The sequence below is a fragment of the Tamandua tetradactyla genome, chromosome 4, assembly GCF_023851605.1.
Source record: "Tamandua tetradactyla isolate mTamTet1 chromosome 4, mTamTet1.pri, whole genome shotgun sequence".
NCBI lineage: Eukaryota > Metazoa > Chordata > Mammalia > Pilosa > Myrmecophagidae > Tamandua > Tamandua tetradactyla.
In genome coordinates this window covers 103,415,998-103,560,176 of record NC_135330.1, presented here as the reverse complement: position 1 = coordinate 103,560,176, position 144,179 = coordinate 103,415,998, and the positions used below count along the sequence as shown (strand labels likewise).

The window sequence follows — 144,179 nt, the reverse complement described above, 5'->3', positions numbered from 1 at the left end:
TGGGGTGGCTGCTGTGGAAAACAGTTCGGCTGTTCCTCAGAAAGTAAATAAAGAATTATCATATAACCTACAATTCTGCTTCTAGAGATATATCCAAAAGAACTGCATCCAGGGACTTGACCACATATTTGCACACCAATGTTTGTAGGAGCCAAGAGTTAATAGAAGACCTGCAGAATTTATTGGGAGTGACTGGCTTCAAAGTGGTGTCAACAGTAAACTGTGGAGGCTGTTATCTGCTTAACTGAAGGACAACCTGGGAGGGAGAGAATGTTTGTTTTTTCTTAAACCCCAAGGTCTTGTTAGCTATCTCTTGTATGTAGGGAGTAATATACTGAAAAGTAGGCACTCTGTTTTATCACGAAATGTATGCATGCTTTTAGTCACGTAAACCCTGCAGTATATAAGCAGAAACTAGTTAAGAATAAAGTTGTCTGTTGTCTTTATTGCTAAAGTTTCAGACCCCATGATCCCAGTCTCTCTCTCATTTTACTTTGACATTCCTTAGGGTCATAACAGCGGCCAACAGATGGCGACCACGAAGGGACTCTAAGAAGGGACTACTCCGCTTTCGTGTTAAAGTATCCAAGGAAATTGAGTGTCTCCGGACACTGAGGATTCGCCACAGAAACAGACCTAGGTCATTGTTGTAAGTCTTTTAAAGTTTAAAGTAATTTTTAATTTCCTTGTAGCATCAGGGTAATGGGAAATCATAGCGGGTGAATGGAGGAGTTTATTTGTGTGTTGAAAACACTGTTAGAAACTACAGGGGTCTCAATGAAGACTTCAGAGTCACTAGAGCTCTTTTCTTTAGTACAGAGGTATTGTTATTGGTTTCAGCCTCAAGGCCACAATGTTTCCTATTATTATGATAGATTTAAAAGATTGCTTCTTTACCATACCTTTAGCAGAGAAAAAAAATTAATTTCTGAGCTTGTTCTTAATGAGCTGTCTTTATATAAAAATTCATGTACACCTGAGTCAAAAATTATTCAATAGGATCAATGCAGAACAAGAGTCAGTACTCATTAATGGTTCCTATGGAATTGTAACAGATTGGTCCCCTAAGGGGTATGCAATTCAGGATTATAATTCTGACTCAAAGTGTTCTGTTAAGTTATCTTAGTTTAATCTAAATAATTATTCTACTGAAATTTATACCAGTGCTACAAATAAAATCTTGTGACAAAGAATGGGAATGGCAGCCACATCTCCTTTTGTTAACTTAGATCCTCGACAAACAGCAATTTGGAAACTGGCCATGAGTTCAGCTCCCATTCATATTTGAAAAGGAAATATATTTTCAGAACTTTAAAACTGAAAATTCTTGTTAAAAACTATATATTGATGTTTCAAATATGCATTAACTAAAATATTTTAAGTATTTAACATTATTTTAACAAATTTAATTTTGAGGGTAATTATGTGTGGTAACATATTTGTTTAAAATAATGACAAGTGTGAAAAATATAAAAGACATTTTTATTAATAGGAGAAAGAAAATAGTTCTATCTTCAGATAAAATGAATAACTGTTACAAAATGAGAAAAATGTAAGACAAAGCTTGAACTAATGTAATAATTGCTGAGGGTTTATAAAAACGGAAATTATGGTCAAAATCAAGAAAGACTTAATGAGTCTAAAATAACAATGCTTTCTTGGACTCTTAATGAAAAGATATAAAATTTTTTTCTAAGTAATCAGTGTAAAAGGCAAAGAGTCTGTTTTATCAAAATAGCTTAAGTTAACTTTTATCATGTCCTTATCTGTATAAAAAATACTGATTTTCTTCTGGGTATCATTATACTGGCAAAAAACTGTTTCTTTTCTTGCCCCAGACCAGGTGGCTTAATCTATTAATCTAAGTAATATTGCTGTAAATGAATCTATTACTCACTAAATAATATTCAAATCATATAAATACCTAAATTCCTTTAAGCCAAAATATTTTAATGCTTTATCCAATGTTTATATAAACTACATATGTATAAACTAAATTATCCCAAAATAACCATGACTTATGTTGGGAGCAGATCAAATTTAAGGGCTGAATGCAAGGGAAAAATATACTTGTGGAGTCTGTTCTATTCACCTGATGTTGCCATTACATGCAACTGATGTTGCTATCACATGACCTTGGTAAGAAACAATTAAAATGTGCACTCTAGCTGGGAGGACTGGCTATCCTCCTGGAAGGAGGTGTACTTTAATAAAGATATTTAGGTCCCAGGAAGCTCCTCTTGGTCCCTAGCCAGTTCCCAGAGGACCTAAATGGGCCCGGTCATGTAAGCAAATTGGAATTTAGTCACTATTGTGGGAAAATATCATAAAAACTGCATGCAACAAATTTAAAATTAGCAAAAACACACAGCCAAATATAAAAAATCCTCATTTCTGCATTCATTTTCAATCAATCTAATGAATTCATTTTACAAAATCTGGTCAATTTACTATGGGTATATGTCATTATTGACACTCTGCTTTCATTTTTGCTACCTGCCACTTTAAGAATTCCTAATTATATGTTACAAAACTTGTTTGATATTGTACAAGGAGATTCTGATTTATTAAGCAAAAAAAAAATTTATAACAACTGCGGCTGGACAAGAATTAAAATTAATTGAACAACACATTCAAGAAGGACAGCTTGTTCAAATAGATTTTAAAAAACCTGTTGATTTTATTATTTTCTTTACCTTGCAATCTCCCACAGGCCTACTTTGGCAAGATGGTATTTTAAAATAATTTTTTTTACCAAATAATTGACAAAAATGTTTAAATACATATTTGCAAAAAATCATTTCTTTAATAGCCAAAGATGTTATCAATTAAAAGGTCACAATCCTAAGCGCGTAGTGTGTGTTCTCACGAAGGGAAAGGTTCAAAGTCGATTTATTTTCAATATCTCTTGGCAAATAGCATTAAGTAATTTTAAAGGACAAATTAATAATCATTTGCCTATATCAAAACTTTTGCAATTTCTTAATCATAATGATGAATATGCAACTATGTGATGATATTATGAATTACTGATTATATATATAGAACGGAATAATAATATGTTAGAAATGTTTTTGTTCATTTGTTAAATTTTTTCTAAATAAATAAACAAACTTTTACAATTTCTAAAAAGAACACAATGGATTTTGCCTAAAGTAGTTCGGGCTTCCCTGCTAGCTATTACCGTCTTTACTAATAGTAATAATAATGGGCAGGCTGCATATGTCACCCCAGGGGTAAACAAAAGTTAAAAAACACCTTATATCTCAGCCCAATGTACTGAATTAGCAGCTATAATTCAGGTATTGCAAAATTTTCCACAATCTCTTAATATTGTTTCTAATTCTAAGTATGTCTGCCAAACAGTTACTCACATTAAGAAAGCTTCTTTGTTTGAATGAGATGAACTGTCCCGAATGTTTTTACATTTACAAACACTAGTCAGAAGTCAAACTAATCCTCTTTTTATCATGCATATAAGAGCTCATACTAATCTTAAAGGTCTTTATCATTACAAAATCATCAAGTAGATACTCTTGTAAAATTAATTCAAGATCCCATGATATTTCACAAATTGACTCATGTTAATAGCAAAAGGTTATGAAAGAAATTTCCATCTTTATCTAAACAGCAAACTCAGGACATTGTTAGGACTTGTCCAACATGTGGACCTTTAAATGCACTCCCATTTGCATCAGGGGTTAATCCTCAAAATCAAAAAGCAAATGAATTATGTCAAATGGATGTTACTCATATTTCACGTTTTATTAAAATGCAATATATACATATTATTATATACACCTTTTCTCATTTCATCTGGGCTACTGCACAATCTGGAGAATGTTTCTGTCGTGTTCGATCACATGTATTTAATGGTTTTGCTATTATGGGATGCCCTCAATCTATTAAAATGAACAATGGTCCTGCTTATACAGGGAAGTAATTTCATAAATTTTATACTTACTTTCATATTACTCATATCACAGGAATTCTACATAATCCCTCTGGGCAATAAATTATTAAATGAACAAACCGGACACTAAAGTTTATACTCATAAAACAAAAAGAGGGAAACCAGGAGGATGATGTTGTGAAAATAAGTACGCAAAAGATCAATTAGCAAGAGCACTGTTTACTTCAAAATTTTTAAACATTTATGATAATTCATCACAGACTCCTACAGAACAACATTTTAGTAATTTGGAAAAGAAAGGTAATATGACTCAAACAGAACTGCAGCTGTAGCCGATCTATTGGAAAGATGGTAAGGATGATTTATGAAAACCAGGAATGATAAAGGTGTGGGGTAGGGGATTTGCTGTTGTCATTGCAGATGATGGAACCTCAGTTTGGATTCCCTCTAAGAGAATAAAACCCAGACATGTTGACCTGGACGAAAATAACTAAATGGGTAATGTATATTATAGGACATATAACTTTAATTGCTGAAGGACAGGGACGTATTTATACTTATTGGGTGTATATTCCTAATGGGCAGATCCAACTTTACCAAAATATCTGAATACTAGTTTAGGATTCCCAGGTCCAATAGATTCAAGGCTTCCACAACTACTTAAGGAAGAAGGAAAAATGGTGTCAAATTTAACTCTTCCATTTTTAAAAAAAGACCCATATCCATAAATAATGAATTACCATGTATGACAATAAATAATCTAACTACATGGTTTAAGATAAAGAATGATTCTTGTAATTACATAGAGGATGATTTGTGCCAAATCCATGAGATGATAAATATAACAAAAATCAGAGAAATTTATGGAAAATTTTCCTAGGACTGGGATCAATTTTTATAGCAAATTCTAATAACTATAACTTCTCTTTAAATAGCAGCCATAAACATTATTTGCAAATATGTACTAGAGATCCATATGTATTTGTTAAAAATCATATGCATATAAGAAATCAAACTTTTAATTGTGAGAATTGTTCTCTATTCACTTGTCCCCAAGCATTTATGTTGCAGGAAAATGAGACGATTGTAGCAGCAAGGAAAGGAAGAGGTATGCTGCTGGTGCAGATGTCAAGATCCTGGTAATCCTCTCCAGAAACATAAGTCCTGACCCATTTGGCAAAAGAATATCTGAAAAGGACTAAGAGACTAATTGGACTCATTATTGCAGCTATCATTGGGATCATTGGAATTATCACAGTGGCTGTGGTCACTGGAACTGCATTGCATCAAACTATACAGATGCAGCATTATGTTAGAGGATGGCATAAAAATGCCAGTGAACTGTGGCATAGTCTGTCTCACATTGATGAGCAAATTAATAATAGAGACAGCATTGATTCATATTGGAGATCAAGTGTATAATTTAAATTTTATGAAGTTTAAAATGTGACTGGAATGAGAGCATTTTTTTGTATTACCCCTTTAAGATACAATCATTCTGAAATAGAAAGAAAAGATAAAAGAGACATCTTTTGGGGCATTCAAATAGTTTGTCTCAATATTTTAAAATTATAAAAGCGAGTATTAAAAATATCTCAGAGTAATTTATATATAACTGATGGAGATGATGTTATACAATCACTTACCCAAGAGCTAAAAAATCTTAATCCTGTTTATTGGTGGAAATCTTCTCATTTTTTAACAACATTGGGGATAGGAATTTTACTTTTCTTACTATTTCTTTTTCTCTTAAGTGTCCTGAAGCACCGTTTGCTATCTGTCATATCTTGTAATCATAAACAAACACAAGCTCTCAACTTATTGTTTGTAAAGGCTTTGAACTCCTTCCCTAAATAAGCTTTAAGCTCTTGACTGGTAGCCAATGACCGGTAAGACCCTTCCTTCAGAGCCTAAGGGCAACCTAAGACAGGCACAGTCACCTTGACTTGTAAAATAAAAAGGGGGAAATGTAGGAGCCAAGGATTAATAGAAAACCTGCGGAATTTATTGGGAGTGACTGGCTTCAAAGTGGTGTCAACAGTAAACTGTGGAGACTGTTATCTGCTTAACTGAAGGACAACCTGGGAGGGAGAGAATGTTTGTTTTTTCTTAAACCCCAAGGTCTTGTTAGCTATCTTTTGTATGTAGGGAGTAATATACTGAAAAGTAGGCACTCTGTTTTATCACGAAATGTATGCATGCTTTTAGTCACGTAAACCCTGCAGTATATAAGCAGGAACTAGTTAAGAATAAAGTTGTCTGTTGTCTTTACTGCTAAAGCTTCAGACCCCCTGATCCCAGTCTCTCTCTCGTTTTCCTTTAACATTCCTTAGGATCATAACAGCGGCCAACAAATGTTCATAGTGGCATTATTCACAATTACCAAAAGATGGAAGCAACTGAAGTGTCCATCAACCAATGAATAGATAAACAAAATGTGGTATATACATACAATGGAATATTATTCAACCATAAAAGGAATAAGTTCTGATGAATACTGCCACACAAAACATCAGTTGAGTGAAACAAGCCAGACACAAAAAGACAAATATTGTATGAGTCCACTTACATGAAATATGCAAATTCTCAGAGACAGAAAGTAGATTACAGGTTACCAGGGACTGTATGGAAAGTTACTGCTTAATAGGTATGGAGTTTCTGTTTGCAGTGATGAAAGTGTTTGGGTAACAGATATTGGTGATGGTAGCACAACATTGTGAATGTAATAACACTGAAAGTGGTTAAAATGTGAAGCTTTATGTTGTATATATGTTACCAATACAATTTTTTAAAGTTAAAAAAAATGCAATCTGCAACTCATCTTGAACATATAGTAGGTAAGAAAAATCTTGCTATTATTCTTCCATGCATTACAAAAAAATGAGATCTGGAAAAACTCCCCAGTATCAAAATGTATTTAATACATCACAGAATTGAAAGGAAAAAACAGAGCAAAGAAAAATCCTAATATAGAGAGACAGGGAGGTTTTCTAAAAAGAAATAGGACCCAAACTCAAGCCTGTTTGGTACAGGTACCACTAGATCACATAAGTTAGTAAGATTCAACTAAGTATCATTACTTGCTATAGTGAATCTCACAGGGGCCATAGCCATACTGTCTCACAGGATTTTCCTCCAGATATAGAGAGAATCCACCAAAAAGCTAAGCAGAACAAAGGAAACAAAATTGTTATCCCACAGTGGTGCTTAGTGAGAACAGCAACAATTGTAGAAACACACCCACAACCACTTTTAGTTCCACCACAAAACAAAACAATTAATCTGCATGGGGAAAGCAAATGAAATTAATATCCTATGGGCACTAGTTGGTTCCAATAGAAAATGGAAGGAGACAGAATCCATCATGGAAAGTATGCACTTTCTCTTTAAGAATAATAGCGTTAACCTGCAAAAAAGGGGGGGCTCTGAAATAGGCACCTGAAGACGCTGCTTAAATTAATGCAGTTTTTGAGGATACATCTGGTAAATAAACACACTTTACTCCAGAGAGGGGCCAGAAATATATGACAGGCCAAGCACTGCCTCATGGAGAGGGATGGGGGCACATGGGTGAAGTTCCCACCACTGACCATCCTGCCTATCCCAGCCTTTCCCAAGGAAAACTGGGACTCAGAGAGTTGAAAAGGCAAGGAACCAGGTAGACCTCAGGTGATGGCTAAGTTCTGAAAGGGTGTTCCTGTCCCTGTGCTGGGTCTAATAGGCGTATGTGGGCCAGCACAGCTGAGAACAGGGAGTCTCATTCCTTAAATAGAAGTTATAATGATGCTAAAACTGTTTTCCAGACTCAGATGCAGGACAGGGTGGAGGCAGTGGGAGGCATGCTTGGCTTCCCAGGATATGCTGGGACATGAGGTACAAGCATGTATGAGAGTAGCTCTGGTCTTCCTATGAGGAGAACAGCAAGTAAGCTTTGCCCTTAGAAGCCTGTGGCTGACCTTAACTGCTTCAAAAAAACTGTAATGGGGAATTTGATATTGTATTTTATTGATCATATAGAAATATATTTGATGATTTTAGGGAAAAATAATATGTGACAAATGACTGATAGTACAGGCATGAAAAAACAGAAAGGTATTGATTAAATATAAATTATGACAGGAATGTTAACTATTAAAAATGATACATTCTGAACCTGCTATTTTTAACATATATGTATTGAAAACCTGTGTGTTTGACACAGTGCTGGCATTTTATGTAATAGAATCATAATTTGTAGGGCCCTTAATATAAGTGCAGAGACCTGGTCTTTGATGCCAGATGAAAGGGAGTGAACAAAGTGTGGCACTTGGATGTTGCTCCTAAGAAAGGGCACACTTTCCCACTTCCTCCTCCTTCCTCTGAGGTCTTGGATGATGGTGGAGCTTTACATTATTTTCCTGAACATTTCAAAAATCTAAATTAAGGGAAATAACGTCACAGAAATAGTAAATACAAGTTTTGTTCACATTTTCACACATATTCAGGAAAGGACAAATTCCCATGGTTTGCATAAAATTTTACATAATATATGTATGTATGTATTTAAACATTTTTGTTGTTTAAAAAATTAAACCTTTTCTGGGTTTGAATCTTGGATACATCACAGGGCTACTTACATGTTACCAGGTGACACTGTGATGCACGATGGAATCTCAGGCAAGGACAGGAAACTCCTCTCCAGCCCCTTTCTGTACCTACCTGCCCCTGGAGTTGGTTCCTGATTAAAACTGCAGCCCAGCCCCCTCCTGTGCCTTGCAGGGGAGGTTTGTGTCTGGCCTTAACCTGACTTACCCTCACTGTGTCTCTCACACAGTAATTTATGATGATTTCTGGCTCATAGATTGCTCAGTTTGCAATAAGCTTCATTCTGAGAGTTATCCTTGGTGATGCCAACTCAGGACTGAAGAGTTGGGTCATAATATGTGTTTCCAACACCATCTGACCAACCACTTCCAGGACCTTTCCTGGAGCTTGGTGGATACAGCTCACACTATAGCTGGTTAAAGAGAATACAGAGAAAGTGCAAGTGAGGGTCAGGGGCTATGAGGCCTTCACCAGGTCTCAACTCCTGCAGCAGCACCTGGGTCAGGACACCTGAAAACAAGAACCAGTGATTCATGTTTTCAGATCCATCGTGCCCATTACCTTTGTATCTGAATCCCTGAGACAAGTACAGCTGGAAGCTGCCACCAGAAAGAGGAAGAACTACAAGTATTTCACCTTGTTGTGGATGAGGTCCATGATGCCCAAGAAATATTGTCCAGATTGAGGAGGAACCTGAATTTAAGTAAATGTGTGCCATATTTTCATCTATTTGCCCATGTAATTATTTGCATTTGAGAGGTAATTCTGTAAGTGAAATGAAGGGTCCTTGTCTTAAGGGCACGCTGGGAGAAGGATGCTGGCTGAGCCTTGGGAGAATACAGTACTCTTCCTGGAGTTCCCACTCATAATCCCTAGTTCTTTTACTTTCAGACAGGAAATGTGTTGAATGTAGAGACAGACCGGGCCAATATGTATATAATATATAATAGGTATATAGTCCCTGACAATGTTGGTTATAATGGATTCTAGTAGATTTTTGGAGTATCAGTGGAGGGAAGGGTGTGTTTCATGCTACCTTCTCCACTTTGTTGATGTGGTAACTCAGTTGTAACTTCCTACATGAAATTTTAGTAAGTTGTCAGTGCTGGTAAATATTTTCATTACTGCTCTCAGTGGTATAATCCCCTGTAGGAGCCCAAAAGGACTTGTGTGTGCCCTCTCCTTTCGCCAGCATGATTATCCAACATCACTTTCCCTGGCCCTGCCCCAGTATATCATACCTATGCAACTGGGGCAGATCAACACTACTACTACTTACTTTTGGCCTCTTCACCTGGATATTGACTGGTTTTCATTCACTCATCTCTAAATATGTCTTTCTAACATATCATTACTACAACTTGAAAACAGAATATTGCAACCTGACTATTCAATAATACTGAAGATTAAATAATAAATATGGTAAGAAATTAATCTCTAGTCTGGTTCCAAGTTCTGAGGCAGCAACCTTGGGTGAAAAGGACTTGTCCTGGACACCAAGTCACCAATGGTTATAACAGGATGTGGGGATTAATGAGAACTTCATAAAGTACATTCCAAGGTCAGAAGTTCCATGGATGGAGGCTCTGTGCCGGGAGGTGCAGGCAGGAAAATGAAATCCACGTTTTGAAATAAATTTTGTTGCTATGAGGACTATGGTCAAGGTTAAAGTGCATTTTTCGTGGTTGACATATTTCTACATCTCCCTGTTTGGTGCACTGATTGTGACGATGCCATTTGTTTATATTAATTCAGATGGATGAACTTCTTTGTCTATTGTTTTTCACATAACTTTATAGCTTTTATGTATCAATGGAATTACTCAAATATAATGACCCAGATGACGTTTTCTGTTTTGTTTTTTGTTTTTGAGTAGGAGGAGAGAAAAGTGTAGCAGAACTGTATTTGAAAATTATCCTCTGTAGCTTGGTCTTCCTGTGTATGTTAACCATCTTAAATGTTATTATCTTTTTTTTTTTATTAATTAAAAAAAGAATTAACAAAACAATTAGAAATCATTTCAATCTACATGTACAATCAGTAATTCTTAATAACATCACATAGTTGCATATTCATCATTTCTTAGTACATTTGCATCGATTTAGAAAAAGAAATAAAAAGACAACAGAATAAGAATTAAAACAATAATAGAAAGAAAAAAAAACAAAAAAAACAAAAACAAAAAACCTATACCTCACATGCAGCTTCATTCAGTGTTTTAACATAATTGTATTACAATTGGGTAGTATTGTACTGTCCATTTCGGAGTTTTTATATCCAGTCCCGTTGTACAGTCTGTATCCCTTCATCTCCAATTATCCCTTCTCTTTTTTTTTTTTTTTAATTAACGAAAAAAAAGAAATTAACCCAACATTTAGAGATCATACCATTCTACACATGCAATCATTAATTCTTAACATCATCACATAGCTGCATGATCATCATTTCTTAGTACATTTGCATTGGTTTAGAAGAACTAGCAACATAACTGAAAAAGATATAGAATGTTAATATAGAGAAAAAAATAAAAGTAATAATAGTAAAATCAAAACAAAACAACACAAAACAAAACAAAAACCTATAGCTCAGATGCAGCTTCATTCAGTGTTTTAACATGATTACTTTACAATTAGGTATTATTGTGCTGTCCATTTTTGAGTTTTTGTATCTAGTCCTGTTGCACAGTCTGTATCCCTTCAGCTTCAATTACCCATTGTCTTACCCTGTTTCTAACTCCTGCTGAACTCTGTTACCAATGACATATTTCAAGTTTATTCTCGAATGTCCGTTCACATCAGTGGGACCATACAGTATTTGTCCTTTAGTTTTTGGCTGGATTCACTCAGCATAATATTCTCTAGGTCCATCCATGTTATTACATGGTTCATAAGTTTATCTTGTCTTAAAGCTGCATAATATTCCATCGTATGTATATACCACAGTTTGTTTAGCCACTCTTCTCTTGATGGAGATTTTGGCTGTTTCCATCTCTTTGCAATTGTAAATAATGCTGCTATAAACATTGGTGTGCAAATGTCCGTTTGTGTCTTTGCCCTTAAGTCCTTTGAGTAGATACCTAGCAATGGTATTGCTGGGTCGTATGGCAATTCTATATTCAGCTTTTTGAGGAACCGCCAAACTGCCTTCCACAGTGGTTGCACCCTTTGACATTCCCACCAACAGTGGATAAGTGTGCCTCTTTCTCCGCATCCTCTCCAGCACTTGTCATTTTCTGTTTTGTTGATAATGGCCATTCTGGTGGGTGTGAGATGATATCTCATTGTGGTTTTGATTTGCATTTCTCTAATGGCCAGGGACATTGAGCATCTCTTCATGTGCCTCTTGGCCATCCGTATTTCCTCTTCTGAGAGGTGTCTGTTCAAGTCTTTTTCCCATTTTGTAATTGGGTTGGCTGTCTTTTTGTTGTTGAGATGAACGATCTCTTTATAAATTCTGGATACTAGACCTTTATCTGATATATCATTTCCAAATATTGTCTCCCATTGTGAAGGCTGTCTTTCTACTTTCTTGATGAAGTTCTTTGATGCACAAAAGTGTTTAATTTTGAGGAGTTCCCATTTATTTATTTCCTTCTTCAGTGCTCTTGCTTTAGGTTTAAGGTCCATAAAACCGCCTCCAGTTGTAAGATCCATAAGATATCTCCCTACATTTTCCTCTAACTGTTTTATGGTCTTAGACCTAATGTTTAGATCTTTGATCCATTTTGAGTTAACTTTTGTATAGGGTGTGAGAGATGGGTCTTCTTTCATTCTTTTGCATATGGATATCCAGTTCTCTAGGCACCATTTATTGAAGAGACTGCTCTGTCCCAGGTGAGTTGGCTTGACTGCCTTATCAAAGATCAAATGTCCATAGATGAGAGGGTCTATATCTGAGCACTCTATTCGATTCCATTGGTCGATATATCTATCTTTATGCCAATACCATGCTGTTTTGACCACTGTGGCTTCATAATATGCCTTAAAGTCAGGCAGCGCGAGACCTCCAGTTTCGTTTTTTTTCCTCAAGATGTTTTTAGCAATTCGGGGCACCCTGCCCTTCCAGATAAATTTGCTTATTGGTTTTTCTATTTCTGAAAAATAAGTTGTTGGGATTTTGATTGGTATTGCATTGAATCTGTAAATCAATTTAGGTAGGATTGACATCTTAACTATATTTAGTCTTCCAATCCATGAACACGGTATGCCCTTCCATCTATTTAGGTCTTCTGTGATTTCTTTTAGCAGTTTTTTGTAGTTTTCTTTATATAGGTTTTTTGTCTCTTTAGTTAAATTTATTCCTAGGTATTTTATTCTTTTAGTTGCAATTGTGAATGGGATTCGTTTCTTGATTTCCCCCTCAGCTTGTTCCTTACTAGTGTATAGAAATGCTACAGATTTTTGAATGTTGATCTTGTAACCTGCTACTTTGCTGTACTCATTTATTAGCTCTAGTAGTTTTGTTGTGGATTTTTCCGGGTTTTCGACGTATAGTATCATATCGTCTGCAAACAGTGATAGTTTTACTTCTTCCTTTCCAATTTTGATGCCTTGTATTTCTTTTTCTTGTCTAATTGCTCTGGCTAGAACCTCCAACACAATGTTGAATAATAGTGGTGATAGTGGACATCCTTGTCTTGTTCCTGATCTTAGGGGGAAAGTTTTCAATTTTTCCCCATTGAGGATGATATTAGCTGTGGGTTTTTCATATATTCCCTCTATCATTTTAAGGAAGTTCCCTTGTATTCCTATCTTTTGAAGTGTTTTCAACAGGAAAGGATGTTGAATCTTGTCGAATGCCTTCTCTGCCTCAATTGAGATGATCATGCGATTTTTCTGCTTTGATTTGTTGATATGGTGTATTACATTAATTGATTTTCTTATGTTGAACCATCCTTGCATACCTGGGATGAATCCTACTTGGTCATGATGTATAATTCTTTTAATGTGTTGTTGGATACGATTTGCTAGAATTTTATTGAGGATTTTTGCATCTGTATTCATTAGAGAGATTGGTCTGTAGTTTTCTTTTTTTGTAATATCTTTGCCTAGTTTTGGTATGAGGGTGATGTTGGCTTCATAGAATGAATTAGGTAGTTTTCCCTCCACTTCGATTTTTTTGAAGAGTTTGAAGAGAATTGGTACTAATTCTTTCTGGAACGTTTGGTAGAATTCACATGTGAAGCCATCTGGTCCTGGACTTTTCTTTTTAGGAAGCTTTTGAATGACTAATTCAATTTCTTTACTTGTGATTGGTTTGTTGAGGTCATCTATGTCTTCTTGAGTCAAAGTTGGTTGTTCATGTCTTTCCAGGAACCCATCCATTTCCTCTAAATTGTTGTATTTATTAGCGTAAAGTTGTTCATAGTATCCTGTTATTACCTCCTTTATTTCTGTGAGGTCAGTAGTTATGTCTCCTCTTCCATTTCTGATCTTATTTATTTGCATCCTCTCTCTTCTTCTTTTTGTCAATCTTGCTAAGGGCCCATCAATCTTATTGATTTTCTCATAGAACCAACTTCTGGCCTTATTGATTTTCTCTATTGTTTTCATGTTTTCAATTTCATTTATTTCTGCTCTAATCTTTGTTATTTCTTTCCTTTTGCTTGCTTTGGGGTTAGCTTGCTGTTCTTTCTCCAGTTCTTCCAAATGGATAGTTAATTCCTGAATTTTTGCCTTTTCTTCTTTTCTGATATAGGCATTTAGAGCAATAAATTTCCCTCTTAGCACTGCCTTTGCTGCGTCCCATAAGTTTTGATATGTTGTGTTTTCATTTTCATTCGCCTCGAGGTATTTGCTAATTTCTCTTGCAATTTCTTCTTTGACCCAGTCGTTGTTTAGGAGTGTGTTGTTGAGCCTCCACGTATTTGTGAATTTTCTGGCACTCTGCCTATTATTGATTTCCAACATCATTCCTTTATGGTCCGAGAAAGTGTTGTGTAAGATTTCAATCTTTTTAAATTTGTTAAGACTTGCTTTGTGACCCAGCATATGGTCTATCTTTGAGAATGATCCATGAGCACTTGAGAAAAAGGTGTATCCTGCTGTTGTGGGATGTAATGTCCTATAAATGTCTATTAAGTCTAGTTCATTTATAGTAATATTCAGATTCTCTATTTCTTTGTTGATCCTCTGTCTAGATGTTCTGTCCCTTGATGAGAATGGTGAGTTGAAGTCTCCAACTATTATGGTATATGAGTCTATTTCCCTTTTCAGTGTTTGCAGTATATTCCTCACGTATTTTGGGGCATTCTGATTCGGTGCGTAAATATTTATGATTGTTATGTCTTCTTGTTTAATTGTTCCTTTTATTAGTATATAGTGTCCTTCTTTGTCTCTTTTAACTGTTTTACATTTGAAGTCTAATTTGTTGGATATTAGTATAGCCACTCCTGCTCTCTTCTGGTTGTTATTTGCATGAAATATCTTTTCCCAACCTTTCACTTTCAACCTATGTTTATCTTTGGGTCTAAGATGTGTTTCCTGTAGACAGCATATAGAAGGATCCTGTTTTTTAATCCATTCTGCCAATCTATGTCTTTTGATTGGGGAATTCAGTCCATTGACATTTAGTGTTATTACTGTTTGGATAATATTTTCCTCTAACATTTTGCCTTTTGTATTATATATATCATATCTGATTTTCCTTCTTTCTACACTCTTTTCCATATCTCTCTCTTCTGTCTTTTTGTATCTGACTCTAGTGCTCCCTTTAGTATTTCTTGCAGAGCTGGTCTCTTGGTCACAAATTCTTTCAGTGACTTTTTGTCTGAGAATGTTTTAATTTCTCCCTCATTTTTGAAGGATAATTTTGCTGGATATAGGAGTCTTGGTTGGCAGTTTTTCTCTTTTAGTATTTTAAATATATCATCCCACTGTCTTCTAGCTTCCATGGTTTCTGCTGAGAAATCTACACAAAGTCTTATTGGGTTTCCCTTGTATGTAATGGATTGTTTTTCTCTTGCTGCTTTCAAGATCTTCTCTTTCTCTTTGACCTCTGACATTCTAACTAGTAAGTGTCTTGGAGAACGCCTATTTGGGTCTAATCTCTTTGGGGTGCGCTGCACTTCTTGGATCTGTAATTTTAGGTCTTTCATAAGAGTTGGGAAATTTTCAGTGAAAATTTCTTCCATTAGTTTTTCTCCTCCTTTTCCCTTCTCTTCTCCTTCTGGGACACCCACAACACGTATATTTGTGCGGTTCATATTGTCCTTGAGTTCCCTGATACCCTGTTCAAATTTCTCCATTCTTTTCCCTATAGTTTCTGTTTCTTTTTGGAATTCAGATGTTCCATCCTCCAAATCACTAATTCTATCTTCTGTCTCTTTAAATCTATCATTGTAGCTATCCATTATTTTTTCTATGTTTGCTACTTTATCCTTCACTTCCATAAGTTCTGCGATTTGTTTTTTCAGTTTTTCTATTTCTTCTTTATGTTCAGCCCATGTCCTCTTCATGTCCTCCCTCAATTTATCGATTTCATTTTTGAAGAGGTTTTCCATTTCTGTTCGTATATTCAGCATTAGTTGTCTCAGCTCTTGTGTCTCATTTGAGCTATTGGTTTGTTCCTTTGACTGGGCCATATTCTCAATCTTTTGAGCGTGGACAGTTATCTTCTGCTGCTGGCGTCTGGGCATTTATTCAGATTTCTCTTGGTGTTGGACCCAGCAAGGTTGTAATATTTTTCTGTGAAATCTCTGGGTTCTGTTTTTCTTATCCTGCCCAGTAGGTGGCGCTCGTGGCACACGTTTGTCTGCGGGTCCCACCAGTAAAAGGTGCTGTGGGACCTTAAGCTTTGGAAAACTCTCGCCGTCCTGGGGGTTCGCTAGCCGAAGCGGCTTGAGCCGGCCCGGGGTCCGAACGCAGGGAGGGTTGCTGGTCGCCGCAGCCAGGGAAAGAGCCCGTCCGAATTTCCTAGTCGGCCCTGGGCAACAAGCGTGGCGGGAGGGTGCCAGCGGCAGCGGCCCGCCCGAGAGAGTGCACGTTCCCCGGGAGTCACGGGTTTGGAAGGGGCCTCCCCCGCCCGTCACCGTTCTCCGCGGGCTGGGGATTTCCGATCCAATTCTCTCAATTGGTCCGGGGGCTGCGCGTGGTGTGGGCGCCAGTCGCCTTGGTTTCAGGGGACCGCCTCTCCGATTCTCCCAGCCGGCCCGGGAAGGGGGAAGGGAGTAACTCCGGCCGCTTGCCACCCCGCCCGGTAAGGCCCGCGCGCCTCGGCGATCTCACCCGAGCTGCTTCTCTCAGCCAGCCAGCCGTTTCAGGATGGGGTACGCTGTCTTTTTTATCTCTGTTGTGGCTTTGGGCACTTTCTGTATCGTTTCTACTCCCCTAGTAGCTGTCCTGGAGAAGAAACTAAGATCCGCGCGTCTTACTAAGCCGCCATCTTCCAGAAATGTTATTATCTTGCTTTGGTTTTATAGTGATTGGGAGGCATTTGATGCAAGTATATGGTTATTTTCTCATTAAAACCCAACATGTTTTTTATAAAAAAAAAATACATTCATGAAATTTCACTGAACTTCTATCTTAAACCGCGTAGCAGACTCAAGACCAGGTTTACCTGATCCTTCCCATAATATGAACAGCGAAGTCATCAGAAAAAGATGCTGAAATGAAACTCCTTTGTTCTCTCCCTGTATATGCCCTGTTCCTATCTCTTGGCTACACAATCCTGTTACTCCCAACACTTGTCTCTATTTTTGTATCTATCTATATGTGTACATATATTTATATATGTAATTATGATTTATGTTAAGGAATTTAGATCACACAATTGTTTTAATTATTATTAATTAAATTATTATTTAATTATTATTAAAACAATTAATACTTTTGTTATTAATTGTCTACTGACTGAGTAGACAGTATAATTTCAGGGTTCAATTTTCCCAGCTTTCTTCAGGATCAGCCAATATGCCACAATTCCAGTATTCAGGATCAAACTTCTTCCCAAACCAAGCATTCATTTTAACATCAGACCCTAGGAGGTTAGGAATACAATTTCCATGGTAGTACTCACAGGATAAAATTTAGTTTTAAGAAATCTCAACTCTACAGTTACAGCATATAAGAGATTATTTCATGGCATATATAGAAGGCTTAGGATATTTTTGTGGCAGTTCAGCCGTGAATTTGAAACCCTGAGTATATTATTTCCTTCTTTCACTTTCTATAGCACATTTAGAAGCAGCTATCCAACGTCATTATATTTGCTAGTTTGACCACAAATGTTCAAAGGTATCAAGCATATGTTCCCCCCAAAACTTGCCTCATATAAATATTTGATTAGGAGTGTCCAATGGTGATATTTTTTGAATCTTTATTGCAACCTCACACCATGGACTCCCAGTGCCCCATTTATCACTGGAAACAGATTCACTACTGTCTTAAATCTAATCAGATTAAAGAACACACTTCTACAAACCCCTGAATTAATCCAGAAAGCTCGTCCTGAAAATTTACGTTCCTCTAGAAGTACTTCTGTTAATAAAATCTGTCTGGTTTCTCCAAAGCAACAAAACCAACAGGTTATCTCTATTTTTGTATCTATCTATATGTGTGTATATATTTATATATGTAATTATGATTTATGTTAAGGAATTTAGATCACACAATTGTTTTAATTATTATTAAATTAAACACTTCAAAATTTAAAATCACTTCAAAAATTAGGAATCAATGGAAATTGTCTCAATATCATAAAGGCATATATGAAAAACCCATAGCCAGCATCATACTTAATGATCAGAGACTGAAATACTCCCCATAAGATTGGGAAGGAGACAAAGATACCTACTGCAACCACTATTATTCAACACTATTAGAAGTCCAAGCTGGAGTGATTAGATGGAAGAGAGAAATAAAAGGCATCCAAATGGGAAAGGAATAATTATTTGTAGAAATATAATTTGTAGAAAGATTATTTGTAGATGACATGATTCTATACCTAGAAAACCTTGAAAAATCTATGGCAAAGCTGTTTGAGCTAACAAATACATTTAGCAAAGTGGTGAGATATAGCATTAATGTAGAAAAATCAGGAATGTTTATATACACAAGTAATGACCTATATGAGGAAATGAGGAAAAAATTCCCATGAAAATAGTGACCAGAAGAATCAAGTATCTAGGAATAAGCCTAACCCGGGATGTCAAGAAGTTATACACAGAAAATTACCAAAAAGTTGCTAAAAGAAAAACTCACCTGAATAGATGGAAAACAGTCTCTGCACATGGAAAGGAAGTTTGAATGTTGTTTAGATGTCACTTCTACTCAAGCTGATCTACAGATTCAATGCAATACCAGTAAAAATCCCAACAACCTACTTTGGAAACAGAAAAGCTGTTTGAATAGCTAAAGAAATCCTAATAAAGAAAGTGAAGTGGGAGGACTGTCATTTCCTGATTTTAAAGTTTACTATAAAGCCACAGTGGTCAAAACAGCATGATACTGACACTAAGACAGAAGTATGGACCAATGGAATAGAATCCAAAATGCAGAGATAGATCACTCTGCATTTGATCTTTGATAAGGTCACCAAATTCAATGAACTAGGATAAAAGAGTCTTCAATAAATGGACATGGAAGAATTGGATATCAATAATCAAAGAATGGAAGAGGAACCCTACCTTACATGCTATACAAAAATTTATTCAAAAAGGATTAAAGACCTAAATGTAAGAGTCAGTAGCATAAAACTGCCAGACGAAAATGCAGGGAAATATCTTCAAGACCTAGTAATGGAGGTCTTAAACTTTACACCTAAAGCACAAGCATTGAAATAAAAATAGACAAATGGGAACTCCTTAAGATCAAGAGCTTCTGTGTTTTAAAGGACTTTGTTAAAAAGGTGAAGAGGGATAGTGAGGTGTGGAATTTAGTTCACCCACCAGAGTAGCTAGTAAATAGCCAGGAATATCAGTGACTGGATGGACAGCATAGAAAAGCCTGGACCAGGTGAAAGAGCTCAGATGCCACATAGAACTGTAAGTCCCCCAAACTGTGAGGGCCAGTGCCCCTCTCCCAAGGATATTGCAGGCTGGTTTCCCAAGGGCAAAGGAAACAGACTTTACTAGCAGCAAAGGCTTAGCTCAACCAAGTGCAAAGTGCAGAATTAATGAACAAATTCTGACTACTGAAAATAGGCCCCCAGCACAGATAAACCTATTCCAGGTTTAACAGTGGAATAAACACTAATGGTACTGGAATTTTTGCCCTGGAAGAGAGAGAATGGGGCTGATAGGGAAAAAAACCAAACAAACAAACAAAAAAGCATGCTTTTTGAGTTGGATAGCATAAAATATTGGAAAAGGGCTGAACCCCAAGATAAGAGGGCACACAGACCCTGAAGATACATAGAGCCACCTAACCAACTTAAGCTCTTGATTGACCAACTGAAAGAAGTAGGGGTCCAGTTCTGAAAAGGCTTATTTTTGCTTTTTTTCCTACTCATTAACAGCTCATTACATAAAACTGGAAGCACTCTCAGGCCCAGCACTGCCCCAGGTAAGGGCTGAATTAACCTTGTCTCAGAGACAAAGTAACTAGTTAGGTAAAAGGAGTGACTCCACTAGAGGGTGTATGTTCCTGAAGAGAATGGTGGGGCCCAGCTCAAGTGGAATCCCTTTTTCAAGGATTTCAGGTCCCAGAGACTGGAAAACTGAAACAAATCCATCCTATAACCTCACTTCTGTCTCAACCATGCCTCTGGCAGGGAGTCTGCTGAAATTAAAGGCATTATATGACTTTAAGGTGGTGGGAAACTGCCGTCAGACAAGCTGAGTCTAGAAGCTTTATAGGAAGTCTACTAACCTGCTGGGTCTCACCATAATGGAAAACTGATGCTGGCTACTCCACCAGACTGGCCTGGGAAAATCTGACTGGGGCCTATACCATCTGAGGAGACCTTCCTGAAGAAAAAAAAAAAAGTTTCCATATAGGCAGAACCAGAAGCAGAAAAATAATAATTATAAAATTTTTATAAGCTAAACAGAACTAAAATAAGTTGCACTGAATGCCAAAGAACAGACAGAGAACAATGCCAAACAGCAAGAAAATCCTAGGTAAAAGAGTGAAAACAACTTCTGGAATCAACTAATTAAGAAAATCAAATGCCAAGAAACCAACAAAAAATAATGAGTCATACTAGGAAAAATTAAGATATAGCCCAATTGAAGGAATAAACCAACACATCAAATGAGATACAGGGTCATGAAGCAACTACTTCATTATGTTTGAACAGATATGCAAAATCTCATAAAAAATCAAATCAGTTAGTTGAGGGAGAATATAAGCAAGACATTGGATGAACAAAAAGAAGAACTTGTAAGTTTGCAAAAACAAATCACAGAACTTATGGGAATGAAAAGCACAATAGAAGATATGATAACAAAAGAATGGAAACCTACAACAATATATTTGAAGTGGGAGAAGAAAGGATTAGTGAACTAGAGGACTGAGCATCTGAAATATTGACACATGAAAGAAAATATAGAGAAAAGAATGGAAAAATATGAGCAAGGTCTGGGGGATTGAATGACAACATTAAGTGCATGAATAAATATGTTGTGGGTGTCCCAGACACAGAATAGCAGGGAAAAGGAAGAGAAAGACTAATGGAAGAAATAATAACTGAAAATTTCCCATCTTTTATGAAACACATAAAATTACAAATCCAAGAATTGTAGCATGCACCAAACAGACATACTCCAAGACACTTACTAATCATATTGTCAAATGTGAAAGGCAAATAGAGAATTTTGAAAGCATCAAGAGAAAATTAATCCATCACATACAAAGGAAGCTAAATGAGACTATGTGTGGATTTCTGAGCAGAAATCATGGAAATGAGAAAACAATGCTATGGTATATTTTAGATTCTAAAAGAAAAAAAATTTTCCAACCAACATTTCTGTATCCAGCAAAATTGTCCTTCAAAATGAAGGGGAGAGGTTTAGTTCCAAAGATGGTGGCTTAGTGAGGTGTGGAATTTAGTTCATCCTCCAGAGCAGCTAGTAAGTAGCCAGGAGCAGTACCTCACAACTGCTGCGGCCACATCAGTGACCAGATACACAGTGAACACCAGTTTAGACAAGATGGACCAGCTGCAATCCCACCATAACTGTAACTCCCCAAGCCACAGAGGAAGGCACCCCTCCCCCACAGGATGGCTCCTGGAGGTAAAGGAAAGAGACCGAACTAGCAACAGGGACTGAGCTCAACCAAGCTCCAACTGGGTACTTAATTAGCAAATTCTGACTACGGAAAATTGGCCCCCAGCTCATATAAACCTCGAATAAGAGCTAAAGGCACTAGTTTTTGCCCTGGTGCAGAGAGGGCAGGGCTGATGGAAAAAAGAGAAAAAAACCATTTTTTTTTTTGGATCAGACAGCACAAATACTTGAAAAGGTTTGGACCCTAAAAAAAGGGGGGGGGCACATAGAAACTGGAGATACATAGAGCAATGTACCAACTTAAGTTCCTGTTTAATAAACCTGAGGAACAGGGTCCAGCTCTGAAAAGGATTTTTTTTTTTTTTTTTTTGCTGTTTCTCCTGCTCAGATGCTCATTAGATATAACTGCAAGGCTTCTCAGGCTCCACTGTCCCAGGCAAGGGTGGAATTAAGCTTATCTGAGAGACAAACAGGCAAGTCAGGTGAAAGGAGCTAAATCCCTGAAGGCTGTGCCTTCTACAGGAGAGAGGTGAGGGCCAACTCAGGTGGAATCCCTCCCTCAAGGAATTCAGACACCAGGGACAGGAAAACTGAAGCAATTAAAGCCAGCCTACAACCTCTCCTCTGTCTCAACCATGCCCCAGCAAGAAAACTCTGCTGAAATTAAAGGTACTACCTCACTTTATGTTGGCAGAACCCACAGCCAAAGTGCCACAACTGGGCGCAGCATGGGAAAAAACACAGAGTCTAGAGGATTCAGGGGAAAGTCTGTCAACCTACTGAGTCTCTCCCTCAGAGAAAACTGATTCAGGTGACTCTTTCCTCCTGAGAGGAGGCCAGTCTGGTCTGGGGAAATCTGACTGGGGTCTATAAAGTCTAAGAAGACCCTCCTAAGGAAAAAAAAAAAAAAAGGCTCCATACAGAGAGGGCAAGAAACAAGAAAACAAAAGCTGAAAAATTTCTTATCTGTTAAATAAAACCTATACTACAAGTCCAGAATAAGCTGAACTGAATGTCCAAGAACAGATAGAGAACAAAGCCATCCAGCAAGAAAATCCTAGGTGAAAGAGTGAAAACAATCTCCAGAATAAACTAATAAAGGAAATTAAATGCCCAGACACCAGCAAAAAATAAGGAGTCATACTAGAAAAATTGAAGATATGGCCCAGTCAAAGGAACAAGCTAACAATTCAAAGGAGATACAGGAGTTCAAACAATTAATTCAGGATGTTCAAACAGACATGGAAAATCTCATCAAAAATTAAATCAGTGAATTGAGGGAGGTTATAAAGAAGGCAATGAGGAACAAAAAGAAGAAATCGAAAGTCTGAAAAAAACAAACCCCAGAACTTATGGAAATGAAAGGCACAGTAGAAGAGATGAAAAAACAATGGAAAGAAACCTGACAATGCTAGATTTCGAGAGGCAGAAAAAAGGATTAGTGAACTGGAGGACTGGACATCTGAAATCTGACAAGCGAAAGAAAATATAGGGAAAAAATGAAAAATATAAGCACGGACTCAGGGAATTTAATGACAACATGAAGTGCATGAATATACGTATTGTGGGGGTCCCTGAAGGAGAAGAGAAGGAAAAAGGAGGAGAAAGATAAATGGAGGAAATTACACTGAAAATTTCCCAATTCTTATGAAAGACTTAAAATTACAGATCCAAGAAGTACAGTGTGCCCCAAACAGAACAGATCCAAATAGACATACTGGAAGACACTTACTGATCAGTATGTCAGCTATCAAACAGAAAGGGAAAAATTTGAAAGCAAGAGAAAAGCAATACATCACATACAAGGGAAGCCCAATAAGACAATGTGTAGATTTCTCAGCAGAAACCATGGAGGTGAGAAGACAGTGGAATGATATATTTAACATTCTAAAAGAGAAAACTGCCAACCAAGAATTCTATATCCAGTAAAATTTTCATTCAAAAATGAGGGAGAAATTAAAACATTTTCATTCAAAAAATCACCAAAATTGTGACCAAGAGACCAGCTCTGTAAGAAATACTAAAGGGTGCAGTGCGACGGTGGCTCAGTGGCAGAGTTCTCACCTGCCATGCCAGAGACCAGGGTTCAGTTCCTGGTTCCTGCCCATGCAAAAAAAAGAAAAGAAAAAAAGAAGAAGAAGAAAAGAAAAGAAAGAAAGAAATACTAAAGGGAACACTAGAGGCAGATAGGAAAAGACAGAAGAGAGGAGTGTGCAGAAAAGCACAGAAATGAAGACTGTCAGTAAAGGTAAAAAGAGAAAAACTTAAATATGACATATAAAATCCAAAAGGAAAAATGACAGAAGAAATTACGTGTCTTACACTAATAACACTAAATATTAATGGATTAAACTCCCTAATCAAAAGCATAGATTGGCAGAATGGATTTAAAAAATAGGACCAGAAAAACAAAATAAACAAAACAAAACAAAAACAAAAAAAAAAAAACCCTGCACCCATCTATATGCTGCCTACAGAAGATGCATTTTAGACCCAAGGACAATCATACTTTGAAAGTGAACGGTTGGGAAAAGATATTTCAATGAAACAACAATCAGAAAAGAGCTGGAGTAGTGTATCAGGGTTCTCTAGAGAAACAGAATCAATGGGAAATATTTGTAAATATAAAATTTATAAAAGGATCTCACATAACGGTGGGAACATAGAGTCCAAAATCTGTAAGGCAGGCTGTGAAGCTAATGATTCCAATGGAGGGTCTGGATGAACTCCACAGGAAAGACTCACCAGCTGAAGGAGGAATAGAACCTATCTCTTCTGAATCCCCCTTAAAAGGCTTCCAGTGATTAGATTAAGCATCACTCATTAAAGAAGATACTCCCCTTGGCTGATTACAGATGGAATCACCTGTGGAAGTAGCCAACATGATCATGATTTAATTCTATGAAATGTCCTCATAGCAAAAGACAGGCCAGCATTTGCCCAACCAGACAAACAGGTACCACCACCTGGCTAAGTTGACACATAAACCTAACCATGACAGTCCAACCCTTGTCAACTTGGCAGCTATACTCATCACCTTAAACCATACCTAATTTCTAAATAGAAAACAATAAAAACATTTTTTTCTCTAACCTAACAATACTCAACTGTCCCGGATATAACCAGAAACACATTAAACCTCTCCAGAATAGGGTGCAAGTCCTTGGGTAATATTCATTCTCAAACTTAATACCTTACAACTTAAATAGGATAACATGAACAAAACAACATTACAGTCCCCGTTTCTGTAACTGATCATGTGGACATATTTCATATTCATCACTACTTTCTTCCACTACCCATTCCATGGTCCGTTTACCCTCAGCAAGCACTTCAGCTGACTGTGGTTCTTTGCCTGGTAGGGTGACCCAAACCTTCATTCCTGAAGTTCCAGAGCCATTTATAGCCCAGCCTGGATTGATTTTTTTTTGGAGTTTTCCATTGATTTTAACCACAGGGCATGGTAGTACTAAAAGACGCCCTCCGGGGTTCCCTATATTCCAAGAAAACTCTTCACCTCCATTGTGTAGTTGCAGTCCTATTTTCCCTTGATAGTCAGGGTCAATAACCCCAGCCAGTAATGTAATCCCCTTCTTGGCTTGTTGATCCAGGGGCGTGAGTGCCCAAAATGACCAGGTGACAGTCTTAGATTCCAGTTCAATGGAATCATTGTTGTTTCTCCTGGTGGAAGCACTCCCCCTTTAGGAACTAAATCCTGTAGACCACCAGAGCTCAGGGTCACAGTGACAGGAAGCAAAAGTTTTCCTAGAGGATCACCAGGGGTAATAGTGAGTGGTACTGCTCCTATTTCCACCCTTTTGTTTCTGGATCCATGGATCCTGGCTATGGGAGAAGCAGCACCATACAGCAGATGCTGATTCAGAGCATATACAGCTTCTGGAGAACATTACCCCAGCCCTTCAAGGTATCGCCACCTACTTGGCACCATAATTGAGTTTTCAAGAGGACATTCCACTGTTCTATCAATCCAGCTGCTTCTGGATGATGGGGAACATGGTAAGACCAGAGAATTCCATGAGCATGTGCCCATTCCTGCACTTCATTTCCTATGAAATGTGTTCCCTAATCAAAAGCAATGCTGTCTGAAATACCATGACGATGGATAAGGCATTCTGTAAGCCCACAGATGGTAGTTTTTGCAGAAGCATTGCATGCAGGAAAAGCAAACTCAGATCCAGAATGTGTGTCTATTCCAGTTAGAACAAATCACTGCCCCTTCCATGAAGGGAGTGGTCCAATGTAATCAACCTGACATGATGTAGCTGGCTGTTCACTTCAGGGAATGGTGCCATATCGGGGGATGAGTGTGGGTCTTTGTTGCTGGCAGACTGGGCACTCAGCAGTGGCTGTAGCCAAGTCAGCCTTGGTGAATGGAAGTCCATGTTGCTGAGCTAATGGAGAACCTCCACCCCTACCATCATGAACACTTTGTTCATAAGCCCATTGGGCAATGGCAGGAGTTGTTGGGGAAAGAGGCTGACTGGTATCCACAGAACGGGTCATCTTATCCACTTGATTATTAAAACCTTCCTCTGCTGAAGTCACCCTCTGGTGGGCATTCACATGGGACACAAATATTTTCATGTTTTTACCCACTCAGAAAGATCTATCCATATACCTCTTTCCCAGACCCCTTTGTCACCAATTTTCCAATTATGTTCTTTCCAAGTCCAATCCAGCCAAACCATTAGCAACAGCCCATGAGTCAGTATACAAACACACCTCTGGCCAGTTCTCCTTCCAAGCAAAATGAACAATCAGGTGCCCTGCTCGAAGTTCTGCCCACTGGAGGATTTTCCCTCACTACTAAACAGTCTTTGTTCCTGTAACTGATCTTGTGGTCATAGTTCATATTTATCACTACCTTCTTCCACTACCCATTCCATGTTCCCTTTACCCTCAGCAAGCACTTCAGCTGGCCATGGTTCTTTGTCTTCAAGGACACCCTGGAAAGGGGTTGTACTGCTGCAGCTGTCCACTTTCAGGTAGTACCTGAATATCGTGCTGAACCATCTGTAAACCAGGCCCAAGATTTCTCTTCCTCAGTCAATTCAGTGTAAGGAATTCCCCAAGAGGCCATAGCTCTGGTCAGGGAAGGAGAACGTAATGTGGAAGGATTTGGCCTACAAACTTATGCCTTCAGGACCTGCTCTGGCCCTACCTCATATATGCCATTTTCATTTTATGATGGAATGCTGCTGTGCATGCCCAACTTTATGGCTTGGTGGGTCAGACAACACCCAGCTCATGATAGGCAACTCAGATCTCATGGTAACTGAGTGGCCCATGGTTAAGTGTTCAGTCTCTACTAAGGCCCAGTAGTGGGCCAAAATCTGTTTCTCGAAAGGAGAATCATTGTCTGCAGCAGATGGTAAGGCTTTGCTCCAAAATCCTAAGGGTCTGCATTGTGATTCTCCAATAGGGGCTTGCCAAAGTCTCCAAAAAACATCTGTATTTTTGCCACTGACACTTCCAGCACCATTGGATCTGCTGGATCATATGGTCCAAGTGGCAGAGCAGCTTGTACAGCAATCTGGACCTGTTGCAGAGCCTTCTGATGTTCAAGTCCCCACTCAAAATTAGAAGATTTCTGGTCACTCAATAAATGGGCTGGAGTAGCACACCCAAATGAGGAATATATTGTTGCCAAAATCCAAAGAGACCAACTAGGTGTTGTGCCTCTTTTATGGTTGTAGGAGGGGCCAGATTTAGCAACTTATTCTTCACCTTAGAAGGGATTATCTGGACATGCCCACACCACTGGATACCTAGAAATTTCACTGGAAGGCCCCTGTAATTTTGTTGAATTTATCTCCCATCCTCTGATATGCAAATGCCTTACCAGTAAGTCTAGAGTAAATGCTACTTATTGCTCACTAGGTCCAATCAACATGATATCATCAATATAATGGACTACTGTGATGTCTTGTGGGAAGAAGAAATGATCAAGTTCCCTGTAGACAAGATTATGACATAGAGCTGGAAAGTTGCTATACCCCTGAGGTAGGACAGTGAAAGTATATTGCTGACCTTGCCAGTTGAAAGCAAACTGTTTCTGGTGGTCCTTACTAACAGTTATTGAGAAAGAAGCATTTGCCAGATCAATAGCTGCACACCAGGTACCAGAGGATGTAATGATTTGCTCAAGCAATGATACCACATCCGGAACAGCAGCTGCAATTGGAGTTACCACCTGGCTGAGCTTACGATAATCCACTGTCATTCTTCAAGACCCATCTCTTTTCTGCACAGGCCAAATAGGAGACTTGAATGGGGATGTGGTGGGAATCACTACCTCTGCATCCTTCAAGTCCTTAAGAGTGGCAGTAATCTCTGCAATCTCTCCAGGAATCCAGTATTGCTTCTGATTTACTATTTTGCTAGGTAGGGGCAGTTCTAGTGGCTTCCATTTGGCTTTTCCCACCATAATAGCCCTCACTGCATGAGTTAGAGAGCCAGTGTGGAGATTCTGCCAGTTGCTCAGTATATCTATTCCAATTATCCATTCCGATCTTGGGGAAATAACTACAGAATGGGTCCAGGGCCCCACTGGCCCCACTGTGAGATGGACCTGAGCTTAAACTCCATCAATCGCCTGGCCTCCTTAAGCCCCTACTCTGACTGGTGGACAAGAGTGACATTTTGGGTTCCCTGGAATTAATGTCACTTCTGAACCAGTGTCTAATAGTCCCCAAAATATCTGATCATTTCCTTTTCCCCAATGCATAGTTACCCTGGTAAAAGGCCATCGGTCTCCTTGGGAAATGCTTGAAGAAAGATTAATGTATGTATTTTTGGCAGTGTAACAGGGTACTCCCCCAAAGGAACCTGACCTCCTCTTCATTCAAGGGGCTCTGGGTCTGTAAACCGTCTCAAGTCTGGAAATTGATTAAGGGGCCGTGATTCTGTGTTTTTGTAATTCAAGTTAGACTTCTGTTCACTTGACCTAGAACTCTTGTATTTATACAACCCAAACAAGAATTTAGTAGACTGCTCTTCTGTTGTATTTCTAGGTACCCCATGAGTTACTAGCCAATGCCACAAATCTCTGCAAATCAGATTATTTTTGACTCCTGCTTTGAGTTTGCTGTCTATTATAATAGCCACGTCCACCCTGTCTCTGGCAATTAAGTGCTGCCACCTGGCTTCTGCCAACTTGGGATGTGGTCATCCATATTGTGTTTAAGGATTCCAGCTCAGTGACAGCAGTTCCCACAGTAATATTTGGCCTACAGAGTGCAAGTACAGAGTTCTTCAGGGATGATGGTGCTAGTCTCACAAATTTATGTCTCACTGTTCTGATAAAAGGTGCATCCTTTGGACATTCCTAGGGTGTAAGAGCTTTGCATGATAAATCCACTCTAACATTCCAACCTCTCTAAGCCTCTGGATCCTCTCATCTACATTATACCAGGGCAGTTCTGGCATTTCAACCTCAGGTAATGTCAGCCACCTTTTGATACGTTTCAGCCAACCATCCAAACAAACTGTTAATGCCTTTTCTAACCCCTCTAGCTATAACACTGAATGCAGAATCTCTGCTTAGTGGTTCCATATCAATAAATTCAACCCAATCCAGCCTTATATTCCTCCCACCATTATCCCACACTCTTAAAATCCATTGCCACACATATTCCCCTGATTTCTGTCTATATAAATTGGAAAATTCACACAGTTCTCTTGGAGTATAACATACCTCCTCATGTGTGATACTTTATACCTCACCCTTAGGGGCCTGTTAGGACTTTGGTCCATATATAGGTCTGGAAGAAATAAGGGTTGGTGGGGGTGGGTCATGAAAAGAATTAGAAGTGTCTTCCAAGCTATTGGCTTCAGAGCATTCATTTACAGTTTCATTTGGTGAAACAGGATTAATCACTCTAGGGCTAATCCCTTCAGGTGGAGGTTGGGTGGCCAACTCCTCAAGGCAGGCTGGAGGTGGGACAGCTATGTCCTCAGGGAAGACTAGTACAGGGTTATTAGGGAAGACTCAGCAAGACCTAGGGTTTCAGCCTCTCCACCAACATCATTATCAATCCATATGTCACCATCCCATTTTCCAGGGTCCCACTCCTTTCCAATCAATGCCCTCACTTTAAGGCAGACCCCATGCAAGATTGAGATTTCAGTTTATGTTGTAAAGTTACTACTCTAACAATAAGATTCTGAGTCTTATTTTCAGAGATCTCAAGTCTATGGCTACAGAAAATAAGATTCCTTTAGGATGCTCACAGAAACATCTAGGGGTGGGGTTGCCATATAATCCTAAAATCTGTTCCTCAGTATATACCTGGAGGAACTGAGTGGGGGCTATGAATGGACATTTGCACTCTGGTGTTTCTGGCAGCAGCGTTTGTGATCCACAACCGATGGAAGTGGCCTAAGGGTACAAAGACTGAGGAGTGGATGGGGGAACTGTGGTGTACTTAGTCAAGGAATGACTGGGTGGTCACAAAAATGAAGTTGTGTGGCATGTAGCTACATGTAAGACCTTAAGGGCAAAATATTGAATAAAATGTCAGGAAAAAAGAGACAAATATTATCATGTCTCAATCTTATGGATTAACTATAATATAAAAACTCGGTGAACTGAAGTTGAGAACATGGATTATCAGGTTGTGACCTACTATAAATGGTCCTAGATTATAAACTCTTACAGCAGTCACATAGATTCAGAAGTTGTAACTTTTGTTTCTAAATTCTGAGATACTGAGCTGTTTGTTTATAACCTGTTATTTCCAGAAACTTGGGGCAGTTAATACTCAGACTCAAGAGTTAAAATGCTGAAAATATGATCAGAATTTGAGTAGAGATAAGAATGAAGCTGATCTGGATAGGACTAAGGTAAACCAGAGTACAGGATGAAAGGTGGTATGGTCCATTTTTAAAACTTCAACTTCTGTATGAGACCAAAGGGAGAGATGTTTAGTTGATGCAAAATTTATATTTTGGGTAGTGTATTTCCTATTTTGACTTGTATGCTCAGTTTAGTTGAATACCATAAGTATCTGCAACTGTTGAGCTGTGGTCCAGTGGCCTTGATTCTGGACAGGACAGTAGAGCAGAATACAGGGTAAAGGATGATATCATCCGTATTTTAAAACTTCAACTTCTGTGTGAGACCAAAGGGAGAGATGTTTACTTGGTGCAAAATTTATATTTTTGGTAGTGTAGTTCCTATTTTAACTTGTACGGTCAGTTTAGTTGAACCCAATAAGTACATGGAATCTTGAATAGGGTGTGAGACTTTGTTGGTTTGTTTAGGTTAGTGTGATGCCCCGATATATCCCAGAGTGATTTGGGCAGTGAATAAAGAAGTATATGCAAAACTCTCTTGTGGGACTGGGAAGAAAGGAGGAAATATTCAACTTCCCGTTCTGCAGAATTTCTAATACTCTTGCAAGCAGTGGGAATGGCCAAATCAATAGGCTGAGCCCTTGATCTTGGGGTTCACCCCTATAAAACATATTCCTGCAAAGGATAGGGCAAGCCTATTTAAAATTAGACCTAAGAGTCACCCCCAGAGAACCTCTTTTGTTGTTCAGGTGTGGCCTCTCTCTCTAAGCCAACTCAGCAGGTGAACTCACTGCCCAACCCCCAACATGAGACATGACTTCCAGGGGTGTAAATCTCCCTGGTAATATGGAACAGAACTCCCAGGATGAGCCATGACCCAGCATCAAGGGACTGAGAAAGGCTTCTTGACCAAAAGGGGGAAGAGAGAAATTAGACAAAATAAAGTTTCAGTGGCTGAGAGATTTCAAACGGAGTCGAGAGGTCATCCTGGAGGTTATTCTTATGCATTATATAGATATCCCTTTTTAGTTTATGGTATATTTGGTGTGGCTGCTGACAAGTACTTGAAACTGTTGTGCTATGTTCCAGCACCCTTGATTCTCAAAGGTGATTGTATAAAGATATAACTTTTTTTTTGGGGGGGGCTGCATGGTCTTGGAAATACAATATAACTTTTTTACAGTGTAACTGTGTGATTGTGAAAACCTTGTGTTGATGCTCCTTTTATCCAGGGTATGGAGAGATGAGTGAAAAAAATATTGATTAAAAAGTAAATAAATAAATAACAGTGGGGATAAAGGCTAAAATAAATTGGGTAGCTGGAAATACCTTCTCATTGAGAGGGAAGGGTAAGGTGTATGGTATGAATGAGGTTTTTTTTTCTTTTTGTTTTTCTGGAGTAATGGAATTATTCTAAAAAGTGATCGTGGTGATGAATACATAATTTTGTGATGAAATTGTGAGCCACTGATTGTACACCACATGTGGAATGTACATGTATGAAGATGTGTCAATTAAAGTTTTTGTTTTTTGAATGGGTAGGCACCGGGAATCGCACCTGGTTCTCCAGCATGGCTGGTGAGAACTCTGCCTGCTGAGCCACTGTGGCCCACCCTGCCTCTTCGCTTTTAAAAAAATATTTTAGGGCGGGCCACAGTGGCTCAGCAGACAGAGTTCTCACCTGCCATGCCGGAGACCCAGGTTTGATTCCTGGTGCCTGCCCATACAAAAAATAAATAATAATAATAATAATAATAATAAAAGTGAAGAGACAGCCAATCCAATGGGAGAAAATATTTGTAATCCAGAGGTTGGATAAAGGGATGACACCCTGGCTACATAAAGAAATTATACAGCTCAACAAGAAGAGAAGAAACAACCCAATTATAAATGGGTAGAGGATATGCGTAGACACTTTTCTGAAAAGCAAATACAGATGGCTAAAGGCTGCTCATTTTCATTAGGTATAAGGGAAATGCAAATTAAGATGACAATGAGATATCACCTCACACCTATAAGAATGACTGTTTCCAAGAGAAAGATAATCAATAAAAACACCCTTACACTTACATAAAAAAGTTAGAATGGGCATACCGCAAATACCTTAAACAGTGGGAGAAAGATCAAAGGTGACGGTGGAGTTACACAGAGAAGATAGGGTTTAACAAATGAGTATGATTGCTGAATTATTATATTCATATTTCTTTTTCTCTCCAGTAACTTAGAGCAGCTAGAAGTAAAAACCTAAAATGGTGGAACTGTAACACATAACGAACTCTGAAATCTGTTTGACAACTAATTGTTGCAACATGCTTTGACATTTATTGGTTTTTTGGATGTATGTTATTTTTCACCAAAAAGAAAAGAAAATTTCTTCTAACCTCCAGTGTTTTGGAGCAGCTAAAAGGAAAAGTCTGAAATAGTGGCATGGTAACCCATAAAAAACTCACTATGTATCATTTTTTGAAGTGTACTTTGAAAATCACTGTTTTTTAATTTTCTTTGTATATATGTTATATTTAACAATAAAAAACGTTTTCATTTTTGTTTTTTTAAAAAGAGGGCTGCCAGAAATTTGTCTCTTGTCCTGAGGAATAATCATACCACCACTGAAGTAGTCTTGCCAAAACAATCAAACCTGAAGCTGATCAAGCCTATATATCCAAACAACAATTTTCAAGAAATACCAAAGAATATCTTAAACCTCACCACAAGATTGCAATCAACAAAATCAGGACTATGGAGAATGCTACAGGACAAAATTTCTGGCCTCTTCAACAAATAAATCTTTCGTGTTACACACATACACAAAATAATTACTGCTATCAAACAAACAGAAAACTACAAATATTGGAGGGGATATGTAGAAATAGGAAGTCATTCACTGTTGGTGGGAATGTATAATGGTGCAGCTTCTGTGGAAGACAGCTTGGCAATTACTCAGAAAACTAAGTATCAAGCTGCTCTATGACCTAGCAGTACCAATACTCAGTATAAGCCCAGAAGAACTGAGGACACTGACAGGAACAGACATTTATACAGCAATATTCATAGCAGCATGATTCACAATTGCCAAAATATGGAAACAATCCAAGTGTCCATCAACACATGAGTGGATAAACAAAATGTAGTGTGTGTGTGTGTGTGTATATATATATATATATATATATATATATATATATATATATATATATATATATATATATATGATGGACTATTATGCAGCAGGAAGAGGAGATGATGTACCGAAACATATGACAATGTGGATGAACCTTGAGGATATAATACTGGGTGAAATGTCAATCACTAAAGGACAGATACTGTATAATTTCATTATTGTGACTCTGGTAAAGGTAATCTCAAAGATTATACTGTAGAATGTAGCATATATAGAGGTACACAAAAGTTAGAGGAAAGGCTACCCAAAGAGGCTGACAGATAGAAGTGACTATAATTAATTAGTAGGTTTATAAATTACATTGCCATATTGAAAACTTATGTAGATAGTTTGATTGAACGCCATAAGTACTTGGAATCTCAGGTAGGACATGAGATTTTGTTGGTTTGTCCAGAGTGATGCCCCGATGAATCCCAGAGTGATTCGATCAGTGAGTGGAAAAGTATTTGCAAAGCCCCCTTCGGGGAATGGTGAGAATGGGGAGAAATTCAACTTCCCCAAGTTGAATTCTTGATATTATCACAAACAGTGTGGACAACCAAAGCTATAGGCTGAGCCCTCAGTCTTGGGGTTTGTTCATATGAAACTTAATCCCACAAAGGATAGGTCAAGGCTACTTAAAATTCAGGCCTAAGAGTCACCCCCAAGAGAGCCTCTTTTGTTGCTCAGATGTGGCCTCTCTCTCCAGCCAACACAAAAAGCAAACTCACCACCCTCCCACTCTCTACATGGGACATGATTCCCAGGGGTGTGGAGCTTGCTGGCAACGTGGGACAGAGACCCTGGAATGAGCTGAGACTCAGCATCAAGGGATTGAGAAAAACCCAAGAATGGGCTGAGACTTAACATCAAGGGATTGAGAGAACCTTCTCAACCAAAAGGGGGAAGAGTGAAATGAGACTAAGTGTCAATGGCTGAGAGATTCCAAACAGAGTCGAGAGGTTATCCTGGAGGTTACTGTTATGCATTAAGTAGATATCACCTTGTTGTTCAAGATGTAGTGGAGAGGCTGGAGGGAACTGCCTGAAAATGTAGAGCTGTGTTCCAGTAACCATGTTTCTTGATGATGATTGAACAATGATATAGCTTTCACAATGTGCTGTGTGATTGTGAAAACCTTGTGTCTGATGCTCCTTTTATCTACCATATCAACAGACAAGTAGAACATATGGAATAAAAATAAATAATAGGGGTGTTCTAGTTTGCTAGCTGCCAGAATGCAACACACCAGAGACGGATTGGCTTTTAATAAAAGGGGGTTTATTTTGTTAATTCTTCAGAGGAAAGGCAGCAAACTTTCCACTGAGGTTCTTTCTTACGTGGAAGGCACAGGATGGTCTCTGCTGGTCTTCTCTCCAAGCCCCTGGGTTCCAACAACCTTCCCTGGGGTGACTTCTTTCTGCATCTCCAAAGGCCTGGGCTGAGCTGTGAGTACTGAGATGAGGAATGCCGAGCTGCTTAGGCTGTGCTACCTTGAGCTCTCTCATTTAAGCACCAGTCAATTAAGTCAAATGTCACTCATAGCAGCAGACACGCCTCCTAACCGACTGCAGATATAATGAGCAACAGAGGAGGTTCATGTACCATTGGCTTATGTCCACAGCAACAAAACTAGGTATATTCATCTGGCCAAGTTGATAACTGAATCTAACTAACACAAGGGGGAACAAATGTTAAAATAAATTTAATTTGAAATGCTAGTGATAAATGAAAGTGAGGGGTAAGGGGTACGGTATGTATAACCTTTTTTTTCTGTTATCGTTTTATTTCTTTTTCTAAATCAATGCAAGTGTTCTAAGAGATGATGAATATGCAACTATGTGATGATATTAAGAATTACTGATTATATATGTAGAATGGAATGATAAAGTTTTTGTTTGTTAATTTTTTTAATTAATAAAAAATATAAAAAAATTACATTGCCATATTGAATGAGAATATGATTGAAAGGGGATGTATAGTGCCATGTATCCCAATGATTAAATTTAAGATTATAAATAAACTCTTGCATGAACTACTTCAATGGTTCAATAGTGCACAGAGTTAATAGTAGAGGGATATGGGGGAAAACTAAAATTGCATGCCATGGCCAACAGTTAACAGGAAGACATTAATCATACCACAGCACTACAAAGGGGGTGGGGAGGAAGGACAGGTGATAAAGGGTAGTTGTGATGTGATAGTTTGTGACGTTATGTTTGCCAGTTCTTTGTCATTATGGACCAGTGGAAATTGCTCTAAAAGTGCAAGTGCTGCTGATCGTACAACCAAAGATAGATACTGTAAGACACAATTTATTTTGGACATTATCCATGATGCTCAATAGATGGAGGGAGGTGAATGACTGAGAAGCAGAATGGTGAACTGTGATACATTTATGATGGAATTTAGTACAGCTACAAAAGGGAGGGACGTTGCGGGGCACACAATTAGCTGAGTAAACCGTGGGGACAATTGGCTGAGCAAAACAAGTCAAAACTAAAGAACAAATATGCTTAGATCTTGCTCAGAAAATACTTTTTGAAAAAATGGCAGCCTATATTGTAGGCTCTAGCAGCCACACTTGGTCTGAAGTTGTGGATGTGTTTCTGGGTTCTGAGACACTGAGCAGTATGTGAATCAGCTGGTATTTTCCTGGAACTCTGAGTAGCTTTGTGACATCTAGGTCCCAGAAATGGAAAGTTAGCATAGCTATAAGTAATAGCATTTAATACAATCAGAAAAGAGATCAGGCCTCAACTACAGTTTAAAACAAAGCCAGTCTGGCTGAGTCTAAAGTAAATTAGAAAGTAATGTAAAAGATGACATGTATGTACTCTAGATCTTCAGACTATATAAAATCAAAGGCAGAAACAGCTAGAGAAGAGACGGGAAGGCGAATGAGATGGAGATTCCAGGACATAAGTGACCCAGGAGGGTCTTCTACACCACATAGGGAGGCCCTGGTTGCAAAAGCTGAAAAATTGAGATGCAGAGAACCAGAGACTGCTGCATGGGGCAAACAGCCTAACTCACCTCTTTCCAGATGGAAGCCTAGAGCCCTTAGGAGTGAGTGCACAGACAGGGCGACCAGAACTAGAAAGTAAGCCAAGCCGTGTTCCTTGAATGCGCTACCCTCACCAGCGCAGCCCGATGACCCATGACTCACCCCACACCCCACGCATCTGAACCCCGTCAACCACCCACCCTTCCCAAACTCCAAGTGCCCCTGCCTCTGCACCCCCACCAAACGCATGCATGCCTTCCCAGCCCAACCCTTATCTCCTACACAAGAACAGTCTCGCCCCACCCCTCTCAAGACACAGCTTTCCCTTCCTGCCCCTGCAAGTGGTAGCCAACGCATAAAGGCTGCGGGCACTTACCTTCCTACACAGACTGCACCCACCCCCAGGCCATACAATCCCACAACCGTACTTGCCCCCCCTCCCTGAGCTCTGTGCACCGTGTACGTAAGTTTACAGCCCTCCCAGATCTGCGCATGCACAAGACCCCTAGTCACTCCCCCAGCTCTGGGCAAGCACTGACTTGTGATTCTGGCCACACCCACAGGCACAAGCCCAGCCCGCTGCCACTGAGCTCTGCACATGTGCACATAAGGGCCCCTCACTCTAGACCAGCACACACCAGGGCTCTGCCCCCCAGAACCCACACAACTGCACAGACACATCCTTCCCATCCTTGGGAACCCATGCATTCATGTGCTGACTTCTTGACCCGTGTACCCCAACCCCCTACCCCGCAAACCTGCACACTTGTCACACCCTCCCTCCCAGCACAAACACCATGCTTCTATACCTGACAGGTACTCCCATGCACATCTGTACTACCTAACCCCCGCCCTGCACACGTGCACACCTGCTCCAACCCCCCTACACATATGCATCCATGTCACCCACCCACAACACCCCCCCCCTTTATGTCCCTCAACTCCTGTGATCTGTGCCCACCCCTACACACTCTCAGATCTGTGTCCTGAGCCCTCTGGATTCATGCCCTGCACAAGGACACACCTGCATCCTACACCCCCCACCATGCCCTGACCACTGAGCCACTTACCCTACACCCTGATACCCACGACCCCCATGCTCCACGCACCCACCTACACTGTACTTGCATACCAGCCCCCGTGCATCCACACAGCCTCCCCATCTCCCTTCCACTGCACTCTACCTCTGCATCCCCTACATTGCATCCTGCTCCTGTGCTCCAAGGTCTGCTAGACCTGTGGGCCTTCACATGCTCCTCCGGGACAGAATTCTGAGATCTGGCTTGCTTAGCATCCCAGGGGAAGGCACATGGTGATGTTTGCTGGGCTTTGCCCATATCTAGGCATCTGCTCTCTCTGTTGATACTCCAAGCATCTGCAAACATCTGTGTCTCTGTTGGCAATAAAGCAACTGTTCTCCAAGCGTCTGTATCTGGGGTGTTTTAGTTTGCTAGCTGACAGAATGCAACACACCAGAGTCGGATTGGCTTTCAATAAAAGGGGATTTATTTAGTTAATGTATAGTTCTTCAGAGGAAAGGCAGCTAACTTTCAACTAAGGTGCTTTCTTACATGGGAAGGCACCGATCTCTGCTGGCCTTCTCTCCAGGCCTCTGGGTGCCAACAACTTTCCCCCAGGTGATTCCTTTCTGCATCTCCAAAGGCCTGAGCTGAGCTGCTAGTGCTGAGATGAGGTGGGCTGAACTGCTTTGGCTTCGCTATGTTGGGCTCTCATTTAAGCACCAGGCAATTAAATCAAACATGATTCACTGCAAAAGGCACACCTCCTAGCTGACTGCAGATGTAATCAGCAACAAATGAGGTTCACATGCCATTGGCTCATGTCCACAGCAATGGAACTAGGCACCTTCACCTGGCCAAGTTGACACGTGAAATCTAACTACCACATGGGGTTTCTTCAAAATGTTTCCCCTTTTAAAGGACTCCAGTAAACTAATCAAAACCCACCTTGAATGGGCAACGTCACATCTCCATCTAATCAAAAGGTCACATCCACAACTGGGCATGTCACATCTCTGTGGAGATAATTTATTCAATAGTTTCTGCCCCACAGCATTGAATCAGGATTAAAAAAGGGCTGTCCCCACAAGACTGGATCAGGATTAAAACATAATAACTTCATACTAGCACATTTATATCAAATGATCTTTATATCTTTGTCAAAAATCAATGATACTGGCGCTGCAAAGATAACTCCATGGTAGAATTCTTGCCTGCCATGCAGGAAACCCAGGTTTAATTCCCAGAGCCTGTCTGTGCAAAAAGAAAAAAGAAAAAAAAATTCAATGGCCGTGCAAATGTAAATTTAATTAAGAGCACTGAAATATATACCTGAATGTGATTAAAAGGGGAAGTGTTAAATTATGGATGACATCTCTAAATTCTCTAATAATCTACTTTAAGATTTTTAAAAAAGTCTAAGAACCAAAGAAACATGGGTAGACCCTCTATTCTCTTCTACTGGCCTATAATTCTATTATTTTACCAATATCACACTTTTTTCAATATTGTGGCTTTGAATTAAGTTTTAAAAATTGGAATTTCAAATCCTCTAAATTTGTTCTTGTTTTTCAAGATTCTTTAGTCTCTTGGGGTTTCATGCAATTCTATATAGATTTTGGGATTAGGTCTTCTGTTTCTGCAGTTTGATAAAGATTGCATTTGATGTAAACACTGCTATAGGTATTGTTGCAGGCAGCCCCAGTTTGTTAAAGCCACTTACTGTTACAGCAGGCAGGCCCCTGTTTACTTGGGCCATTCCCTCTTTGAAAAGTCTTCAAGGCCCGGAGGACGGTCAAAACTGCTGGTAGGCAGGATAAGAGAAGTCCCTGTGAAGCCCCCTCCCCGGTAACTGCCCAACGGCTTCTGTATGCTCAGTTTTGCAATTCTTCTGGGTCTGTTTGCTGGCACGCAGCCAATCGTCTCCATCGAACATTGCCAGTTACAATATTGGGAAAAACCTTGTCCCAAACAAGCCATTTTGTCTATTAAATCTTGGGTCAGCCCTGTTCAGGGCTCAGACTTTCAGAGGCTACTTGACTGAACCCTATGGCCATAGATGAATAAAATCTACTTCCTGAAACTTTGGAGCCTTGGCTCAATTTGTTCTGTTTCCGTGTAATGCTCCTGGAGGCTTGCAGCCTTGTTCCTGGTTTCATGCAACAATATTATTTACATAAAATATTAAACCTCTCAAATAATGAATACAGGATATCTTTCCATTTATTTAGGTCTTCTTCAGTTTCCTTCAGCAAAGTTTTTAGTTTTAAGTGTACCAAAATTTACCTACTTTGCTATATTCATTAGTGTCTTTTATTCCTTTAGATGCTATTAAAGATAGAATTACTTCCTTAAAATCTTTTTTTAGGTTCTTGCTTGCTTAATTTAGAAACACAAATTATTTTTGTGTGTTGATCTTATGCTATACCCTGGATTTGTTTATTAACACTAATGGCTTTTTTATGCTGATTCTCTGAGATTGTCTATAAATAGTGTCATTTTATCAGTGAATTGAATTTATTATTTCCGTCGGTAACAGAATGACTGTTGGCCAACATGCATCAGTGTCCAGCAGGGTCCACAGACAGCTGTAAATATGCTGAGCACTCCTGAGATAATCTCCCCAAGCACATGTCTGGGTGCTCTGAGCTCACAAGGTGTTCGATAAAAAGACTCTTTGTTCTCAAACTAGCCCTACAATGCATGATCCAAGTGTGCTTCTTATCCCACTGATAATAGACATTGTATTGCATCCTTTTCAAATTCTCACCTTCCAAAACCTCTCCCAGGAATTTGGCTTTGCAAAACCTTGGGATGCATTATCAAACTCCATATGCTAGAATTCTGTACTGTATCCATGTATTTTAAGTTCATCCCCATAATTCCTTGTCTTTAGTAATTGATTTCTGGTCAGCTGGTATTCAGGCACCTGCCATAATATCTAATCTACCATCTCCTGCCTGCAAACTCAAACTCAGGCAAGGTTAGCTAGGTTTAATGTCTGAATGTCTTATTCTTTAGATTAGTGTATTTCCTACAATTCCAGATCCATGATTTAAAATACAAATATATCTCTGTCCTCAAGGTCCTCACACTTAAAGCACTTACAGCACCTAGAAACATCCTTTTCATATGTGTTTGTTTTCTTACTCACTTGGGCAGATGTTCCAAAAGCAAAAGAATATCATGAGAACTATCAAACCTCCTAGTTAAATTCTTATTTTAGATTATATTTTGCAAAAGGAGAAACTGTGCCTCTGAAAGGAAGGTCCACCCTTGTGCCCCCTGCATCTGCCCTGGGACTGGGTCCTGTGCTCTGTGGGTTCTCAGTCCCCACCCTGCAGTGAGATTCCTGTTGGGCTCACAGGGCATTTCCCTGGCAATGTCTCTGTCTAGGTTTATTGGTTGGCCCTTTGCTCCAGGCTCCCTTTACAGATGCCATGTGCTGTTGTAGCATGTTTTGACATAGTTAATTGCCCTTAATGATCAGTGTACCCTGAAGAGAGGACAAACGCAGCATTCTATGGAACCCCTGGGACCCCTCTCAGATCTCAAGCCTTTTCCAAAATGCTTTCTCCTTTAAAGGATTCTGGTAATCAAGACCCATCTGGAATGGGTTGTTCTAGTTTGCTAGCTGCCAGAAGGCAACACACCAGAGAAGGATTGGCTTGTAATAAAAGGGGATTTATTTTGTTAGTTCTTCAGAGGAAAGGCAGCTAACTTTCAATGAGGTTCTTTAGTACGTGGGAAGGCACAGGGTGATCTCTGCTGGCCTTCTCTCCAGGCCTCTGGGTTCCAACAACTTTCCCCCTTTCTGCATCTCCAAAGGCCTGGGCGGAGCTACAAGTGCTGAGTTAACGTATGCTGAGCTGCTTGGGCTGTGCTACCTTTAGCTCTCTCATTTAAGCACCAGCCAATTAAATCAAACATCATTCATTACAGCAGGCATGCCTCTTAGCCGACTGCAGATGTAATGAGCAACAGATGAGTTTCACATAACATTGGCTCATGTCCACAGCAACAAAACTAGGTACCTTCACCTGGCCAAGCTGACAACTGAATCTAACTACCACATGTGTGCAGTCACATCTCCCTCTATTCAAAAGTTAATACCCACAATTGGGTGAGTCACATATCCATGGAGATAAGCCTAATCAAGTTTCCAACCTATAGTACTAAATAGGGATTAGAAGAAAGGGTTGCTCCCACAAGATTGATTAGGATTAAAACATGGCTTTTCTAGGGTACATAAATCCTTTCAGACAGCACATTCCTCCCTCTGGACTCTAAAAAAGACATGTTTTTCTTATATATAAAATACATTCATTCCATCACAATATCAGAGAACCTTAAAGCATTTCTGTAACAATATGTGGTAGTTAGATTCAGTTGTCAGCTTGGCCAGGTGAAGGTATCTAGTTCTGTTGCTGTGGACATGAGCCAATGATATGTGAACCTCATCTGTTGCTCATTATATCTGCAGTCGGCCAGGAGGCATGCCTGCTGCAATGAATGATGTTTGACTTAATTGGCTGGTGCTTAAATGAGAGAGCGCAACGTAGCACAGCCCAAGCAGCTCGGCATACCTCATGCCAGCACTCACAGCTCAGCCCAGGCCTTTGGAGATGCAGAAAGGAATCACCTGGGGGAAAGTTGTTGGAACCCAGAGGCCTGGAGAGAAGGCCAGCAGAGACCATCCTGTGCCTTCCCACATAAGAAAGAACTTCAGTTGAAAGTTAGCTGCCTTTCCTCTGAAGAACTAACAAAATAAATCCCCTTTTATTAAAAGCCAATCTGTCTTGGGTGTGTTGCATTCCGGCAGCTAACAAACTAGAACACAATATAAATGCGATACAAAGTAGAAATAGAACAAAGTTAGTTACATGCATGGTCTGTCCTAAGGCAAAACTATCAACTGGCTCTTAACCTGTAAAACTCAGAACAAGTTATTTGCTGCCAACATACAAAGGAGGAATAGTCATAGGATACATATACCCACTTCCATATGGAGAAATTGGAAGGAACACAGGGGTCACTGGACCCAAGAAGTTTTGAAAACTGCAGGGCGATATGCATTAGATTTCAAAGTCTGAGAGTTATTTATCTTTGGGGCTTTAGAAAGCAGCAGTCCCACCCTTTCCAAAGGCCTATGGAGTGGCCTGCCTCTCTCCAAATGCAACCTTTGGGGACACTGGGGAGACCACCCTTTTCTCGGCTATACCCTCTCCAAGCATAGGGGCGGCACGTGGGCTCTCTGCCATTCCTGAGACACATGCTCATCCCCTCCATGTAGCAACCATGGTCTCCCCAATCCCCAAATGTGCTGCACCCTCTCCAAGGCCTGAGGTGGGTCAACTCTTCCACTGCAACCAAATGGAAAGCCCATCCTCTGTCTCTGGAACAAACTGTGTGGGTTCATTCTCCTGGCCTGACGTTTCTTGATTTTAGCTTCCATAATTCCGCCATGGAAATTATTTTACCTTCACATTCTGTTTTCTGAGCCCCCCAATCCAGACGGACAGTGGCTCCATTTATACAGGTCCCACAGCACTTGTTGTTGGCTTTCTATGTAGTAAACAAGGATCGTGCCCATCAGACAGCAGGAGTTTCCACAAATCCTTCCTGGATAACTCCAATCCTGGCTTTCTCTGAAATGGCTGACTGGTTATACATTTGGCCAAATTCTCATGTGGGGCACCATGCTCTGAGGTCTCCTTTCCTAGAAGCTCAGAATTTTCCAGAACATCAATTTCTGGTTTCTTTGTACCAAAGAATCCAGTTCTCAGCTTATCTCTTTCCTATTGCATTTTACTATAAGCTGTGAGGAGAAACCAGGCTACTTTTCACATTTAACGTGGAAATCTCATCTGCTAAATATCCAAGTTTATGGCTTTTAAAATCTGCCTTACAGTCAAAGCCACTAGGCAATTTTGCCAGATTATCTGCCATTTTAAAATGAGGATTGTCTTCCTTCCAGTCTATAGTGCCACATTTCTGTCTAAGGCCTTATCAGAGTTATCTTTAAAATCCACATTTCTATCAAGTCTTCTTAAAGCACTCTAGGCTTTCTCTATCACGCTCCTCAAAATTTCTCCAGAATCTTCCCCTTATCCATTTTAAAAGTCGCTCCAATGTGTTTGGTATTTGCAAACCACAGCAGCACCCCACTTCATTGGTACCAAAATCAGTTCTAATTTGCTAGCTGCCAGAAGACAATATATCAGAATAGAATGGTTTTTAAAAAGGGGGAATTTAATAAGTTGCTAGTTAACAGTTCTAAGGCCAAGAAAATATCCCAACTAAAGCAAGTCTATAAAAATGTCGAATTAAGGCATCCAGGGAAAGATATCCTGGTTCAAGAAGGCCGATGAAATTCAGGGTATCTCTCTCCACTGTAAAGGCACAAGGCAAAATAGCGATGTGTTCTAGCTTCCTCTCCAGGCCTCGTGCTTCATGAAGCTCCTGTGGGGGCATTCTCCTTCTTCATCTCCAAAGATCCCTGGCTAGTGGACTCTATAGTTATCTTGTCATTCTGGCAGCTCTCTCAGATCTCAAGCCTTTTCCAAAATGCTTCCTCCTTTAAAGGATTCTGATAATCAGGACCCACCTGGAATGGGTGGGGTCACATCTCCCTCTATTCAGAAGTCAATACCCACAATTGGGTGAGTCACATCTCCGTGGAGATAACCTCATCAAGTTTCAAACCTATAGTACTGAATAGGGATTAGAAGAAACTGGTTGCTCCCACAAAATTGATCAGGATTAAAACACAGCTTTTCTATGGTACATAAATCCTTTCAAACCAGCATACCGATACAATGAGCTCCAAACATCTAGAGGGAATCAGAGATCTTCCAGACTTTGTCATGAAGTAGACTGCAGCCTGTGGAGACTGGGTCATGATGCAGCCCCTCTCTAAGAACTGTTAAATTTGCCCAGTCACAAAAGCAGGCCAAATGCATCCCCAAAAGCCTACTGAGAGAAAAGAACAAATATGCTAACGGCTCTCTCAGAAAATACTTTTAAGAAAATGGGAGCTAGATCATAAGCCCTTATAGCAGCCATACTTAATAGCATGAAGTTGTAAACATATTTCTAGATTCTGAGACACTGAACTATATGTGTACCAACTGATATTTCCCTGGAAATATGAGTAACTCTATGACACCTAAAACCCAAAAATGGAGTGCTGCAGTCCTGAAGTTAGCATAGCTATATTTAATAACAAAATTAACCCAAAAAGAGATCAGGCCCCAATTAGAGTTTAAAACAAAGCAATCTGTCTGGGTTTCAGGTAAATTAGAATACATGGCAAGATACAGTATATATACCATCATGTAGTTTAGACCTTCACCTATTGTATAAGATCAAAGGCAGAGAGGTTTATTATGTCTAAAACCTAAATTTTCTGTAACATATAATCTAAATCGACTTACATGGATAGTTCATATAAACAATACATATGCCTGGAGTCCAGAATGGGTATGAGGCATTGTAATTCTGTATAGCTTAATATACAAGTATACATCTCAGACTATGGTGGGCTGATAATTAAAAAGTATGAGTCCCCTGAGGGTCTGAAAGGAAAAAAAAAAATATATATATATATATATATAAATGGAAGTATTAAATGTTCCTGTCTGGTAAACCCCAGGTTCCCTCTCAGCCACTGGGGACTCTCAAGAAAATAGGCCAAGCCCTAGATTTTGAGGTTTGCCCTTATAAAACCAAATTCTGTAGGGGAGAAGCTAAGACTCCCCATAAAGAGAACTAAGAGTTGCTTTTAGGTAGCCTCTTTGTTGCTCAGATGTGGCCTTTCTCTAAGCCCAACTCCGCAAGGAAAATTATTACCTTCCCCCCCTATGTGGGACATGACTTTCAGGGGTGAAAATCTCCCTGACAACATGGGTCATGAATCCAGGGATACGTGTGGCCCTGGAACCATGAGACTGACAACAACTTCCCACCCAAAAAGGGGAAAAAACTGTAATAAGGCATCAGTGACTAAGAGAGATCAAATGAAGTCAAGAGACTATTCTGGAGGCTACTATTATACAAGTGTCAGTTGGATAGTGATAACTACCATGGTTTGCTAAACCCTAACCAACATCACTCCAGTTGACTCTAAGAACACCTAGAGCGGTTTCATACATTAGGTTTGCTTTCCTAGAAAATATAATTTCTGGATAGTTCCTAGATCAGATAAATCCTGAAATTCAGAAGGACCAGTCTGTCCAAGATTATCAATTAATTACATCCCCCTATCCTTTAGTGTGGACACCCCTTTTCAGCATAAAAAAATGTAAAAATGGGCCTCACCTAAATCTCCCTAAAGGGAGAAGGCTCAAAGGAGAAGATGTGCAGATTTGAAAGGATTTATGTAACCTATAAAAGCCATGTTTTAATCCTGATTCATCTTGTAGGAGGAGCAGTTCCTTTTAATCCCTATTTAGTACTACAGCCTGGAAACTTGAGTTGATTGTTTCCATGGAAATGTGACCTACCCAATTGTGGGCTGTAACTTTTGATTAGATGGCTTCCATGGAGTTGTGACTCTACCCATTCCAGGTGGGTCTTGATTAGTTTACTGGAATCCTTTAAAAGAGGAAGCATTTCAAAGACAGAGACAGAGCTACAAGAGAGCCATGAGAATTGCGAGAGAGCCATGAGAATCCTGAGAGCCCACACAGCCAGAGACCTTTAAAGATGAAGAAGGAAAACACCCCTGGGGGAGCTTCATGAAACAAGAAGCCTGGAGAGAAACCTAGTTGATGTCACCATATTTGCCATGTGCCTTTCCAGTTGAGTGAGAAACCCTGAACTTCATCACCTTTTCTTGAGTTAAGGTAACCTCTTGTTGGTGCCTTAATTGGGACACTTTTATAGACTTGTTTTAATTTGGACACCTTCATGGCCTCAGAACTGTAAACCTGAAACTTAATAAATTTCCTCTTTTAAAAGCCGTTCTGTTTCTGGTATATCACATTCCAGCAGGTAGTAAACTAGAACAGAAGAGGTATAGCAGTGGTCTAAGAATTGGCAAAGTCCTTCAAAGGATTGGAGAAAAAAAAATGAAACTATTAAACTTTCCCATCTGGGAATACTATGACATTCTCTTAAACACTAGGGACTCCCAAGTTAGTAGGCCAAGCCCTTGATATTAAGGCATGCTTTTAAGAAACTTATTTCTGCAATGGAGAAGCTAAGGCTACTATAATTATGTCTAAGAGTTGCTTCAAAAGAATCTCTTTTGTTGTTCAGCTATAGCTGCTGCATGAAAGGTAACATGATATTTGTGGCCACTTAATTCAGAGGCTCATATCTGCAGACAACAAAGACTCCAGTGATATAAAAACAGAATATATTAGGAAAGTAACTAAAAGATTTTTAGAAATGCGACACAGCTATATCACCAGGTAGGACAGCACCAATACCCAAGAGGAACGCTGGGCAATTTCAGGGTCCGACTGGAAAAGCCCCAAGCAAAGTATCCTCCTCTTCACTCAGATAAGATTCTTTCTCTCTCTCTCTCTCTGTCTCTCTCTCTCTCTCTCATGAGATTTTAAAGTCTAACTACTTGCATTGCAGTTTATATAGTATCTTTACAAGAGTGGCTGGATTCCAATTAGCTTACATGACCAAGCCCAGGTGCTCCTCTGGGAACTGGCTAGGGACCAAAAGGAGTTTCCTGGGACCTGGATAACTTTATCAAAGTACATCTTCTTCCAGGAAGATAGCCAGTCCTCTCAGCTGGAGTGCACATTTCTACAATTTATTACCAAGGTCACACTATGGCAACATCAGTTGAGCATAACAAACTCTACAATTTATTCTTCCTCACAATAGCCTTTCTCCCTCTAAGCCCAACTCTACAAGTAAAAGCATTACCCTTTCCCCTATGTGGGACATACTGTCTAGGGATGTAAGTCTCCTTGGCAACATGGGACAAGACTCCCAGGGATGAGCCTGGCCCTGGCACTGTGGGATTGACAATGACTTTCTTACCCAAGGAGGTAAAAGAAATGTAACAAAATAGAGTATCAATAATTAATTGATAGAGCACAAATAAAGTTGAGAGGCTATTCTGGAGGCTACTCTTATGCAAATTTCTGTTAGATTTTCCTAACTGCAATGGTTTGCCAAACCCCAACCAACATCATTCCTGTTAAACCTAAAGAACACCCAGTGCTTTATCTGATATCCTACAAAGTTTCACATACTAAGTTTACTTTTCAGAAATACAAAACCTTCAGATGGCTCCTAGGCTAGGTAAGTTCTAAAACCAAGAGATGCCATTCCCTCCAAGAACATCAGCCAATTCCATTCCCCTATTCTATATTGCTGACCCCCTTTTGAACATGAAAAAAAGTTAGAATGCGCATAGTCCAAATATCCCTAAAGTTTGAGAAAAGGATCAAAGGAGGAGGAGGAGGAGGAGTTACAACAGAGATGTCAGAAGTCAATAAATGAGTAGGACTATTGAATCATCATATTGATATTTCTTTTTGGTTTCCAGTGTCTTGGAACAGCTAGAAGGAAAAACCTGAAATTGTAGAAGTGCAACACATACCAAACTTTGAAATCTGTTCTATAACTACTTGTTAAAATGCACTTTTGAAATGTATTGCTTTTGTGCATATATATTTCACAACAACAAAATGTTAAAAAAAATTAAGTTCGTATTTTATCAAAAATTATTGTTATAGATATATGGTATTAAATTTAGGCCATTGGAAATCACAAAGAAAATACATGATAAATGTATACAGAAAAAAATGAGAAGGGGCTCTATGCTGGTTTGAAAGTATTACCCCAGAAAAGCCATGTTTTAATCCTGATCCAATCTTGTGGAAGCAGCTTTTTCTTTTAATTCTGATTGAGCACTGTAGGTTGGGAAACTGATTACCTTATGTCCATGAAGATGTGATACACCAATTGTGGGTATGGCCTTTGATTAGAAATGATATAACAGAAATGTTATATCACTCCATTTCAGATGGGTCTTGATTAGTTTACTGGAATCCTTTAAAAGAGGAAACATTTTGAAGAGAGTCAGAAATGACAGAAGCCTTAGCGCCCAGAGCTAACACAGATGCCAACATTTGGAAAACAGAGACATGGATGTCTGGAGATGCCTGGAGCCAGCAGACAAAACCTGGAGAAAGCCAAGGGAAGCCAAGAGATGAAAGCCAGACCTGGAGAAGCAAAGTGAGGAACCCCAACAGGAAGAGAGGCTGAAAGCATCAGAGCCCAAGAGCAAGAGACCAGCAGATGCTAGCCACGTGACTACCCAAGAAAGGTACTTTTCTTGAATTAAGGTATCTTTCCCTGGATGTATTAGTTGGACGATTTTAGAGACTTAAAACTGTAAACTTGCAACTTATTAAATATGCCTTTATAAAAGCCATTCCAATTCTGGTATATTGTATTCTGGCAGTTTGCAAGCTAACAGTGACACAAAACAAAAAAATCAAATAAATATGAAAGACGATATTAACAAAAGAATTAAGGAGAACATGATGACATACAAATGGCAAATAATAAAATGGCATTTTAAAGTTCTGCATTATCAGCAGTTACTTTCAGTGTAAACGGATTAAATTCCCATTAAAAGGCAGAGATTGGCAGAATGAATGAAAAAGCATGATCTAATTAAATGCCACTTACAAGACATTTAACTTAAATTGAAAGACACAAAAAGGTGAAGGTGAAAGGATGGAAGAACAATGAAAAACACAAACAGGAAGCAAAAGAGAGATGGAGCAGGAATACTATTAGCAGATTAAAATTGTTACAAGGAACAAAGAATGTTACTATATATAAAAAGGGGTTAATTCAACAAGAGGACTTAACAATTATATATATATATATATGCACTTAAGGGCAGAGCCCCAAAATTGATGGTGCAAATATTGAGAGATTTGAAGTGAAAAATAATTAAACATTAATAGTAGGAGATCTCAATATACCATTTTCATAAAGAATAGAATATCGAGACAGAAAAGCAATAACGAAATAGAAGATTAGAAAGATATTATTAACCAACTAACCCTAACAGATATTTAGAGAGAGAGAACACTTTACCTAACAGCAGAATAATACACATTCTTTTCTATGGCACGTGAGTTATTCCCAGGGTAGATCTTATGTATGATCAAAAATCAAGTGTCAACAAATTCAAAAATACAGAAATCATACAAATTAGCTTCTCTAACCACAATGAAATAAAGCTAGAAATCAGTCAGGGAGTTAGGACTTGAAAATTCATAAATAAGTGGAAATAAACTCAAACAATAAGTTAAAAAAGAAAGCACAGGGGAAATTAGCAAGTATCTTGAGGGATGAAAATGAAAACACAATGTACCAAAAGTTCTGGGTTACATCAAATGCAATTTTGAGATGAAATTTTACACCTCACATTAAAAAAGAAAGACTCATCTCCCCAGGCAGATGTGGGAGGCTGGAATCACCCAGAACTTCCTTTCGCCCTTAGCAGGCTGGAATTGTGAGTAGCTTCTGTGTAGATGACACTGACCTTCTCGGGGGCAGCTGGGTTGGTATAGTCCCCACCGTGGTGCCCATGGGGCATCTGCCAAGCCACCCTCTCCCATGGTCCCTGGGCACCTACCTCCCACAGTGTCCCCAGGTGAGAAGAAAACCCCAGACCCAGAGGCATGGGGCAGGGACAGTAGGTATGTACCCGGCATCCATTAAGAAGTTAGAAAAAGCAAAGCAAATTTAATCTAAATAAATAAAAGAACAGAAATAATACAGATAACTGTGAAAATTTTGGAAATAAAAGTAGAAAAAAAAAGCTGGGTCTTTGAAAAATGAATAAAATTAATAAACACATAGCTGGACAGATTAAGAACACAGGAAACACTATTACAATATTGAGGATGAAAGAAGGGAATATAACTAGACCTAAAGTCATTAAAAGGAAAGTAAAGGAATATTATGAACAATTTCATGGAACTAAATGAAACCATTTAGACAAACTGGAAAATTTCATTAAAATACACAAATTACCAAAACTGACAGAAGAAACCAATAATCTGAACAGCCCAGTGAAGAAATTAAATTTGCAACTAAATATTCCCATATGGAAAACTCGAGGCCCAAATGATTTCTGTGCTAAAATCTATGAAACATTTAAAGGGAAAACAATGACAATCTTCTCCAAACATTTTAGAGAAATAAAAGAGGAGAGAATTCTTCAGAACTAATTTTACAAGATAGCCTAACTTTAATAATCAAACCAGGCAATGATATTGAGAAACAAGAGAAATTTTGGAGTTCATTACATTTTTTATATCCTGATTGTAAAATGGTGGTTTCATGACTGCTGGCATTTGTTAAACTCAGATCATATACAAAAAAAGTGTAAAATTAAGCCTCATTAATTAAAAATGTGGAACATACGCCTATCTCTTAGCCAACACAGCAAACAAACTCACTGCCCTCCTCTTCTCTTTGTGGGACATGACCCCCAGGTGTGTAAACCTCCCTGGCACCATAGGACAGAAATCCTAGAATGAAGGGGGACTCAGCATCAAGAGATTGAGAAAGACTTCTCTGCCGAAAGGGGGAAGAGAGAAATGAGACAAAATAAAAGTGTTATTGGCTGAGATTTCAGAGTCAAGAGGTTATCCTGGAGGTTATTCGTATGCTTTATAAAGATAACCCCTTTTTACTTTAAGGTGTATTAGAGAGTCTAGAGGGAAGTGCCCGAAACTGTAGAGCTGTCTTCCAGTAGCCATGTTTCTTTAAGATGATTGTATACTGATATAGCTTTTGCAAAGTAACTGTGTGATTGTGAAAACCTTGTTCTGATGCTCCTTTTATCTACAGTATGGACAGATGAGTAAAAAAATATGGATTAAAAATAAATAAATAATAGGGGGAACAAATGTTAAAATAAATTGAGTAGAAGAAAATACTAGTGGTCAATGAGAGGGAGGGGTAAGGGGTATGGTATGTATGAGTTTTTTCTTTTTCTTTTTCTGGAGTGATGTAAATGTTCTGGGAAATGATCATGGTAATGAATATACAATTATGTGATGATATTGTGAACCACTGATTGCATATCAAGTATGGAATGTTCATATCTTAAGAAACTTCATGCTGTATGTTGAATGGTTTTATTAATAAAATTTTTTTTTAAATGTGGTACATATATGCAATGGAATATTAGGCACCCATAAAAAGGAATGAAGATCTGATAATTGTGACAACATGGATGAACCTTGAAGACATCATGCTGAGTGAAATAAGCCAGACACAAAGTAAGAATCTAGAATCTAGATTAAAAAGAGGTGTGTTGGGGTGCGGAATAGGGAGACAAGGCTTAAAAACAAAAGAAACTTCCGAGCCCTGGAAGACAAGAGATCTGTCGCCAGAACAAAAAAAAACGGGGAGGGGGCAATCAAGAGTAGAGGATCTTGGAGACACTGATGCACAAACTCCTATCAGTGATCGAAAAGGCTTAGGCTGGCAGCAGCTTCCCTTCCTATACCCATTGTTCTAACCCCTGGTCCTTTTTGGCTCCTTTAACCAGAGAGGACAAAGACAAGTGCTGAATAGAAATTCCATGGCTACTGCCTAAGAGAATAAAGCAAGACCTTCAAAACCATCTGGCAGTGTTGAGCCCTTGAAAGGGTGGGGAGAATGTCAGTGAAAATGACAAAAGTGATTCCTGTTTCAGATTAACCAGGAAGGTATAGATCTGGTGACCATGTGTTCTGTTTTGTGTCTTCTGTTCAAACATCCAGACAACACACTTGTTCTCAAAATGGACCAAATTTGTCTGATAAACCCAACTATCAGACTTCCAGCTCAAGTCAAGATTAGAGTAACCCCATTCCTCACCAGTCCTCCCATTTATATCAAACACCCTTGGACATCATACAATAAACAAATACAGGAAAGGTTCTGAATTCTGGCAAGAAAAAGGTGAGTCGGCTAGGGACCTCAGGACTTGAGGGAAAATGTGGCGCTGAGCTAGCTCCCTGTGCCTCCCACATAGCCCAAGTTGGGGGGCTAGAGAAGGCCACAAGCCAGAAGCAAGAGGTGCAGACAGAGGACTGCCCCTCTCACCAAATGGTTAAAAAAAAGGCACAAGAAAAATGATTTGATAATATAAGCTAGGAATAAAAGAGAATTACCTTTAACAAAGACTTGCAAAAACCATTATAGCAAAACTAGAAGGATTCTGTTTAAAAGTACAATGCTCGTTATCACGATTTATAAACAATCTTTTCTAGAAGTCCTATCCAAGACATTAAGTTGACCAGAGATTACCATTATGCAGACTGAATTATATCTAAAAACTCCAAGGAATCTACAGATTAATTCTTAGAGTAACAGAGTTTAAGAAGATTGAAGGAAATTAGACAAGTATACAAATGAGGAGTTTCATAAAGTTTAGTGTATTAATTTTAGTAACTTATTTTCATCAAAAGATTTTTTTCATGTAAAGAAAGTGAAAAGCAAGTCATAAACTGGGATATTTATGATATTAACTAATAAGCATCAGTATCTAGACTATATGAAGATTAAAATTCATTTTAAAAAAATAATAGAGAAAAATAAGAAAAAGATGTGAAAAAGCATGTCACAAAAAAAGGAAACATGAAGGGCCCATAAACATACCAAAATGTGCTCAGATTTACTGAGAACCAGAGAAATGCAAATTTAGGTCACTGGATACAATTTTACACTTACCAGATTTTATTTTATTTTAAATTTAATAAAATTTAAAAGGATGTAGAATAGTATTATACACTGTTGAAGTGGTTCTATCATTTTGGAAAACACAATTTGGTTTTAAAATACGACGTTGAACAATGTAGTATTTATTTCCCAGCAATTCTATTACAAGGGAAATACCCCAGAAAACCCTTGCTATTTATAAGCCCAGAAGATATGTGTAAGAATCATTTCTGTTCCTAGTCCCTCTTCCTTTGTTATTTCTCTCTGTACTCTGTTGTTTAAGGACCCCAGGATCTTCAGTGGCATGACCAGTGAAATGCTTCTAGCACCTGGGGCTGCTGACTTTTGAGGCCAGGATCTGTCCATTCTTCTGGTGGACCTGCCTGTTGCTTCCTATGAAATGGAGCTCGAAGGGTATTAAGGAATGACGAGAAAGAAAGACAGACAGACACACGGGCTCAGGAGGTCTGAAGCTTAAGTTTACATCAGACATCAGACAATTTTATTTTTAACCAGATCCTGGTTATATAGTGCAGGATGACAATAGGCATGCATGCATTTCCTGAGGGAACAAAGTTTATCTTTCAGTATTCTTCCTTCGTACTTAAAATAACCATTTGGGGTAAACAAACATTCTCTTCCTCCTAGACTGTCTTACATAAATCAGATAACATAAAGCAGCTTACTGCCACCACCACCCTAATGCCATCTACTCCCAAGTAGTTCTGCAGGTCTTATGTTAATCCTATCTGCTACACCTGCCAGTCTTTTCTTTTGAGCTGGGAGTAGTGCAGAAAGGACACCTCCTTTCTAAGGAGCCTCAGAAGAGGCCTCTGCCCCAGGTCAGCTGGGCTTCTGACCTCCTCTCCTGGAGCTCACTTCGCAGTCACTGCTGGGGCAGGGGGCCATGCATATCAGAGGCACGGGTAGGGAGAGGTCTGGGTCTCTTCCTTTCCCAGCTGCATTCTAACGCAGGATGCCTCAGTCACTGGCCTCCATGCTCATCTTCTAAGGCAGCAACCACTGTTCATCTCGCTCCAGTTCCACAAGATCCCACCTTTTGCCCTCATGGGTTTTTGCCTTTATAAAAGCCCTGGAAGAGGAGGCAAATCTGCCATATTTAACAAGTACTCTTGTATATTAAATTCTAAACTTTGCCAGGGTTGCAAAGAGAGTTGCCCAACAGGGGAAGCCACTTTGCTGAGGTTTATTGGGCCAACAATTTCAGGTGCTTGAGGTTAGAGATTTGGTTTCTCCTGGGTCGGAAAAGTGAATTCCAAGCTTAGGACTGGGTCCATCACGTAGCAACTGGCCAGAGCAGCTTTCCCAAAACTCGGAATGACCAGTCTAAGTCTCTGAAAAAAGTTCAGGGACTACGGAGACCTGCAGAACCTTTAAGACGGATTGGCTTCACAGGCCCCATGAACTGGGTTGAAGTTCTACCTGCTGTGTATCACCGAATCTACGATTCCATCGGTTTTAAGATGTACGATTATTTCCAGAGTCAGTAAGGAGCACAAAATCCTGCCAATACAGCAAGAACACACCATTCATTGTTAGACAGGTCCTGGCTTTCAGAGATGATATGATGCAAAGAAAACGCACCTTAAAATCGAAGAAATATGGCGGTTCTTTCTTCAGTTTTCTTCCAGTGATGGTTTAGGGAAATGGCTGCGGCTGAGGAAGATCCTTCGCCCAGAGAGAGGCCGCCTTCCTTCTCCCCATTCACTGCTGAGACGGTGCGGCGACATCGGAAGCGCGTTCCTTTCCTGCTTCCGCTTCCTGGGACGAAAGCCCAAATATCGCGAGAATTGCATGCTCCAGGGAGTCTCTGCTAGCGCCGGGATCCGGTGAGTCTAGTACTGGAGCAGCCGGGCCTCTGGGGTGGACGCGAGACAGCGACGGCGGGCACAGCTCGCGTAGGTGAGTCCGCAGTTCCCGAGGGCCGCCCTTCGAATGACCGGAGCGTGTCGCTGCCGGCCCGGGGCGCAGAGAGCCTCCCAGAGGCGAGGCGGCCGGACCGGAGCGGGCTCTTCAAGAGCCTTCCCCGCCCTTCGTGGGAAGTGGGGTGGGGGAAGGGGGAGGGAGTGCGGTCCAGCACCCAGCCGCGGATACCAGGTAAAAGTGTTTAATTATGTTATTTTATTTTCCATCATTAAAAACCAGCTTGTAGGGTGCACGAATGGTTCAGTGGTAGAATGCTCGCCTTTCATGCGGGAGACGCGGGTTCGATTCCCGGACCATGCACTCCCTAGCCCCCAAAAAACTTGTAGCGTTGTTGTTCTGATAATGCAGTAAGGTTTCGAAAAGAGAGCATGTAATGAAAATTGTGAGCCGTCGCTCTTATTCTAGGTGATTGAAGGTACTTTATCGGTCTGTTGGATTGCTAGTTCAAATCATCCACGTGGTTCTTATCTATTTGCATACATTTTTCTAACTGGATAAAAACTTCCCAAAGGTGACTTAACTTTTTTTTTTTTTTTTTTAAAGCATGGGAGGTTTCAGGTCTCAGAAAAACAACTTTTAAAATGGACTCCGTGAACCAGGAGTCCTTCAGCTTCTTTCGCAGAGCCTGATGTTTGAGGGCAGAGCAGTGTGTCAGGAACCCCAGCAAGGAATCACATCGTTTAAGTTAACCAGCCCCCGCCCGGTCGCGGGACCACGCACCGCCTAGTGGGCCCCTCCCGGCGTCACTGCACCTTTGAAACAGCTCTCAGAGCCAAGAGCCTGCCGTTTTCAGGCTCCCACGTGCTTTCTCCCTTTTGCTCTCTCATCTACCTTTTCCCTGCTTCCTCACCTCAGTAAATCTTTTCCGCTTAGATTTGCTGTCCTGGGTGGATTCCTTAAGGACTCGGTACCTAACAGGAGGATTATCAGGTCATAATAATTCTCACTTGAAGCCTTTACATACGTCTTAAAAAATTCTCTTCACTTAGATGTGCTAACTCCTTATTTCTCACAGAGTGTAACACAGAAGATAGTGATAAATGAGAAATCTTAGGTCATAGTCATTATCTGGGTCCCCAGGTCAACAGTTATAAGCTTAAGTAAAAGGTAGGTAGGTCCTCTTATTATTCCCACTTGACAGAAAATGAGGGCATTGGAAGGCCAAGTCACCCAAACTCTCACCTTGTATTCATGTTTTCTCCTGTAGCTTTCCTTCTGGTAACGTAAATCATTCTAGTTTTCCTCTTTCAACTGTACTCAAACTCAGCTTTCTAATTATACTTTTAGTATTGTGCTACCTGTTAGGCATGGCGTCGTTAAGGAATCCATGTGGGACAGCTCGCCAAAGCTTAACGGATTTATTGAAGAGAGAAAAAAGAAAAAGCAGAGAAAAAGGCAGGCGGGAGCCAGCGAAAGGAAGGAAAAATGGCTCCCTCCCTTTGTTCTGGAAGCTGCCTTTTAAAGGGAAGGTGACCCCAGGAGGGGAGGGTACCTCTACCTGGTGCATTGTTTCCTGACTGAATGGGAGTTTGTAACCTGCCAAGGACATTGTGGAGGGGGACTGAAGGGAGCTTTGCGTCAAGAGTTCCTTTTGCTAGACCTAACACTACACATCACACAATATTGTGCTGTCCATACCGAACATTTACGCTCAACCTTAATAAGTATGCTATACTCCTTAACCATCAGTTGCCCAGTTGCTACAGTCTTCCTATCTCCAGACACCTGTGCTCTCAGAATTAACCCCCAGATTTTGCTCATTATATTTAGTTCATATTAGTGAGACTATACAATATTTGACCTTTTCTTTCTGGCTTACTTTATGCAGTGTAATGTCATCCAGGATCATCTACATTGTTTCATGCATCATGACTTCATTCCTTCTTACCGCTGCACAATATTACGTCGTTTGTTTATCCACTCACCAGGTGGACATTTGGACTGTTTGCCTCTATTGGCAATAGTGAATAATGCCACTGTTAACATTGGCATGCAAATGTCTATTCATGTCCCTGCTTTCAGTCATATATGCCTAATAATGGGATTACTGGATCACATAACGATTTTTACTTAGCTTCTTGGGGAATGACCATACTGCCCTCCAAAGTGGCTGCACCATTTACATTCCCACCCACAGTGAATAAGTGTACCTATTTCTCCACATGCTTTCCAGAACTAGTAGTTTTCTATTTTTTGGCAATGGCCATTCCAGTATGTGTGAAATGGTATTTCAGTGTGATTTTGGTGTGTAGTTCCCTGACAGCTAGTGAAGTTGAGCATTTTGTCATATGCTTTTTAGCCATTTGTATTTCTTCTTTGGAAATGTGTCTATCCCTTTTGCCAGTTTTATCATTGCAAATTTTATTGAGATGTATTCATAAATCATATAATCCATCCAAAGTAGGCAGTGTTTCACAGCATCATCACCTAGGTGAGTAATCATCACCACATTCAATTTTCATTGCTCCAAAATGAAAAATTAATAGTAATATAAAAAGAAAATTCATTTGTGTTTCCTCCTTGGGAACGTATCTATCCATGTCTTTTGTCCATTTTTTGTTTGTTTGGGTTGTTTTTTTATTGTTGAGTTGTAGGATTTTTTAATATATTCTAGATATTCAGTGCTTCTTGGATATTCAGTGCTTCAGTTGCGTTGTAGGATTTTTTAATATATTCTAGATATTCAGTGCTTCTCGGAAACTTGGATAGTTTCCGAATATTTTCTCCCATTGACTAGGCTGCGTTTTTACTTTCTTGACGAAGTCCTTTAATGCACAAAAATATTCCATTTTGTGGAGATCCCGTTGATCAATTTCTTCTTTCATTGCTTTTCCTTTGGGTCTAGGGTCCAGAAAAGCACCTTCTACTACAAGATCTTTAAGATATTTCCCTACATTTTCTAATAGAATTTTATGTTCCTAACTCTAATGTTTTAGGACTTTGATCCATGTCGAGTTAATTTCTGTATAACATATGAGATGGGGATTCTTTTCATTCTTTTAGAGATGGATATCCAGTTCTCTCAGCACCATTTCTTAAAGAGGCTGCTCTGTACCAGTGGTGGACTCAGTCTCCTAATCAGAAATTAATTGGCCAGAAATGAGAGGGTCTTTTCTGAGTTTTCACTTGAATTCCTTTGACCAGCATGACTAACCTTAAGCCAGTACTATGCTATTTTGACCACTGTAGCTTTGTAATATACTTTAACATCAGAAAGTGTTGTTTCATTTTTCTTTCTCAAGAAAATTCAACTTCATTTTTCTTTCTCAAGATGTTTTTAACTGTTTGGGGCATATGGCCCTTCCAAATAAATTTTATTATTGGTTTTACTATATCTGTAAAGTAAGCTGTTGGGATTTTGATAGGTATTGTGTTGAATCTGTAGATCAATTTGGATAGAATTGACATCTTTATAACATTTAACCTTCCACTCCATGAACATAGAATGTCGTTCCACCTTTTTAGGGCTTTGAAAATTTTTTTAAGCAATGTATTGTAGTTTTCTGTTTTCAAGTCCTTTACATCCTTGGTTAAGTTTATTCCTAGATATTTGATTCTTTTAGTTGCTTTTATAAATGAATTCCTTTTTTCTTGATTACCTCCTTAGATAGCTCATTACCACTGTATAGAAACTCCATTGATATTTTTTCATGTTGGTCTTGTATCCTGTCACTTTGCTGAACTTGTTTATTAGCTCAAGTAACTTTGTCATGTTTTTTTTCTGAATATTCTAAATACAGGATCGTGTCATCTGCAAACAGAAGGAAGTTTTACCTTTTCCTCTCCAATTTGAATGCCTTTTATTTCTTTTTCTCCCCTAATTGCTCTAGCTAGAACTTCCAGGAAATGTTAAATAACAGTGATAATAATGGGCATCCTTTTCTTGTTCCAGATCTTAGAGGGAAGAATTTCAATCTTTCCTCATTGAGTATGATGATAGCTGTGGGCTTTTCAAATATTTCCGTTATCATGTTGAAATTTCCTTCAATTCCTGTCTTTTGAGTGTTTTTATGAAGAAAGGATGTTTGATTTTGTCAAATGGTTTTTCCGAATTGATCAAGATGATCCTGTGTTTTTTTCCCCTTAGATTTGTTAATATGGTGTATTATATTAATTGACGTTTTTCTCTTGAATCTCTCTTGCATACCTGGGATAAAAACCCACTTGATCATGGTGCATAATACTTTTAACATGTTATTGGATTGACACTGCAAGTATTTTGTTGATATTTTATATCTATATTCCTTAGAGAAATTGGTCTGTTTTCTTTTTTTTTAACTGTAAGCTCTCCTTTTATTATCTTTTAATTCAGTTTATGCAAAAATTTGTATTTGTAAAAGAATTCAAGTTTACTGAATAAAAGGCATTTTTATGGTTTTTAAAGCTATTAAAGCAAAAAAGGTTGCTTTAGTAAATTAAATAATGTTTATATTCCAATAAATGTACATTTATACGAAAAAATGAACTGAAAAAGAAGCTGCTTGTATGAGGTCACTACAAAGCAGATTTACATGCAGAAACCAATTGGTAGAAAAATGCAAGAAAGTTTCTATGTGATCCCACCAGGGGTGCCCTTTCCTGATCATAAGAAACCTAAATTTTTTAGAGTTTAGAGCTATTAAGTATATAGAAGCAAAACACAAAAATACTTTAAGTAAAACCATTAATTTTAAGCGAAAAAAGTATGTTTTCTATTCTTGGCAGAAATTAAAATTTTTTCCAGTAGAACCAAAACCTCCTGAGCCCCTTTCAGTGACATCCAAATATTGAACTTCCTCTATTTCTGGATAAAAAATCTGTTCACAAATCAGCTGTGCACTTCGATCACCCTTTTTCACTTCAAAGTTTTCTTTTCCAAAATTAAATACCTCACCAGCAATGTTCCCTCTATACTTCTTCTATGACAGCAGCTTCTACATCTATGAAACGTATTGCAGCAAGTCAGAATGTGATTTTGTTGATGTTCCCTGTTGTTGTTTTGTTCTTAATTTCATTTATTTCTCCTTTAATCTTTATTTCACTCCTTCTGTTTGCTTTGGGTTTGCTCATCTTTTTCTAATTCTCCAGGTGTGCAGTTATGTCTTTGATTTTATTTCTTTGTTTTTCTTTTAATGGAGCTATTTGGGGCAATTAATTTCCCTCTCATCACTACCTTTGCTGCATCCCATAAGTTTTGGTATTTTGTGTTCTCCTTTTCCTTTGCCTTGAGGTATTTGCTGATTTCTCTCTAATTTTTTCTTTGACCTACTGTATATAAGTGTGCCTTGTATTAGCCTCCATAAATTTGTGAATTTTCCATTCCTCCTCCTGTTACTGATCTTCAGCTTCATTTCAGTATACCACAGAAAGGGTTTTGTGTGAATTCAACCTTTTAAAATTTATTAAGATCTGATTTGTGACCCAACAGATAGTCTTTCTTAAAGAACAATCTATCAGCGCTTGTGAAGAATGTATATCCTGCTGTTTTGAGGTACAATGTTCTATAAATGCCTTTTAAGTCTAGTTCATTTAACATATTACTCAAGATCTCTATTTCATTATTGATCCACTTTCTAGATCCTCTTTCCATACATGAGAGTGGTTTATTGCAATCTCCAGTTATTATTGTGGAGATGTTTATTTCTCCTTCCAGTGTTGCCAGCGTTTCCTTCATGTATTATTGGGCACCCTGGTGAGGTGCATAAATTGTTCTTTCTACTTGGTGGATTGCCTTTTTTATTAATATGTGGGGTTCTTCTTTGTGTTTTTTAACATTTTTGCATTTAAAATTTATTTTGTCTGATATTAGTATAGCTACTTCAGATTGTTTTTGGTTACTGCTTGTGTAGAGTATCTTTCCAACCTTTCAATTGCAACCTCCTGTCCTTCGGTCTAAAGTGAGTCTCTTATAGACATCATATAGATGGATCATGTTGTATTTTCCATTCCAGTAGCCTGTGTCTTTTGATTGGGTAGTTTAACTTATTGTCTAATATTGCTCCTGTAAAGGCAGTACTTTCTTCAGCCATTTTATCCTTTGCATTTTATGTCATATCTTGTGTTTTCTCTTTTTACCTTTTTTAGTTATCCCTACTGATAGACATCATTTCTACACTCACCTCCAGTCCTGTTTTTCTATATCCTTTCAGTATTTTTTGTAGAGTAGATCACTTGTTAATGGATTTTCCAGTTCCTTTTTATCTGTGAATATTTTAAACTGCCCCCTCTTTTGAAGTTTTGATGGATATTGAATTCTTGGCAGGCAGGCTTTCTTTCTTTGAGTATCTTAAATACTTCATGCTTTCTTGCCTCTCTTTTTTCAGTTAAGAAATCCACAGTTAGGTTTTGGTTTTCCTAACATATGCTGAATTGCTTTTCTCTTACTGCCTCTAGAATTCTTTCTTTCTCTTTGGCATTTGACAGTCTGATTAGTAATTGTATTGGAATAGGTCTTTTTGGATTTATTCTTCATAGAGTACATTGCATGTTCAAAACCCTCTAATGTCGTTCTGCTCTCTCAGAATCTCATGGCTTTCTCTCTTGTCATTCTCTAGCTTTTAAAGGATTCTGTTAAAACCAGTCAAGACCCACCTGGAATGGGTGGAGACACATTGCAACCTAATCAAGTTTAATACGCACACTTAGTGAGTTGCATCTCCATGGGGATAATCTAATTAAAGTTTTCAGCATACAGTACTGCATAGGGCTACGAAGAAACAGCTACCTTTACAAAATGGGATTAGGATTAAAACATGGCTTTTCTAGGGTACAAACCGGCACAGGCTATTTTTCATTTTGTAGAATAGAGCCTTTTTTTAAAAGGTTAACTATAAGCTGACACATATTTTATAAAGATCTTACTTTGCCACTACTTTCCATTTTTTAAAATGGATATACCACATTTCAAAGAAGCCCTCCCCTCCCGAAAATTAAATAGAAAAGTCTGGATAAGGAACGCATCAGTCACCGTCCATTAAATGCTAGATGTTGGTTTTCCTCAGCAAGCCCTGATCTTGGCCGCATTTTATAGTGTCTTCCCTGACTCTGCTATCTCCCGTCCTCTAATGGTTTAATTCTTATATTTTCAATGAAAAGATTCACCATGATAAAAATGAATAGCATACATTTCAGGTGTCTCTTACATTGGCGCAGTTGTCATACCTTATAACATGGCAATGGGAAGAGTACAAATATTCCATCTATGTCAAATCATTTTGTTTACACTAGCCCAAGATATGTCTTAAGGATACAGGTTACTTTTAACTAACCCAGTACGGTATGGCTGTTTTTGCCTTCTATTAGAATTTTAAAAGGGCATCTATTGTTCTAAGAAATTAACATGTGCTTTGGGAAGTATGTTAACTTATAACAACACTCATACATCCTAACCTCCTGTAGTTCATCAAGCCAGGCTTTCTTCACCCCACTATTTCAAAGCTCTTCTCCAAAATGCAGGCAGAAAAAAAAATGTTCTTTTAATCCATCCTTGTGAGTGCAGACCTGTTCTGGGTGGGTTCTTTTGGCTCAATTGAGATGTGACCCAGCCCCCTTAAGGTGAGTCTTAATCCCTCCATTGGAGTCCTTTATAAGAGCATAAAAGACAGGAAAAGTCCAGTGAAACTAAAGTAGAAAACACCCAGATAGTTAAGAGAGGACCCAGAGAAGCTGAGAGAACTAGAAGCTGAAGGCAGTGAAACCTGGGAGCAAAACACCAGCAAACACCTTCCTATGTGACACAGGTGGCCCAGATGTCAGCAGCCTTTCTTCAGTCTGGGTATCATCTGCTGATGCCTTAATTCAAACATTTTCTTAGCTTAAGAACGTATATTGTAAATTCCCGTTATAAAAGCAAACTCATTTCTGCTATATTGTGTTCCTGCAGCCTTAGCAAACTGAAACATATTTGGTACCAAGATGTAGGATGCTGTGAGATGCAAATGCCAAAAATGCTGGAACAGCTTTATAAATGGAAAAGGGAAAGATTCTGAATGAATCATAAGATGATTGGTAGAAAAGCCCTAGATTGCTTTGAAGAGACTGTTGGTAGAAATATAGATGCCAGAAATGATTAGTGTGTCATTGCCAACTGGAAGAAAGCCATTCCTTGTTTTAAAGTGGCAGATACTTTTACAAATTGAGTTCTAGCATTAAATGGAAAATAGAATTTGAAAATGACAAGTTTGGACATTTAGCAGACGAAATTTCCTAATTAAATTGGAAAATGCAACCTGGCTTCTCTATGCAGCTTATAGTAAAATGCAAGGGTAAAGGGTTAAGCTGAAAACTGAACTCTTGTCTACAAAGAAACCCAAAATTGATAGTTTGGACAATTTTGAGCTTTTGGAAAACAAATGCCTCACGTGAGGTTTTAGCCTAACATGGAAACCACTCAGACATTTCAGGATGGGTTAGGATTGGGGATAGAGTTATCTAGAAAGGATTTGTGGAAAAGTCCGGTTGTCTGATGGTCAGGACCCCTGTGTTCTGCACATGAAACCAATGAGTTTCCCGTGATATCTGTATAACCAGAACAACTGCCAGTCTGGACTAAATGAGATAGAAAGAAACAGATGAAAGAAAAATAATCTTGGCAGAACCATGGAAACTGAGGTCTGGAGTCAGAAAACCTCAATCCAGGAGACTATTCACCCATGCACATGGAAAGGGTAAGTTTGCATGCAGAGTTTGCAGAAGGCAGGTTTTGCTGTTTTGAAGCTATTCTGTACCCCTAGAAAAGCCATATTTTAATCCTGATCCAGTCTTGTGTGGGGCAGCCATGTCTTTTAATTCTGATTCGATACTGCAGGGTGGGAACTTTTGATAAGATTATAGTCACAGAGATGTGACATGCCCAATTATGGATGTGACTTTTTTTTATAATTTATGTATTTATTAATTTAAAAAATTAACAACAAATGAATTAGAACATTAACATGTGATCATTCCGTTCTACATATATAATCAGTAATTCACAATATCATCACTTAGTTGCATATTCATCATTTCTTAGAACATTTGCATCAATTCAGAAAAAATAAAAAAGACAACAGAAAGAGAAATAAAACGAAAACAGAAAAAAAAATTTATACATACCATACCCCTTACCCCTCGCTTTCATTGTCACTAGCATTTCAAACTAAATTTATTTTAACATTTGTTCCCCCTATTATTTATTTTTATTCCGTTATGTTCTACTCGTCTGTTGACAAGGTACATAGAAGGAGCATCAGCACAAGGTTTTCACAATCACACAGTCACATTGTGAAAGCTATATTATTATTCAGTCATCATTAAGAAACATGGCTACTGGAACACAGCTCTACATTTACAGGCATCTCCATTACATCTTGAATAACAAGGTGATATCCACTTAATACGTAAGAATAACCTCCAGGATAACCTCTCAACTCTGTATGGAATCTCTCAACCATTGACACTTTGTCTCATTTCACTCTTCCCCCTTTTGGTTGAGAAGGTTTTCTCAATCCCTTGATGCTGAGTCTCAGCTCATTTTAGGGGTTTTCTCAATCCCTTGATGCTGAGCCTCAGCTCATTCTAGGATTTCTCTCCCATGTTGCTGGGATGGTCTGCACCCCTGGGAGTCATGTCCCACGTAGACAGGGGGAGGGTGGTGAGTTTGCTTGTTGTGTTGGCTGGAGAGAGAGACCACATCTGAGCAACAAAGAGGCTCTCTTGGGGGTGACTCTTAGGCCTAAATTTTAAGTAGACTTGATCTATCCTTTGTGGGGTTAAGTTTCATATGAACAAACCCCAAGACTGGGGGCTCAGCCTTTAGCTTTGTTTGTCCACGCTGCTTGTGATAATATCAAGAATTCAACTTGGGGAAGTTGAATTTCTCCCCGTTCTCACCATTTGCAAAAGGTTTTGCAAATACTTTTCCACTCACTGATCAAATCACTCTGGAATTCATCGGGGTATCACTCTGGACAAACCAACAAAGTCTCATGTCCTACCCGAGATTCCAAGTACTTATAGTGTTCAATCAGACTATCTACATAGGTTATATTAGAAAATGCACTAGTCAAAATATAAATTTTGTACCAAATAAACATTTTTTTGCTTTAGTCTTACACATAAGGTGAAAATTTTTTTAAAAATATTAATTACCGTCTATTTTCAGCACCCTGCAGTAATGACATTCCTTTGTTCTTCCTCATGCACAAACATATTTAAAATTTGTACATTTAGTCACTATTTACACTCTAGGCATTCCTAGATTATACCATCTCAATCTTTAACATCTATCTTTCTTTCTGATTTCATTTATGCCCCCAGCCCTCCTCCCTCTGTCATTCTCACTGAATCCAGCTTCATTCAGTGTTTAACATAATTGTATTACAGTTAGGTAGTATTGTGCTGTCCATTTCTGAGTTTTTACATTCAGTCCTGTTGCACAATCTGTATCGCTTCATCTCTAGTTACCCAATATCTTACTCTGTTTCTATCTCCTGATAGTCTCTGTTATCTACGAAATATTTTGGATGTGACTTTTGATTAGATGGAGATGTGACTTCATTTATTCGGGGTAGGTCTTGATTAGTTTAATGGAGTCGTTTAAAAGAGGAAACATTTTGAAAAAAGTTCAGAGCTGATGGAGGGATCTGATGAAGGCATTTGGAGATCGAGATAGAAATAGCCTAGGTGTTACACAGGGACTCATAGAAATAGCCAGAAACTGAAGAGAAGAAATCTCCAGACCTGGCAGATGCTAATCTGAGTCATGAAACCAAGAGTTTTTGTCTTGGAGCAGCTAAGTGACTGCCCACAGATGTTTAGAGAGGAAACTACTCTCTTTAGAAGCTAGAAGCAGCAAAACGGGAAACAGGGTCCAGCAGATGCCAGCCACATGACTTCCCAGATCACCTTTCCTTGAGCCATGGTATCTTTCTCTGAATGCCTTAGGACATATTTGTAGCCTTAGAGCTATAAACTTGTAACTTATTAAATTCTCACTTTAAAAGCCTCCATTTCTGGTATATTGTTTTCTGGCAGCGTTAGCAAACTAATACACAGGTCTTAGAATCTCCTTGTTGTTCAGAAAGTGTGCTGCCGCCCTAGGGCTTTCAGATGCCTTGGGAAATGAAAGGAGCTTAGCCTCCCCATTCTTCAGGAAGAGTACTGCTGTCCCAGGCCTCAGAGAGGGTGGAGCCCATTCCTCAGAGATTGGGGAGAGCTTGGTCACCACCTCACTATTTTGAGGGTGCTGAGTCTGTGCTCCAGAGAAGGTAGAGACTCCAGCTGCTACTCAGATGCTTGAGGAGGATGGGGCTGGAAACATGGTCATCTTCCCAGTCTTTGAATATGTTGAAGCTCCAATGTTTAGAGATATTGGAGTCCTCAACGCAGTGTTGGGGAAGAGCAGAACTGCTTGCTGCTCATGCCCCTGGAAAGGATGGGACTGACAGTCCTCTCAAGCCCCAAGGATAAAACATCATTCTATAGATAACTCTCAGACCTTAAAATCTAAGTAAGTATGCCCTGCAGGTTCTCGGAATTGTCTGTGTCCAGTGTCCCCTGTTTTCCTTCTGTTTTCTTCCTGTGGAAATGGGAGTGTTCACTCTATGGCTCTTCCTCCTTTGTATATTGGTAGCATCTAACTTAAGTTTCACAGGTTCACAGTCAGAGAATTTTGCCTCTGGACAGACCACATCTGTAATGGATTTATTTTTTTTTTAATTTATTTTTTTTCTTTTCTTTTCTTTTTTTTTTTTTATTAATTAAAAAAAGAATTAACAAAACAATTAGAAATCATTCCAATCTACATGTACAATCAGTAATTCTTAATAACATCACATAGTTGCATATTCATCATTTCTTAGTACATTTGCATCGATTTAGAAAAAGAAATAAAAAGACAACAGAATAAGAATTAAAACAATAATAGAAAGAAAAAAAAACAAAAAAAAACAAAAACAAAAAACCTATACCTCACATGCAGCTTCATTCAGTGTTTTAACATAATTGCATTACAATTGGGTAGTATTGTGCTGTCCATTTCTGAGTTTTTATATCCAGTCCCGTTGTACAGTCTGTATCCCTTCATCTCCAATTATCCCTTCTCTTTTTTTTTTTTTTTAATTAACGGGAAAAAAGAAATTAACCCAACATTTAGAGATCATACCATTCTACACATGCAATCATTAATTCTTAACATCATCACATAGATGCATGATCATCATTTCTTAGTACATTTGCATTGGTTTAGAAGAACTAGCAACATAACCGAAAAAGATATAGAATGTTAATATAGAGAAAAAAATAAAAGTAATAATAGTAAAATCAAAACGAAACAAAACAAAACAAAACAAAAACCTATAGCTCAGATGCAGCTTCATTCAGTGTTTTAACATGATTACTTTACAATTAGGTATTATTGTGCTGTCCATTTTTGAGTTTTTGTATCTAGTCCTGTTGCACAGTCTGTATCCCTTCAGCTTCAATTACCCATTGTCTTACCCTGTTTCTAACTCCTGCTGAACTCTTACCAATGACATATTTCAAGTTTATTCTCGAATGTCCGTTCACATCAGTGGGACCATACAGTATTTGTCCTTTAGTTTTTGGCTGGATTCACTCAGCATAATATTCTCTAGGTCCATCCATGTTATTACATGGTTCATAAGTTTATCTTGTCTTAAAGCTGCATAATATTCCATCGTATGTATATACCACAGTTTGTTTAGCCACTCTTCTGTTGATGGAGATTTTGGCTGTTTCCATCTCTTTGCAATTGTAAATAATGCTGCTATAAACATTGGTGTGCAAATGTCCGTTTGTGTCTTTGCCCTTAAGTCCTTTGAGTAGATACCTAGCAATGGTATTGCTGGGTCGTATGGCAATTCTATATTCAGCTTTTTGAGGAACCGCCAAACTGCCTTCCACAGTGGTTGCACCCTTTGACATTCCCACCAACAGTGGATAAGTGTGCCTCTTTCTCCGCATCCTCTCCAGCACTTGTCATTTTCTGTTTTGTTGATAATGGCCATTCTGGTGGGTGTGAGATGATATCTCATTGTGGTTTTGATTTGCATTTCTCTAATGGCCAGGGACATTGAGCATCTCTTCATGTGCCTCTTGGCCATCCGTATTTCCTCTTCTGAGAGGTGTCTGTTCAAGTCTTTTTCCCATTTTGTAAATTGGGTTGGCTGTCTTTTTGTTGTTGAGATGAACAATCTCTTTATAAATTCTGGATACTAGACCTTTATCTGATATATCATTTCCAAATATTGTCTCCCATTGTGAAGGCTGTCTTTCTACTTTCTTGATGAAGTTCTTTGATGCACAAAAGTGTTTAATTTTGAGGAGTTCCCATTTATTTATTTCCTTCTTCAGTGCTCTTGCTTTAGGTTTAAGGTCCATAAAACCGCCTCCAGTTGTAAGATCCATAAGATATCTCCCAACATTTTCCTCTAACTGTTTTATGGTCTTAGACCTAATGTTTAGATCTTTGATCCATTTTGAGTTAACTTTTGTATAGGGTGTGAGAGATGGGTCTTCTTTCATTCTTTTGCATATGGATATCCAGTTCTCTAGGCACCATTTATTGAAGAGACTGCTCTGTCCCAGGTGAGTTGGCTTGACTGCCTTATCAAAGATCAAATGTCCATAGATGAGAGGGTCTATATCTGAGCACTCTATTCGATTCCATTGGTCGATATATCTATCTTTATGCCAATACCATGCTGTTTTGACCACTGTGGCTTCATAATATGCCTTAAAGTCAGGCAGCACGAGACCTCCAGCTTCGTTTTTTTTTCCTCAAGATGTTTTTAGCAATTCGGGGCACCCTGCCCTTCCAGATAAATTTGCTTATTGGTTTTTCTATTTCTGAAAAATAAGTTGTTGGGATTTTGATTGGTATTGCATTGAATCTGTAAATCAATTTAGGTAGGATTGACATCTTAACTATATTTAGTCTTCCAATCCATGAACACGGTATGCCCTTCCATCTATTTAGGTCTTCTGTGATTTCTTTTAGCAGTTTTTTTGTAGTTTTCTTTATATAGGTTTTTTGTCTCTTTGGTTAAATTTATTCCTAGGTATTTTATTCTTTTAGTTGCAATTGTAAATGGGATTCGTTTCTTGATTTCCCCCTCAGCTTGTTCATTACTAGTGTATAGAAATGCTACAGATTTTTGAATGTTGATCTTGTAACCTGCTACTTTGCTGTACTCATTTATTAGCTCTAGTAGTTTTGTTGTGGATTTTTCCGGGTTTTCGACGTATAGTATCATATCGTCTGCAAACAGTGATAGTTTTACTTCTTCCTTTCCGATTTTGATGCCTTGTATTTCTTTTTCTTGTCTAATTGCTCTGGCTAGAACCTCCAACACAATGTTGAATAATAGTGGTGATAGTGGACATCCTTGTCTTGTTCCTGATCTTAGGGGGAAAGTTTTCAATTTTTCCCCATTGAGGATGATATTAGTTGTGGGTTTTTCATATATTCCCTCTATCATTTTAAGGAAGTTCCCTTGTATTCCTATCTTTTGAAGTGTTTTCAACAGGAAAGGATGTTGAATCTTGTCGAATGCCTTCTCTGCATCAATTGAGATGATCATGTGATTTTTCTGCTTTGATTTGTTGATATGGTGTATTACATTAATTGATTTTCTTATGTTGAACCATCCTTGCATACCTGGGATGAATCCTACTTGGTCATGATGTATAATTCTTTTAATGTGCTGTTGGATACGATTTGCTAGAATTTTATTGAGGATTTTTGCATCTGTATTCATTAGAGAGATTGGTCTGTAGTTTTCTTTTTTTGTAATATCTTTGCCTGGTTTTGGTATGAGGGTGATGTTGGCTTCATAGAATGAATTAGGTAGTTTTCCCTCCACTTCGATTTTTTTGAAGAGTTTGAAGAAAATTGGTACTAATTCTTTCTGGAACGTTTGGTAGAATTCACATGTGAAGCCATCTGGTCCTGGACTTTTCTTTTTAGGAAGCTTTTGAATGAGTAATTCAATTTCTTTACTTGTGATTGGTTTGTTGAGGTCATCTATGTCTTCTTGAGTCAAAGTTGGTTGTTCATGTCTTTCCAGGAACCCATCCATTTCCTCTAAATTGTTGTATTTATTAGCGTAAAGTTGTTCATAGTATCCTGTTATTACCTCCTTTATTTCTGTGAGGTCAGTAGTTATGTCTCCTCTTCCATTTCTGATCTTATTTATTTGCATCCTCTCTCTTCTTCTTTTTGTCAATCTTGCTAAGGGCCCATCAATCTTATTGATTTTCTCATAGAACCAACTTCTGGCCTTATTGATTTTCTCTATTGTTTTCATGTTTTCAATTTCATTTATTTGTGCTCTAATCTTTGTTATTTCTTTCCTTTTGCTTGCTTTGGGGTTAGCTTGCTGTTCTTTCTCCAGTTCTTCCAAATGGATAGTTAATTCCTGAATTTTTGCCTTTTCTTCTTTTCTGATATAGGCATTTAGAGCAATAAATTTCCCTCTTAGCACTGCCTTTGCTGCGTCCCATAAGTTTTGATATGTTGTGTTTTCATTTTCATTCGCCTCGAGGTATTTGCTAATTTCTCTTGCAATTTCTTCTTTGACCCAGTCGTTGTTTAGGAGTGTGTTGTTGAGCCTCCACGTATTTGTGAATTTTCTGGCACTCTGCCTATTATTGATTTCCAACATCATTCCTTTATGGTCCGAGAAAGTGTTGTGTAAGATTTCAATCTTTTTAAATTTGTTAAGACTTGCTTTGTGACCCAGCATATGGTCTATCTTTGAGAATGATCCATGAGCACTTGAGAAAAAGGTGTATCCTGCTGTTGTGGGATGTAATGTCCTATAAATGTCTATTAAGTCTAGTTCATTTATAGTAATATTCAGATTCTCTATTTCTTTGTTGATCCTCTGTCTAGATGTTCTGTCCCTTGATGAGAATGGTGAGTTGAAGTCTCCAACTATTATGGTATATGAGTCTATTTCCCTTTTCAGTGTTTGCAGTATATTCCTCACGTATTTTGGGGCATTCTGATTCGGTGCGTAAATATTTATGATTGTTATGTCTTCTTGTTTAATTGTTCCTTTTATTAGTATATAGTGTCCTTCTTTGTCTCTTTTAACTGTTTTACATTTGAAGTCTAATTTGTTGGATATTAGTATAGCCACTCCTGCTCTCTTCTGGTTGTTATTTGCATGAAATATCTTTTCCCAACCTTTCACTTTCAACCTATGTTTATCTTTGGGTCTAAGATGTGTTTCCTGTAGACAGCATATAGAAGGATCCTGTTTTTTAATCCATTCTGCCAATCTATGTCTTTTGATTGGGGAATTCAGTCCATTGACATTTAGTGTTATTACTGTTTGGATAATATTTTCCTCTAACATTTTGCCTTTTGTATTATATATATCATATCTGATTTTCCTTCTTTCTACACTCTTTTCCATATCTCTCTCTTCTGTCTTTTTGTATCTGACTCTAGTGCTCCCTTTAGTATTTCTTGCAGAGCTGGTCTCTTGGTCACAAATTCTTTCAGTGACTTTTTGTCTGAGAATGTTTTAATTTCTCCCTCATTTTTGAAGGATAATTTTGCTGGATATAGGAGTCTTGGTTGGCAGTTTTTCTCTTTTAGTATTTTAAATATATCATCCCACTGTCTTCTAGCTTCCATGGTTTCTGCTGAGAAATCTACACAAAGTCTTATTGGGTTTCCCTTGTATGTAATGGATTGTTTTTCTCTTGCTGCTTTCAAGATCTTCTCTTTCTCTTTGACCTCTGACATTCTAACTAGTAAGTGTCTTGGAGAACGCCTATTTGGGTCTAATCTCTTTGGGGTGCGCTGCACTTCTTGGATCTGTAATTTTAGGTCTTTCATAAGAGTTGGGAAATTTTCAGTGAAAATTTCTTCCATTAGTTTTTCTCCTCCTTTTCCCTTCTCTTCTCCTTCTGGGACACCCACAACACGTATATTTGTGCGGTTCATATTGTCCTTGAGTTCCCTGATACCCTGTTCAAATTTCTCCATTCTTTTCCCTATAGTTTCTGTTTCTTTTTGGAATTCAGATGTTCCATCCTCCAAATCACTAATTCTATCTTCTGTCTCTTTAAATCTATCATTGTAGCTATCCATTATTTTTTCTATGTTTGCTACTTTATCCTTCACTTCCATAAGTTCTGCGATTTGTTTTTTCAGTTTTTCTATTTCTTCTTTATGTTCAGCCCATGTCCTCTTCATGTCCTCCCTCAATTTATCGATTTCATTTTTGAAGAGGTTTTCCATTTCTGTTCGTATATTCAGCATTAGTTGTCTCAGCTCTTGTGTCTCATTTGAGCTATTGGTTTGTTCCTTTGACTGAGCCATATTCTCAATCTTTTGAGCGTGGACAGTTATCTTCTGCTGCTGGCGTCTGGGCATTTATTCAGATTTCTCTTGGTGTTGGACCCAGCAAGGTTGTAATATTTTTCTGTGAAATCTCTGGGTTCTGTTTTTCTTATCCTGCCCAGTAGGTGGCGCTCGTGGCACACGTTTGTCTGCGGGTCCCACCAGTAAAAGGTGCTGTGGGACCTTAAACTTTGGAAAACTCTCGCCGTCCTGGGGGTTCGCTAGCCGAAGCGGCTTGAGCCGGCCCGGGGTCCGAATGCAGGGAGGGTGTCCGAACGCAGGGAGGGTTGCTGGTCGCCGCAGCCCGGGAAAGAGCCCGTCCGAATTTCCTAGTCGGCCCTGGGCAACAAGCGTGGCGGGAGGGCACCAGCGGCAGCGGCCCGCCCGAGAGAGTGCACGTTCCCCGGGAGTCACGGGGTCACCGTTCTCCGCGGCCTGGGGGTTTCCGATCCAATTCTCTCAGTTGGTCCGGGGGCTGCGCGTGGTGTGGGCGCCAGTCGCCTTGGTTTCAGGGGACCACCTCTCCAATTCTCCCAGCCAGCCCGGGAAGGGGGAAGGGAGTAACTCCGGCCGCTTGCCACCCTGCCCGGTAAGGCCCGCGCGCCTCGGCGATCTCACCCGAGCTGCTTCTCTCAGCCAGCCAGCCGTTCCAGGATGGGGTACGCTGTCTTTTTTATCTCTGTTGTGGCTTTGGGCGCTTTCTGTATCGTTTCTACTCTCCTAGTAGGTGTCCTGGAGAAGAAACTAAGATCCGCGGGTCTTACTAAGCCGCCATCTTCCAGGAAGTCTTCCCTGCATGTCTTAATTTGGACATTTTATATAGGCTTAGAACTGTAAACTTGTAACTTATTAAGTTCTTTTTATAAAAGCTTTTCCATTTCTGGTATATTGCATTCTGGCAGCTTAACAGACTCATACAGGTAGTAATGATGTTGTCAGCTTTTCCTTTTTTTTTTTTTTTTTTTGTCATGCCAGGCATAAAAAAAAAAATTGCTGGTTCTCAAGTAGCTGCATTCTCCCCATTTAATACTCTGGAGAAAAAACGGTACACCAGGGAGACTTAATGATGAGTAGTATGAGTAGTAAAATGCCCAAATGTCTGTCTCTTAATATGCTCCTAAACTCAGGTCCCATGTTTTAAACCAGGTCAAATCAAAGAAATTTAAAAATGGTCTTGAGGAAGATCGCCTGTTAGAGCCATGTCACTTGTTCGATTGTTTCATACAATTGTGTCTCAGCTTTCCCAGAGGTGTTTTCCCAAGTTCAAAAGGTGGTGTTGGCTGTGGCAAAAATGCCATAGATAAAAACTATGTGAGGATTTTATCCATCATCTTGGGAATAAGTCGTGTACCTTGTGACATGTTCTATTTCATTTTCTGGCTAATTTGATTATTAAATCTCCAGAGTTAAAACAAGTCCAGGACTCTGCTGGATCCTTTTTCAGTTTAGTTATGTGGACCCTTGGTTCAACACCCTGTAATTTAATTGCAGTGTCCGAAGTTCCTGGCAAATGATAGGTTTCCTTTTAATAAGGTTTTGGGGCTGCGCTTTGTTAGTGTCATTTCCAGTGGACCCAATTTCCTGGTTCCAGATTGTGATTAATTATGATTAATGGAATGTCCTTTACCTGTAAGAGATAATTTTTGTATAATGCATTAAAGATTTTCAAATTGGGTCACATCATGTAGTGACAATAAGTAATCAGTGTCAGTTTTCATCATAGAGCCATAGTCTATCGTGACAATTATATATAGGGGGAGTTTTATTTCACAAAGGGAATGTTATGAGTAATCATCATGGCAAAGGTAAAATTTGGGGACAGGGAAGGCCTGTTTCTTTGTTTAGTTTAGACAGTTTTCCTTTACGACATTAATCCCAACTGTTTTGGTGGAGGCTGTTTCCACATGAAAATCTGCAAGAGCATTTTTAAAAAAATATTCAGTCTCAGGTCTTTTTATGTGAGCTTCTTTCTTAATTATGGCAACCACAGATGGGAGTAAAGTAACAGAAGGACATTTGTCTATTTTGAATTAGAGTACCAGATGAAGTGAGGAACTGTCTTTGTTTCCATGGTATGCTACATCTTGGGCTGCACCAAAAGCATATGTGTTACTAGTATAGATGTTAACAGATTTACCTTCAGATAAAAAGCAGGCTAGGATAAGAGCATAGAGGTCATCCTGTCAAGCAGAAAAAAGTTGTGGAGGGCTACCTCATTCTGCCAGTGAGTAGTACCTGAATAGCCTTATCATCAGAATTTCTATAAGAAGAAGCAATGACAAAAATAGAATGACATCTGGGATAGTTAAAGGTGTATGTCTGGAGTCATTTCTGAAGGTACCAATTTACAATAATGAGATAAGGTTCTGCCTTATCAGACAAAAGGTTAAGAATATACTACAGCACTTTAGGTGAAGATTAGGAGGTCAAAGTAGAAGGATCTCATAAGTCAAATTTCTGGAAGAAAAATTTTGGTTCTGCTTGGAGTTAAGTTTGCTGAGGCTTTAACTAATTGGGCAGCTTATGTAGCTTTTACACAGTTTGGGCAACTGCATCAAGTTGTACACTACAGCAGGCAATAGGTTTGGAATTTCTTTTGGTTCTTGAGTTATCATTCCTAAGAATAACTGAACCTATGGATAATAAAACTGTTGTCCAATATCTGGCACATAAGTAATGAGCATCTCTTGGTCAGTGAGGATATTGAAAAATCTCTAAGAGCTTTAAAGATTACATAATTTAAAGAAATTATGTAATTTCTGAAATGTTCATGTTAACACAGTGTTCTATAAAGTTAACCCGTAGAAGTTACAAAATCCTTTTTAACTTGATAATACTTCCCATGCAACTGATGCCATCATACATAAATTTAACCAATTTTAGCACCTGTCTGTTTGTATATTTACAATTTAGCACCTATCTTTCTGTACTTACGTGGAAAATCCCAACGACTGAATTCCAGAAGACATCATTTAGTGTTAAACTTTGGGAAGGCAATATGCAAAAATTATTGTTTTAATTGTTAAATAGGATCACTGGTCTCTGAAAAAATATTTCATTTTAAAACAGTAAAAGATTTTAAAAGTAAAGAAAGGAGGTAGCATATACATAATTATTCCAAAAAGTGAGAAGTATTCTCTAAAACAAAGGATGATTAGGTCAATATAAAGCATAGGAGATCATTCTGATAGAAAAAGTGTTTGCCTTCTAAGCAGGTTACTGAGCAACAAAAGAGGTACTCTGGTGGTGACTCTTAGGCATAATTATAAGGAGCTAGCTTAGCTTCTCCTTTGTAGGAATAGGTTTCATAGGGTCAAAGTCCAAGAACGAGGGCTCTCCCTATTGAATTGATTGTCCACAGTGCTTACAAGCATATCTGGAATTCCTCAGATAGGGAAGTTTAGTCCTTGTTAAAATTATTCTGATGTATTGGGGCATCACACTAACTTGCACACGCTAATAACATCTCATGCCCTATTCAAAATTCCCTGTAATTATGGTGTTTGAATTAACTGACCATACTATTTTACTTGATTTTGATATAAAATTATATTAAAATTACAATGCATAACAATGCGGGACATTTTTTGTTTCCCTTTCTTTCACAATTGGATATTTGAGAAGAATTCAAGTGTTTCTCCTTAATTTACTGTTATTTTTTAAATTTTTCTCTGAATAGTATCATTTTTTCCATGAAGAAGAAATATTAGAAAGTAAGCATTTATTAAAATGTAGAACTAGCAATGTTTATAGTCATATATAAATGCTAAAATGTACATGTTTTATATTCCATAGCAATTAGATTTTTCGGATGAATTCTTATGTAATTTGTGTGCTTGGGCTTATCTGTATATTTTTGATTGAGATGAAATTTGCATACTATAAATTAAACCATTTTAAACAATAGCGTCACTCATGTTTAGTATGTACATAGTGTAGTGCTTCAGTTTTATTTAGTGCTAGATCATTTCCTTCACCCCCAGAGAAAACCTCATACCCATATAAAAGGCCGCTCCCTATCCCCCACTCCTTCCACCCCTATCCCCCATTAATCTTCTATCTCTATTGATTTACCTATTCCTGATAATGCAGGTAAATAGATCTTTTGAAAGTCTTATCTGACTTCTTTCACTTATGTTTTTGCATTTGTCCATGTTGTAGAATGTACCATTACTTCGTTCGTTTTTATGGCTGAACTGTATTCCAGTGTATGGGATGGGTATAACATACTATCATTCTTTAGAGATAGATACTTGGTTTGTTTTCACTTGTTGGATATTGTGAATAGTGCACTTGTGAATATTTGTATACAATTGTTTGAATATGTTTTTTCAATTTTTGTTATATATCAAGGAGAAAAATTGTCAGATCATCTGCTAATTGTGTATTAAACTTATTGAGGAATACTCAAATAGTTTTCACAGTCATAGCACCATTGTACGTTCGCACTAGCAGTGCAAAAGGGTTTTAATTTCTCTACATTTTCCAGTATCTTGAAGAAGCTAGAAGAAAAAATGAAAAATTTCAGAACTGTAACCCATATCAAATTTTAAAATCTGTACTATAACTACTTGTTAAAGTGTACTTGGAAATTTATTGCCCTTTTGTGTGTATGTTATATTTCACAGTTTAAAAAAAGTTAAAGAAGAACTTATTTTAGATTTTCAAAAATTGTAACCATCCTAGTACATGTGAAGTGGTGTCTTATAATTTTGATTTGCATATCCCTAATGACTAAGGCTGTTAAGCGTCTTTTCCTGTGCCTATTGACCATTTGCATATATTCTTTAATAAATGCTCTTTATAAATCCTTTGCCTATTTATCACTATATTATTTGTCCCTTTTTTTAAATTTAAATTTTAAATTTAAATTTAAGAAATTTCTATAATAGTCTGGATATTGGCCCCTTATCAGATAAATGATTTGCAAGTATTTCCTTTTTTGCTTTTCTTTGTTTGGTTTTGATTTTTTTTTTTTCAGCTGCATGGTCTGGAATCAAACCCAGGGTCTCCGGCATGAAAGGCAAGCATTCTACCACTGAACCACCTATATATCCTGCAAGTATTTATTTTTCGTTCAGTAGGTTGCCTTTTCCATTTCTTGAGAGGGTTCTTTAAAGAACAAAAGTTTTTAGTTTTTGTGAAGTTTAATTTATCATTTTTTTTTATTCTAGTGCTTTTAATGTCATAGCTAAGTATTAATAGCCAAATCCAAAGTCATGAAGATTTATCCCTATATTTTCTTCTGAGAGTGTTATAGTTTTTAAATTATGTTTAACTCTCTATATGGCTTAATTTTTTCTAAGTACTGTCAGATAAGTAGTAAACTTCATGCTTTGTATGTGAATATCCAGTTGTCTCACCCCCATTTGATGAAGTCACTCTTTCCATAGTGCAGGATCTTGGTGCCATGTTTAAAATTAATTGACCATGGATGCATGGGTTTATTTCTGGCCCATCAATTCTCTTCCATTGGTCTATGTTCTGTTTTTCTTTATGCTAATATCACAATATGTATAACCAAGATGATTTAGTGCAAGTGCACCCATAAGGGCAGGTGTAGGTTAGAGCAGGGAGGGAGGGAGAGTTCAGGGATCAGGGATGGGTGCTGGAGAAACAATGTGTTGTATCAACCAAGCATAATTTAATCTGAGAATTCCAGGTGGCTTTTTCTGATGGTGGAGACCCAATTCCAGATGAATCATGAGTCAGGAAGTCTTATTTTTAATTTGTACATACATTTCAGTGATTTTCATTTCCTTATGTCTAAATTGAAGGCATTTATATCTTCATTTATTTGCTACAGAAGCCAGGACCACCTATGTCTTGACCCAGGGAGAGGAAAAAACACCCTCTTATTTTCTCTAGTGCATTTCATGCTCCTGTTGATTGGACTGGGCTTCCTCCGATGTAAAGGTTTTGAGATTCATTACAGGTAAGTCTAGAAATTGTGGTGAAGACTTGTCTAAAAGTTTCCATCTCTTTTTCTCAGCTTTGCTCACCTACTGCTTGTCTGGTTGTGAGTGAAAGTCCAAAGGAAAGCAGTTGTCAGCTGAGCTATTGACAATGCAGCCATGGGTGAGTAAGGAATTCTCAATTGAAATTACATCACTGTTGCCATCCGATAGAGAAATTTCTATTATTGGTATGAATATTCTGAGATAATCAAGGATCTTAGCTTTAGTTTAGTTTATCCGGACTCTAGAATATTTATGATAAGAAAATTGTGTATTCTCTTGAGAGATGAGAGGTGTTTTCTTTTTCTCCCCCAACCCTTCACCTTCTTGGAGAAATAATGCACTCATAGATCATGTCAGTGCCTGAAATTGGCTTAGACATGCGGTGAACATAGGTGATAGAGATGAGGAAGAGTAGAAGTTAGCAGTCAGTGGGGAAGCTGATGTTTCAGCAGGTGCATCAATCAATTTGGCTTTACACGTGATGGGGTATAAGACTGCATTTTTGACCGGAGCCTAAGAGAAGATTAGGAAATAAAAAGAAATGAGGAATTATTTATTTGTTTTCCCCAGTTTTAATTTTCTTAAAGTTTTGATAGTATACATTTGCACGTTTTGAAATATTCAAAAAAGGAAAACTAAAGTTTTCCTTATAAATATTGTTCCCAGTTTTCTTCAGTTTTTGTAAATCAGCTTTATTCAGATGTTTTAAATGGATACAGTGTAAACCCTTATGTTGAATAAAATTTATGGCACTGTGAAAAATTTTCAAGATTTGAAGAGAACAGAAGCAAAAAAGGGGCTTTTTTTATTCTTGAACAGACAGATGAGATGAAGGTATGAGAAGGGCAGTGAAAGCTGCTGTCATAGGCTCCAGAAAGTGTTCAGAATGGGGGGTCTTTTACCACAGGAATGGTCAGACTAAAGCCATCTTTCAGTACAACTGTCTCAGTTGTCCCTGACTTGTGATCCTGCACCAACTCTATTAAAATGGAGGGAGGCAGGAGGTACTAATCCAGAGCTATGTATACAAACAGTTCAGTTCTGCAGAATTCTACATAACAAATCAGTGAATTGAATTTAGATTGAAAGCACTTCACACATTAGTGCATTGGATCTGTTCAAATGCATAATGTTAAACAATTTTATACATATGAGGAAGGTGAGGTCATCTAAATACGGAAAATGATTCAACCCTAGTCTTTTTCTTCTTTTTTTGGAATGGGCATGCTCCAGAAATCAAACCTGGGTCTCCAGCATAACAGGTGTCTCCAGCACTGAGACACTGTTGCACCGCCTGCCAGTCATTTTTTAAAAGTGATATGTCAGGCATTTCTTGGTTATGATGAGTCTGTAGATTTACCTGAAATTGGTCGATGGATGGTTTTAGTTATGGATGCTCTAGAGCAAGTGTTATAATCAACATCAGGAAATCATGATTACAAGTCTTTTGTATCATACCCCATGTCATATTACAGTGGAATTGTATGTATGTATGTCTTTAAGTTTCTGTGAGTGTATCTGAAAGGCAGACAGCAGGTCTCATTGCAACTCCAAACACATTTCCAGCTTTATATACAGTCTCTGCTTCCTTAGTGCTGTCATTTTGAGCATCACACTCAGTACTTTGTTATGTATGGCCTTGTGTGAATACAAATTTCTGTAATATGTTAGGATTTAATAGCCTTCAGAGATGTAGCTGTAGACTTCACCCAGGAAGAGTGGGCATTGCTAGACACATCCCAGAGAAAGCTGTTCAGAGAAGTGATGCTGGAAAATATCAGTCATCTGGTCTCAGTGGGTAAGTCTCTGAAAATGTGTCTATCACCATTATGTGTCTATCAATCATCTGTCTAATCTAGCTGTCTATTATCTACTTGTATCAAATCTATTATGTATCATCTTCTATAGCTTTACTTCAAGGACCTAGGGTCAGCTTTTTATTTTCCTTTTATTTTTATATTTTATACTAATACACAAACTCAACCAGCTAAATGAAATATTTTCTAACATTTTTTTTTTTTTTTTTTTTTTTTTTTTTTTTTTTTTTAAAGGAAAGACAGAGAGAAGGAAGGAAGGATAGAAGGAAGGAAGAGAGGAAGAAAGGGAAACATCTTTTAAACATTTTCTTGTTTTATTGTATTTTGTTTCTCCGTTTCGTTACATGGGCTGGGGCCGGGAATCGAACCGAGGTCCTCCGGCATAGCAGGCAAGCACTTTGCCCACTGAGCCACCGCGGCCCGCCCCATTTTCTAACATTTTATTACATCTAGTTCATCCCCATAAAATTTAAACTTCTTGACCATAACTTAATGTCTTTGTTGAATCTCAATCTCCACCTCTTCCAGGCTATGAAGTTAATAAATGATGTTTGAATAGATAAATAAGGGACTATACATTTTATTGTAATTATTCTGCTCTGAGGGCTATTCTGAGGCTGCAGAATATACCGCATGTATCATTTTTCATATAAAATTTAGATTATTTTCTTGGAGTTTATGCTTATTCAGTTATTTTTGAAAATAATAAGTGTAGAAGCATAGAATTTCTCCTCATTTAGAATATGGGAATTCTGCAGTTTCTGTTTGAACTTTTGCACAGGCAGCAACAACCAGAGGTCTTCACTATTAGAACAATGGTCAAGAATTACCCTTTGCTGGTAAAATATTGTCAGTGTTCTATATTCAAAGTACTTTTTTGCTTGCTAACCTTTAATGCTTACCTTTTTCTTTGGTAGCCTCTGATGGATTTGATAATGCACTGTCAACACTTATTTCAAATTCCAAGTATCTTTTCTCCTACAAACAGGATGTCAGGTTGGGGAATTGTATGTGTTTTCCCAGTTGGTACAAGGAGAAACAGTGTGGAGAGAAGGAATGGAATTTCTCCAAAACCAGAGTCCAGGTGCGTTCTAAGAACCTGTGCATCAGTAGTGGAGGGACATCTTACATAAGTGAGTAGGTCCTTGGAAATATCACTTTCAGATTTCCTTAAGTGAGTTAGGATTTCTGAAATGTAGGCGAGGATATTGGAATTTTCTTCAGATGTGGTCACTTTTGAATAAACTTATCAACCTCTATTCAAGTGTGTTTGACTTTAGGAAAGGGAATATCCATGTACTGTTAGAATTAAATTTTCATATAATGAGTCTTGTCCTGTTCTTACTCTTGGAAGATTTTCCCTCTTTTTATCTCCCTGATATCCCAACTTCTTTTTATTTTTGTTATATTTCAATTCTTAAAATCTTCTCTGATTTTTAATGCCCTATAATGTTTTCTTCTGCCTAGAGTATTCTTTAATTTGATATTCTTTCTCAGCCAAGTATCAGTGTTTGAAACGTACTACAGGTATTTTGTAATTTCCAGTGTTTTAATTTCCTTAATCATACTCTCACATTTTTTGTGTTTTTTTTAACCCAAATAATTCTAGGCAGGAAAATTGCTTGTAAAAAGCAAGAAATGAGAGTAACCCAATTTACCAGCATAAAGGACAATTGTGACATCATGTCATTGGTAAGCTTCATTGGTGTGAATGTTAGTTTTCAATATTTGAGGATTGAATAAATGAGGAATTGAACTAGTTGTAATTAATGTTGGAGTTAAAAACTAATTCAGCAAAAATCTTTAATAGTTTGAATTTATGGAAAGTTAAACTGAACACAAAATTCTGAATTCTTGCAAAAGATGATTGCACAAACATGATTCTTCTACATAAACTTTGAAACAGTGTGATGTTGAAAATGTATCAGGTAGTTCTGCAGTTGGATGGTATATTAGAGAAAATTTCCATGCTTTAAAGTGAATAATATATATGTATGAAACTGAAATGGGAAAGATTTTAATTGGAGACTTTCACTGAAGGATTAGTTGAGAATTTGATTGTAGAGAAATGAAGGAATGTATGTATATAGACAAATGCTTGACAGTCTCATCTAATTCCTCACTGCAGATATCACACACCCAAAAGAATTCCTTTCAGTGTAATGATTTGCATGAAGATTCTACTCTCAAATCCACAGTGACTCCACATGCATTAAATCCCATGAGAAATAAACCATATTTAAGCAGATCACTTCAAAAAGTCCTCAGTGACCAGTCATCTTTTAATCAACATAAGCAGATGCAAGCTAGAAGTAAATCATGTGAATGCCTTCATAGTCACACTGGAGAGAAATACTATGAATGCCATACATGTGGTAAAGCATTCAATCACTCTCAGAATGTTTTACAACATGAGCAAACATATACTGAAGAGAAACCCTACAAATGCCATACATGTGGGAAAGCCTTCATTCATTCTAAAGGCCTCAGACAACATGAGAGAACTCACACTGAGGAAAGACCCTATCCATGTCTGCACTGTGGGAAAGCCTTCACCCAATATTCTTATCTTAAAAGACATGTGAAAAGTCACACTGGAGAGAAACCCTATGAATGCCGTACATGTGGTAAAACATTCCCTCACTCTCAGTCTGCTAAACGACATGAGAGAATACACACTGGAGAGAAACCCTACAAATGCCAAACATGTGGGAAAGCCTTCGTTCTTTGTAGTGGCCTCAGACAACATGAGAGGACTCACACGGAGGAAAAACCCTATCCATGTCTGTACTGTGGGAAGGCCTTCACCCAACATTCTCATCTTAAAAGACACGTGCGAAGCCACACTGGAGAGAAACCCTATGAATGCCATACATGTGGTAAAACATTCACTCACTCTCCGACTATTAAACGACATGAGAAAATACACATTGGAGAGAAACCCTACAAATGCCAAACATGTGGGAAAGCCTTTGTTCTTTGTAATGGCCTCAGACAACATGAGAGAATTCACACTCGGGAGAAACCCTTTGTGTGTCAGCAATGTGGGAAAGCCTTCACTCTGTATTCTCATCTTCAAAAACATGTGAGAGTTCACAATGGAGAGAAACCCTATGAATGCGATACATGTGGTAAAGCATTTAGTCGCTATCAGAATGTTAGAGAACATGAGAGAACACACACTGGAGAGAAACCCTATGAATGTCATACATGTGGGAAAGCCTTCAGTAATCGTTCTGCCCTTAGAAACCATAAGAGAACTCACACTGGAGAGAAACCCTATGAATGCCATACATGTTGTAAAGCCTTTGGTCAACGTTCTCATCTTCAGCAACATGAGAGAACACACACTGGAGAGAAACCCTATGAATGTCATAGATGTGGAAAAGCCTTCTCTCACAGGTCTACCCTTAAAAGGCATGAGAAAATCCATTCTGGAGAGAAACCCTATGAATGTCTTACATGTGGGAAAGCCTTCAGTAATCATTGTACCCTCAAACGACATGAGAGAACTCATACTAGAGAGAAATTATGAATGCCATCTGTGTGGGTAATCAATTAGTATTATTTTAGAAAATGTGAGCAAGCCCACACTGGAGATAAACCCTGTGAATGACATTTTGTGGGAAAATCATCAGTCAATATTTTAATCTTAGACAACATGAGAAAACAACCTAGAGAGAAACCCTGTGAATGCCATACACATGGGAAGGCCTTCAGTCAGTGTTCTACTCTCAGACAAAATGAGAGGACTGAAACTTGTCAGAAACCCCATGAATGTAATCTTCTTTGGAGAGCTTTCGCTCATAGTTCTGCCTTCAGGAAACTTGAGAGAATGTGCAGTAGACAGAGGCCATACGAATATTATCTATATGGGAACACATTAATTTTTATAATTTAAGACAATGTGAAATTATTCAAACTTAAGACAAAACCCATCAATGCCATCAGTGTTGTGAAACCCTCAGTCCAATAGTCTCACTTTAGATAGAATGAGAGAACTCACATTGCACTGTTTGAATATGGAAGAAGTTTTAGTCATAGCTTTAAACTTTAAACACGCTAAAGAACTCCCATGCTAAAAAAATACCATGTAACCAGTATGGTAGTGTCTTCTATTGTCAGTACTATTTCATTTATTATAAGAAAACTTATATAGGGAAGAATCCATAGAAGTATCATCTTTATAACAAAATCCTTAGTAGTTGGCCTGATGAATTACCATATCACAGAAGTCACAGGATAAATCTAATGAAAGTGTGACGTCCTCATCTATCAGTCTATTAAATAAACCAGAGTAATTACATGTGAGAAATTCTATGTACTCAATATGGGTGTGCCTTAATTTGTAATATAATGAGTGGGCTCCATAGAAATGAATCACTAAGTCTGTAATTACTGTGTATGAGTAATTCCTGGCAGGAGTTACTGTGTCTCTGAGGAGCATTGTTTTCTTTTAGAGGATTGGAAAAATTATTGGATATTTGGTGGCTGAGTTACAGATTAGCAATGGAAATGCTATATTTCAAGATAGGAGACTGATGTCATATTTGGGAATTTCCTGAAATAAATGAGTATGCTTCTGTGGCTGCTTTTGATGGACCAGTGATGAACACTTTGGATCAGTAATTAAATATCTGAAGAGTAGGAACAGTTATGTTTGCTTTTTTCTGATCTCAGAGGGGAAAGTACTTCATCTGAGTAACACTGTTTATGATTGGGTGAGAGCATTCTGCACACAGTAGTTCCTTGAGGCAAGCATATATCCAGACCTTGTTTCCCCTCACTAATGGCTGATTAGGGAGTATCAGTCTGAGTCCACTGAAATAGTTACTTTAATAATCAGAGAATATATCCCAAAATCTATCAGGCAAAGCCACTGTGATGGTCCAAATGTGGAAATCCAATCCTTGCCATTAATTTTGGAAAAGTTACCCAGAGCATGCATATTTGAAGAATTTACAGCTAATTTCATAATTCGTAAAGTTTAGTGAATGTTTTTTAATAAAATTGAGGACACTAACATTATTTTTGTTCTCATCAGTATACCTGTTGTTCTAGTTTGCAAACTGCAGAATGCAGTATACCAAAAAATGGAACAGTTTTTAAAAGGGGGAATTTAATAAGTTTACAATTCTAAAGCTGTGAAAATGTCCAAATTAAAGCAAGGCTATAGGAATGTCCAAATTAAGGCACCAACAATAGGTTGCCTTCACTCAAGAAAGATCAATGGGTGTGCCACGGTGGCTCAGCAGGCAAGAATGCTTGCCTGCCATGCCAGAGGACCCGGGTTCGATTCCCGGTGCCTGCCCATATAAGTAACAAACAAACAAACAAAGAAAAAACAACAAAAAAAGAAAGGTCAAAGTTCAAAGTCTCTCTCAACTAGAAAGGCACATGGCAAACATGATGACATCTGCTAGCCTGCCCTCTTCTTGTTTCATGATGCTCCCTGGAAACATATTCTTTCTTTTCCAAAGGTCTCTGGCTGGGTGAGGTCCCCTGGTTCTTGGCTCTTGGGCATTTTTCCAAAATGCTTCCTCTTTTAAAGTTTCCAGTAAACTAATCAAGAGTCACCTGGAATGAGTGGAGTCACTTCTCCATCTAATCAAAGTTTTTTTTTTTTCAGGAACTTATTTTATCTAATATTTCTATAACTGCCTGTAGATTAACTTTTTGTTGTTGTTGTTGCTGTTGTAAAATATAACATACATATATACAAAAAGTAAAGAAAGGGCGGTGGCTTTCTTGCCTGGTGGCTCAGCAGGCAAGAATGGTTGCCTGCCATGCCAGAGGACCTGGGTTCGATTCCCGGTGCCTGCCCATGTAAAAAAAAAAAAAAAGTAAAACCGTGGAGCAGGGTTGAACTTGACCTATCCTATTCTGCCACCTTCCCTAAATTCCTAATAAATGCATGTTGTTTTTGTTTTTGAGTGAAAACAATTCTGATAAAAAAGGGAACACTTTGAAATCATCTAATAGGCTTCTAAAGAACATGGGACAGAAATAACTTCTAAGCATGTCTAAGATAAATGACATCCTGATAAAAATTCACTGTCATTGCTCTTATGTTTTAAATCCTTTTGAACCTGAAATTAAAGTATGTGTGTGCAGTAACATTGTAATATGCTTCCACTGAATTTAACAAAAGCATTATGCCAAAACTAAGTGTCAACAAATGGGGGTTATGGGGGACAAGTACAAATTCTTTGCAGAAGAAAACAGAATGTCTTCATATGGATTATAGTGGTGAAGCCATGGCTATTTATTTAGGTTGGATTATATGATGTACAGAAAAACTTTGTAAATGAACAGAGACAAGTCTTAGAGGAAATGTGGAGAAATAGATGTACATATTCACTGTTCGTAGGGAAGCTGAGAGGCACAGCCCCTTGGGAACAGTGGTGGTTCAACAGGAGGCTGGGTTTGGGATTACTGTAAGATCCTTCAACCCCATTGTTAGATACATAGCTGGAGGAACTGAGTGGAGATACAAATGGACTTTTGCACACTGGTGTTTATAGCTGCAGTGTTCACAATTCACAATGGATGGGTACAATGATGAAAGAATAATGATGTGTGGATACAATGGATTATGGAGTGGCTGCAAGGAAAATACTCGTGAGACATCCAACTACGTGAATGAATTTTGAGGATAGTATGTTAAATGTCAGGAATAAAAAACAAATATGCCTCATTCATGTGGACTAAGTATAATATAAAAGCTCAGTGAACTGAAGTTGAGAGCATGGGTTATCAGGTTGGGGCCTATTGTAAAGGGTCCTGGATTGAAAACTGTTACAACAGTTACATCTGATCTGGAGTTATAACTGTTATTTCTAATTTCTGAGATACTGAGCTGTTTGTATATAACCTGGTTGTTCCCAGAAATTTTGGGTATTTATGTGACACCAGAGACTAGGAGTCGGACCTCTGAAGCTGTGAAAGTCAACATTAATTACCTCATATAGCAACTGTTTAAAATGTTGAGAACATGATCAGACTTTGATAATAGATATGAATGAACCTGATCTGGATAGGACTAAGGTAAATCAAAATAAAGAGTAAAGGATGATATGTCCATATTTTAAAACTTAAACTTCTGCATGAGACCAAAGGGAAAGATGTTTATTTGTTGCAAAACTTATAATTTAGTTTATGCATTTCCTAATTTAACTTGTATGGTCAGTTTATTTGAGCCCCATAATTACATGGGTTCTTGTTGCATAGGGCTTAATATATTGTTGGTCTGTAGATACTAGTGTGGTTCCCCAATATATCCCAGAGTAATTTGGGCAGAGAATAAAAAAGTATTTGCCTAGTCCTCTTGGGGGACTGTGAGAAAGATAGAAATATTAAACTTCCCCATCTGGGGAATCCCTCCTCTTCTCACAAGCAGTGTGGACAACCTATTCAATAGGCTGAATCCTGGATCTTGGGATTCACCCCTCAGAAACATATTTCCGTCAGGGAGAAGGTAAGCCTACTAAACATTATGCCTAAATGTCACCCCCAGAGAACCTCTTGCTGCTCAAATGTGGCCTCTCTCTATAAGCAAACTCGGCAGGTGAAGTCACTGCCCTTCTATGTGGGACATGACTCCCAGGGTGTAAATCTCTCTGGCAACATGGGACAGGACACCAGGGATGAGCTGGAACCCAGCATCATGGGATTGAGAAAGCCTTCTTGATGAAAACAGAGAGAAGAGAAATGGGGCAAAGTTTCCGTGGCTGTGAGATTTCAATCAGAGTCGGGAGGTTGTCCTGGAGGTTATTCTAGTGCTTTAAATAGATATCCCTTTTTAATTTATGGTGTGTTGGAGTGGCTAGTACCTGGAACTGTGAACTGTGTTCTAGTAGACTTGAATCTTGAAGATGATTGTGTAATGATATAACATTACCTTATAACTGTCATTGTGAAAACCTTGTGTCTGATGCTCCTTTTGTCCAGGGTATAGATAGAGGAGTAAAGAATGTGTATAAAAGTAAGTAAATAAAAAGGGGGACAAAGGGTAAAATAGATAGATGGAAATACTAGTGGTTGTGAGAGGGAGGGGTAAAGGGTATGGATGTGTAAGTTTATTTTGCTGGAGTGATGCAAATATTCTGAACTGTGATCATGGTGATGAATACACAACTGTGATAGTGTGAGCTATTGATTGTACACCATGTATGGAATGTATGTGTGTGAATACCTGCAATAATATTTTAAAAAGTCAAATCCAACCTCTTAAAACTCATCATATGTAGATAACTATCTATAAAGGAATTATAAGAAAAGCAAGGAGTGTTCTGGAAACATGGTGGAATAGAATAGGACAAGTTCAACCCTGCTCCAAGTAAAAGAGAAGGGATGGGAGGGTGACTGAAATCGTGATCCAGGGTGTGAATGACCTGGCAGAGTCTTCTGCACCACGCAGGGAGCCCCTGGTTGCAAAAACTGAAGAACTGAGAAATAGAGAACTGGAGAATGGCTGGTGTAAACAGCCTAAGGCACCCCATTCCAAATGCAAGCCAAGACCTCAGACAAGGAGACGGGGCTAGGAAATAAGCCAAGCAGTTTTCCTTTAATGTGCTACCCTTTCCAGTGTAGCACCATGACCCACGACTCACCCCATACCCCTGAACCCCATCAACCATCCCACCTCCCTGCCCTGAAAACATTCCTGCTGTACCAACCCCTCCATTTTTACCCACCACAAGAACATACATGCCTGCCCCAGCCCAACCCTCTCCCTGCCCCTACAGGTAGTCAACAGCACATAAAGGCTGTTTGTGCTTACCTGTATATACCCAGGCTATACCTGCCCTCAGCCCATACAGCCCTGCAATCTCACCGACACCCACAGAAGCTCTGCACACATGTACATCAATTTATGGCCTTTCCAGATCTGTGCATGCACATAGCCCCTGGCCACATCCACCCCCAGCTCTCATAGGTGCAACACCAACCTGCGTCCTGAAGCTCTGCTTGTGCATGAAAGACCACATGCCCTACACTAGTGCACACCAGGGCCTTGCCCTCCCAGACCTATGCACCTGCACAGCCACATCCTCTGCTTCTGGGCACCCATGCTCACAGGCACCAGCGTAGCATCCCCAACCTGTGCCTATACATGCACTGCAACACATCACGGTACTGTTGTGCTCTACTCCACACCATGTCTTCTGCGCCACATCAGTCCTGCAAATACAAGGCTTTAGGCTACTGAAGGAAATCAACCTCCAAAGCAAACCAATATTTACATGCTGCAAAGACAGTAGAAGATCATGATATAGGCAGATATAGCCCAGTCTAATGACCAAATTTAAAACCACAGGCGATACAGATGTTGGAACAACTGAAAAAGATGTTCATGTAACTCTACTAAATATAATAAGTGGGATGTCTAATGACAAAACCAAGATCAAGAAGACACTAGAAGAGCATAAAGAGAAATTTGAAAAAATAGGAAAATAGCAGATATCACATCTTAAAGATGCTGTAGACCAAATAAACATAGTAGAGATAACAGCAGATTTGTAGAGGCAGAAGAATAAGCAACCTAGAGTATAGGACAACTGCTTTCAAACACTCAAAACAGCAAATGGCAAAAAAAGATGGAAAAATTGACTTGGATCTCAGGGAAATGATGGACAAAAGAAAGCGCATAAATATAAAAGAAAAAAGTCAAAAATGAAATTATGGACATTACAATTGGCTCGACATTTAAAGTATCATGAAAATGATACTATGAACAGCTGATCACCAATAAATTTGATAATTGAGTTGAAATGGAAATACTCCTAGAAACACCCAAAATACAAAAACTGATTCAAGAAGAAACAGAATATCTTAACAGAACTCTAACAACTAAAAAAAGAGTGAACTAGAAATTGAAAACCTCCAAAGAAAAGTCTAGGACAAGATGGTTTGAAATATTAAAAGAAGAATTAGCAGTAATCCTTCTAAACCTCTTCAAGAAATAGGAGATAAGAAAATACTTCCTAACTTAATTCTGTGAGACCAGCATTGTGTTTTTATGAATGGCATACAAAGGCTACAGGCAATTAACCATAAATTTAGTTGCCAAAATCCTCAAGAAAATACTATCAAACTAAATCCAGCAGAATATTAATAGGACTACACATTATGACCAAGTGGACTTAGCTTAAGAATGCAAGGGATGTGTAAATATATAGAAATCAACCAATGTTAATTAATTCCATATTAATATGTTGAAAAAATAAGATCATCAAGTTTGATGCAGGAAAAATTTTTTTTGATAAAACCCAACTCTTTTCATGATAAAAATTATATACTAGTACTTGAAAGGAATTCATGAAAATCCAAAGCTACCATCACAAACAATGGAGAAAGCCTGAAAGTTTTCCTCCTAAGATTAGGAACAAGACGAATGCTTGCTTTCATGTTCTGCTATAAAACGTTGTACTGGATATTGTTGAATGAGTAACTTGTCTATAAAAAAGAAATAAAAGGGGCAGACAATGGTGGCTCGGTGGTAGAGTTCTTGCCTGCCATGCTGGAGGCCTGGGTTCAATTCTGGAGCCTGCCCATGCAAAAAATACATGAATTAATAAATAAAGTAAAAGGCATGCAAATTGGAAAGGAAAAAATAAAATGATCTTTTGTGCGGTGACATGATCTTATCAAGAAAGAATCCTACAGAATGTACATATAGTCATAGTCATGCATGCACACATACCCTATTAAGAGCTAATAAATGAAAGCAGTACAGTTACAGTCTACAAGTTTAACTTGCAGAAATAAGTTGTGTTTATTCATCAAGTTATGAGCAATCCAAAAAGGAAATTGAGGAAAAATTAATTTTCAATGACTTCAAAAAGATTGAAATTCCTAGGAATAAATTTAAGCAAGGAATGTAATTGTATATTGCGATCTACAAAATCTGATTGAAAGAAATTAGAATACTTAAATAAATGGAACGACATCTGTGGTAGTCAGGTTCAGGTATCAATTTGTCCAGGTGAAAGTGCCCAGTTCTGTGGCTGTGGACATGAGCCAATGGCATATGAAGCTCACCTGTCACTGATTATGTGTCGGCTAGGGGGAGTGCCTGATGCAATGAATGATGTTTGATTTAATTGGCTGGATGCTTAAATGATAGAGGTCAACGCAGCACAGCCCAAGCAGCTTGGCATACCTCATCTCAACACTTGTAGCTCAGCCCAGGCCTTTGGCGATGCAGAAAGGAATCACCCTGGGGAAAGCTGTTGGAACCCAGAAGCCTGGAGAGAAGGCCACCAGAGATCACCTTGTGCCTTCATCTGAGAGAACCTCACATGAAAGTCAGCTGCCTTTCCTCTGAAGAACTAAATGTTTTTAACTAAATAAATCCCCTTTTATTAAAAGTGAATCCATCTTTGGTGTGTTGCATTCTGGCAGCTTTGGCAGACTAAAACAACATCCCATTTCAAAGACTGGGAAATTTAATACACTTGAGGTGGCAGTAGTCACCTAAATGATTTAGAGATACAGTCCAAAAAAGGCCATTAAAAAAGAAAAATGTAAAAGTCAGCCCTTAAAATGGAATTCTAAGAGACCTGGGATAGCTAAAATGATATTGTAAAAGAACAAAATTGGATGATAACTAATTCTCTATTTCAATGCATATTACAAATATACTATAATCAAAATACATTGAAAGAGATTGCTCATTATATTTAGTATATATTAGTGAGACCATACAATATTTGTCCTTTCATTTCTGGTTTATTTCACTCCACATAATGACCTCAAGGTTGATTCCTCTAGTCTTATACCTCATGACTTCAATTCTTTCTGGAGCCATTCAAAATTCTGATGTATACACTATAGTTCACCCTTCTGGTCATCAGTCGATGTACCTGTAGGCCACCTGCATATATTGGCAGTCATGAATAATGCTGCCTTAAACATGAGTGTGTAAATGTCTATTCATGTCCCGTCTTTCAGGTCTTCTAATTATATACCTAATAGTGGAATGCAGGATCATATGGCAACCCTATAGTTACCCTCCTGTGCATCCACCACAGTACACCAAGCCAAAGTCAACAATATTCCTGAAAACCCTAAAGAATACCCTTGTCTCTAAGACTCTATAAAAGCTTTACTAAGTTTAATTTTTAGAAACTTAAAGGCCTCAGATTGTTCCTGGGCCAGATAAGCCCTTAAACCCATAGGTGCCAGTCTCTCCAAGAACATCAACCAGTTTCATTCCTCTACCCATAAGATTGACATGCTTTCCCAACATGCAAAAAGTTAAAATGATCACCATCTAGATACCCCTGAAGATTGGAAGAACGATCAGATGAGAGGGAAAAGGGGACTGAGAAGGATTTAAGAAACTATTATGACTACTGATTCATTATATATATATATATATTTTTAGTTTCTAGTGCATTACAGTAGCCTGAAGGAAAAACTGTTAAACTGTAATCCAGTAGCCTTGACCCTTGATAATAATGCTATTTTATAACTTTTCTTGTGTGACCCTGTGATTGTCAAAATTCTGTGACTGACACTCCCTTTATCCAGTGAGTGGGTAGGTGAGTAATAAAGACATGCATGGGAAAAAAAAATAATGGAATAGGTTGAGAATATGAGAGTACTCCTTTGTTAACTATGGACAATGGCTATAGTACTTCTCTAATAATCTTTCATCAATTTTGACAAATGCAACTATACTTGCAAAACAGAATTTTTTAAAAAGTGGTATAATCAATTGTAACAAATTTTCCACATACCAATATAAGTGTTTCTGGTGGGGTGGTGTATGGGAATCCTGTATTTTATGAATGGTTGTTCTGCAAACCCACAATCTCTTTAATAAAAAAAGTTTTTAATAATATATGTACATTGCTACTGTTATAAAGAAAAACAGAACATAGACCAACGGAAGAGAATTGATCAGTCAGAAATAAACCCATGCATCCATGGTCAATTAATTTTGAACATGGTACTAAGATCCTGCACTCTAGAAAAAACAGTGACTTCACCAAATGGGGATGAGACACCTGAATATTCACATACAAAGCACGAAGTTTAATACTTAGCTTACAGTACTTACAAAAACTAAGCCAAATAGAGAGTTAAACATAATTTAAAAACTATAACACGCTTACAAGAAAATATAGGGGTAAATCTTCATGACTTTGGATTTGGCTATTAATGCTTAGATATGACATTAAAAGCACTAGAACCAAAAAAATTTTTGATAAATTGAAGTCCGCAAAAACTGAAAACTTTGTTCTTTAAAAGACTCAAACTGAAAAGGCAACCTACTGAATGAAAAGAAAATACTTGCAAATCGTATGTCTAATAAGGACCTAATACCCAGACTATTTATAGAACACAAAGAAAATGCAAACATTCCTATTTTGATCATTCCATTCTACATATATAATCAGTAATTCACAATATCATCACAATTGCATATTTATCATCAATCATTTCTTGGAACATCTGCATCTATTCAGAAAAATAAAATGAAAACAAAAAAATTTATACATACCGTACCCCTTACCCCTCCCTTTCATTGATCACTAGCATTTCAGACTAAATTTATTTTAATATTTTTCCCCCATTATTTATTTTTATTTCATATGTTCTACTTGTCTGTTGACAAGGTAGATAAAAGGAGCATCAGACACAAGGTTTTCACAATCACACAGTCACATTGTGAGAGCTAGATCATTATTTAATCATCATCAAGAACATGGCTTGATGGCATGAACACAGCTCTATATTTTCAGGCAGTTCCCTCCAACCTCTCCACTACATCTTGAATAACAAGGTGATATCTACTCAATGTGTAAGAATAACCTCCAGGATAACCTCTTGACTGTTTGGAGTCTCTCAGCCATTGACACTTTGTCTCATTTCACTCTTCCCCCTTTTGGTTGAGAAGGTTTTCTCAATCCCTTGATGCTGAGTCTCAGCTCATTCTAGGATTTCTGTCCCATGTTGCTGGGATGGTCTGCACCCCTGGGAGTCATGTCCCACGTAGAGAAGGGGAGGGTGGTAAGTTTGCTTGTTGTTTTGGCTGGAGAGAGGCCACATCTGAGCAACAAAAGAGGCTCTCTTGGGGGTGACTGTTAGGCCTAATTTTAAGTAGGCTTGACCTACCCTTTGTGGGGTTAAGTTTCATATGAACAAACCCCAAGACTGGGAGCTCAGCCTTTAGCTTTCATTGTCCACACTGCTTGTGAGAATATCAAGAATTCAACTTGGGGAAGTTGAATTTTTCCCTGTTCTTACCATTCCCCAAAGGGGACTTTGCAAATACTTTTCCACTCCCTGATCAATCATTCTGGATTCATCAGGGCATCACTCTAAACAAACCAACAAAGTCTCATGTCCTACCCAAGGTTCCAAGTACTTATGGTGTTCAGTCAAGCTGTCTACATAAGTTATATTAGGAAATGCAGTTGTCACAATATAAATTTTGTACCAAATAAACATTTTTTTGCTTTAGTCTCACAATAAGTTGAAGTTTTAAAATATTAACTACCAACTGTTATTAGCACTCTGCAGTATTGACATTCCTTTGTTCTTCCTCATGCAAAAACATTTTTAAAATTTGTTCATTTAGTCACTATCATTATACACTCTAGTCATTCCTAGATTATGCCATCTCAATTTTTATCATTTATCTTACTTTTTTATTTCATTTATGCCCCCAGCCCTCCTCCCTCTACATTCTCACATTCAGCTTCATTCAGTGTTTTAACATAATTGTATTACAGTTAGGTAGTATTGTGCTGTCCATTTCTGAGTTTTTATGTTCAGTCCTGTTGCACAATCTGTATCCCTTCAGCTCCAATTACCCAATGTCTTACCCTATTCCTATCTCCTGATGTTCTCTGTTACCAATGAAATATTCCAAGTTTATTCACTAATGTCAGTTCATATCAGTGAGACCATACAGTATTTGTCCTTTTATTTTTGGCTATTCTCATTCAGCATAATGTTCTCAAGGTCCATCCATGTTGTTACATACTTCATAACTTTATTCTGTCTTACAGCAGCATAATATTCCATCGTATGTATATACCACAATTTGTTTAGCCACTTGTCTGTTGATGGACATTTGGCTGTTTCCATCTCTTTGCAATTGTAAATAATGCTGCTATAAACATTGGTGTGCAAATGTGCGTTTGTATCCTTACCCTTATGTCCTTTGAGTAGATACCTAGCAATGGTATTGCCAGGTCATATGGCAATTCTATATTCAGCTTTTTGAGGAACCGCCAAAGTGCCTTCCACAGCGGTTGCACCATTTGACATTCCCACCAACGGTGGATAAGTGTGCCTCTTTCTCCACATCCTCTCCAGCACTTGTCATTTTCTGTTTTATTGATAATGGACATTCTGATGGGTGTGAGATGATATCTCATTTGGTTTTGATTTGAATTTCTCTAATGGCCAGGGAAGTTGAGCATCTCCTCATGTGCCTTTTGGCCATTTGTATTTCCTCTTCTGAGAGGTGTCTGTTCAAGTCTTTTCCCCATTTTGTAATTGGATTAGCTGTCTTTTTGTCAGTATATCTATCTTTATGCCAGAACCATGCTGTTTTGACCATTGTAGCTTCATAATACGCCTTAAAGTCAGGTAGCGTGAGACCTCTGAATTCATTTTTTTTCTCAGGATACTGTCAGCTATTCAGGGCACCCTGCCCTTCCAGATAAATTTGGTTATTGGTTTTTCTGTTTCTGAAAAGTAAGTTTTTAGTATTTTGATTGGTATTGCATGGAATCTGTAAATCAATTTACATAGAATTGACATCTTTACTATATTTAGTTCCAAACTATGAACACGGTATGCCCTTCCATCTATTTAGGGTCTTCTGTGATTTCTTTTAACAATTTCTTATAGTTTTCTTTGTATAGGTCTTTTGTCTCTTTAGTTAAATTTATTCCTAAATATTTTATTCTTTTGGTTGTAATTGTAAATGGAATTTGTTTCTTGATTCCCCCTCAGATTGTTCAGTACTAGTGTATAGAAACAGTACAGATTGTTGAGTGTTGATCTTGTAACCTGCCACTTTGCTGTACTCATTTATTAGCTCTGGTAGTTTTGCTGTGGATTTTTCAGGGTTTTTGATATATAGTATCATATCATCTGCAAACAGTGAGAGTTTTACTTCTTCCTTTCCAATTCTTATGCCTTGTATTTCTTTTTCTTGTCTAATTGCTCTGGCTAGAACTTCCAACACAATGTTGAATAAAAGTGGTGATAGTAGACATCCTTGTCTTGTTCCTGATCTTAGGGGGAAAGTTTTCAGTTTTCCCCCATTGAGGATGATATTAGCTTTGGGCTTTTCATATATTCCCTTTATCATTTTAAGGAAGTTCCCTTGTATTCCTATCCTTTGAAGTGTTTTCAACAGGAAAGGATGTTGAATCTTGTCAAATACCTTCTCTGCAGCAAATGAGATGATCATGTGTTTTTCTGCTTTGATTTCTTGATATGGTGTATTACATTAATTGATTTTCTTATGTTGAACCATCCTTGCGTACCTGGGATGAATCCTACTTGGTCATGGTGTATAATTCTTTTAATGCACTGCTGAATTCAATTTGCTTGAATTTTGCTGAGGATTTTTGCATCTATATTCGTTAGAGAGATTGGTCTGTAGGTTTCTTTTTTTGTAATATCTTTGTCTGGCTTTGGTATGAGGGTGACGTTGGTTTCATAGAATGAGTTAGGTAGCTTTCCCTCCATTTCAATTTTTTTGAAGTGTTTGAGCAGGATTGGTACTAATTCTTTCTGGAATGTTTGGTAGAATTCACATGTGAAGCCATCTGGTCCTGGACTTTTCTTTTTGGGAAGCTTCTTAATGACTGATTCAATTTTTTTAATTCAGATTGGCCTGTTGAGGTTGTCTGTTTCTTCTCGAGTCAAAGTTAGTTGTTCATGCCTTTCTAGGAAGTTGTCCATTTCATCTACATTATTGTATTGATTAGCATAAAGTTGTTCATAGTATCCTGTCATTACCTCCTTTATTTCTGTGGGCTCAGTGGTTATGTCTCCTCTTCCATTTCTGATCTTATTTATTTGCATCCTCTCTCTTCTTCTTTTTGTCAATCTTGCTAAGGGCCCATCAATCTTCTTGATTTTCTCATAGAACCAGCTTCTGGTTATATTGATTTTCTCAATTGTTTTCATGTTCTCAATTTCATTTATTTCTGCTCTAATCTTCATTATTTCTTTCCTTTTGCTTGCTTTGGGGTAGTTTACTGTGCTTTCTCTAGTTCTTCCAAGTGGACAGTTAATTCCTCGATTTTTGCCCTTTCTTCTTCTTTGATATAGGCATTTAAGGCAATAAATTTCTTAGCACTGTCTTTACTGCACCCCATAAGTTTTGATATGTTTTGTTTTTATTTTCATTTGCCTCGACATATTTACTGATTTCTCTTGTAAGTTCTTCCTTGACCCACTGGTTATTTAAGAGTGTGTTGTTGAGCCTCCACATATCTGTGAATTTTCTGACACTCTGCCTATTATTGATTTCCAGCTTCATTCTTTTATGATCTGAGAAAGTGTTTTGTATGATTTCATTTTTTTAAATATTTATTGAGACTTGCTTTGTGACCCAGCATATGATCTATTCTTGAGAATGATCCATAAGCACTTGAGAAAAAGTGCATCCTGCTGTTGTGGGGTATAATGTTCTATAAATGTCTGTTAAGTCTAGCCTATTTATTGTATTATTCAAGCTCTCTGTTTTTTTATTGATCCTCTGTCTAGATGTTCTGTCTGTTGATGAGAATGTGGAATTGAAGTCTCCAACTATTATGGTAGATGTGTCTATTTCTCTTTTCAGTGTTTGCCTCATGTATTTTGGAGCATTCTGGCTCAGTGCATAAATATTTATGATTGTTATGTCTTCTTGTTGCATTGTTCCTTTTATTAATACACAGTGTCCTTCTTTGTCTCTTTTAATTGTTTTACATTCGAAGTCTAATTTGTTGGATATTAGTATAGCTACTCCTGCTCTTTTCTGATTATTATTTGCATGAAATATCTTTTCCCAATCTTTCACTTTCAACCTATGTTTATCCTTGGGTCTAAAATGTGTTTCCTGTAGACGGTATACAGATGGGTCCTGTTTTTTAATCCATTCTGCAAGTCTATGTCTTTTGATTGGGGAGTTTAATCCATTAACATTCAGTATTATTACTGTACAAGTAGTACTTTTTTCTACCATTTTGCCTTTTATATGTCATATCTAATTTTTCTTCTTTTTACCTTTACTGATAGTCTTCATTTCTACACTCTTCTCCACACCTCCCTCTCCTGTCTTTTCGTATCTGCCTCTAGTGCTCCGTTTAGTATTTGTTGCAGAGCCGGTCTCTTGGTCACAAATTCTCTCAGTGATTTTTTGTCTGAAAATGTTTTAATTTCTCCCTCATTTTTGAAGGACAAAATTTTTCATAAGAGTTGGGAAATTTTCAGTGATAGTTTCCTCCATCAGTTTTTCTCCTCTTTTTCCCTTCTCTTCTCCTTCTGGGACACCCATGACACATATTTGTGTGCTTCATGTTGTCATTCAATATCCTGAATCCCTGCTCATATTTTTCCATTATTTTTCCTTTTGCTTGTTGGACTTCAGATGTTCCATCCACCAGTTCACTAATCTTGTCTTCTGCCTCTTGAAATCTGACATTGTAGGTTTCCATTTTTTTTTCATCTCTTCTACTGTGCCTTTCATTCCCATAAGTTCTGTGGTTTGTTTTTTCAGACTTTTGATTTCTTCTTTCTGTTCATTCCTTGCCTTCTTTGTATTCTCCCTCAATTCATTGTTTTGATTTTTGATGAGGTATTTCATGTCTGTTCGAACATTCTGAATTAATTGTTTCAGCTCCTGTATCTCATTTGAATTGTTGGTTTGTTCCTTTGACTGGGCCATTACTTCAATTTTCCTAGTGTGATTCGTTATTTTTTGCTGGTGTCTATGCATTTAATTACCTTAATTAGTTTATTCTGGAGACTGTTTTCTCTTCTTTTACCTAGGATTTTCTTGCTGGATGACTTTGTTGTCTATCTATTCTTTGACATTCAGTTTAGCTTAGTTTTGTTTAACAGACCAGAATTTTTAGTTTTTGTTTTCTTGTTTCTTACCCTGCCTGTATGGTGCCTCCCCCCTCCCCGCCACCCTTAGGAGGGTCTGTTTAGGTATTATAGACCCCAGCCAGATTTTCCCAGATCAAACTGGCCTCCTGTCAGGAGGAAAGAGTCACCTGTGTCAGTTTTCCTTGAGCAAGAGACCCAGCAGACTGAAAGACTTTCCTATGAAGTCTCTGGACTCTCTGTTTTTCCTATCCTGCCCAGTATGTGGTACTTGTCTGCCTGCAGGCCCCACCAGCATAAGGTTATGTGGTACCTTTAACTTCAGCAGACTCTCCCTGCAGGGAGTGTGGTGGAGACAGAAGAAATTGTAGGCTGACTTTAATTGCTTCAAATTCCCAAGCCCTGGGGTCTGAATTCCTTGAGGGAGGAAATCCACCTGAGCTGGGCCCCACCCCTCTCCTGGGGAAGGCACAGGCTCCAGACAAGCTCTCCAAAGGCTTGTTTCTGCCTATGCCTGGGGCAGTTGCAGCCTGAGAAGCCTTGCAGCTGTATCCAAAGGCATTCAAGCCTTTGTAGAAACACAGCCGCAAAAAAAAAAAAAAAAAAAAAAGAAAAAAATCCTTTTCTGAGCAGGAGCCCCATTCCTCAGGCTTGCCAATCAAGAGCATAACTTAATATGTTGCTTTGTGTACCTTCACATCCTATGTGCCCCCTTCTTTCCTTCAGAGCCCAGACCCTTTCAAGCATTATGTGCTATCCGACCCAAAAAACTTCTACTTCTTTTATTCTTTTTTTCTTTTTCCATCAGCCCTGCCCCCTCGGTGCCAGGGAAAAATCAGCAACTTCCACTTTGACCAGGGTTCACCTGAGCTGGGGAACATAAAATGAAAATCTATAAACCAACTGAAAGAAAATATATTAGAGAAACTAAGGAAACATGGATTTAGCAATAATTTTTTAAAGACATTAAAGTACAAACAATGAAAGAAAAAGTTAAGTTGGACCTTACTGAGATAAAAACTCTTACTTTGTTAAAGACAATACTAAGAGAAGATAGATGATCCACAAACAGGGAGAAACATAAAATGTGATAAAGTATTTGCATTGAAAATATGCAAAGAAATTTTAAATGTCAAAAATAACAAAGCACCCAATTAAAAATTGGGCAGACAGGGACACATTCCAAAGGAGGCATTGACATGGAGGGAGTGGGGCTAGGTGAGGTGGGACACGCTTCAGGGAGGGGAAGGCAGTAGCTGGATCTTGCCCATTCTCCACCATTTTCCCACTGTCCCAACTTCTTGCAGGCTGGGGCTCTCAGGAAAGTCTCTGCCTGCCCATCCCCAGAGCTGCACTGTTACTGCTGCCTCCTCTCTGTGCTTGTTGTGAGCCATAAGTCCCATATAGTGTGGCACTCCCCAGTTCTATGAGCTTCTTTCTCCTGGTATCATTATGGGGCCTTCTGTCATGAACAATTCTCCTATTATAGTCTGCAAATGGTGTATTAGTTAGGGTTCTCTAGAAAAACAGAATCAACAGGGAACACTCACAAATATAAAATTTGTAAAAGTGTCTCACATGACCGGCGGAATGCAGAGTCCGAAATCTGCAGGGCTGGTTGTGAAGCCAACGATTCCTATGGAGGGTCTGGATGAACACCACAAGAGAGGCTCACCAGCCAAAGGAGGAATAGAACCTGTCTATTCTGAATCCTCCTTAAAAGGCTTCCCGTGATCAGATTAAGCATCATTCATTGCAGAAGACACTTCCCTTTGGCTGATTGCAAATGGAATCAACTGTGGATGCAGCTGATGTGATCATGGTCTAATTCTATGAAATGTCCTCATTGCAACAATCAGGCTAGCACTTGTCCAACCAGACAAACAGGTACCAGCACTTGGCCAAGTTGACACATGAACCTGACCATGACAAATGAGAATGACAAGAAATTTAAAGGAAATAGACCTCCCTGCCAGCCTTCCTGTGTTCCCCATCTTCACCAAATTCCAAAGGATGTCACTGAAGCAGAGGTCATATCATTAGGTCTGCCATTTGGCAAAGTAATCTTTTGATGTTGACAGGAAAAATCCAAGCTTTCTTAGAAATGGCTTCTGAGTAATTTGCTATAACCATGATGAACTGTTACACTCCCTATTATGCCTCACCTTTGAAGCCAGCCTGTTTATATTTCAGTAGTCCAATCACAGAGAACCCAAGACTGAAAATCTGCCTAATCAAGCCAGTACCAAGCTGCATTGCAGGCCATCAGTGCTGTAAGTCAGGAAGCCTGGCCCTTACAAGAGCTCTTGTAAATGAAGGCACAGTCCTGCCTGCAGAAAGCCCTGTCCTTGAAATAATTATTAAAAATTTCTCTTATTACTCTGGAAGTTCTTCATTGGCTATCTTCTAAATTTGGCTTGGTCTGGAAGATTATCACCTTTACAAAGAATAATCAGTTTCAAGCTTTGCCTCAGTGTGCTGACAATGCAAATTATGCTGAAGTGGTTCTGAATGGCCAGAATATCAGTAACACATGCTGCAATCTGCTCAATGACTTCTCCAAGCTTAACAGCCTTAATATGAAATATAATAATGACAAAAGCAGAGGCTTTTCTCACTTAGAACTTCCCACTGAAGTCAAACCTTGAACCCCCATGGCTGCTGCTTTTGGTGCATCCAGTATCATATCTTCACCATAGGCAGGACCAGTCACTGGATTTCCTCAGGCTATGCATCTTTCAGACAGAGGTGTTTCTGGAGCTCTTAGCCCTCTCACAATCACCTCCTCTCCTGCACTGGAGGGATGGTCATTCCTGGGGCCAGTGTGATGCCAAGAAATTCTGTTCCCCTCATCACTAACCTCAATCCTGATCTTATCATACCACATGGCTTTTTATTCTGTGGGACTATATGAAGATTATGTTCAATAAGAAAGAAAGTGCCTTGTTCAAATGGTACATGCAAATCAAGCTCATCTAGCAACAAGCCATCAGAGATGTCAGACTTTATGGAAAAAGTACTTCTTGCTACACTTTCCATCAAAAAAGCTCAGCTTCCTTGAAATGGACAAGAAAATCAAGGTCTGACTAAGTATTTCAACAAAAATCCTTTCCCTTACTTTGAAAAGCCTGGCTCTAAAAACTCCCAGAATATCTTTACATCATTAGCCATTGTGCATCTTTCCAATGTCTCCCTTTCTGTTAAAATGGATGACCTGGAAAACCACTTCACAGACATTGGATGTTCAGTTAAGGCTTTTAAATTCCTTCAGAAAGATTGCAAAATGGCATACATTCAATTAGGATCCACAGAAGCAGCAACCGAATTTAAAATATTTATGTCTATCTTATGGTTTGATAGATTTTTTTAAGTTTTTTTTTTTGGGTAAGTTCTTTTTAGAAAAGTATAATTTCAAGAGTTTTTGTACCTGTAATCTCTTCTACCTATTTAGAATTACTGTGCTTTATGTAAAATATAAATACAAAAATGACCAAATATCTTAATTGATAACTTACCAGAGAGTATCAGAATTACCCAATAGTTTCTACATAATGCCATAAATTGTTTAAAACTAAAAATTATAATACATTATTTGGAATGATATTTCTGGTTTTGCTGTTCAAAGTTGCAGCTTACACAATTTGAAAAACACAATTTCTGCCTGCATAATTACTTCATGGAGCAAGGTCTTTTTTGGTCCACCCAGGATGATGATCCTTTTGGGTGAAGGCCCTGCTTCAGTTGATCAGAGGGAACTCTCATGGATATCTGTGTGTGCGTACAAATTCATATCAACTTTTTAAACCTCCTAGTCACTAGGCAGCAATGTTTATTCATTGAGTATGTCATCACAGCTTCTCTTCTGTTCCCACTAATTTGGACAAAGGATGACAAATGTAAATTTTTTTCCAGTGACTCACTTAAAAACCTTCTTTTGCCAAACAATCAGCTTATCTCTTAGGCAACCTAATGTGTACTGCTATTTTCAAGGCCAAGAAGAGACAGCATGACTCTGCATAAAGGAATTTTTCCTATTCTTTCCTTTGCCCACTAGACTTAAAATAATATACCATTGTGCTTAAAGAAATACACTTTAGATTGCACAAAGCTTTTCCTTTAAAGAAAATTGAACTCATCTGTCTATTTGCAGACTTTTTTCAAAGCAAATTCTACCAACTAGTTGTGAGTAGTTTAAAAAACAGAAAATTAATAAAATATTAATTTGCGGGAGGTTTTATAGAGGAAGCAAAACAAACCAGAATCAAAGGTAAGTGTGCTTTCTTCAGTAGTGTTACTTGAACTTTTTTTCCTTATTCAGACTAAAAGTAGTATCAATATTCTGGTTTTCAGGATATAATGTATGATACTGTTTTGAAGGACTGCACTCCTACAGATTATTCATACAAACAAAAAAACGCGACTGCATAAATATGGTCTCAGTTACACTTTGGTCTTTATCTCATAATAGTCATTATATAGCATTATGTAGGTATCCAAGAGGAGAGCTGCTCTCTGTCTTGTGGTAGTCAGCTTGGTTTTTATAACCTGAGGAGGTATATATTACAGAAAATAGCATAGTTGTGTGGTCAAGTGACCTTGGTGATAATACTTATGATTGAAAGCAACTTCATGGAAAGCTGAGCTCAGCACTTTAAACAGGTTTTTAATTTTAAGTTGTGGCTCTATGTAGTAGTTGTAGTAATAAATATTTAAATAGCTATTCTTTGGTATCATTTAAAAAATCATATTCTGGCCTTTTCTCCATTATCATTGTGATCCAGATCTTTAAAAACTCATCCCATATCCTAAAACTACTAAGTATAAAGATTGGGACCAAGCAAAGTTTTGCATCAAAATGTCACTTCATTACTCTGCCCAAAGATAACTCATCTCTGTTAAGCATTTTACCCCATTCTCCTCTCTGAAAGAAGATCCAGTGCAATGAGCCTTTAACTGCCTCTTTCCTATTAATGAATAGACTATTTAGAGAAATGGGAGTTTAAATGTGAACAAAATGGACTAGGATGACAAGGTTTGATGGGCATTTTCAGTATAGTACTGCATTCAATGATAAAAGATAGCACAGCTAGGAACCTTTGACATGTTTATGTAGTCTGTTCATTCTGTTTCTGAGAATGTGCATCTCACAGAAGGAAATGCTGTTAATATTTCTAACAATTGAATTTAACCTGTCCCAAAAAAGAAAAAAAAAAGACTTTTGGGAACAAGTTAACATATAAAGTGGTTTATATAACCCATCAGTTGTCCTGTATATTTTGATAAGCAGTAGTACCAGCTTTCATTTATAACCATTTGTGACAATGGAAGGATTATGATTGTTGAAATATACTATATTATAAATACAGAGAAGATGAAATACTAAAAAATGCAGTTTCACTCACCATGCAAACCATCCTAACTGTACAGTTAATGGCTCCTGGTATAATGTCTTTTCCTAAACAGTATAGCAATGTAGTGTACTTTTAATAAATGTCATGGTATCTGAACTCTCTTAAAAAAAAAGCCACTGAAATACTTCCACTATGTTATTAAAAAAGAAGACCTACAAAGGATGGGCTATGATTTTGCAGAAGTTATATTAGTCTTCCTGCTTCAGTTCATTTTAATTGGCATAAAGTTCCAGCCCCCAACAATCCTTCTATTTTGGTGTTGTCATTTTCTTTCCTTTTTCTCCAAGAGTGGCAGTAGCCTCCAGAAATTTTTCATGTGGTCTGCCCTTCCACTAGTTGTCTTGATAGATTTCCAAAAAGTAAATTCAGTTCCTGGCACCTGAGGTTCTAGGTCATCAACATCACCACCTGTCCAAGGTTCATATCCCTCTACCTTGTTTACAAACACTTGAATCTGTAGCTCTTGGGGAAAAATATTGTTTTTACATTAGATCTGATTTACATATTTTTTTTTTTTTTTTAAAGGAAAGACAGAGAGAAGGAAGGAAGGATAGAAGGAAGGAAGGAAGGAAGAAAGGGAAACATCTTTTAAACATTTTCTTGTTTTATTGTATTTTGTTTTTCCGTTTTTTGTTACATGGGGTGGGGCCGGGAATCGAACCGAGGTCCTCCGGCATAGCAGGCAAGCACTTTGCCCGCTGAGCCACCGCGGCCCGCCCTGATTTACATATTTTAAAGAGAAAAATACATGTCCCTAACTCTCCGGTGATGTTTATTTTAAAGTATATTCAATGGCACATATGAAGAAAATATTTTTATTTTATTGAATAAACTATTCAATAACTTGATATCATATGAAGAAATAAAGATCTCTGTTAAAGGTAAATACATGAATTAATATAAATGCCATTGTCATATTTTTGGCTTGTAACTCTACTCTTTTTACTTCTTATGTGGTATAAAATACAAATGCATTAAACCAAATCTGTTTGACATACAATGTATAAAGATGTAATTTCTAATAATGTAAGGCAGGGCTAATTGTTGTAGGAGTTGAGCTTGTGGGTGCTACAGAAGCAAAGCTGATATCAATACATACTAGATAGTCATAGATTTAGTATATTAAAGATAATCTCTATGGTAACCAAAAGACTACATCTAAAAATATATGCAAAAGGTCATGGGAAATCATTCAAAATTGTTAATTAAAAAAGATAAATGATAAACTCAGTAATGGAAGAAATAAGGGACAAATATGGTATACGATAAGTAAAAGTAATTAGCAAAATGACAGGCATAAATCTCTCATCAGCAATTACTTTAAATATGAATAGGTGAAACTCACTGATAAGGCAGAGACTGACAGAATGAGAAAAAATATGGCCCAACTGTATGTTGTTTACAAGTGGCTCAAAGGTACAAATAGGTTCAAAGTGAAAGAACGGAAAAAATATTCCATGCAAATAGTTACTCCATGCAAATAAATCAAGGCATTTACAACACAATGAAATATTATTTGACCATAAGAAAGAATGACCATAAGGAGCTTATTTGACCATAAGCTCCTACTGCAACATGTAGGAGCTTTGAAAACATTCTACTCAGTGAAATGAGCAAGACACATAAGGAGAATTTTGATATCACTTATAAGAGATGACTAGGAATAGCAAAGTTGCAGAGATCTGAAATAGATTTAAAGGTTACCTGGGAATGAAAGGAGAGGGGTGAAGGGAGTGTTTGGAAAAAATATATGTAATGGTTACTAAAAGAGAGATTAGGAAGCTATACTAATATAAGATAAAAAGATTTTGTCAAAACTGTTACAGCATATAGATGAATCATGTATTTTAATCCATTCCACCTATCTGTGTCTTTTGACTGGGGAATTTAATTCATTAACATTCAATGTTATTACTGCAAAGGCAGTTCTTAATTCAGCCATCTTATCATTTTTTTGTCATCTATTTTGCTCTCTCTTTATATCCTTTAAGTTACCCTTATTAATACACCTCAATTCTGTTCCCTCCTCCAGATCTCTCTCCTTTCTTTTCATTTCATTGCAGAACGAGGCTAAAGAATGGGAAGCAATTGCATGATGTATACAAACTGTTTCTTGGGGTTGAACATAAAATTTGGAAATGAACAGAGGTGATGGTAACACATTAATGTGGGAATAATTAACAGTGCTGAATGGTGTGTAAATGCAGTGGAAAGGGGAAATTTAGGGTCATATATGTTACCAAAAGGAAAGCTGGAAGTTAAAACATGGGCATGGATAACACAGTGAATCCTGTGGTGGAAAAGTCTGTGATTAATTGTACAAATATTAAAAAGTTATTTCATGAAGTAGAATAAGTGTATGGCACTATTACAAAGAACTAATAGTAATATGGAAAACGTACCTATTGCAAACTATGAACTCTAGTTAACAGTAATTTTAATTCTCTTTCATCAACAGTAACCAATGTACCACACTAATACTATTGGTCAGTAGTGGTGGGGGTTATAAAGGGTATGGGAGGATTTGGGTTTTCTTTTTTAGTTTTCTTTCTTTTCTGGAGTAATGAAAATGTTCTAAAATTGATCATTGTGTTGTATGCACAATTATATGATGATTTGTGAGCTAGTGTTTATATGCTTCAGAAGCCTTGTATGGTGTGAGTATATCTCAGTAAAACTACATTAAAACTATAAAGAAAGATAAGAAAAATGAGAAAGACATGTTACAATGACAACACTATATATTGATTACAGAGCCAATTCATCAAGAAGGCATAACAATAATAAGCACTTAACACCTAACAACAGGCCCTGGAATATATGAAATCAACATTGACAGAATTGAAAGGAGAAATATATGTTTCTACAATAATAGTTATAAATTTCAACACATTACTTACAATAATGGTAAGAACATCTAAACAATATGAATAGTGTGCTGGTTTGAAAGAATGTATGGACCCTAGAAAAGCCATGTTTAATCTAAATCCCATTTCATAATGGCAGAATAATCCCTATTCAATACTGTATGTTTAAATCTGAAATTAGATTAGGTGATGACATGTCTCTACCCATTTGGGTGGATCTTGATAAGTTTCTGGAGTTCTATAAAAGGGAAATATTTTGGAGAATAAAAGAGATTCAGAGAGAGCAGAGCAGAATGACATAGCCATGAAAAGCAGTCCACCAGCCAGCAACCTTTGGATGAAGAAGGAAAATATCTCTCGGGGACCTTCATGAAGCAGGAAGCCAGGAGAAGAAACTAGCAGATGATGTATTTGCCATGTGCCCTTCCAGATGAGAGAGGAACCCTGACCGTGTTCACCATGTGCCTTTCCAGACAAGAGAGAAACTCTAACTGTATTTGCTATGTGCTTTTCCACTTGAAAGAGAAACCCTGAACTTCATCAGCCTTCTTGAACCAAGGTATCTTACCCCGGATGCCTTAGATTGGACATTTCTATAGACTTCTTTTAATTGGGACATTTTCTCAGCCTTAGAACTGTAAACCAGCAACTCATTAAATTCCCCTTTTTAAAAGCCATTCTGTTTCTGGTATATTGCATGCTGAAAGCTAGCAAACTAGAACAAATAGGTTTACTAGAAATAGAGGACTTGAAGGGCACTGTGAACCAACTATACTCAGGCCTATATAGAACACTCCATCCAACGCAGCATACTACCTCTTCTTTTAAGTTCCCATATATTAAAGCACAAATCACATCTCCATGAATTTAAAAGCATTGAAATCATAGAAGGCATCTCTTCTGACTACAAGGAAATGAAGTTTGAAATTAACAACAGAAGGGAAATTAAGAAATAAGTTGTAATTAAACAAAATCTTATTAAAATTCTTATTAAAGAAATAAGTTGTAATTAAACAAAAAACAAGGAAAATTATAAAATGAGACGAATGAAAAGAACAAAATCAAAACATATTCAGAAAACTAAAAAATAACAAACCAACAACTAGATTGAAACAAATGGGCAATAAGTCTGAATAAACAGTTCTTTCTTTCTTTTTTTTTGAATGGTATATGGTGGGGTTACATTTCATTCTTCTTCCATGTGAATATCCCATTATTGCAGCACCATTTGTTGAATTTTTGTTTCTTTGTATTTTTGTTTGCTTGGGTTTTTTTGAGCAGTGTATGAGCCAGGAATTGAACCCAGGTCTCTGGCATGGCAGGTGAGAATTCTGCCACTGAACTACCTTTGCACCCCCTGTACAAACAATTCCTTAAGCAAGAAATAAAGACACAAAATAAGCAAATGAGAACATGCTTAACCTCTTTTTCTTCAGGGAAATGAAAATAAAAACTACAAGATAATACTAAATACCTATTATAGTGGTTAAATTAAAGTGAATTATTTGAAGTGGAGGAGAAGTTATGGAGCAACTGGAAATTTTATGCGCAGTGATGGTGAGATTGCCAGATATTACACTTACCTTGCAAAACAGATTTCCTACAAAGTGAAACATATACTTTACTCATGGTTCAGCAATAAAATCCTATGAATTTACCCAAATTATATGAAATCTAATGTTCACACAAAAACCTGTACACAAATGGTTATAGGGGCTTAATTCATAATCATCAAAAACTGAAAGAAACCCAAATATCCCTTAACTTATTTAGCATCTCATGTAGGACTGATCTAGTGGTACAGGGCTGATCTAGTGGTGTCAAATTCCCTCACCTTATTATTATCTGGGAATGTAAAACAATTTGGCCATATATAAACACATTTATTATTTTAAAAATATAGAATCTGTAGGTTTATAAAAATGTCATGCAGAACATACTGAGTTCCCGTATACCCTCTTCCCCACATACACATGTTGAGATTTCTCTATTGTTAATATTTTGTATTAGTGTGGTTCTTTATTACAATTGATGAAATGATATTATTATAATCATACTATTAACTGTAGACCCTAGTTTCATTGGGGTTAACTGTGCTGTACAGTCCTATGGTGTCTTTTAAATTTTAGGTTACTTTTCTGGTAGCATTCTCTGTTAACCTTTGCATCTAACAATTTGGGTTATAATATGTTACAATATGTCTGTTTGTTTTTTTTTAAAATACAAATTAAAGTTTATTGTACAAAATTAAGGCCTTTGTATTACACAGTTCACAAAGGCTAAAGAAAGACTGGATAATTTTTAAGTTCTTTAAAAAAAATTTGCTTTCACTACATCTTGCCCTCAACTATTAAAAATGGCTTGACCAAAATGGTATCAAAACAAACACTATAAATAACACCAAGTCCTTTAAAGAAGACTATCCCAAATGTTATTTTTTGGTGTAGGTGATCTTCATGGCATGGGATGGTGTGATCTTAAATCCTTGTAATGCATCCCTGGCAGCACCAGCCTGTCCGTCATTTTCAAATTCAACCAAAGCAATGTCATGTCTTCCAGGTACCAAACAGACTTCCTTAAAACCAGGGAACTGATTAAACAGCATAGATGAGATCACCTCATTAGTCTCTTCTGGTAAGTTATGAAGGAATAAAGTATAGTTTGGAGGATAATCAGGAACCTGAGGATTTGGTGCTGCATTTCCTTGGGCATTAGTTGAATTTGGTGTTCCCAGACCAGGCTTTTTGTTTGCAGTTGTTGTAGACTGTTCCAAAGTTTTGGCTTTTTTCTTTTCTTTGTCAGCAAACATGCCACACATTTTAGATATTATATCAGAATCTGTTTTTGCATATTGGATTCACATTGGTTTACCATAAAATGGAAATCCTTGTAACCGTCTCAAGGCATTTTTGGATGAGCCCAGTTCCTTAAATATGACGAAGGCCTGACCCCTCATCTTCATAGTCTTTAGAGCTACAATATCCACCACATGGCCAAACTGAGAAAACAGGGCATACAGCGATCTCTTCAATTCTTCTTTTTTAATTTTGTCATTCATATTGTTGATATAAATTGTATGATTGGGGTCTGATATCCATATTTTTGTTTAAATTGTGCAAATAACCTGAGGCCTGCATGGTCTCTCCTGTGGTATGGAAGCTGGGAGTGGAGTCTATTTGATTTTATCTTGGAAGTTTGTTGAGCATCTTGGATGTGTGTATTTATGTCTTTCATTAACATTGGGAATTTTCAGCCATTATTTCTTTGAATATTCACTTGGCCCATATCTCTCTTCTCCTTCTAGGAATTTCCCATTGCATATATTAGTATGCTAGAATGTTATCCCATAGGTCCCTCTGGTTTTGATCAGTTTTTCATTCATTCTTCCTTCTGCTCCTCAGACTGGATATTTTGATTATTTTATCTTCAAGTTCACTACTTCTTCTTTTTTTTTGTTTCAAAGATAGTCTTTGGCTTCCTTGTTTCTTTCCAGCATTGATCTTTCTAAGTCTTCGGAAACAAATTCAGAAGTAGGGCAGGCACTGCTGGTTTGGACACAAAAGTCCAACAGTTATAATAGTTGTAACTCCTGAATGTACGCGACTGGTGTAAGAACATACAATATAGGACCCTTTACAATAGGTTTCAACCTGATGAACCATATTCTCAACATCAGTTCACTGAGATTTTATATTATAGTTAGTCCATATGAGTAAAGGATGATAATATTTGTCTTTTTGTTCCTGACATGTCCTTCAACATACGGTCCTTAAGTTTATACATCTAGTTGCATGCCTTATAACTGCACTCCTTCTTGCTGCTGCTCATTAGTATGGTGTATGTATAAACAATATTTCCCTCTTCCATTCCTCAGTCAGTCATTGTTCCCTTAGGCCATCTCCATCCATTGTGAATCATGAACACTGCTGTCATAAACACCAGAGTGCAAATGTCCATTCATGTTCCCAACTCAGGTCCTCCAAGTATATACTAAGCAATCAGATTTCAGGATCACATGGCAATGCCACACCTAGCCTCCAGTGGAACCACCACACTGCCCTCCAAGGGCAACACCTCTAAGTTTCCCTACTGGTAGTGAATAGATACATCTCCTTCTTTGCATTTTCTCTAGCACTTCTTTCCTTCTGTTCATTTTTAAACAATTTTATTTGCATACCATACAATCCAAACTATGTAAATAGACATGCCTTTATCACCATAATCTATATGAAGACATTTCCTTTTCTTCCACAAAGATTCCCTACCCTTTCCCTATACCCCCTACCTATTGACATTTAGTTTTGGCAAAATGCCTTTGTTACATTCCTTGGAAACATATTACAGTGTTACTGTTGACTGTAGAAACTAGCATGCATTGATTGTACTTTTTCCTGTATACCATCCATTTTCAAACCCATGCAATGTTGACATTCATTTTTCTCTTTGTCTTTGACATTGGACAACATGATTAATAAGCATCTTGGAGTATGTCTGTTTGGATCTATTCTGTTTGGGGTATGCTGCACTTCTTGGTCTGTAATTTCATAAGAGTTGGGAAATTTTCTGTGATTATTTCCTCCATTAGTCTCTATCCTCCCTTTCTCTTTTCTTCTTCTGGGAAGAACACAACATGTGTGCTCCATATTATCATTCAATTCCCTGAGATCCTGCTCGTATTTTTCCATTCCTTTCCCTACAATTTCTTTTGTGTGTTGAATTTCTGATGTCAATCCTCTAGTTCACTAATCCTTTCTTCTGCCTCGTCAAATGTTTTGTTGTAGGTTTCCTTTTTTTTTTTTTTTTTTTTTTATCATTTCTGTTGTGCCTTTCATTCCCATACATTCTGTGGTTTGTTTTTTCAAACTTTTGTGTTCTTTTTGTTCACCTAATGTCTTCTGTACATCCTCTCTCAACTTATTGATTTGATTTTTGATGAGTTTTGTATATCTGTTCAAACATCCTGAATTAGTTGTTTTCACTCCTGTACTCATTTGAACTGTTTGTTCCTTTAACTGGGCCATATCTTCAATTTTCCTTTTATAAGTTGTTATGTTTTGCTGCCTCTAGGCATTTGATTTCCTTAGTTAGTTTATGCTGAGGTTGTTTTCACTCTTTTACCTGGAGTTTTCTTGTTGGATGGTTTTGTTCTCTATCTGTTCTTTGACATTAAGTTCATCTTATTCTAGACATCTAGCATAGGTTCTGTTTAACTGATCAGATTTTTCAGTTCTTTTTTTCTGTTTCTTGCCCTACCTATATGGAGTCTTTTTTTTTTTTATGAGGGTCTCCTCAGATATTATAGATAACCAGTCAGATTTTCCCACACCAGACAGGCCCAATTCTCAAGAAGAAAGAGTAGCCAGCATCAGTTTTCCCTGAGGGTGAGACCCAGCAGGTTGTCAGACTTTCTTATGAAGCCTCTATATCTGTGTTTTTCCTATTATGTCTAGCATGTGGTTCTTCTCTGCCCTTGACTTCCCACCAGCTTAAAGTGATGTGATGTCTTTAAATTTCAGCAGACTCTCCCTGCCAGGACATGATGAGACAGACGTGCGGTAGTATGATGACTTTGATTACTTCTATTTTCCAGTCCCTAGGCCCTGAATTCATTGAAGGAGTGATTCCACCTGAGCTGGGTCCTGCCCACCTTTTCTTGGGAAGGTACATCCTTTAGGGAATTAACTCCTGTCACCTGACTAGTTACTATGTCTCTCAGACCAGCTTAATCCAGCCCTTGCTGGGGCAGTGCTGGAGCCTGAGAGAGCTTTCATTTCTATCTATTTCCAGTTTAAGGACTAAAAAAACAAATAAACAACTTTCAGAGCTGTAACCCTGCTCCTCCTTTTGTCAATCAAGAGCTTGAGTTGGTATGAGGCTCTATGTATCTCCAGGGGCTATGTGTCCCCTCTTTTTCGGGTCTGGCCCTTTTCCAGTATTTTGTGTTGTCCAACTCAAAAAGCCTCCTTTTTTCCCTGTCAACCCACCCCCTATATGCCAGGGAAAAACAAGTTCCTTTATCTGTGCTGGGGGCCTGCTTTCAGTAGTCAGAATTTGTTAATTAATTTCACAGCTGGAGCTAGGTTGAGCTAACCCCTTCATGCTGGCAAAGTCTCTTTCCTTTCCCCTTGAGGAACCAGTCTGCTTGACCATGTGGGAGGACTTCTGGACTCTCATCTATTCTACCTGGTCCATACTGATGTACACTGTATTTCTGGTCACTATATTCCCATAGTGGTTGTTCTGTACTATTTCTGGATATTTACTAGCTGCTCTGGAGGATGAACTAAATTCCACACCTAACTATGCCATCATATTGTCAACTGATTTTTGACCAGGACCCCAATTCACTGAACTGGGTCAGAACAATCTCTGCAGTAAATTGGTCTGGGACAACTGGGCATCTGTTTCCAAAAGAATGAAAAAGGACTCCTACTTCACACTCTATACAAAAATTTACTCAAAGTGGCTCAAAGATCTAAATATAAGAACGAGTATCATAAAACTCCTATAAGAAAGTATAGGAAAATACTTTCATGACCTAGTTATAGGAGTTAATGTCTTAGACCTTATACCTAAAGCACAAGCAATAAAAGAAATTAGGTAAGTGTTCATGGATTGGAAGACTAAATATAGTTAAGATGTCAATCCTACCTAAATTGACTTACAGATTCAATGCAATACCAATCAAAATCCCAACAACTTATTTTTCAGAAGTAGAAAAACCAATAAGCAAATTTATCTGGAAGGACAGGGTGCCCCGAATTGCTAAAAACATCTTGAGGAAAAAAAACGAAGCTGGAGGTCTCGCGCTGCCTGACTTTAAGGCATATTATGAAGCCACAGTGGTCAAAACAGCATGGTATTGGCATAAAGATAGATATATCGACCAATGGAATCGAATAGAGTGCTCAGATATAGACCCTCTCATCTATGGACATTTGATCTTTGATAAGGCAGTCAAGCCAACTCACCTGGGACAGAACAGTCTCTTCAATAAATGGTGCCTAGAGAACTGGATATCCATATGCAAAAGAATGAAAGAGGACCCATCTCTCACACCCTATACAAAAGTTAACTCAAAATGGATCAAAGATCTAAACATTAGGGCTAAGACCATAAAACAGTTAGAGGAAAATGTTGGGAGATATCTTATGGATCTTACAACTGGAGGCGGTTTTATGGACCTTAAGCCTAAAGCAAGAGCACTGAAGAAGGAAATAAATAAATGGGAGCTCCTCAAAATTAAACACTTTTGTGCATCAGAGAACTTCATCAAGAAAGTAGAAAGACAGCCTTCACAATGGGAGACAATATTTGGAAATGATATATCAGATAAAGGTCTAGTATCCAGAATTTATAAAGAGATTGTTCATCTCAACAACAAAAAGACAGCCAACCCAATTACAAAATGGGAAAAAGACTTGAACAGACACCTCTCAGAAGGGGAAACACAAATGGCCAAAAGGCACATGAAGAGATGCTCAATGTCCCTGGCCATTAGAGAAATGCAAATCAAAACCACAATGAGATATCATCTCACACCCACCAGAATGGCCATTATCAACAAAACAGAAAATGACAAGTGCTGGAGAGGATGCGGAGAAAGAGGCACACTTATCCACTGTTGGTGGGAATGTCAAAGGGTGCAACCACTGTGGAAGGCAGTTTGGCGGTTCCTCAAAAAGCTGAATATAGAATTGCCATACGACCCAGTAATACAATTGCTAGGTATCTACTCAAAGGACTTAAGGGCAAAGACACAAACGGACATTTGAACACCAATGTTTATAGCAGCATTGTTTACAATTGCAAAGAGATGGAAACAGCCAAAATGTCCATCAACAGACGAGTGGCTAAACAAACTGTGGTATATACATACGATGGAATTTTATGCAGCTTTAAGACAGAATAAACTTATGAAGCATGTAATAACATGGATGGACCTAGAGAACATTATGCTGAGTGAGTCTAGCCAAAAACTAAAGGACAAATACTGTATGGTCCCACTGATGTGAACAGACATTCGAGAATAAATTTGGAATATGTCCTTGATAACAGAGTCCAGCAGGAGGTAGAAACAGGGTAAGATAATGGCCAATTGGAGTTCAAGGGATACAGACGGTGTAACAGGACTAGATACAAAAACTCAAAAATGGACAGCACAATAATACCTAATTGTAAAGTAATCATGTTAAAACACTGAATGAAGCTGCGTCTGAGCTATAGGTTTTTGTTTTGTTTTGTTTTGTTTTGATTTTACTATGATTACTTTTATTTTTTTCTCTATATTAACATTCTATATCTTTTTCGGTTATGTTGCTAGTTCTTCTAAACCAATGCATATGTACTAAGAAATGATGATCATGCATCTAGGTGATGATGTTAAGAATTAATGATTGCATATGTAGAATGGTATGATCTCTAAATGTTGGGTTAATTTCTTTTTTCCATTAATTAAAAAAAAAAGATAAGGGATAATTGGAGCTGAAAGGATACAGACTGTACAACGGGACTGGATATAAAAACTCAGAAATGGACAGCACAATACTACCCAATTGTAATGCAATTATGTTAAAACACTGAATGAAGCTGCATGTGAGGTATAGGTTTTTTGTTTTGTTTTTTTTTCTTTCTATTATTGTTTTAATTCTTATTCTGTTGTCTTTTTATTTCTTTTTCTAAATCGATGCAAATGTACTAAGAAATGATGAATATGCAACTATGTGATGTTATTAAGAATTACTGATTGTACATGTAGATTGGAATGATTTCTAATTGTTTTGTTAATTCTTTTTTTAATTAATAAAAAAAAAGAAATTAGGTAAAAGAGAACCACTCAAGGAGTTTGTGGAAAATGGTGCCTGTTGTGACTGGTCATTGAAATTATGTGGCTGTCATTCAAATGGAAGCGTTATAGTTCTTCAGAGCCATTATGATCTCAAAAGGAAAGGAGAATGATAAAGATACACTGGCTGAGGTGTCTTGAGATACATTGAAGTGTTCCAAACTGTGGCTTATCATAATATGTTCTTGAAGTACCATGGCATGGATTCAAAGGAAACTTGGTGAGCAACTTCCACCTCAGTGACTCATTAAGGAAGCTATGGAAAATTATTTAAGAGAGCAAAGGGATCAAACAGTACTAATTCTCCATGCAAGAGTTGCACAAAAATCATATGGAAATGAAAGTTCTTTTTTCCCCCTCCTCCTTGTATGTGTCTTATGGGCAGTTGATGGAAGAAAAAAAAAAAAGAACAAATGGACCATGATGGTTGTTCTGAATGAGAATCTCAACCATGGGCATTTATTAGAATAGGAAATGGTGATCAAGAAATGCAGCTGATGAACTTAGAAGGAAAGAACTATTGCAGAGCCAAAACATTATACATATCCGATTCAGATAAGAGAAAGCACTTCATGTTTTCTGTAAAGATGTTCTATGGTAACAGTGATAACACTGGTGCATTTCTTGGCAAACAGATAAAAGTCAGCTCCAAAACTTCCAAAAAGAAGCAGTCATTGAAAAATGTTGAATGTATGCATGTTTGAGTTATCTTTTTTGTCTCCAACTCCCACCACGAATTGATATTAAAAACAAACTAATTTTAATTAAAGAAGGGAATAGCTCAAGACTGAACACTACTGTGCGTCAAAGGACTTTGTCAAATATGTGAAGAGGCAGCCAACTCAGTGGGAGAGAAAATTTGGAAATCATATATACATATGATAAGGAGTTGATATCCAGTATATATAAAGAAATCCTATAATGCAACAACAGGACAAAGAACAGTTATAAAATGGGTAAAAGGTCTATGGATAGACTTTTTTTAACAAAGAGGAAGTACAAATGGCTAAAATGCACATGAAAAGATGCTCATCTTCATTAGCTATTAGGAAAATGCAGATCAAAGCCACAAGCAGATATCATCTCACACTTAGAAGTATGGGTGCTATTACAAACAGAAAAATACAAACGTTGGAAACAATGTGGAGAAATAAGAACACATCACTGCTAGAGGAAATGTAAAATGGTACAGCTGCTGTGGAAGAAGACAGTTTGGTGGTTCCTGAAGGAAACTAAATATTGAATTTCCCTATGATCTGGCAATTAACCATAGTTGTAACCAGATCAGTTTCATCACATCCTTAATCAGAGCTTGGTCATTTTGAGTTTTTCTTAACAGTTGTTATATGAATTTATGCTGACTTTCAGAGCTGGGGAACTAAATCTGAGTCTCAGGTGTCACACAGATACTTAAAGTTCCAAGAAACTACTAGGTTATATAATTATATTTTCAGAATTTAAAGATAACAATTAAGGCTTATAATCTGAGTTTAATTTTTATAAGCATTTTTAAATGAAGCTACTTACAGAAATAAACAGTTGCTTTATATTAAGAAACCATAGTAGAGGCGGGTCTGCGCTGACACCTGCCTACCCCATGGCAGGTCCCGGGGTGCAAAAAAAGAAACCATAGTAGACATTTTGTTCTGTTTCATGTTTACACATTTACTAGAGTTATGTTAACTAACAGATAAAATACATTTATTTGTCCTGCCTTTCTTTTCCTTATTACAGTTGGAAATATGACCTATAGCTGACCACATATACTTTTAGAGAAGTAATAGAGCAAAGCCATGTAACTGACAATTTGGCTTTTTCTATGTTTCTTTTTATTTTATTTCTCTTTTTGGGGGTGCATGGTTGGGGAATTGAACCCAGGTCTCCCACATGGAAGGTGAGCATTCTATAACTGAACCACCCAGGTACCCGATCTGTAGCCCTTTAAGAAAAACTAAAATCATGACCAATATCACAATACCATTACTTAATACCATACAGATTAATATCACCTTATAACATGGACACTGAGAACATTGTCAAGTTTTTAGGAATTTTATATAATCTCTAAATATGTGAATAATATTTTACCTATACAACTTTAACCAACAACAGGGTAGAAAATCCCTTTTAACCACTGCAATACTTTCCAGACACGTCCTATGCAATAGGTTAAACTACTTTAACACCTTATACAAGGTGAGCTAACAAATTATTTGTAACAGTTTTCCCCTTAACAGTGAGAAGACTTGTCTTCAAAAATAAAGGATAAGGCCAACATAAACATTAACAAAGCCATTATTCTTATGTAAAATCTTTGTTTTCTAGACAGAGTACTAGGATGATTAAGAAACTTAAAAAACTTTACATTTAGAGCAGAATGACAATCCATATTAACAGGGATAAAACTAAACTTTAGTTTTGTATGAATACCCAGTTTGACCCAAAAGCTTTCTTTTTAAAAATATATGATAAATAGGCTTAAAATTTTGGTCAGCAACAACTATGACAGATAGAATTCACTTTCACAAACTCCTTTTTACAACTCTCTACATTCATTCAGGGCTTATAGTCAATGACTATAACAAACAAAATTCACCTCCTCCAACTCTCTCCTATCATCTTCCAAATCCATTCCACCAATAGTTTTGTCTTTATTTATCCAGCCTGCACACAGTCAGAAATATATTTAATAATAAACTCACAAAGTTTTTGAACCTGCACACTTCTTTCCAATAACAGTATTTATGGAGGGGAGAAGAGGCAGAGATATTACAAAATAATGGAAGAAGGAAGAAATTTATGCTTAGGTTTAGAACACAGCCAGTCATCTATGGACTTTATACCCAGAACACACAAACAATTATTTACAACATGTCTGAAACTCTCAATTCAATTCAACTATCTTCAGATGTCAGAAAAGTCCCAAGTTTGAAATATAATCATTTTTGACATTTAAGGGATTTATATCCAAAAAACCCTCAAATTCTCAATAACATTATTTCCAACTGCTAAATAATACTAAGAATATGATAGTTTACAAAATTAAATTATGTCTTCTATAAAACTAGTTCAGAGCTCTACTTATTTAAATACTTCTTTTTAATTTAAAGATCTTAACCAAGTGTTATCTCTTCTATGAGTTCTTCTTAGGTCATTCTTTATCTGCTTTTTAACTTTTCAAGCATTTGTATTACTTTATTACCATTTTCTTACATTTTTACCCTGGCACAAGTATATTCTAACGGAATATACATTCTTCAATGCTAATAATTAGGTTTTCTGTATTTAGGACAGCATCTATTAACAGGAATATGCTGATTGACATTAGCAAGGCCACTACAAATTCAAATTCTTCCACATACTGAGGTAACAAATGGATAAGTAACAAAAATCCAGATTCTTTGAAATCCAGGTAATCAAGGTTATTAAAAAAAATCCATTTATTTTTCCTACTAAACTTAACCGGTTTCTTAATTAGGGTATATTTGAAGCCTAAGCATATTCTTAACTATACTCTATATGAGTATCATTATTACCAGGTACATTGCTCATTTTATGTAACTTAACCTATCTAGTTAGGCTATTTTAAGAGGAATTTTGAGAATATATTATAATACTTGCTTATTTTTTCAGTAATCTTATATAGATTTAGGGATAAGAAACCCAAGCAGAATAAAATTGCATTTGTTCAATTAAAAATTTATCAAAAAATTCCTTTTATCAGAGGTTGAAAAGAATCTTTATTTTCATAATATCTTAAAAATACAAACAATTTTAAAAGTACATTGACTATCAAGTTGGGGAAAGTACACTGCAATTATTTAATTTGTCCCAAGTCTAAATCCAGGAAAATTTTTCCTTGTCACTCAAAGATCTTTCATTTTATTTACTGAAATTTGGTAATTAGATTTTATTCAGTTCCTCCTCTCCCAAGGCTATTTATATTTTAATAATGATCTGATTACTACAGTTACCATTGCAAAGGTTTTATTGGAAAAAATATTATTAACAAACATAGCCTATTCTGTAGCATTTACTTTTTTACATGGGCAAGCTCCAGGAATCTGAGTCTCTGATATGGCAGGCAAGAATTCTGCCACTGAGCCACTGTTGCACTGCCCTGTAGCGTTTTTTATCCTTACCATTTCTAATCTCCAGGCACAGTAAAAAAAGAATTCTAGCTACAACTCTTTCTGTATATATATCTTTCTGTACCTAGCACTCCCCCAATAACTGCTTTAGTTGGTTAGACCTTGTGGAGAGATATGTTGGACAGAAAGAAACCAGGCTTGTTGTATTTGAAAGTTGTAGGTGAAGGCCATGGTTGAGAGTTCCTATGTGCTTCTTTAACTATTTTCAATTCTTAGATCTATTTTACCAAAAGCTATGACCTGAACAATTGGAAAAAGTCTTTGCTTTATCCAGAGGCAGTCCTTTGGCAGTTTTCTGCTGCCTTAGGGAAATTTCAGGGGCAGTTTCTTTCTAATGTCCAGGTTTGCCTACAGCAATTACAAAACTAAGGTTTTGAAACTTGCCATTCAGAGAGTTATTTTTCTCTTTTTACTTCAGAAGTACCAATTTATATCTGTTTTATATAAAATCACCAATTTCTTTCCTAAGCAATTCCAACAGAGCTTTTAAAAGAATTTTTGTTACTTTATTACCATCCCAAGGTATGAGAATGTACATTAAACAGGGAGTCAGACACAGATAGAAAGTTAGTTATACAAGAAGTAGAAACACAGAAATGCCTTTGAGAGGGATAAATAAAGGATTGAATATATTATCTCATATAATTTCCAGCTTTTTGCAGAACAATTCTAACTTTAGTATCTTTAACTATAATGATGGTTTTATCATTTTAAATCATATTGAGACCAAATTATATTACAGAAATAAAACCTTTTTTTCAAACTCATAACCAAAAACTTTTCAATTTTCAATACAGCCCAAAGGTTCCCTTTTTAAAAGAATTTTTATAATCAGTAACCAATTAGGAACATTTGACCAACATAAATGCAGGAACATCCCAATTAACAAATTTAAACAGACACTTAACACATTATATTTAAGTAACACACCAATTAATAACTAGACTGAACACAACAAGTAACAGGCATTAAACACTTAACACACCAATTAACAATTAAACAAACATCAACTCTGACTATATCCAGGAAACACACCAGCTAGCTTTTAAACAGGCTTACTTAATTTCATCCAAACGACAATTAGTTGTTAGATAACTCATTTTTTTTTTTTAGGAGTATAGTCAACAGACAAATTTAGGTCAGAGCCTCAGCCTCTGTACAGAACATACACTGAACACATCAATTAACAATTAAATAGTCATTAAACACTTAGCACACAAATGAACAGTTAAACAATACCTAGATAACAAAATGGCTAATATTAAACAACCCTACTTAATTTTATTAAACACCAATTGATTGTTGGACTAGGTAAAGGCTTCAAACCCTGTGTTCAAGCTTGCTAGCTGCCAGAATGCAACACACCAGAGATGGATTGGCTTTCAATAAAAGGGGATTTATTTAGTTAACATATAGTTCTTCAGAGGAAGGGCAGATAACTTTTTTTTTAATTACATGGACAGGCACCAGGAATCGAACCTGGGTCCTCTGGCATGGCAGGCAAGCATTCTTACTTGCTGAGCCACCGTGGCCTGCCTGCAGCTAACTTTTAACTGAGGTGCTTTCTAATATGGGAAGGCGCAGGGTGATCTCTGCTGGCCTTCTCTCTAGGCCTCTGGTTTCCAACAACTTTCCCTGGGGTGGTTCCTTTCTGCATCTCCAAAGGCCTGGACTGAGCTGTGAGTGCTGAGATGAGGTATGCTGAGCTGGTTGGGCTGTGCTATATTGAGCTCTCTCATTTAAACAAACCAGCCAAGTAAATCAAACATATTCATTGCAGCACGTATGACTCCTAGCTGACTGCAGATGTAATCAGCAACAGATGAGGTTCACAAGCCATTGGCTCATGTCCACAACAATAGAACTAGGCACCTTCACCTGGCCAAGTTGACACCTGAACCTAATTACCACACCCTGTATAGGATTGTAGCCCAAATCAGAAGGTATAGATGTTAGAGTAAAGGGGATCATTCTGCAAGCATGACCTCACCTAGGCCAAAGAGACTTGAACCACCTATTTACTCCCTGATCCGCTTTTACCTTGATAACCTACTCACCCAGTCATATGTCTGGACATGGAACGGAAATGGTTTCTCTCTTTGAGGCTTTCCTAAGGTGCCAAAAGTCACTAGAGTGCTGGCAGAACAGAGAAACCCTGGTTGCTGAGCCTTGAGACTAAATTCAGTCCAGTGGCCACAAAAGACTTTGTTAACTGGCCTACCTGATCTGCTCGGGCTCCAGAGACTTGGGCATTCATCCCTTCATGGTTGCCAAATTGTTACTGGACAAAAGCCATGGATTCTTTTGCCCCACACACTCAATAACCAATTCCTGAGACACTGGGGTTTCAAAGAGAGTAAGAGTTTATTATTAGGCATGTAGTAGAGCAGATGGCCTAGTGGTCTAAAATCTGACTCCCCAAACTGCAGTAATTCTGATAGTTTTATTAGAGAAAAAGATAGGGAAGGTGTTGCTTCCTATGAAACAGAACTCAAAGGATATTAAGGAATGATGAGGAAGAAAGAAAAAGAAAAGGAAGGAAGAGAGGGAGGGAGGGAGGGAGAGAGAGAGAGAGAGAGAGAGAGGGAGAGAGGGAGAGAGAGAAAGAGAGAGAGGGAGAGAGAGAGAGAGAGAGAGAGAGAGAGAGAAAGGAAGGAAGAAAGAAAGAAAAAGAGAAAAAGGAAGGAAGAAAGAGACAGATGGTATTATTAGGGGTCTGAAGCTTAACCTTAACAAACAACAGACAACTTATTCTGAACCAGATCCTGCTTATATACTGCAGGGTAACAAAAGGCATGCCTGCATTTCCTAAGGAAACAAAGGACTTAACTTTCTTCCTACTTAATGTAACTATTTGGGGGTAAACAAGCATTCTCTTCCTCTCAGACTGTTCCAAACAAAGCAGATAACAATTCTCAATTTCCTGTCACCACCCTAATGCCAGCTGCTCCCAACAAATTCTGCAGGTCTTGTTTTAACCCTTTGGCTCCTACAGGGAGGGTTTAGAGGATAATGAGTACAGTGGTTCCAGATGATGTAATTAGAGGTGATCTGATTATTGAGCATGTGCAGATTGATTACATGCTGCATCACAGAATATGTGTAAAAAAATGGCAGAATGAGGTATAGGTGACTTATGGTTAAAATCTAAGCTACTATACCTGTCAGGTAGGCCCATTTTGGTTAGATCCAGTCTCAGTTATCAAGATTACTTTGGACTTGGGGTGGATTATTTCTGGGCTACCAAGAGACCTTCATTAATAAACATTAGGGGCTGTCTTTAGTGATTACAAGATTCTAAAGTTGACAAACTGGATAAGTGGTGTTCTAGTTTGCGAGCTGCCAGAATGCAAAATACCAGAAATGGAATGGCTTTTAAAAAAGGGGAATTTAATAAATTTCTAATTTACAGTTCTAAGGCTGAGAAAATGTCCCAGTTAAAACAAGTTCTATAGATATGTCCAATCAAAGGCATCCAGGGAAAGATACCTTGGTTCAAGGAGGCCAGTGACGTTCATGGTTTCTCTCTCAAGTGAAAAGGCACATGGTGAACACAGGGTCAGGGTTTCTCTCTCATCTGGAAAAGCATGTGGTGAACATGACATCATCTGCTAGCTTTCTCTCATGGCTTCCCTTCATGTAGCTCCTTGGGAGGCATTTTCCTTCTTCATTTCCAAAGGTCGCTGGCTGGTGGACTCTGCTTCTCATGGCTATGAATTCAGCTCTGCTTTCTCTGTACTTGCTCATTCTCCAAAATGTTTCCTCTTTTATAGGACTTCAGAAACTAATCAAGACCCACCCAAATGGGTGGAGGTATGCCTCTACGTAATCCAGTTTAACAACCACTCTTGATTGGGAGATATCTCCAGGGAGATGATCTAATTACAGATTCAAACATACAATATTGAATAGGGATTATTCTGCCATTACAAAATAGGATTTTGATTAAAACATGGCTTTTCTAGGGTCCATACATCCTTTCAAACCACCACAAGTGGTTATAAATGAAGGTTGGTCACAAGGTTTTCACAATCACAGGGGCAGAAGATAAGGGCTATACATTTATTATCAGAGCTCAAGGCAATTGGATTATAATTTAGAGATTTCAAGAATTTCCCTCTGTCTACTCCATTATACCAGAAAGCAAAAATGAATATCCATATAATGATTTAGGTATCAACATCATCCCTTAAACCCAAATTTCTTGGTTACAGTTCCCACAGCTCCTACTCTACCCCTTCAACCCACAGCCCAACATGCACTCAGCCCAAGTCCTCTCCATCCCAGCTGAGAGGAAGACTATCTTAAAGACAGAAGGTGCAGCAGCCAGAGTAGGAAGTGAATTGAATGCTCCTGTTCTGAGAAACACACTTGTCTTAGCTGCATTGTTTGGAGCATCTTTATTTGGGGGAGGTGGAATATATTTTATTTTAAAGAGTCTCTGGTCACAGGTTTTTTCCCATGGAAATTCTGATAAATTTGCCATTTCTTATCAGTTAATACATGAACATTTTGCCCTTAGTACCCCCCCCCCAATTTAGTTTCAATTTGTTGGATAAACTGATGGTAGTGATCTGCGAGGTGTGTTAAAGTATACATAGGGGTGGGCCACAGTGGCTCAGCAGGCAGAGTTCTCGCCTACCATGCCACAGACCTGGGTTTGATTCCAGGTGCCTGCCCATGCCAAACAAACAAACAAACAAACAAAAAGTATACATAGGTTTTAAGCACAGGGTTGTTAAGGATTCCACATGAGACAAATCATGTGGGAGTGAAAGATTAACAGATTTACTGAAGGAATAAAGTATGGAGGAAGCAGGTGTGAGAGGAAAAAGAAGAAAGCAAGCAGGAGCCTGAAATTGGCTCCCACCTGAGGAGCCAGCAGGAAGAAGAAAATGGCCCTGGGTCTTTGTTCTGGGAGCTGTAATTTAAAGGGAAAGTGGTGCCAGGAGGGGAGGGTGCCTACCAGGTGGTGTGTTGTCCCTTGATTGGATGGGGGCTTGTTGACTTAGGGTAGGATAGATTGCTCATGTATTTTCCTTTGATGTGCAGGTGCATATATCAGGCAGGGTGAGATGCTGGCAGGAGAGGTGTTATCAGCAGCACCATCTAGAGGATACAGTACTAACCAGCATGGCAATTGGTTCATATCTAGGTCCTCAGACCTACTAAGGACACTGAGGAGGGGGTTGAGGGAGCTCTGCATCAAAAGTTCCTTTTGCTTTTATTCTGAAATCCAACAATAGGTATGTGTATATAATGTATGTATGCTAATGTATTACTGAAGATTACATTTTAATAAACATTTCTGTCATAATTCAACTTATCTCCTTTTTCTTGGCTTGGGTAGTCTTCAATTTTCTCAATTCAAAGAGCCTTCTCAGTTTCTTAGCTTTCTCAGAAAATTTCTCACTCTAGTTTAATTATGAAAGAACAAAGACCCTAACTAAAATTTATAATAAAAGGAGAGGATATGTGTCAGCACAATCTCTGAACATATTCAATTTTTTTCAGATTTTATAATTTTGTTATGATAGAATCATGTTAGTACTACTTAAAATTTTCTCTGTCTAGAATAGTGTCTGTGTATGAAAACTCATACACAGGATGGCAGGGAAATTAAAAGATTCATAAGACCTGATGTAAGATTCCAAATCTGGCAGTAATTTGCTTTGTGACAGCCTGAAGCTCAAAGACTAATACTCCCAACTTTCAGACTACATTTAAGGAGCTTCCAGTGGCCCCCTTCTTTATCAGCCTTTTCCCTGAGGCTTTCTTGGCTTTCTGTTTCCTTTCACAGATGCACCTGCTTTGCCTTCCTGGCCTGTGTTGTACAGCGAGGATGATGTGTCTACACAACAGCCGACCTGGAAGTTGCTTACATGTTGGGCACTGCAGCAGGATTTAGTGCTGCCTGTACCTAGGACAGGTAGTGCTGTTAGTGAATTTAGGGTCTCTGAAAGAAAATGCCCAAGAGGGTTTCCTTATGTAAAAAGAAGCCTCTTTGGAAAAAAGAGCCAGACAATCTAGAGATATCTAAAATGCAAATTAACTCAACACTTGCAGTTCTCTTGAAGCCTCAACTAGGGAGCAATTAACTTAGATAAAATCAAAGAAGTCTGCTGGAGGGGAAAGAGTTTACAGTCAAACCACTACCCTGAATTAGGCTCCACCTCTTACTGTTGTGAGAGTTGAGGGATTTACTCTGAGTCCACTTAGCCAAAATGTGAATAGTACTCCCAATTATGTGGTTGTTAAGATTACCTGAGATGATGGACTCCCATTTTTTAGTCTTGCAGGGATAGGAAGAAATAACTGAAGGGAGATCTTGTGTGTCATATAAGAAAGAAGCTCACATCTACAGACCAGAGCCTATGAAAAATTAAGCTTATTTTAACACTTTGTGAGACTGCTTTTGCATTTCTCAGCAGATGAAATTGTCCATTTATATCCCCTGGTGGAGAAAATGAATAATGCATAGGAAATGTTCATTTTCAGCTTTAGTAAAGGGGAAAGTAAAATCTCTGCCCACAGCATTTGTTCATTCTGAATATTCCTACTGTGTTCCAGGTATGGAATGCAACAATGAGAAAAACACAAACTTCTTGTTCATGTGGCAGTTAAACTCTAGTGGGGGAATACAATCAGACATATAACCTGGATGGGAATAGGTGCACTAAAGAAAAGCAAGAAAGGGAATAGAGATGGTGCTACTTTAGAGAGGTGGTTTAAGTCTCTGTGATTAAGGTATATTTTGTTAGAGACCTGAATGAAGTGAGGAATAGAACCACCTGGGTACCCAGGGGAAAAAATCACATGAGACAGAAGGAAGCAAAGTACAAGGGTTGATAAATGGAGCACCCTTGGTCTGTTTTCAAAATGCACAAAAGAACATAGAGGCCTGTATGAAGCAAATGAACTGAGGAGGAGAATGGTAGATTAAGAGAACTACTACATTAGTTTTAAGGGGTGGCTGGGGGCAAGATTGTATGAATTAGCAACAGAACTAAATTCAGACATTTTCAATGGCACTGAGCTTTTGTGATCTGTTTTTAAAGTGTTCCCCATAAATCCCTGCTCTTTTTCTGGATTAAATGGTATTAATATAGAAAATCCTTGGAGAAACAACAGCTCTCCAGGGAGAATGTCTATCTTGGAAGTTAAATCTTCAGTAGGTTAGCTAGGAAAAGGGCAAGAGATACAGGGTGGGTTTTGGCCCTATTGAAAGGATCAATACTTTTCCTTTCCTGCCCCCAAAATTCATTATAAAACAGGTTTCTGGGGAGTCAGCTTCACAGAGTTTAGATCTTAGTGGAAGTGGTGATAGAAAAATGAGCAGTAAAATGTGAGATATTCAATCCTGATTTAGGATTCTGGGAAATTTTCCTGCTCAGGGACCCATGGCATTCTTGAGGAGGTCTGACAGCCTCCTCAACACCAGCACCTGCAGCACTGATTAGACTGAAATCACCTAATTACACACCTCCCTCCCAAGTAGAAGACGACATATGGCCTCTTACATGTTTCTAAATCCTATGTTCATGACATGGCTGACCATATCCTACTTAGTTGATACTTGAGTATATCTAGTCCAAATTCTAGCATTTGATGAGAATATGGGCTATTTATTTATTTTACATTTTTATTGGGAAATATAACATACATACAGAAAAAATCAATCAATTTCTAAGTGCATTTTTACAAGTAGTAATAGAGCAGAATTTAAAGTTTGGTATGAGTTATGGTTCTACAATTTTTCATTTTTTCTTCTAGCTAGTCCAAGACACTGGAATCCAACAGAAATATCAATATAATGATTCAGCAGTCATATTCATTTGTTAAATCCTATCTTCTCCATTATACTCCTCTTTTTCTTTAAATAGCATGTGTACATAAAAGCAATAAATTTCAAAGTTCATTGCAATAATTGGTTGAAGAACAGATTTTGGAGTTTGGTATGGAATACAATGTCACAATTTTAATTTTTAAAAAATTTTTTCTAGCTGTTCTAAGGTACTGGAGGCTAAAAAGAAGTATCAATATAATGATTCAGCATTCATATTCATTTGTTAAATCCAACCTTCTCTGTATAACTTTACCATCACCTTTGATATTTCTCAACTCTTGAGGGGTGTGGTAGTTAGATTCAGTTGTCAACTTGGCCTAGTTGTTGCTGTGGACATGAGCCAATGGTACGTGAACTTCATCCATTGCTGATTGCATCTGCAGTTGGCTAGGAGGCGTGCCTGCTGCAATGAATGACGTTTGACTTAATTTGCTGGTGCTTAAATGAGAGAGCACAACATAGCACAGCCCAAGCAGCTCAGCAGACCTCAACTCAGCACTTGCAACTCAGTCCAGGCCTTTGGAGATGCAGAAAGGAATCACCCTGGGGAAAGTTGTTGGAACTCAGAGGCCTGGAGAGAAGGCCAGCAGAAACCATCCTTGCCTTCCCACATAAGAAAGAACCTCAGTGGAAAGTTAGATACCTTTCCTCTGAAGAACTAACAAAATAAATCCCCTTTTATTAAAAGCCAATCTGTCTCTGATGTGTTGCATTCTGGCAGCTAGCAAACTAGAACAAGGGGTATTTGGAGTATGTCCATTCTAATTTTTCATGTTGGAAGGGGCTGTTGGTAATATGGGATAGGGGGATGGAATTAGTTGGTGTCCTGGAAGAGCTGCCCCCCTTGCATTTCAGGACTTATTTGGCCCAGGGAACCATCCAGGGGGTTGTAGGTTCTAGAAGGTTGCCCTAATGCATGGAACCTTTGTAGTATCTTATATAATGTCCTAGGTGTTCTTTAGGATTGGCAGGAACAGTTTTGGTTGGGATTTGGCAACTTGTGATAGCAATGTCTGATGAAGCATGCATAAGAGTGACCTCCATTGTAGCCTTGCAACTCTATATTAACTCTCTCAGCCACTGATACCTTATTTGTTACACTTTCCCCCATTTTGGTCAGGATGGCATTGTTGATCCTATGGTCCCAGAACCAGGCTCACCCATGGGGATCATCTCCCACACCGCCAGGGAGACATTCATCCCTGGATGTCCTGTTCTATGTAGAGGGAAGGGGAATGGTTTCACCTGCAGAGTTGGGATTTTAGAGAGAAAGACCACATCATAGCAAAAAAATAGGTCCTCCAGAGGTGACTTTTAGGCATAGTTATAGGTAGGTTAAGCTTCTCTGCTATATACATAAGCTTCACAAGAGCAAGCCTCGAGATCAAGGGCTTGGATTTTGACTTGGGTAACCTTAATATTTGCACAATATCTAGGGGTTCTCTGGTGGAAAAGTTTGATAGTTCCATATTTTTTCTCCCATCCCTCAAGGGGCTTTTTGTCAATACTATTTGATTATCTTCTTAATATACTCTGGGATGTATCTAGGAATTACAATAAGCTATACAGGATTAAATGCTCTCATCCTTATTTTAGGCTCCCTGTGTTTGGATTGTTTAAATGATCTATCCAGACACACTGAGTTAGAATACATGCTACAGAAACCTAGGTTCTGGACATAATGAAACTTTCTTCTTTTGGTCTCAAAGAGAGGTGAAATTCTAAAATACAGGCAGCGTCTTCCTTACCTTTGTGTTCTGATCTACCTTAGTCCTGACCTGATCAGCTTCATTCTTATCTCTAAATACCAGGTTATACAAGTACAAAACAGCCCCTAAAAATCCAGAAATAGCAATTACCACTCCAAACTAAATGTGACTACTATAAGAGCTTACAATCTAAGCCCCAGTTTTGTTATAAGCATTTTGTATATGAGATCATACTATATTTGCTGTTTTGTTTCTGGCTTATTTTGCCTCAACAAATGTCCCATAGTTTCATTCACTTCTTTGCATGCCTTACAACTTCATTGCCTTCTGTAGCAGTATAGTGTTCAATCATATGTTTACACAATTGTTTGCCAATGTACTTTTCAGTCAGTGCATCTTTTGGCCACCTCTATCTAGTGGGCCTCATGTAAGTTCCCTATATTCTATATTATAAGCCACTGATTTTACCTTCACCATGGTCATAAAAGTGTAATTATACAATATCCTTTTCTGTCTGGCTTATTTCACTCAGCGTTATGTCCTCAAGGCTCATCCATCTTCTCATGTGGCTCAGGATATCATTTCATCTTACTGCTGCATAATGTTACATTGCATGTATATACCACAATTTTTAATCCACTCATCTGTTGATGGGTGCCTGGATTGTTTCCATCTTTTAGTAATTGTGACTAGTGACCACTATGTGACTGGCTATGACCACTGGTGTACAAATCTTTGTTCGTGCCACTGCTTTCAGCATTTCTGGGTATATAGTGAGTAGTGGCATTGCAGTGTCATAGGGCACTTGATAATTTAGTTTTCTGAGTAAACTCCGGACTGTCTTCCATAGTGGCTGTACCACAATTATACATTCCCACCAGAGTGCATAAGTGTCTCAATTTCTCTACATTCTCTCCAACATTTGTAGTTTCCTGTTTGTTTAATAATAGCCATTCTTATAGGTGTGAGATGGTATCTCTTTGTAGTCTTGATCTGTATTTACTTGTGGCTGATGAGAATGAGCATCTCTTCATGTGCTTTTTTTAGCCATGTGTATTTGCTCTTCAGAAAAATGACTATTCATATCTTTAGCCCATGTTATAGTTTTTTTTGTTCTTTTGTGTTGAGTCGTATGATTGTTTTATGTATACAGGATATCAAACTTTTATCTGATGTGTGATTTCCAAATATTTTTCTTCCATTGAGCTGGATACCTCTTCACCTTTTTGATAAACTCTTTTGAGGCACAAAAGCATTTGATTTTGAGGAGTTCCAATTTATCTATTTTTTTCTTTTGTTGCTTATGCTTTGGGTGTAAAGTTTAGGAAGCTACCTCCTATTACTACGTCTTAAAGATATTTCCCTATGTTTTCTTCTAGGAGCTTTAGGATACTGGTTCTTATTTTTAGGTGTTGAATCCAATTTGAATTAACTTTTGTAAAGGTGCAAGGTAAGGGCCCTCTCTCATTCTTCTGGCTATTGATATTGTATTAGTTAGGGTTCTCTAGAGAAACAGAATCAACAGGGAACACTTGCAAATATAAAATTTATAAAAGTGTCTCACGTGACCGCAGGAATGCAGAGTCCAAAATCCACAGGGCTGGCTGTGAAACTGATGACTCTGATGGGTGGTCTGGATGAACTCCACAGGAGAGGCTCACCAGCCGAAGCAGGAATGGGACCTGATTCCTCTGAGTCCTCCTTAAAAGGCGGGCTTAATCACTAAATTAGTGATTTAGCATCACTAATTGTAGAAGACACTCCCCTTTGGCTGATTACAAATGGAATCAGCTGTGGATGCAGCTGACGTGATCATGACCTAATCTTATGAAATGTCCTCATTGCAACAGACAGGCCAGCACTTGCCCAATCAGATAAACAGGTACCACAACTTGGCCAAGTTGACACATGTCCCTAACCATGACAGATATCCAGCTTTCCCATGCCCATTTATTGAAAAGACTATTTTGTTCCAGTTCAGTGCCTTTGGGAACCTTGTTGAATATCAGTTTATCATAGATTTGGTGGTCTATTTCTGTGCTCTCAGTTCAGTTCCATTGGTCAATACTCCTATCTTTTTGCCAGTACCATGCTGTTTTATCCACTGTGGCTTTATAATAAGTTTTTAAATTGGGGAATGTTAATTCTCCCACTTCATTCTTCTTTTTAAAGATGCTTTTAGCGATTCGGAGTCTCTTTTCCTTCCTGATGAATTTGGTAATTAGCTTTTCCAAGTCTTCAGAGTAGGTTGATGAAATTTTTTAAAATTAAATTACATTGAATTCATTGTAATTGAATATTATATTGAATCTGTAGATCAATATGGGTAGAATTATCATCTTAACTGCATTTAACCTTCCTATTCATGAGCATGTAATGTCTTTCCACCTATTTAGCTCTTCTTTGATTTCTTTTAACAATGTCATGTAATTCTCTGTGTACAAGTCCTTTGCATCCCTAGTTAAGGTCATTCTTAGGTACTTGATTCTTTTAGTCACTATTTTCAATGGAATTTTTTCCTTAACTGACTCCTCTCATCACTGCTTGTGTATAGAAACATTACTGATTTTTGCACATTAATTTTTTATTCTGTCACATTGCTGAATTTGTTTATTAGCTCAAGTAACTTTGATGTAGGTTTCGCAGGATTTTCCAAGTATAGTATCATGCTATCTGCAAATAATGAAAGTTTCATTCCTTCCTTTCCACTTTGGATGCTTTTTATTTAGTTTTCCTGCCTGATTTCTCTATCTAAAACTTCTAGTATAATGCTGAATAATAATGGTGATAGAGGGCATATTTGTCTCATTCCTGATCTTAGGGGGAAAGTTTTCAGTCTCTCTCCATTGAGTACAGTGATGGCTACTGGATTTTTATATATACCCTTTATAATATTGAGGAAGTTACCTTTAATTCCTATGTTTTGAAGTGTTTTTTTAATCAGAAAAGGATGTTAAATTTTATTGAATGCTTTTTCAGCATCAATCAAGATGATCACGTGGTATTTCCCTTTCAGTTCGTTAATCTGCTGTATTACATTAATTGATTTTCTTGTGTTAAAACATCCTGGCATTTCTGGTATAAATCCAACTTTGACATGGTGTATAATTCTTTTAATGTGTTGTTAGTTTCAATTTGCTAGTATTTTGCTGATAATTTTTGCATCTATGTACATTAGGGAGATAGGCCTGTAGTTTTCCTTTCTTATAGCATCTTTACCCAGTTTTGGTATTAAACTGCTGGTATGTTCCTTTTTCCTCAATTTTTTTGGAAAAATTTGGGCAGGATTGGCATTAGTTCTTTTTAGAATGTTTCATAAAATTGCTCTTTGAAGCCATCTAGCCCTGGGCTTTTCTTTGTATGAAGATTTCTGATGGCTAATTGAATCTCTTTACTTGTGATTGGTTTGTTGAGCTATTTTATTTCTTCCTGAGCCAGTGTATCTTGTTTGTGTGTTTCTGGGAATTTGTCCATTTCATCTAAGTTGTCTAGTTTGTTGCACATAATTGTTCATAGTATCCTCTTATGGTTTCTTTTATTTCTTCAGGATATGTGGTAATGCACTCCTTGTAATTTCTGATTGAGTTTATTTGCATCATCTCTCTTTTATTCTTGCTAGTGGCCCATAAATTTTATTGATTTTTTCAAAGAGTCAACTTTTGGTTTTACTGATTCTTACTATTGTGCATTGTTCTCTCATTCATTTATCTCTGCTTTAATCTTTGTTATTTCTCTTCTTCTGTTTGCTTTGCAATTAATTTGCTATTCTTTCTCAAGTTCCTCCAGGTGAGCAGTTGAGTCTTCAGTTTTTGCTCTTTCTTGTTTCTTAAGATAGGCATTTAGGGCAACAAATTTCCCTCTCATCACAGCCTTTGCCGCATCCCATAAGTTCTGGTATGTTGTATTCTCATTTTAATTCTTCTTTCCATTGTGAGTAGAGAAAGTACTTTGGAGAATTTCGTGTTTTTAAATTTATAAAGACCTGTTTTATGCCCAACCATATAATCTATCCTGGAGGATATTACATGAGCACTAAAGAAGAATGCATATCCTGGTGTTTTGGCATATAAAAACCTATATATATCTGTTAGGTCTAATTCATTTATGAAGTTGTTTAACTTCTCTATTTCCTTGTTGATTCTCTGTCTGGTTGCTCTGTTTATAGAGGAGAGTGATATATTGAAGCCTGCTACTATTATTGTTGAAACATCTGTTGCTCCCTTAAATTTTCCTAATATCTGTCTCATGTGCTTTGGAGCTCCTTGATTGGGAGCATAAACATTTATGATTGTTATTTCTTCTTGGTGAATTGTCCCTTTTATTAATATATACTGTTCTTTGTTTCTTATGATGTCTTTACATTTAAAATCTATTTTATCTGATATTATTATAGCTAGTCCTGCTTTGTTTTGCTTACAACTTGCATGGAACAACTTTTTCCATCCTTTCTCTTTCAATCTTTTTGTATCGTTGTGTCTAAGATGAGTCTCTTATAAGCAGAATATAGCTTGATTCAGTTTCTTAATCCATTCTACCAATTTGTATCTTTTAATTGGTAAGTTTAGTCCCTTAACATTCAAAGTTATTACTGAAAAGGCATTTCTTGAATCCACCATCTTATCTTTTGGATTTTATTTGCCAGATTTATATATTCTTTTCTCTATTTCTCTTTTTACCCTGTAAGTTACTCTTACTGGATTTTCAATTCTGTGCCCTCCTCCAGATTTCCCTCTCTTGTCTTTTTTTTTCAACTGGCAGAATTCTCTTTAAATATTTCTTGTAGGGCTGGTTTCTTGTTGACAAATTCTTGCTGCATTTGTTTGTCTGTGAAAATTTTAATCTTTCTCTCAATTTTATAGGACAGTTTGGTTGGGTACAGAATTCTTGAATGGAAATCTTTCACTTTCAGGATCTTAAATATATCATACCACTGCTTTCTTGCCTCCATAGTGTCAGTTGTGTAGTCTGAACTCAGTCTTATGTGGTTTCCTTTGTATGTAGTAGATTGTTTTCTCTTGTCACTTTCAGGATTTTCGGCTTCTCTTCAACATTTGACAGCCTCATTAGTATGTGTATTAGGTAAGGCCTAATTAGATTTATTATATTTGGAGTTTATTGGGCTTCTTTGATTTGCATATATATGTCCTTTATAAGGGTTGGTAAGTTTTCCCATATTATATCCTCAACTAATCTTCCTAGTTCTTTACTCTTCTTTTCTATTTGAGACATCAGTGATTTTTATATTTGTTTGCTTTGTTTTGTCCATCATTTCCCTGAGATCCAATTCAAAAATTTCCATCTCTCTTTTTTTTTTTTTTTTTTTTTGCCATTTGCTGTTTTGAGTGCTTGGAATTAGTTGTCCTGTCCTCTAGTTCACTCTTTCATTCTTCTACCTCTTCAAATATTCTGTTCTCTGTGTCTAGTATGTTTTTTATTTGGTATACAAATAAAAGATGTTGGTATACATCTTTAACCCCTGTGATATATGCTATTTTTCTATTTATTCTTTCAAATGCTCATTATGCTCTTGTAATGTCTTCTTGGTCTCCTTTATTCATTAGCCATCCTATTTATTTTATTTAGTAGCATTATATGAACATTTTTGATTAGTTGTTCCAAAGTCTGTATCTCCTCTGTTGTTTTAATTTGGTCACTAGGCTAGGCTATGTCTGTCTGCATCAAGATATACTTCATGTCTTCAAGGCATGTAAATATCCTGATAGGTTTACTTTGGAAGTTGATTTCCTCCAGTAATCTAAACCTTTGTTTTTGTGGGATGGATGCCGTGTAGGATGCAGGATGCAGGGCTGGGCACAACAGTGTGGTGACTCATTGCAGTGCAGGTATAAGCACAGGTTGTGGATGCTATGCTGGTGCCTGTGAGCATGAGATACTGGTTTCAGGGTTGTGGAGGTGCAGTGCAGGAGCTGAGTGCATGGTGTACAGATCAGGTAGACTTTGGAGGATAGGAGCAGAATGCAGCATGTGGCACACAGAGGAAGAGCATGGCAGTAGGTTGATGGGGAGGCTGTGTGGATGCATGGGGGCTGGTGTGTAGTTAGGATGTGGGTGGACATGTGGAGTGTGGGGGTCATTTTAAAACAGTTTTATTCATACATTGTATAATCCAAGCTAATAGCCATGGCTCTGCCACCATAATCTATCTGAAGATAATTCCTTTTCTTCCACAAAAATCCATACTCCTCCCCAATGCCCATTCCTGTTGACATTTAGCTTGGCATATTGCCTTAATTACAATCAGTGGAAGCATATTACAATGTTACTGTTGCCTATAGACTTTAGTTCACATTTATTGTCCCTCTTCCTATATACCATCCACTTTCAACCCTTCACAATGTTGAAATTCATTTTTTTCCCTCATTCAAAAATGTTCTTTTATTTGTGCATTTAATCACCATCATTGTCCATCCTTGGAATTCTTAAATTATACCATCTCTGGCTTTGTCCTCTATTCTTCCTTCTGGTTCATATGTGCCCCCAGTCCTTCTCCTTCAATCATACTCACATTCAGCTTCATTTGGTTTACTTATGTTATTGTGCTGCAATAAGGTAGTATTGTACTATCCATTTTTGAATTTTTACAATCAGTCCTGTTGCACACTCTGTATTCCTTCAGCATTATAAGCCCATTCTCTAATATATTTCTATCTCCTGATAACTTGAGTTCTTTTTAAAATTCAATTTATTTTGTATTATCAAACCAAAACAACATACAAACATGAACCATTTTAGCATACAAACATTCAGTGATGGTGTACAACCAATGGCTCACAATATCATCACATAGTAGTATATTCATCACCATGATCATTTTTTAGAACATTTGCATCACTCCAAAAAAGGAAATAAAAGGAAAAAAGAAAAAACTCACATATACCATACCTTTTACCCTCCCTCTCATTGATCACTAGTATTTCCATATACACAATAGATTTTAACCTTTGTTTCCTCTATTTTTTTCTATACCCCTTAACACTCCCTTTCATTGTTTACTAGTATTTCAATCTACTCAATTTATTTTGACATTTCTTCCCCCTATTATTTAGTTATTTTTAATCCATATCTTTTACTCATCTGTCAATATCATACATAAATGGAGCATCAGACATAAGGTTTTCAAAATCACATAGTCACATTGCAAAAGCTATATCATTATACATGCATCTTCAAGAAACATGGCTACTGGAACACAGCTCTAGTTTCAGGCACTTCCTTCTTGCCTCTCTAATATACCTTAAACTAAAACGGGGATATCTATAAAGTCCATAAGTATACCTCCAGGATAACCTCTCCACTCTGTTTGAAATCTCTCAGCCACTGCCACTTTATTTTTTCTCATTTCTCTCTTCCCCCTTTCAGTCAAGAAGGTTTTCTCAATCCCTTGATGCTAGGTCCCAGCTCATTCTAGGATTTCTGTCCCACGTTGCCAAGGGGGTTTACACCCCTTGGGGTCATGTCCCATGTAGAGAGGGGGAGGGCAGTGAGTTTGCTTGCCATGTTGGCTGAGAGAGAGGTAGGTCACATCTGGGCAACAAAAGAGGTTCTCTGAGGTGACCCTTAGGCCTAATTTTAAGTAGGCTTGGTCTATCCTTTGCAGGTTCTGATAACCTGGGTTCTTAACTTCAATTCTCAAAGTTCATTCATTAATGTTACTTCATATAAATGAGACCATACAGTATTTGTCCTTTTGTTTCTGGCTAATTTCCCTCAGCATAATATCCTCACAGTACATTCATGTTCTTACATGCTGCATGACTTTATTCTGCCTTAAAGCTGAATAATATTCCATCATATTTCTATACAACACCTTGTTTGGCCACTCATCAATTGATGGACATTTGGGCTGTTTCCATCTCTTCGTAATCATAAATAATTCTGCTATAAACATTTGTGTCCAAATGTCTGTTTGTGTCCTTGCCTTCAGATCCTCTCTCTATATACCTAGTAAAGGAATTGCTGAATCATATGGCAATTCTTTACTTAGCTTCAAAGGATCTGCTAAATGGCCTTCCAGAGCAACTGTCCCATTTTACATTCCCACCAACAGTGGATAAGTGTGTTCTTTCTCCACATCCTCTCAGCACTTGTCATTTTCTGCTTTTTGATAATGGCCATTCTAATGGGTGTCAGATGATATCTCATTGTGGTTTTGATTTGCATTTCCCTTATAGCCAATGGAAATTGGGCATTTTTTCCATGTGATTCTTGGATATTTGTATTTCCTCTTCTGATAAGTGTCTGTTCATGCCTTTTGTCCAATTTTTAATTGGGTTGCTTCTCTTTCTGTTGTTGAGTTGAAAAATCTATTCATATATTATGAATATTAAACCATTATCTGACATGTGGTTTCCAAATATTGCCTCCCATTGCAAAGGCAGCTCTTACTTTCTTGCCAAAATTCTTTGAGCAGAAAAGTGTTTAATTTTGAGCAGTTCCCGTTTATTCTTTTTTCAGTGCTCATACTTTGGGTGTAAGATCTAGGGAACTGCCTCCATTTACAAGATTTATATGACATTTCCCTACATTTTATTCTAAAAGTTGTTTTTTTTTACTTTCAATTATGAGTCTTTATTTCATTAAGTTCTTAATTAAATTATAAATATTAAATTAAAGAACTTTAATTAAAGTTCTTAATTTTGATTTCTAATGGGTAATGATGCTGGCTGTTATTTTAACATTTGAAATCTGCAAGGGCTAAGAAAATGTCAACTTTGATGATTACAAAGCCTTAGTTCGACATAAAGGAATCCCATTTCTGATCTACTAGTACCACCTCTCTGACACAATATAAATCAAGGAATTTGAATATGTTAAGTCTCCCATTCTGCTCAGACAATTCATTCATTCAACAAATATTTACTGAGGGCATACTATGTGCCTGGCACTCAGAAATACATTTTATATGCACACTTAGTATACATATGGAAAAGTGGATCTAAATACATTTTAAAAGTAGAACTTACTCATTTCTTAGCAGCACGCTTAGCTTGTACCTGTTCATACTCTTCTTGTGCTTTTTGATTTGATGTTTTCTTTTTATTTTTCTTTGAAGTAGCAATGGAACTTTATAAAATAAATTAAGACAAGTAAGTCACAAGGACTAAAAACAATATAATGACAATTTTGACAAGCATGGAACAAAAATCTCAGTAATGCAAGTAATTTGAGGGGGTAAGAAAGAAGGACATTAACTTATTAGTAAAATATACAAATAATAAGATTTAAAAATACAGCTACAGCTTTCAGATTGTAGATTAATTCAATAGCATTACTTCAACCAGGAAAAACAGAAAATTTTGAGACACTTAAAAAAGTAAACATATGAATGACATTGGAAAAGGCATTAAATTGAATGACATTAGGAAAGTTGTGTACATAAACTTCAATCTCAAAGTTCCTTGACCACCTCCTTTCTAATCCATTTCATCTATTCAGTCAATAACAACACCATGGACTTAGTCACCATTTAAAATTGTTCCATCTTCACCTTTCTGAAGGTGGTCCACCCTGTCAAGTCTAATCCAATCACTTTGGCCCAGATTCTGTCCATTTCTTCAGGATACCTGATCCAGTAATAACCCCTTTCCTTTTTCACCACACCAATTCCATAATTACAGAATTATGTTTTAATAGCTCCCTTTTTAAAGTATACATTACCAGTCATTAGATTTTATAGTCCCCTTTTACATACCAATCTCTCATTTCCTTTCATTTCATATTCAATTTTCTGCCCTCACCAAGATCATCATGACCAAATATGATTACAAAGTTAATGAGCACTTTTCAGTCTTCATTGAATTGACTACTGACTACTTTTGAAAAACCCTTTCCCTTAGTTTTGGTGACATTCTTCTCTTCTGTTCCTTTTTTTTAAATTTTTTTTTATTAATTAAAAAAATTAACTAACACAACATTTAGAAATCATTCCATTCTACATATGCAATCAGTAATTCTTAATATCATCACATAGATGTATGATCATCATTTCTTAGTACATTTGCATCGATTTAGAAAAAGAAATAGCAAGACAACAGAAAAAGAAATAAAATGATAATATAGAGAAAAATAAAAATAAAAAATACAAAAAATATATATAAGAAACAAACAAACAAACAAAAAACTATAGCTCAGATGCAGCTTCATTCAGTGTTTTAACATAATTATATTACAATTAGGTAGTACTGTGTTGTCCATTTTTGAGTTTTTGTATCTAGTCCTGTTGCACAGTCTGTATCCCTTCAGCTCCAATTACCCATTATCTTACCTTGTTTCTAACTCCTGATGGTCTCTGTTACCAATGACATATTCCAAGTTTATTCTCTAATGTCAGTTCACATCAGTGGGACCATACAGTATTTGTCCTTTAGTTTTTGGCTAGTCTCACTCAGCATAATGTTCTCTAGGTCCATCCATGTTATTACATGCTTCATAAGTTTATTCTGTCTTAAAGCTGCATAAAATTCCATCGTATGTATATACCACAGTTTGTTTAGCCACTCGTCTGTTGATGGACATTTTGGCTGTTTCCATCTCTTTGCAATTGTAAACAATGCTGCTATAAACATTGGTGTTCAAATGTCCGTTTGTGTCTTTGCCCTTAAGTCCTTTGAGTAGATACCTAGCAATGGTATTACTGGGTCGTATGGCAATTCTATATTCAGCTTTTTGAGGAACCGCCAAACTGCCTTCCACAGTGGTTGCACCATTTGACATTCCCACCAACAGTGGATAAGTGTGCCTCTTTCTCCGCATCCTCTCCAGCACTTGTCATTTTCTGTTTTGTTGATAATGGCCATTCTGGTGGGTGTGAGATGATATCTCATTGTGGTTTTGATTTGCATTTCTCTAATGGCCAGGGACATTGAGCATCTCTTCATGTGCCTTTTGGCCATTTGTGTTTCCCCTTCTGAGAGGTGTCTGTTCAAGTCTTTTTCCCATTTTGTAATTGGGTTGGCTGTCTTTTTGTTGTTGAGTTGAACAATCTCTTTATAAATTCTGGATACTAGACCATTATCTGATATGTCGTTTCCAAATATTGTCTCCCATTGTGTAGGCTGTCTTTCTACTTTCTTGATGAAGTTCTTTGATGCACAAAAGTGTTTAATTTTGAGGAGCTCCCATTTATTTATTTCTTTCTTCAATGCTCTTGCTTTAGGTTTAAGGTCCATAAAACCGCCTCCAATTGTAAGTTTCATAAGATATCTCCCTACATTTTCCTCTAACTGTTTTATGGTCTTAGGCCTAATGTTAAGATCTTTGATCCATTTTTGAGTTAACTTTTGTATAGGGTGTGAGATACGGGTCCTCTTTCATTCTTTTGGATATGGATATCCAGTTCTCTAGGCACCATTTATTGAAGAGACTGTTCTGTCCCAGGTGAATTGGCTTGACTCCCTTATCAAAAATCAAATGTCCATAGATGAGAGGGTCTATATCTGAGCACTCTATTCGATTCCATTGGTCAATATATCTATCTTTATGCCAATACCATGCTGTTTTGACCACTGTGGCTTCATAATATGCCTTAAAGTCCGGCAGCTTGAGACCTCCAGCTTCGTTTTTTTTCCTCAAGATACTTTTAGCAATTCGGGGCACCCTGCCCTTCCAGATAAATTTGCTTATTGGTTTATCTATTTCTGAAAAATAAGTTGTTGGGATTTTGATTGGTATTGCATTGAATCTGTAAATCAATTTAGGTAGGATTGACATCTTAACTATATTTAGTCTTCCAATCCATGAACACGGTATGCCCTTCCATCTATTTAAGTCTTCTGTGATTTCTTTTAACAGTTTTTTGTAGTTTTCTTTGTATAGGTCTTTTGTCTCTTTAGTTAAATTTATTCCTAAGTACTTTATTCTTTGGTTGCAATTGTAAATGGAATTCGTTTCTTGATTTCCCCCTCAGCTTGTTCATTACTAGTGTATAGAAACGCTACAGATTTTTGAATGTTGATCTTGTAACCTGCTACTTTGCTGTACACATTTATTAGCTCTAGTAGTTTTGTTGTGGATTTTTCCGGGTTTTCGATGTATAGTATCATATCGTCTGCAAACAGTGATAGTTTTACTTCTTCCTTTCCAATTTTGATGCCTTGTATTTCTTTTTCTTGTCTAATTGCTCAGGCTAGAACTTCCAACACGATGTTGAATAATAGTGGTGATAGTGGACATCCTTGTCTTGTTCCTGATCTTAGGGGGAAAGTTTTCAATTTTTCCCCATTGAGGATGATATTAGCTGTGGGTTTTTCATATATTCCCTCTAGCATTTTAAGGAAGTTCCCTTGTATTCCTATCCATTGAAGTGTTTTCAACAGGAAAGGATGTTGAATCTTGTCAAATGCCCTCTCTGCATCAATTGAGATGATCATGTGATTTTTCTGCTTTGATTTGTTGATATGGTTGATGTTGATATTGCATTAATTGATTTTCTTATGTTGAACTATGCTTGCATACCTGGGATGAATCCTACTTGGTCATGATGTATAATTCTTTTAATGTGTTACTGGATTTGATTTGCTAGAAAATTGTTGAGGATTTTTGCATCTATATTCATTAGAGATATTGGTCTGTAGTTTTCTTTTTTTGTAATATCTTTGCCTGGTTTTGGTATGAGGGTGATGTTGGCTTCATAGAATGAATTAGGTAGCTTTCCCTCCACTTCGATTTTTTTGAAGAGTTTGAGCAGAGTTGGTACTAATTCTTTCTGGAATGTTTGGTAGAATTCACATGTGAAGCCATCTGGTCCTGTACTTTTCTTTTTGGGAAGCTTTTGAATGACTGATTCAATTTCTTTACTTGTGATTGGTTTGTTGAGGTCATCTATTTCTTCTTGAGTCAAAGTAGGCTGTTCATGCCTTTCTAGGAACTTGTCTATTTCATCTACATTGTTGTATTTATTAGCGTAAAGTTGTTCATAGTATCCTGTTATTACCTCCTTTATTTCTGTGAGGTCAGTGGTTATGTCTCCTCTTCCATTTCTGATCTTATTTATTTGCATCCTCTCTCTTCTTCTTTTTGTCAATCTTGCTAAGGGCCCATCAATCTTCTTGATTTTCTCATAGAACCAACTTCTGGTCTTATTGATTTTCTCTATTGTTTTCATGTTTTCAATTTCATTTATTTCTGCTCTAATCTTTGTTATTTCTTTCCTTTTGCTTGCTTTGGGATTAGTTTGCTGTTCTTTCTCCAGTTCTTCCAAGTGGACAGTTAATTCCTGAATTTTTGCCTTTTCTTCTTTTCTGATAAAGGCATTTAGGGCAATAAATTTCCCTCTTAGCACTGCCTTTGCTGCGTCCCATAGGTTTTGATATGTTGTGTCTTCATTTTCATTTGCCTCTAGGTATTTACTAATTTCTCTTGCAATTTCTTCTTTGACCCACTTGTTGTTTAAGAGTGTGTTGTTGAGCCTCCACGTATTTGTGAATTTTCTGGCCCTCTGCCTGTTATTGATTTCCAACTTCATTCCTTTATGATCCGAAAAAGTGTTGTGTATGATTTCAATCTTTTTAAATTTGTTAAGACTTGCTTTGTGACCCAGCATATGGTCTATCTTTGAGAATGATCCATGAGCACTTGAGAAAAAGGTGTATCCTGCTGTTGTGGGATGTAATGTCCTATAAATGTCTGTTAAGTCTAGTTCATTTATAGTAATATTCAGATTCTCTATTTCTTTATTGATCCTCTGTCTAGATGTTCTGTCCATTGATGAGAGTGGTGAATTGAAGTCTCCAACTATTATGGTATATGTGTCTATTTCCCTTTTCAGTGTTTGCAGTGTATTCCTCACGTATTTTGGGGCATTCTGGTTCGGTGCA

At 37.7% G+C, this 144,179-nt stretch overlaps 1 protein-coding gene and 2 pseudogenes across 2 annotated transcripts; 2 read left to right on the top strand and 1 right to left on the bottom strand.

The window, feature by feature from the left end:
- The first annotated feature begins 55,170 nt into the window (after window positions 1–55,170).
- LOC143681244 (uncharacterized) lies at window positions 55,171–85,043 on the top strand. Of its 2 annotated transcripts, XM_077158093.1 has the most exons (6): window positions 55,171–55,302; window positions 78,657–78,742; window positions 80,296–80,422; window positions 81,430–81,525; window positions 82,051–82,133; window positions 82,570–85,043. In XM_077158093.1, exons 2-6 carry the CDS (start codon window positions 78,731–78,733, stop codon window positions 83,974–83,976), a joined length of 1,725 nt encoding a protein of 574 aa, XP_077014208.1. In that variant the 5' UTR covers window positions 55,171–55,302; window positions 78,657–78,730; the 3' UTR covers window positions 83,977–85,043. The 2 variants fall into 2 exon arrangements, with proteins under 2 accessions (XP_077014208.1, XP_077014209.1); XM_077158094.1 differs by lacking the exons at window positions 55,171–55,302; window positions 78,657–78,742 and having other exon boundaries at window positions 80,316–80,422; window positions 81,359–81,525.
- A 13,833-nt stretch (window positions 85,044–98,876) lies between these two features.
- On the top strand, window positions 98,877–105,435 carry LOC143681243 (polypyrimidine tract-binding protein 3 pseudogene; annotated as a pseudogene).
- Window positions 105,436–110,070: 4,635 nt separating this feature from the next.
- Window positions 110,071–110,887, bottom strand: LOC143680452 (U2 small nuclear ribonucleoprotein B'' pseudogene; annotated as a pseudogene).
- Between the last annotated feature and the right edge of the window lie 33,292 nt (window positions 110,888–144,179).

Bases quoted from the DNA above. Each gene is read 5' to 3' on its own strand.
- LOC143681244 (XM_077158093.1), top strand. The intron at 81,526-82,050 runs GTGCGTTCTAAG...AAATAATTCTAG, and splicing joins TCTCCAAAACCAGAGTCCAG to GCAGGAAAATTGCTTGTAAA. The intron at 82,134-82,569 runs GTAAGCTTCATT...TCCTCACTGCAG, and splicing joins ATTGTGACATCATGTCATTG to ATATCACACACCCAAAAGAA.